Below are 144,179 nucleotides of genomic sequence, written 5' to 3'. Positions count from 1 at the left end.
TGAAATTTTTTTTCTTTGATCATGTGGCTCATCTGCATTTTTTTAAGTTTCTTGATCCATTCGCATTAGGTTGCTTTAGGTGATAGCCCCATTCATTGTTGTGGTAGGAGATTTGACGTCTGCCCTTGTTTGCAAACGAGTTTTTGACCTGAATGAGGCTTCCTGAATAAATAACGCTGACCTAAATATGAACCAGACTTGCAGAAGACTTGGCCGCCTGGTGGAAAATGCTTACTGCTTCAGGTGGCTGTGAAGGAATCACAGCAGCATTGCCGTTTTCACAATTAGGCCATGTCAGAGAATGAGGCGCACTCTGGCAAATGGATATCGCTCTATAATCCGCATAGAGGAAAATGGCGCAGGCTGGGTGTGTTAGAACGATGCATCTTGAATGACTGACAGCAGGACGGCACTGTAGCTGGTCTTTTCCTGCCCGCTGAGCAGCTAATGGTGCAGAGAGCATTTCCCACCGGGGGAGACAAACACCAAGGCCCTGCTATGATGCCAGATGTGCTGTCAGGTCTGTATTGTCAGCGACAACAAAGCACACACTGGGCTCAGTGCTTATAGTCTATTCGCATTCATGGTGAGATACCCGGCCATTTAGTCCTTCGCTGCTAGTGCCTGCCCGCCCACTCTGAATAATCCGAAACTGCTATTAGTCTGATGGTCATTATTTAAAGCTGACACTTTTGAAAAATGTGTTGGTTTTTATTTTTCAGTTTCTTCTTATTATACTCTATAGTTTAAAGGGATTTAGTGGGGTTTGACAGGTTATCCTGAAGAACTGGCCCAGAGCCTCATTTAAATGAGGCATTTTCACCCATTTGGACACCAGCAAAACAGGAAGCTTCTACAGATAACAAAAACACTGTACACTATGGTATGTATGTCAGGGTACTTCACTACACAGAGAGGCAAGTTAGAGATGCTGATCATTTTGCCCTCTCATCATTTTTTGCCTTTACAGTTTTGATCGTTTTTAGTTTTTTGTCCATTTGTACCATATGGTAGACTATAATTAATGACCCTCACTTAATGTTTTGGACTTATAAATGTTTACAGAAATGGCCTGGACATATTCAAAATCTGGAAAAAGAAGTTCTGGAGGAAAAAGACACAGTCTACATAGAGCCAGATAAATTCCCATCACTCCACTGATTTTCATAAAAAGGGAAGGCCAGGATGACAAAATCCCTTACTGATTTTAAATGGGTAACTTTTTCAGACCCTTGGTATACTTTTATGCCATTAACCAGTCTATCCCTTAATGACATTCAAACATGCAAACACACTAGCATACCCTCCCCCACCGGACTGCCATCTGTCACCAGCAACAGCAGCACAATGACCAGATCAGAAGAGAGCTCTAATGAGCAGGACTTTTCTCTTGTTAAAAATTCATTCTCTATGTCTTGCTGTCAAATGATCAACATACCCCTGACACCCCAAACACTTGAGCAACCGCATTGTAGTTGTGAGCAGGTTCATGTTAGGACTCTGGTTTGCTTGTCTCCAAGGCACTGACACATTCTGTGGTGGTAAATATGACTAACTTAACTGTTACCTAAAAAATATAAAGTAACACTTCACAAAGGTCAACTGTGAGCCAGCTAAAACATGAACGTGCATTAATGCAAAGGAATTTGTGACACAACACTTTGTAGCTGCGTCAACAAAACTGTGTTTTGACATGGTCTAACGCCAACGCGGCGGCCCGCTCAGACGAAAACAAGAACCTCTGCATTGCTTTATTAGCTCTTTTTTTCCACCCACTCTCACGCAATCGTGGAAAAGGGAAGGCGGGCGGGACTACTGCACAGCACCTGATGACCTGTGCCCGAATGGGAATGGGTTAGAGGAAGGTTATTGATCTGATCTCACAGTGGACATCTGTGGCATCTATCAGGGGTTGCTTGTCAGTCACGAGAGCAGGGAAGCAAACCACATGTTGGTTTGCATCTCTTCCCCTTATTCTGCCTGTGATGACGCAGGAAGGCAACCAGTGAAAGACAAATAGGTTCACTAAAAGTTCACTTTGTTTCACTATCCATTTGTCATAAGTAACTTGTCTTTGTTTTTTCTTTTTGCTCTGCCACATTTTGGTTTGCTTCTCCTCCACACATTCTGGAAAGTGAGAATGAAAGTATTTACTTGCTCACAAGGAGTTAAGATGTGCAAGAGTTGGGCAAGAAAAGGCAGCCCTAAAGAAGATAAGAGGCACATCGGCGGCTACATTATCATTTAATTATCAAAGCAGAGCAAAAATGTGCCTGCATGGGCCAGAAATAAGAAATGATGCCAAAAAATGGAGCACAGGGCTGATAATTCACATATTTTGAAGGTGGACCAAACCCACAGGGTACATGTGTTTGAAAAAAAAATGCTGTCTATACTTCTATACGTTTATTTTATTATATGATAAGTAGAAAGTTAAAAGAGCTGTGAGTTTTTCTACAAATCAGTTCTCCGTGGCTCAAATGCTGATAGGTTAGAGCCGTGTGAACAAACATTTTGACAACGCCATACAAAGGAATCTTACCTGAAAAACATCACACAACCAAAGATAGACGAGCATTTCTAACAGTTATGCATCATACAAGTGAATACAAAATGGATGCTTTTAAAAACTTGATTTATGACATCTCAGCGCTTCAGCATTACAAAGCCGGTAAGCAATCATTATCTGTGAAGGAGGAATAGAAAAGCCCTGAAGATAGTTCAGAAATTTGACGATGGAAAGACACAATTTTGCTCAACATATTATTACAGCAGGCAGCCACCGGCATTCAAACACGTTAAATCTCATGAATCACGTTGGACGAGGAAAGGAGAACTGAAAAGAAAAGGTAGTTGCTCCATGATGTCGAAAAAAAAAAAAAAGTAAAATGTGATGCATGAGTCACAATTCCAAAAGTCATGTTGGTGATTGCAGGCAATGTTGGGTGAGGAAGACTGATAAAAAGTTTGAACAGCAGAGCTATGAAGCAGCTCATGTTAGAGGTGCAGGAGAAAGTTTATCTTGTGTTCACAGTAGTAAAGAACGCCACCAGAACTTGGAACTCTTAAGGCAGCTGTTCACAAAGTTATAATAATTTCTGACTTAATTCCTACCATGTTTTCCAAGTGCCACCCTCTTGATTTTTATAATGCATTGCATTTTTTCTGAAACTTTCCCCCCCAAAATTGCAAGGTCCATATAGGTCAGAATTAAAAGTATTAAAATAAGAGGTTTCATACTTCAACTGTAACATGGCTGACCTGCCATGAAGCATAAGTGTTATATTATCTCTGCAGAAGCACATGTAGATATTTAAAAAACTGCTGCTTTGTACACAATAGACTTTTGCAGATTCATTTACATGCTTCAGATGCTAATGTTTTCTTTTTAAAAATATTTCCTGAATTCACATGTCATGTTATTTAATAGAGAGGTGTATTAGACCCATGACTGTTTTCTATGTATTTGGCAATTTTAGGTCAGATTATACAATCATTCCCTTTCACTTCACTTGCGTAAATAGACTTGAGGGGGTAATAAACACAAAATTTCCAACCACTTATCTCAGCAGAAACAGATCAGGTGGTTTTTAGTTCACTAAAATCAAAACATCATCATAATTTCACTGACCTCATCGTCCACTGAGGCTGCTATGGAAATTAATCATTGTTGCATAATTAATCTGGGATAGAAGTCATTCCCTTATTCATGTTCCTACTTCAGAGGCAAATGCTGCTAGTTCCTGAAATTTTCTCTACTTTACTTCTGTTTTATTTGTTGTGCTTAACCAAATCATCTTTTCATGTGGATGTGGATCTATGTTACAGATAATTTGCAAGTAAATGCCTCTTTTTGACACCAATATTTCTCCAAAGTACTAACAAAGGAAGCTCTAAGCTGCAGAAGTTAAAATTTAAAATTTTTTAGTTGGAGTCTAAGTTTGGGGTTTTTCCAACTCTGACTTTGAAAACAAAATATGACATTTTGGCTAATAACTGCTTTAAAAAAAACAAAACTTTTTTGCGCCTGTGTATCTTATGACATTATTTCATATAAATATGGTACAAGCAATTAATGTTTGAAATTACATGGTGCTGGGAAATACTTTGAATTAAATTCAGTTTGTTTACGTAGAAGCAGTTCACAACACTTTTTCTCAGGCACTTTACAAAAAGATCTCAATGCAAACCAATAATTCAAAAGTTAAGTACCTAAAGAAGACACTGAGCGCAACTTCTATGGTGTTTCCTGGAGTGGTTCTTTTTTTTTTGCAGCTCCACCTGCAGGCGAGTGGTGCCAACAGACACTTCAATTAATTTGTATCGTTTAACACAGTACAGTTTGAAAGCAAACCGCACCAGCCGGAAATGTTACAGTTTCGTTTCCCTACTGAACCGAGTCAACCGGACTGTCAGGTGGAAAAACATCAGATAAACTCCGAGCTAATTTTCACATCTATAGGACGAAGGTGGCCACATCCAGTTACAGTAGTTCAGCCAGTAGATTGTTCTAGGAGACGGAAACACTTAAAGACATTACCAATCCAGATGTAGTTTCAATGAAGGGAGAAAAAAAACTGAATGAGAATATTTTCAACCAGTTCAACCAGAAACAACAGTTTGGGTTTGATGTCATTTCCAGATCCAAATTGTGTGGTTAAATGGGACTGGCATAATCCACTGTTCCTTGTTTATTGTTGTCCACTTCAGTTTATTCTGGGTAGTAATTACATTTCTGCTCTGTAGCTCAACATTACAGTTGATTAATTGGTTCTGCCAGAATCAAACTTTTTTCTGAGTAGCTCTAAAAGCAGGCAAGTACCACTAGTGACAATTGTAGCACACTTTGGGAACCCTGGTGTTAAGATCTTGTTAGTTACATAAATAAGTTTGATTGAATTCCCAAATGTGTTTAATCATAACATTACTGTCTTTTATTCCCAATTGACCCCGTTTTTGATAAGCACCAAATCACCCAGGACTGTATAAATGCCAAGGATTTACATTTTGGGAAAATTGCTCATTTGCTTTCCTGGGAAAAACAAAAGAGAGGATCAATACTCGCATCCTGTAAGCTCTGCAACTACTGAGCTGAAGCCAAAGGTCAATTAGCCAGGCTTAGTCTGAATACTGGGAGCAGTGGGAAAGCTTCAAGTGTGACTCTCTTTCCAAACATGTGAACTATTCACTAACAGCTCTAACACTGAGTAATTAACTTGTGCAACATTGTGGGAGAACACCTGAGTGCACAGTTGTGGTCCAGACTCGTTAGGGAGCAAGCCAAGAAAAGCCAAAGATTTAAGTAATTATACTCATTGGGTCAGATTTATATACTATAATATATACTTGCAATTAAATATATTTGTAAAGACTACATACAGTTTATAAATACAAATGCCAAATCCCTAATTTCTTATTGCTCCATCTGATATCTGTTCAAATCTGAAAATTATCAGAAGAAATGAAGAAAAGTTCTGGTCTTCTATAATTACTTGAGATTTTACTTTTTGAAATGTCATGCTCAGTTTTTTTTTTTATATGTACAACTCATTCTGGGTCACAACAACCTGACTACCTTATTGAGATTTTCTTATTGCGTTTCTTGCTTGTTTTGCCTTTTGCTTTCTAGACATTTCTGTCTGTTAATTTTGTGTGGCATGAATGAATCTGTTGTCAGAGTTCATTTTATTACAATTGCTGAGCACAACTTCTGTTTGACCTCAAATGTTGATGTCACTGTAAACTGTGACACTTTCCAGAGAGGTCATGACTCCGTAAGTAGGAACAAAAGTAGAAAAAGGAACGCAGTTCAGTTGTCTCAGAGTTGGATGGCAGACGTGCCATGTCTTCAGTTTCACCACCAAAATAAATCACAAATACAAAACAGAGAAAAACAAGGTTATTCTTTTCCATTTACCATCTGTAAACGTCTTGTTTGGTATTCGCAATGACCTTATTCACTTTTTTTTTAATCACATCTTGCATCTTGGGCAAATGTTAGCATGTTTTCTTTTCATAACCAAAATAAGAACATATTTTTTATAATCTACTTCAATTTTACATTCATAAATGAACTATTCTGTAGCTGTATACTTACTCTTCGCTTTAAAGTATTTATTTTTTTTTACTATATTTTATGGTTATATTACTGAATCCTATTTTGTTATTTAAAGACTTCTCTCTATAGTAGTCTTTTTCCATTAATCATAGTTTTAACCTGCATTCAGGAAAACAGATTTATAAAAAGTATAACCCCCAGTCACACCAAGATAACCATGAGTAACCTCTGGACTAATGAACTCTAGAATTAATAAATTGATTCTGAAAACAGGCATAAAATCTCTGCAACATGGATTCAAATTATCACAACTTTGTTAAGAAACATCTTGTGGCAGATGCCTCCTTTTCATACATGAAAAGGCAGGTGAGAAATATATAAAACTGCAAAAGTTAAATTTGGAAAAGGGGTAAAAAAGACACAAAAAACTACATTCACATAAAGGCCATCAACCTAATAAACCTTTGTCCAAGTCTACATTTTTATTCATAATTATAAATGCCAGATGATGTAAATTCTGCCAATCTACTGCTTTAAACGCAAGATAAACATTTAAAATGAGCGGCCCCGTATTCTTGTTGTGTGGGGGTGTGTATCGATTCACTACTGCTTTGGCACCTTTACATGTCAGATAACTAATCCTTTAGAGCTGCAGTTCTATGTTCTTGTAGTCCTTCACAATTGGTCTGTAACAAGGTGGAAGGCCAAAGAATGGTAATGGATTCAGATTCGCTTCATCAGGGGAAACTGGAACAGTTGTGAAGGACACTGAGGGACAGAGAAGAAAAAACACAAAGGAAGTTGAATTAAACACTAAGGAGTTACAAACCAAGAGAGAAATTACTTAACTAAATGAGTAAAATGTAGAGAGAACTGGACACAAGAGAATACTTTTCTAAAAAATAACAATCAGAGAAATTAGCTTAATACTCTAAGACAAAACGTAAATCAATAACAAAGAAATGGTCAGCACAGAAGATTATTTTGTGGTTATTTTGTTGACAGTTGCAGTTGTTTACTGTGATGGAAATTCAGGTGGCTAACAGTTCTGATAAATCCAGTTTTGCAAGACCATTTACTATTTTTATATGCTAAGAGAAACGCCTATCATGATCTTTAATATTTATATTTTCATTCTTTCATAACCGTCAACAAAATAACCACAAAATAAACCTAAACCATTTTATCATAATTAAATAATTGCTTACATGAACAGACACAAAATGCATCATTAAAAAATATATAAGTTTGTTGTTATTCTCTGTCTTTTGTGGGGGAAAAAAAGACATCTGCTAAGATGCAGTTAATTTGTGATTTGGTGATCCAAGTTTTGAGTGTCACAATATTGAATACATCCTCTAAAAGCATCCTGTCTGACATCTGCTAATATATATATAGGTCTATGTCACCTAATTATGACAGAAAACATATCAAACCAGATGGAAAGCTCCCAAGAGGAATGAGGGGAGCCCTTTTAAACTCCATTACCACGTGCACACTCTCTCCCTCTCACACACACGCATAATTACACAAACACACACATCAATCCAAGACATAAGCAGCTTGTAGATACCACAGAAACTAGTTCTTAGATTTCTAGAGGTGCCCCAGGGGCAGGAGGCCCATGATGGATCACACATTGATTTGATTTGAAGTGAATGTGAAAGCTGCTGTCGTTGCCCTCTGCCAGAGAGGTGAACCATGATTGAGCAATGACTGTCTGGAGGGTTCACTCAGGAAACTGTAAGTGGACAGGCTGGACCCGCTGCTAACAATCACCTTTTGTACAAATCGGCTGGAAATGAATTGTTGATTCACAGAGTGGAACAGAAAAAAGGGAATTCCTTCTGCCAGCTGTGTCGCCATCGCGACACTGTCTCCGACCTGCTGTTAAAATTTGTTTTTCCTGCAGTTTCCATGGCAGTAAATAAATAGAAACGATCTTAGAGTTGCTTCTTGGGCGATGGAGACCAACCTACCTGTGACTCTTCTGTTTACACAAGAAGAAATAATGTGTTATGTGTCGCCATTCATTTCCTTCTCATGTGAATGAATCACAGTTTCAGAGGAAGTTTCAAATGAAATTCCAAAACAACAGATAAAAGAAAAATACCGTCTATGCAGAAAGATCTCTATTTATCCAATGTTTATGCTGTCTATGACGGAGCGCCAGGCTGTTCTAGAGAAAAGAAAAAAATAACTGGCCACACAGGAGTAAATTTCTGCCAAAAACCTCAGGGATTTTTGACATTAATTTCACATACTCACAAGGAAAAACTTGGGAAAGTTTCATTGTCATAAATTTGCCAGAAAAATATACAATTACAAGAAAAAGATTACTGTTACATTGAAGCGGTAAAATTAAAATCATGCATTTAATCTTTTAGCTTGGATTGTTTTTCACACAAGTATATTATTTCTCAACATCAGAGAATATCCCAGTTTTTTCTTGTAAATATGTTAAATTAATCCAAAAACTTCTGGGGGGTTTGGCACAAATTTATACCCACATAGCCAATTCTGTTTTCTTTTGTCTGCAATACTCTGTCTTAGTTATCACACAAAATATTGAGGTCAAATAAATCACTGTTCCTATCCCTAATAACTTTCACTGAGGCATGGACTAGGCCACTGAAACATATTTCATTCTATTTTTACATTTGTTGCTGTTCCAAAGATTATTGTCCTTTTTCATGGCACAGTTTTCTGTGAGGTATCCAGTTAGAGAAGTTGCATCTGATGTGACTCTAGAATACTTTCTTATAAAAGGGGATTCTTCATTGACCTAGAACTGCGCAAACCCAAATAGGTTTTTTTTTTACCCAGACATTTCTATTTTAAGATTGAGTTGAGTTTCTAGTTTCTGACAAATCAAATGTAACAAAAATCTTTGACATTACAGTGTGAAATATTGCAAGAAAACCCCTGTGGTGCACAGGAAGCAATCTGATTGCACCTGCTATTTCTGTGAAATACAATGCAGAAAAGTCAAGAAGCCAAAAGGAAGAAAAAACAAAACAAGAATTAAGTTTCACTGATACCGTAACACAAAATCAACAATACCACTGCAGAACGGAAACATAAAAACAGAAACTTCAATAGAAAATGTGAGGTAGGGAGATTCCCAGGTAATTGTATGCAATAAACACTTCAAAACACACAAACCTGCCTGCAACTGGTTAAATGTGAGAAGCAGCAAAGCATGGAGTAAGAGCAGCACACACACTGCTCTCTTTGTCATCCAGATGTTATTGACGATAACCCAGGAGCTTTGTTGACACTCCTGATAATGACACTTTCTGCCACCTGCCTGGGGTCTGTCCTCTCTGGTCACTGCAGCTCAAAGCAAATCCGAGTGTCTCACTGCTCAACAGATAATAATCAGTCTAAACATTACAGGCTCACAGGAGCCTCTTCCCACCTGAGGCCTGAAAAACCTCTGTCTGTCCTGAGAGTGGTCACACTTTATCACTTCCTGCGTTGACCTAATGTTGTAACTCATGTTGACATTTCAACTTTTCCTACAAACAGACTTCTAAAGGTTGAGAAGATGCCTTGCAAAGCATTTATACCACTTAAACATTCCCCATTTGTTACATGACAATGTTTTATCAAAGTTTTATGTGACAGACCAACACAAATTATTGTGTAATTAAGAACAGAAAAGAATGGGATGGATGACTTTTAAAACATTAAAAAACAATACGTTTCTCTCTATCTCTTTTAGTCTTTGAGGGTGTGAAAGAATGTGGTTGAAATGTTTGTTACCTTGTGGGTGTGTCTTTTGTGGCAGCCATCTTGGAACCCTGCTAAAGAGGAAGCCTTCTTCTTCTTCTTCTTCTTCTTGTTTTTAATGGTGGTTGGCAAGCAACTTAATGGTGTGCATTACCGCCACCTACTGGTATGGAGTGTGGATCAGAACGCAACTTAAAAAAATAAAAAAATAAAAAACAAAAAAAAAACACTAAATCCTTAAGAGGAAGCCTGCCTCAAACCCAGCTCTTTTATAGAAAGTGCTGTGATAAGAGCTGGAATTTGATTGGTTGACGCTTAAAGTAATTAAAAGAATAAAATGATTTGCAAAATACACAAATGTTTGCCTGATATTGCATTACTGAAAAGTAATTGTTACTGTTTACATTGTGTATGTGAAAATTAACTTTGTTTTCCTTTTTGCCCACTCTGGAAGGCTGAGGTGATTGGCCGATGTAATTTGAAAAGGCGGGGTTTAAGCAGGATATAGGTGGATTGCTGAATGTAGCAGGAGGATTGAAGCTGCCATTTTTTAAATCTGCTGTTTTGCACCAGTCTTAATAAACCAACTTTGTTTACAGCCAAGGTAAACTGACTTCTCTTTCCACACCACACCTCTCAGCATTACACATATAAAAGTCCCTAAGTTGTGGAGAACATTTATGTGGAGCCCTCTTTTGCTCTGAATTAGATCAAGTGCAACCAACTGCCTTCAGAAGACCCTTAATAAGTAACTAGAGTCCATATGTGTAGGATTTAATCTCAGTGTAAATACAGCTGCATTGTTAGGGAACATTAGTAAACAATAAAATCAATATTCTAAGGGTGGAAAATCTCCATTTGTCCTCTGAAAATGTCATTAATTTGGCAAAACAAAAACCACTGCTGTCACCTGAACGAACAGGCTAGACAAGATGGGTATGATTGAAAGAAGCAGCTAAGACACACAAAGTCACTCTGGAGTCAAGTCAAGTCAAGTTTATTTGTATAGCACATTTCAGGGACAATGCAGGTCCAAGTGCTTTACATCAAGCAAACATCACAATCATCAATTATGAAGCAAGAGGAGCTGCAGAACTTCAGAGATCAGGTTATTAGTTGTGCTCTTTACAAATCGCCCCTTTGTAGAAACATTTCACGACTGTTGAATTGCTGACAGATAACCTAAAAGAAGACCTGTTTGAAGTTCCCTTCAAGTCAAGTAAGGAACAAATCACAACACATCACCCAAAACACACCATGTGTGGAGGACAGATGGTCAGAGATGATGGGAAGACAAAAGGAGCTAATTACAGGTCAGTTGTGAATGAAAACTTCTTGGAGGCTGCAAATCACTTGAGACTTTAAGGCTCAACTTCAGGCAAGACAGTGACGCTTAGATAAATAAGAAAGATAGATAAGAAGAAACTAAAAAGCTCCTGTACTTTTCTATTAGTTTTTTTCTTATATGAAACAAATAAGTTTGCATTTACACATTTAACAAACGTTATTTGTAAAGAGAAAAATGAATAATTGTTTCATTTCTTTGCACCTTCCAGTCATGCCTTATTTGCTATTCTCTCACATACAATCCCATTAAATACGTTTAAGTTTTTGTTAGGAGGTAAATATTTTGTGAATACTTTTGAAACAGAAGTAAAAATGGAAGCCGGTTGCATTGTTTCTGTCCTGATTGACTGGCCTTTCTGTGGGAATTAAGTGCTTTTGCTTTGCTAAAACACTGACCAGTGCCCAACGCGTATCCTGTCATAAACAACTCCAAGGTAAAACAATCAAAGCCAGAAGACTGGAGACTCTTCTGGGCACAGAAAATCCACACGTATTATTTTCTCCATGTCTTCGTTTACACAAAAACACAATAATCCTCACAGATTTAGAGCTGTCGGGGGAAGGGGGACGGGGGGCGGCGCGTTATATCAGCAGAGGGATCTACAATCTTTGCAACCTTTAGAGAAGTTAAGAATTCCAATTGTGCAGGAAAAATAAACCTGAAAGCTGCAGTACAAAAGGGAAGTTGCTCTCAAGTGAGCGCCTTTATGATGCAGTTGAAGAGTTGCTATCAGAGGACTGAGGGAGCCTTCCAGATGGGTTTGTTTTGTTGTACATGCTTGTGTTTTGTTTTGTTTTTAATCTGCAAAAGGTACTACCAGTTCAGCTCCATACAAGCATGAGTACGTAACTAAAACGTTTGACTACTGTCTAAGAGCTTCTTTTGTTTTCATCTGGAAAGCACAGAGGAGAAACCACTCAACAAAACAATGAGTGTACCTGTGCAAGCTCCAGGTAAAACAAAAAGTTGGCTCATAATCTCAAGTGTTTAACATTCACGAGAGGCTCCAGCCTGATCGGCAGACTATGACTAACCGTCTGACTCATAAACTGTGAGTGAAAGCAGAAAAACAAAATTTCATGTTGTACCACCAACTGCTACGTCCTAGAAACCACAGGAAGAAGAAAATAAAACAACTATTTGTTCTTGGTTTGGCTGCAGGCAGTCAGTGGAGACGGTGTCATCTTTCAGTCAGGGAGGCACAACAGAGGCGGCGGAGCATCCCTCTGGCTCCGGCTGATGCATGTTCCTCTGCCTGCGCTTTGTTCTGGTCCGGTGCCGGACACTCGCTCCAGACCAGAGCTTAATGTCACAACAAAAAGATGGTCACATGTGTGCGTCCAGCTTTCCATCATTGTGTTTAAATAATAAATGAAATGTGTCTTGCTGTGCTGAGTGGTGCGATCGTTCAGCAAACTGCCACAGGCTTTTATGCGCGCAGCCATTGAGGGGTTAATGCAGACTGTTTAAAAGAATCAATTGACACTTCTTTATTTATACCAAAATAATTATAAACAGTAAGTTTAAAAGAAACCAACTGCATTGACTTTTATCAATCCATTTACACCGTGAATACCAAATGCAGACCATTTGTGCAGCAGAAGCGCCTGTGAACACACGTTTATGACTCCTCAGGACGCAACCATCAAAGCTTGGGTTAGTCTGGAAAAGCGGAGATAATGAGCTTTTGTGCAGAACATCACAACCTACCCTCAAGCTTTTTTTCTTAAAGCATGTAACATTATTACATTATTATCTGCAAACTGCAACAATTTATGTAAACAGATCATGTTCCTTAACAATTACAGCTTGTATTTGCGAAGTAAATGTGGATGATTGGGTTGTACATATTTATTTTTATTACTTACCACTTATTTATGGGGGAGTCAAACCGAGTATCTCTTCAAAGGGTTCACTCCCTCCCCTGTTAAAAATCCAGGTTCTTTTGATCTTTTTTACTTATAATAAAGGCAAAAAAGATGCCAATCTTCTGATGGCATCCCACACCTTGACATGGTTGTATATCTTATTCATTACAGATGTTTTCCAAATCCAGTAGATTGTGAGATGCACTGCTCACTACACTTTTCAGGTGATCCCACATTTTGTCTGTGGAACTTCCCTTTAGTCATTATTTTTGTTTAATTTAGGATGCTCTCTTGGATTCACTGTAATGCAAAAAAAAAAAAAAACATCTTCAGCTTTCCAGCAGACACTTGGAGGTTTGACTGGCATTCAAAACGGTTCATAATTTATTCCATCTTGCCAAAATGCTTAATTCCATTTAGAGAAAAATTTGGTTTCATCCAACCGTAGCACATTCTTGTTGTTACAGGTAGAGCACATCGAGTTCTCAATATAAATTCCTGCAGCTCCTTCATTATTGTCAGGCCTCATGAAACTGTTCCATATTGAAGTCAATTACCAAAAAAAAATGCCAGATATTTTTCACGCGTCAAAAATTTTAGAAGTTTAATGAATTTTTAAAAGTTTAAAAAGTAAAGTATAACACAACCAAGACCAAAATAAACCTGGAAGGATGCTAAATAAATTTGCATGGATCCCAATTTATGGCAGGGAAAGCAGTTCTAAAAAAAAAAATAAAATCCTGTTTATGATTTTGAATTAATATTAGCTAACAGTAAAAACTGCAATCGCAGTGGTAGGTTTATGTCAAGAGAAAGTCCGGATGGCAGCAGATTGTTTCCCTCTTTTCTTTGGTCATTTGACTCTGGAAAGCCTATCTGCTCTCATCTGGCCTATTGTTCCCGTTATCTCAGATAATCGGGGCTGAGCTGTGCCCCTGTTCTGGTCCGAGTTCTTTGAACCATACACACAGGCCAGATGGTGGCCCTCCACCTGCAGAGCCTCTGAATGACACTCACTAAAATCTCCTGTCCCAACAGGTTTCTCTCCTAATTACAAAAATTCAATCAACAAGCTTTTACAAAAAATAATTTTAACTTTTTAATTTGCATGTTGATGCACTGAGGCAGTGGCAGTTAAATTTTATTTATTTTTTTAATGTAAAAGAGCAGGTTTATAAATTGACATCTGAACTGTCATGCAAATGAAGGCTTTCAAAGAGGCCAATTTGCATTGTTTTTGTGTAATTACTGTTCAGCTGCCACAAATGAACTCCCTGATCCACAGGAGGCCATTCGACCAGAGTTAAAATATTGTCGCAAGATAAAAACCAAAATGGAGACTTTAGTGAAAAGGAAAAGCAACCCTGATTGCATTTATCATGGGCTCATAGAAAACACCCTTCCTTTGTAACAACTGACTGCCTTTCTCAAGCAGCCTTGTGACTTGTCTTGGATTTATGCCACACGTGGGATCTATTTCTCCACTGACTGCTTGAGGGCATTGTCACCCTTTTCAGTTTTTTTTATAGGTTCATGCCCTTGTGTCTCAGTCTGCATGGAGTCCATGTCAGGACAAGCAGCGGAAGGATTCAGGTTAATCAGCGTGAAAAAGTTAAGGGTGGTAAAAAAAAAAAGCTGCCTCTCATTTGACCCCCACTGACGATGCCAGACCAACACTGTGCGTAAGCTTGTTAGTAGCAGGAATGATAAATCACCTCGAGCGTGACAGTTTTGTGAAATCAATATTTGAAACTGAATTAGATATTTGGGGTTTCATCAGTAAAATCCACTGACGAGGTTACTCCAAACTTTCACAGTTTTGTTCAGACGCTGGTGATCACAGCACTCTGTTAATGGCTAAGACCAGCTTATTGCAGCAGGGCAATATAAAATTTAATAAAAATAGAAAAAACAAGCCTTTAATTTAAGTGCTTTTATGCGGAGGAAATTATGATTTATTTTTAGCTCAAATGATTATTTTGCAAACTCACTGGTAGCATATCTATTTGCAGCTATAACAATTTCTTTAGAATAAAATGAACTGATATTAGGAACTTTTCATAATCAATCCTTAACTTTTTGTACATATTATGTACAGAAAGCTACATTCTATCAGCTATTCGTCAACATGAGAAAGACATGAGCACATGCCATTAAATTAAGCTTTACCTTCACACAGACTTTGACATAAACGTATTTCTTTTTTCATTAAACAATGTCATAAACAAGTCAGGCAAGAGTCATAAGACAATAAAAACAAATGAGTTTTAAAAAAAATATTAATCTTTTCTCATTAACATTTCATTAAAAAAAGTTATGCTGATGAACACAAACTCTTGGAGGTTGGAAACACCTCTTTGCCATCACCCTAATTTGGCAAAAACTTGTCCATATAGTAAGAGCAATAATTAAAAACTGTCAAACTGGAACTGTGACAAACAACCACTGATAGTAAAAGAAAAAAATCTCCAAAGCTCAATGTTAAGGAAGTGTGGTAAAGAGTGACATCTTGGGGGAGCACCAAGTCTCCATTACAACCATTAAAGGATGTTTACATGCCAATGGGTTGTTTGGGAGGGACATCAGGAAAAGGCCTATTCTGTCCCATCACAGACTTAAAAGAGTTGAGCTTTTAATGGAACTCTACTGGGACTTAAACTGGTGTTTTAGTCAGATGAGTTTAAGATTGTGCTGTTTAGTAAAAACATTCTGGGTGCAATTACTGTAAAGCAAAACACCTCATGGACACTGTTAAGTACAGAGGATCTGTGATGCTATGGGGTTTTTTCTCTTAAGAAATAGTGAGTTAGGAAAAGAATTTGGTCTGAACAACACAGAAATGCTTCACCAAAGGTAAAACAAACTTTCTTCCATGGCCGTGTCAGACAATAGATCTAAATCCTTTGGTAAACATTTAGGGTGAGGCAAGAGAAGACGGCATCGAGCTCACAGGATGATCTAAAAAGAAAAAATGCACAAACCTGCATTTTACACTCAATTCACCAAAGTACTCTGAACTTGACTGGAAGGGTCAAGAAACAAAGTGTTTAAATAGCCAATAACACAGAAAGTAGGAAGTTTAAATGGGTGAAGTCCAAAGATAAGAGGCTAGCTTTGTCCTTAAAAGTGGCTCCATTGTTCAAATCCAAACACTTTCTTTGAACACAAAAATAGATGACAGGCACTCCGGAAGCATTTACATTTTTCACATTTTTTTCTGCCTACTTTATAATAATCCATATCTCTTTTTTGCAAACCAAACCACATCCTTTGCAAGTAACAGCTCTTACAAGTCACTCAGAGGTAGAACAACCCTCTGCGTGAGTTTGTAGTCTCCTAAAAAGAAAATAAAAGTTGCGTCCTTTTTTTTTATCTAACTCACTGAGGCTTGATGTGTCGTGTCTTTGAACAAGACAAAACCCAAACAAAGGCGCCAAGCATGTGAAGGATGGTTCTCGTACTGGCCTTGAGCCACCAAACGTACACACAAGCACACCACAGCCAACCTTCTGCCTTGAAAGAACAACCATACAGACAGAAAAAACAACAGCAAGGCGGCAGAGCATTGTCTGATGAATAGATAAAGAAGACAAGCATTCCAATTGAATAATGAACAAAGTATGCATGAAGGTGCAGGGATGCATTCAGATAATTTAAAGTCATTGGGAAACAGCAGCGTTCACATATCAGCTCAGGAGGATTGTGGAGGCTACAACATATAAGTTATACCCAAAACAGATTCTGTACATGACTCAGACTGTGTGAATATTAACAGAATAATATGAGGTTAACCATACTGATAGAACAACAAACAGAGACGTTCCTGAGTACAAACATAAAAAAACCCGTCTCTTACTGTTTATGATGAATATGTAATTCTTCTTTGCGCGCACTGAGCCAAAATGCAAACATGCTTTTCAGAGTCCAGACATGAGATTAAAGGTTTTTGAGTCAAATCTTTTAGTGCTTTTGTGGCCAACGCCCAAAATCAGCCTGACTGACAAACCCTGGATGTTATTCCCTGTTTTCTGATTTTTAAAAACACCATAAAGTGATATTTGAGCCGAGCTATCATTATGAAAAATGATCCGGTGCAGACTTGCAGGGATGAGTTGGAACCAGAGAGGTGGCGTTGTTGGCTGAGCAGCTCTGCTCATTCTTCTCTTTATCTCACCGGCTTTCCGCTGCCTCGTTTCAATAGCCATTCTTCACTAGAGAGAACCCTTTGCGGTCATTCACACTTTTCCCGATCTGTATTCTAAGTAGCTCGCAGATCTTTTGTATTCCAGGCCGATCGCAATCTGACTTCTGATGCTGACGAGGGGGGCTGTAGGTATCCTCCTGGAGCCAAAATAAATGCCTTTTACATCTTGAAGCGTGAAATTTGTTGTAATGCAACCAAATGATGTGTGCATATCAAGCTAAGAGGTGATGAAAAAAAAATCGCAAAAGAAAAAAATAACATTTTTGGTCTTTAAGTGTTAAATTTCTTCACTTAGTTGTGAAGAAAAAAATGGAATATTAAAAATAACCTGATATGAGAAAAGAAACAAACATAAACATCTGTCACTAAGCCATTTTGAAATAAAGAAAATCAAGGCCCAGTCTTTTGGAGAGTTTTGACAGTTTACAAAATCTTCCAGGTTTTTTGGAGTTTCTCTAATTTCAAACAGCATCAGAAAATTAATCCTTCAGTAATGAAAGCAATTTGGACAATGTAAATAGTGAAATACTGCATGTATTTTTGATGAAATGCCAGTGTTCTGCTTGCAGTTAGATAATGTAACAACTGGCTGCCTCTGAATAGAGCTGATAAGAGCATCATACCCATACAGAGGGCTTTCTTTGACAGAGTTTCTTCTCCACAGGAGTGCAGCTGGAGGCAGATCTGAAGGATGACATGCTCAAGATTAATCCAGCTACTAAATTCATTCCTTTGTGTCTATATTATGTTATTATTATGTTATTATATATATGTCTAAATTGCTGCACATTCTTATATTCGAAAGTTATAATTGTTTACTTCCACTTCAAATACATACAGAGCTTCTCATTTTCTGTGATTTATGAATTGTAATTTTTTTTACAGCAATCAATTGGCTCTCAAACTGTCAACACAAGAACCACTGTTAGTATTTGGGGCGACTTTAGTAGTATTCAGGAAGTGTTGGCATCAATTTTTTGCAAGATTAAACTGAGCATATTAACTATCGTAGAGAAAATAAGCACTAACAACAGAGTTTCTGACTTCAAAACCTATATTTGGGAATGACATGAAGTACAACTTAAAAGTGTTTTGGAATACAAAGACTGAAAAACTACTGGCATTTGCTAATTAACGTGGCTGCTGACCAAGCTCTAAACTGAAGCATCTTATTTCTGAAATCAGTGGCCTCCAATGACCCAAAGTGATTTTTTTTTACTCCCCCAGACCTGTAGGTGGCGCTAAACGTTGGAGAGTGGAACATGTACAAAAAGGCTCCACTCAAAGTTAATGGTAAACACAACAGGAATGTTGTAATTCATCTCTGTTCTCTTTTCAGTCAAATAGCACAGAGTACACTACACATAACCATGACCTTTCTAGGTGTTGGTTGAAAAACTTCGGTATTTACCGAGGTGTGATTCAAACCCTGCAAACCACGTTTGAACAGAAAGTGAAAAACACATCTCTGAAGTTTTAGGGGATTTTAGACACAGCATCAGGGGAAACGGAAAGTGTTGAAACTTTCATCAGCCAAATGATTCCAAGTCATATGATGAAGAAATACGACATAAGTCATAGTGAACTGGAGTCTTTAATGTTTGAGGAAACATGTCAACACAGTCAGAAATGTCCAGCTCTTCTAAGGAAAACAAGTTCGAGTTTCATTTGATAGCCTGATTTTTTATTAATCAGCAATAATAACAACCTCTTCCCCCTGAAACTTCCCCATTTGTATCTGTGAATTTCACACTCAAAAACAGTAAAGAACCGCGGTGAATTTTTCAAGATCCACTGCACCTCTAATAGAGTCAGTTTTCACAGATAAACCTCCCACAAACCATTTATCTGTGACATATGTTTTCAGTGCTGCTCTGTCCGATATGAAAACAATCATGATCTTTCTCTTAAATCTAATCCCCTACCTAAAGCAGATGCGAGTTGATATTTGCAATCTCTCTTTGGGACAAGTGGGATGTATCAGAGGAATCAATGGTGCAGATCAAGTCGCTGGATCTGTCATTGCTCTCATATATCAAAGACTCAAGTAGGATATTCAGTTTCAAACAACCGTCAGCCCTTGTGTGTCAAAGAGAGGAGGGCGGGGAGTTTCGTGTGGCCTCGCCGTGCCACCACCACTCTAACAGAACCCCGTAGAGCATGAATGCTCAGCACACCGAGTCCCCAAAGCCGTTTTTGAAAGAAACTCACACGTCACTGGGTGTGTGGCACTTTTCACATCCACTGTGGACTCAGACATAACAGCAGTTGAGAAGTGACAGAATGTGGAATCCTCCTGTGATGAAAACTGTCATCAGACATGGCTATGAAGTGGCTTGTAGAGAGGGAATGTATATTTGGAAAGGACTCCAAAAATTGTAACATAAGCCTTCACTTCAGGCAGAGATAACGCATGCTTGAGCCTGCAGAGATGAGGCCTGAGAAGCATTTGTAATCTTTAAATTGCTGTGATTTGCATAAAACTTTCCAAAAAGGGGCTTTGTTGACAGGCTCCACCGTTTGTCTTCAGCTCTTTTTTTAAAAAATGACTGTAGGATTCTTTAAAAACTATGCAAACCTTTTACAAGGTTTGACTTGTAGTTGTGGTAAAGTGATCGCATGTCTGCTTTGTGCTTGACTGTATTAACAAAAATAAATAAAATGTTCTGAGCAGTTTGCTGTATCTGGTCAAATATCGGGCTAAAACATGAATATCTGTTTGATTCCCATAAAGTATACAGCTCTGGAAAAAATTAAGAGACTACTTAAATTTCTCTGATTTAAATTTTTATAGGTATATATGTCTGAGTAAAATGAACATTGTTCTTTTATTATATGAACTACTGACAACTTTTCTCTGAAATTCCAGGCAAAAATTTTGTATTTATTTGCAGAAAATGAGAAATGATCAAAATAACAAAAAAGATGCAATGCTTTCAGACCTCAAATAAAACAAGATTATATTCATTTAGAAACAACAATACTAATGTTTTAACTCAGGAAAAGTTCAGAAATCAATATTTGGTTTAATAATCAGGAGGTTTTTGTCAACCCCATAATTATTTTCCAGAGCTCTTTGTTCTGTACCTCAGTAAATTTACCAAATATTATTTCAACTGAAAGTTGCCCCCAATTTAGCCTATAAAGATAAAGGTAAAGATTTAAACAAACGTCAGCTTAAAACATAGAGGGATAAAGAAAGACTTACAGAATTATGCACAGTATGGTTAATAGCAAGTTACTCTCTTCATTCTTTATTCACTATAAAATTTCAAACTAATTAGAAATGCAACATGCTTATGTCCAAATTTGATTACTTAGCCAAAATATCAATTTTACCTTAAAATGGGAAATTGTTTTGCAAAAGATCACAGAACACTCTTAAGATAACTTTAGAGGAAATAATAAATTTGATATGCTTGTATCTTTATATGATGCCATCTAGTTTAGAGGATTCTGGTGACAAAGCCAGACTACTACGTATGTTTCAAATGTTTCCCAAGTGATTACATGATCTGCTAAGGTGTTAAACTTAAACATGTGGCTTTTAATTAATATGCAGTGTTGGGTTTATTGTCGGTGATCTTCCTATTTTCAATAGTCTGTATGTGGCTTAGGTGAGACACAGTAACATTGTGGGAAAAGGAGCAGGTATTGGTACTTTTGACAGTGTAGGCAGGTGCTAAGTTCTGTTGGAAAAATAAAATCTGCAATGATGCTGGTCAGCAGAGAGAAGCATAAAGTTTCCCAACATTTACTGACTTGGTTTTGACCTGGATTTGATTAAACACAGAGCACAAAAACAAAGGATGACACAGCTCCACAAGAAATCATCTACTCTGGAAACTTCACACAGGACCTCAAGCAACTTGGATTCTCAACCTCTTCACTCTTCCTTCAGACTTTCAAACGTTGAATTATAAAGAATACATTTACTGGACAACAGTGTGGTTTATTTTTCTCCTTAACCCAAGTAAAATGCTTTTATTGTTATCCCTTTCTAAAAAGTCACATAACAAAAGAAATGCAGTTGCATTAATTGTCCTGGATTCAGTGAAGCAGTGACTAAAGCTGCTAATGAAATCTTTCTAAGTTACCTCATGCACCTTTTTGTCCTACTTTTTCCTTCCAGTCAATTTCCAATATTCTTGACTACAACACTGTGAAGAGTTAGTCTCTTTAGTAATCATCCTTTCCAGCTATAGAATAGAATAAAATAGAATAAAACATAGTTGTGATAAATATGCAGTGAAAAACTTTGCAGGTATACACAAATAGTAAAAGAAAATCCTACATTTATATGCTCATGTAGAAATATGTTCTGTACAAAACTATGGAGATTTGTGCAAGGAACAGTGGGAATTCAAAGAAAATATCTGGTTTGTTGGGAGTCGTACTGGTCCCAACTGCTGGGAGGAAAGCTCTTTGATTTTGTGGCCTGTCCTCCATGTGGAGGGTGTAAGTTACTGTCTGCTGACAAATTTCTCCTCATCAGTCTCCCCCACAATTGCAAATAACATAAGAGCAAAAAAACATCAAATATAGGATAAGTTAACCTTCAAATATTAATAATTTAGTTTTCTTATTTTAATTAAATTTTTCATTTACTTCCTTTTTTTAATTTTAGATTTTGAACCCCTTCTGCTTTTTTTTTTTTTTTTTTTTTGGTCTAGCAACGCCCCTGTCTGGGGCCGTTATTTTAATGCTTTAACGTCTTTTTTCGCAGACAGAGAAGTCTCACATGTTCCGCCTTCACTACATGCGGAGTGTTTTCGGGTTTTATAGTGAAGCTGTTTTTGGAGACCCGGTGTGCAGCACAGCCCCGCCTCCCCATCCTCCTCCTCCCCGGGGAGGCGGAGTTGGGGGGCCGGCTGACTGTTCCTACTTAATGGGGTAGGTCCGCTTACAGAAAGCCACATCTAATCACCTCGCTAAACGCGCAAACACACGTTCCCTGTTGCCAAAACTTTTCTTGATCGACGAAAGCTAAACATGGACGAGGTGAGTCTTGTTGTTTTCCTTAACTGACGGAAAGGTTGTCTCCCTTTTTGCTGCAAAGTGATTCCTATATTAATTAGAGTTAATTCTAAACGTGATTTACAGCTTTTTAAAGTTTTATTTTTACTTCCTTTTATTCTTAAGAGCAGTTAAAGTTAAGACGGATGCTGTGGTTAGAAACCTAGTTTGTAAACAATTTTATTTTTTTAAAACTGAAAATTTTTATTTTCCTTTTAGGACGACTATACTGAGTATTCTGATAACAACACCTACAACATCTCCGAGGAGTTTGCAGAGTTTGAGCTAAACATCCCGGAGCCATGTGGTCAGTTACTCAGCAGCAAGTTCAACAAGATCTTCCTCCCAACGGTTTTTGGAATAATATTCATCCTCGGGATTGTCGGCAATGGACTGGTCATTGCCGTCATGGGCTACCAGAAGAAGGTCAAAACGATGACCGACAAGTACCGGGTCCACCTCTCTGTGGCTGACCTCCTGTTCGTCCTCACGCTGCCCTTCTGGGCCGTGGACGCAGCCAAGACGTGGTACTTTGGAGGCTTCCTCTGCGTTTCGGTGCACGTGATCTACACGCTGAACCTGTACAGCAGCGTCCTGATCCTGGCCTTCATCAGCTTGGACAGGTACTTGGCAATTGTCCATGCCACCAACAGCCAGGCCAAAAGGAAGCTGCTGGCCAACAGAGTGATCTATGTTGCAGTGTGGCTTCCGGCTGCCATCCTGACTGTGCCTGACCTGGTGTTTGCCCGAGTCCAGGATGTGAACTCCTCCAACTACTGGTTTGCGGAGGACAGCATGGAGAGTGCCGATTCCAGAACTATCTGTCAGCGCATCTACCCTAGGGAAAGCAGTCTGATTTGGACTGTGGTTTTTCGCTTCCAGCACATCCTGGTGGGCTTCGTCCTGCCCGGACTGGTCATCCTCATCTGCTACTGCATCATTATCTCCAAGCTCTCCAAAGGCGCCAGGGGCCAGGTGCTGAAGAGGAAAGCTCTGAAGACCACAGTGATCCTCATCATTTGCTTCTTTGGATGCTGGCTGCCCTACTGCACCGGCATCTTTTTGGACACGCTTATAATGCTGGACGTCGTGCGCACTTCTTGTGAGCTGCAGCAGGCGGTGGAGACGTGGATCTCCATCACCGAAGCATTGGCCTACTTCCACTGCTGCCTTAACCCCATCCTCTATGCCTTCCTGGGGGTGAAGTTCAACAACACCGCCAGGAGCACGCTCACAAGTAGCAGCAAATCAAGCCAGAAAGTGACTCTCATGGCCAAAAAGCGCGGGCAGATTTCTTCTGTGTCCACAGAATCCGAGTCTTCCAGCGTTTTATCGAGTTAACCGGCTATTATTGTTGGGAGTTCTTGACTTTACACTCTCAGGAGAGACTACAAAGAAAAAGCTTTATTTTAAAGAACTTACTACATTTTGTACACATGTAAAAAAACATTTGTTTCCCAATTGTTCATCTTCTGAAGTAGGATTGTGTTCTGGTCAGAACTTATTTCCCATTCAAGATCCATTATCTGTATTATCCCCACAGACTGTGATACTCCACTATGGATCTTATTGTTTTCCTCCACTGGTAGCTGCTTTTGCAAACCTTGTACATAGTTCTGTTTGTAGCATCATTTTTGTGTGTGTGCCGCACGTAAGTTAAATAAATGAAAGCTATAATTTATTGCTGTCGTTTACACTGGGCTTATGCTTGATTTAAGAATGTTGTTTTTGTACTTGTTTTTTACTGTAAAAAATAAAAGTGTCTTGTACTTTCCATGACTGTTGTGTGATGAGGGGGTTTTACCAACCCTCCCCTGTGGGGGGTTTGTGGGTGAGTAGTGGGGGGTAGAAAGTCTCCTAACAAATGTCACCACCTGAACTGGCCTGAAATGCAGAAGGACTGCACAGACAGACCCTGTAATTGCAGGAACATCTGTGCATTTTACATCTTAACCAGACAGTGACACAAAAGCAAAAGAAACCTCTTGGAATTAGCATCCATATGGCTCCTAAACAAAGCAATTAGCATGTTAAGTTTTCCTTCTGACTTATTTTCTTTCTTTTCCAATTTGCAAGATATACTGCCTTCTTTATGTTTGGCTTGTAAACAAGCAATATTCTCATTCAACTCATCGAAAGGGTCATCGGGTCAGCTTAACCATTAAATGGATCACAAAAACTGAAATAAATGTATTCAGTAGATGCAAATAGACAGGCATTGTCTCTCATGAGGGGTTTTGTGATATATCATTTGCATGAATTTGCTGCAACAAGATAATGGCAACATTTGACCTTAAAATGGCTTGTTTTTAGACATTTATCCACATTAATCTCTTTTAACTAAGATATATGTTATACATGTAATCAGCGCTGAACTAGTGACAAAGACTGATGTTCAAGTTGGGAGACCAAAGGAAGCGGACAACAATTGATGTCAAGGAGAATGAAGCCATCAAATGCCCTTTGTACAATACCACAGCCCTGCCATTCACTCTAAACTCCCATGGAGATACATTTCCATATCTTTACGTGGAGAGGACAAAAGTGTGAAGTGCTTCCATTAAGTCAAAGTGTTAATGCCTGTTTTGGTGCAGTGAACCAGTTTAAAACAAGAGGAGCTATTTAAAGTTGGGAATATAGCCAAATGAGCCTCATTTAGCATAAGACCTCATCCTGTGCTCTTCTCTTCAGTTGCATTTATGCTTAGATGAGAGAAAGTTTAACTCCCAGCCTGGAAAAAAAGCACAACTTTTACAGTTTAAATTAATACAGCAACTGCTGTGGGGGGAATAAATCTCACAAAAGTATTCATGTCCCTTAAATTATTTCATATTTTGTTCTGTTACGACAAACTTTAGTGTGTCTACAATTAAAAATCTGAAAAGTTTGGCATGTATTTTTATTCATCTCATCTTAGTCAACCATCTTCTGCTTTAAGCATTGCTGTAAGTTTTGCAGTGTGTCCTCAGCATGTGACCAGCACTTAGGACGTTCAAAGTACTACAGACCATAAAACAGAGTGGTGGTGGTGGTGGTAACAAACTGGGTTTATATTAACAAGAAAGAAGAGATAAGAGTTCTTTCCACAACTTGAAACAAACCATATAGTGGACCCAAAAAGAATACAAAAGAAGATTCTCTTTTCACATGAGACCAAAGTAGAACCTCATGCTGTAGAGGTGTTTGTCCTCAGCATGGAGAGGGAGTTGCAAGGGGTTAATAAGAAGACATAAGGATCTACAGATCAATCCTGAAGGAAAACTCGATATACGCTGCAAAAGACTTTAAACTGAGTCAGAGGTTCACTTTCTAACAGCAAAACAACCCCCCAAAATACATCCAGATTTATTATGAAATGGTGTAGATGAAAGGATGTTCATGTCTTAGAATGGCCCAGTCAAAGCATAAACCCTAAAGATCAATTGAGAGGATGTGCAAGACTTTGATACGGATATTCATGGATCCTCTCCCATCTAATCTGGCTGAGCTTGAGCTTTTCCAAAGAAGAGTGAATAAAAGTGAATGATTAACTCAAGAGAGCTGAATACAAATGCACACAACACATTTTTACTTTAATTTAACAGTCTTTCTGACACATTTTGCATTGTATTCAATTTAGAATCAGAATAAAAAGGACTTACTATGGACTCCTCGCTTTTAAACATTTGATTAATAAAAGCATTATCTATTTCCTGTTACTTCACAAATATGTCCAACCTAGTGTTGGTCTGTCACATAAAATCCAAATAAAACGCACTGAAGCTTGTCTTTAAAATTGTAATTGACTACAATGATTAAAGTAAGGAGATGAATGGGTTCTGCTTCTCTACAAACTGACTTTGGTCCCCAAAGCTTAAATTTTAGATAGGCAGTCTTGTTAGGAATTCACATCTTGGGTGCAAGAATGTTCCCTTCCATTCATTATTAAAGTTTTCATTCTCTCTGTGCAAAGACAAACTACAATATTCAACATCACACACCTCTAGCGCCTCCTTCACAGGAGCGGTTTAGGAAGTTTCTACCTTCTGTGATGTAAAAGTTTCAAGAGTAAATGGGGAAAACTGATGTTCAATTTGAATGTTTTAAACTTACATTTGATGAGTTAAAACACACTCATTCAAATATTTCCCTGCTGGAAGGTCAGTATCCTGGGTTAAAGGCTAAAGTTGTTGGAGAGAGCAGGAAATTGCTCCCACTGGTGATTCATTATCTCTACACCTCCACATCTCAAGCTTTAAACTTGGATTCCTTAAAATTATTCAGCCTTACTTAACTGTTAATGTTGGGCACTGTAAAAACAAAAAAGGTGTAGCTTAGCAGACACCGGCTTAAAAGAACAACTAATAGCCTGAGCTCCTTTTGTGCAGTGACACGCTTCGCAAAGGTTACACTGTTTTAGGGAGGAAAGTGAATGACAGGAAGCCTGTTTCCTGCATCAGGAGCTCCTGTGGCCAGCAGCCTGAGAAAAGCTTTGAAGACACCCCCGCTGAATTCAAACCACCGTCACTCGCTGTGCCAGTCCGCTCCTGCAAAGGTTACTGGATACCTGTGTGCACTTAGAGCACTCAAGCAAAGGTGTGAATGTGCAGTTGAATTTTACACTTGGTGTGAGAGTAAAGCAGCCCTCTCATGCTAATTACCTGCTGCTAGTTGTTTATATGACCTGTATTCCATGTGGACTAATTTATCAAGGTCATATAATTAAATGTAGTTAAAAAGTGTTTTACATGGTACTAAAACTCTTTCAAAATTATCACTGCTGCATGTGACATAAGTATGTTTTCTGAAGTCTCTGAAGTCAATAATTAACTGTGGCATCAGTGTAAAAGGTCAAAAACAATCTGCAAAGTCTAACCCCCAGCCCACAAAACAGAAGAAAAACGCCACGATAAGACCACCAGCCAACCACAAATGAAATGCTGCAGTTCCTCATGCCTCATATAGATTGGGCAAAGATTTATCACTAAGGTTCAGATGACAGCAGGTGTATTTTCTTTAGACATACCATGTTTTTAAATTGATTTTTCTTTAAAAAATACTACAAAGAAAAGGAGGCACTTTTCATAGTTGTTTATGTTCAAAAAAGTCATTTATGAGTTTTTGGATTGGAATGTATTTAGATGATTTGAAGTGGGCTGCGTTGCACTAGGCCAGTCACCTCCATTGAACTTTACATTTACATATTACAGCAGTACTTTATCTGGATTTTAGCAGATAGATTGAGACAAAGTAGCACATATGCCTGCCAAGGGAGTTATTTGCCTCATCATGAAGATGGAAGCTGCTGAAACCTACTTGGAAGCAAGATGGAGGTAAATACATGGCAATAAGAAATTAAAACTTGTTAGATACATTAAAAAAATAAAAACTGGGACAACGGTTCATCTTTTTGTAGGTCAAAATATATTCATGTTTAATACTAGGATGATCTAGGCCAGGGGTGGGCACTCCTGATTCTAGGCAAAGTCCAGAATTACATTACAACTGAGAATATGATGCAACACCTGATAATGGATGTTCATGGATGGTCTGCATCTAATCTGTTTGAGCCTGACTTATTCTACAAAAAATAATGACAAAATAACATTTTATATACAAAACAAAAACAACAACAAACAAACAAAAAGAATGCTTTATTTTCTTTATAGCGCAATAGTATTCACTAATTGTGTTGGTCCTTAATACAAATAGGTTTGTTGTAATATTGCTCCCACTCCTTGATAGGAGGAAATCCTATAAACTGGATGGCTTCATGCAATCAGCTAGACTTTCTTAGACAAATGCCTTTTTATTTTTTGGCCTATTACTACTTTATATTAAACTTAACCTAATTAAATTGTGTTGTATTTGGAACTGAATTTGACCTGATTCTTACAATGTATTAGAGTACCTTGGAATGAACTGGATTGATAGGAACTGAATTTAAATCAAAATAGGTTCCGCAAATCTGGGCATTAGATGATTTCATTTCTGTAATTTAGTTTGAATTATTTGTTGCTTTGAAGTTCTCTGCACAGCCTGAGGAAATTACTCCAGACGCATTTCCCTACAGATGTTTGATGTATTTTGTCTGCTCCGGACAAACACTAATAAGGCGGAACTACAGTCTGTGACTCGTTTCCAGCCGGAACTGTGCTCGGTCAAAACAGCTCCTTCCTTCCTGGTCCCGTCCATGCTGTGAACAGCTGATGCGGTTTTTCTTCCCCTAACAAGCAGTTGTAAAAAAATTAAAAAATTATCCCAACTTTCCAAGAATAAAACTGGAGATGACGAAAGAAGAAGCAAACGGGTAAGAGCGCTGTGAAAGTAGCGTTTGCTGTAGCACAGCTGTCAGAGCGGCGTTTTGATTTCATCAAGGTGCTAACACGGCTAGCAGCTAACTTGCAACAAATTGCATCAGCAATCAGTTTCATTTCAGTTTGACAAAGTTTAATTTAGCAACTTATTGAAATTAACGGAAGACCACAAACAACAAAGCACGGAAAACAGCAAGATAACTACATGCCACGGTTTAGATACGTAAGCAGGATATTTTCATGTCAGAAACTATTGAAAGTTGACATGACTTAGCTGGCTGTTTTCAACACAAAGTTCATAATTGTGCTAAAGCCTGATGGTTTTTAAAAAATTAAAAACAATATAAAGTATTCACAATTTGTGACAATCTTTGGTCATTCAACAGCAAAACTTACACTATTATTACGAGAAACGACTGTTGATTCTAATTTCCAATAAAACTTTTCTTAGCTTTAAACATTTAGAAAGGAATCTCGTAAAATTTGTTCATCATGTGCTTTTTAATTGTACCATATACAACACGCACTGTTATCTAAATATGGCAACAATAATGGTCATAGTTGCTCCCAATTTTCTCACTATGTACAGTATTGTTATTTTATTTTATTTTTTTACATAATCAACGTTTCCACCACCTTGCTTGAGGTTTATAATTGGGCATTTAGATTGACGTTAGAGGTGACATGAAGGATGCGTTACTGGTAATGAACGTTTTATGGCTTGTCACCAGAAGTTTGATAGATATTTCATCGAGGCAGGTTTTTTTTCTCGATTATATTTCTGGTGATTTGAGATTCAAGACTTTGGAGCTTTGTGAAAAAGCTGAAAAACTCAATTGAATTCAACTTAGTGTATCTAGGTTAAAAATCCCAAATACGTCATAATTTTGATATGATTGAATTGCTATTTATTTCTCAGGAATTTTAAAAGCATATATTACATTAGTGATTTTTTTTTATTTAAACTTGACCTTGCAGACCATTAGGGATTTAGAAAAAGCAAGCATGGACCAAATCTTTAAAATGTGATCTTTGCTGAACCTCTGGTGCTTGAGTGAAAACAGGCCTGATTAAAATTCTTTACACATTACTTTTTCCTGTTTAAGATAAACTGGTCTCCACTTCATACCTTGCACATGTACATAGCTAAGTAACTTTCATTTTACTGTCAGTCCTGCACTTTATATTTTATATTCATATTTTATACTGTATTTTATTCTGGAGTAACCTCATAACATTGGAACCTCAAAACATTGTCCTGAGCCGTATGCAACGAAATTTCGTTCTGTATACACCCTGTGCATGCAAAATGACAATAAAGTCAGTCTAAGTCATATAAACATGCAGCACTGCTTAGAAGACAGTGCTACATCCTCAGCTCCAATAATCAATAGGAGACTTTTTTTTTCTTGTTTATATATTAAAGAACTTGCGTATTGTAGAAGGTACTAAAGTATTTTTGATCAGTTATTGAGACAGTTCAATCTGAAATATAATTTAATTTTGTTTCATTAGATTATAAAAGTACAAAACAGTGAACTTCTATTGAGCAGCTCCTTTTGTGGTCACCCAAACATGTAAGATGCCGTTCAAACTCAACAGCAGTCACTCAGATGAAGACTCTAAAATTAAAATGTTTTACTCTAAAGCAGGGGTGTCCAAAGTCGGTCCTGGAGGGCCGGCAGCCTGCATGTTTTAGTTCTCTCCCTGGTTTAACGCACCTGCCTCAAATGATGGCTCGTTAGAAGACCTAAAGGTTGTTGGTACCACCAGGGAGAGAACTAAAACGTGCAGGATGCCGGCCCTCCAGGACCGACTTTGGACACCACTGCTCTAAAGTAAACTTTTAGATTGAACTTCATTTTATAGGAAATGGCTCTCATTCTGTTTGACTTTAGCTTTGTGAACTTTGCTCAAAAAAATGTCATTTTGTTTTCTATTTAATCACATAAAACACGTTTTATTGTTGTTTTATGTGGTTATCTTAGAAGTGTTTACTATTTTACAGCAGAAGAGGTATTTTGTTTGGGGACTGAAGCTGTTGGATCCTGGACATGTTTACATAATTATTTTTAATTTTGTTGAGCTTTCATTTGTTTAATAGTTGAGTCTTTCTGTAAGCACAATATGAATCTTCAGAATCAGATAATTTCTTCAGAATCAAAACAACAATAAAACAACATTTTAGATGGTTGCATACCACTACTGCTGTATCAGAACCATTACGTATCACAGATATCCATATAGTGAAGATTAGTTTCAGGTTTTATAGAGGGAGAACTTGGGCTGTTGGCTTTGCTTTAAAGCAGTGGTATCAATGGCACATTAGACAATAGAGGAAGTAGAACCGGGATTTGATTCGTCCCTTGGAAGTCATAATATGTTGCTGTTTTTGACTTTTGTTTGGGCTTTATTGCTATTCATAGCTATCCTCTGCTCCCTGTTATTTCCTGATCTCACAGGCTTCCTTCAGGTCGAGACTCCTGGTGTTTTGGGAAACCAAGCAGCTGCTGTTGATGCACCTGCAGATTTAGAAAATAATTATGAGTTAATAGATGAGTCCAAAGTTCAAACTGTATGAATTTTGTTCTTAAATCTAAAATACCAACTAGAAAGATTATTAGGCTATTATTCAGAAAAAAATCATTTACACACTTTTAAAAACTAAATAGAAAATTTAAAACTAGGAGACAGAGAGAAATTATTCCAAAGCATGATTATCCATAACCCCAGAATTGTATCATATTTTACAGCATATTTGATTAGGATTCTATGTCATTTTTTTTTTTTTGTGAGCTTTGAGTTGATTCTCCTCTTGAAGAAGTGCTGCTAGAATCTGGTGAAATGGATCTCCACCCACTGCATCAGCAGAATCCGTAGTTTAATTCAAACAGTGAGATGGGACCAAAACTGCATTAGTGTCTGATTGTTTCACAGTTGTTACAGTTTAAAAACCACTTACTGCCAGTCCAAACTGTGTGCAAACACATAAGAATATATTGTTTTGTTGTTTACTTTGGACAGTTTAAGTAAAAACTCTTAAGCTGACGTGGAACAAATGCAGCTTCTGTCATGATTGCTCTTTTAATTTGCCTTCTGCTGCGACACATCACCCAAATCAAGCCGAACTCTGGAGCACATCAGCAGACACCCTCTCTCGGTCTCTGCTGTTTATCCGACCAAAAGGAGCGGCGGCGTGTTGACGCGAAGAGACAAAAGGATCGTTTTATCGTAACCAAAGTGTGTTGGCCCCATCTCTATTTAATAATTTATGATGCTTTCATGGCCATTGGGCTCTGAAAATTGATTAAAATCAGTTTTATCTCTGAAGATAATCCAGAGAACTTTAATAAATAAAGCCTTTTGAGATGAGCGTTGAAACATCAGCTACAGCATGTTTGCTCCATTCGGGCAATCAACACAATCTAAATCAACAGTTCTGTGAAGTTGTGATAGCTTTAATTCATATGTCAGAACATAAACACTGCAATATTCAAATTTATTTCTACAGTAGTTTCTGGAAAAGGTTCCTGCCCTTGAAATGCACCTTCAAAATCTTCAAAGCACCTGAACAAAAACATCTCTACATGTGTTAAAAGGCAGATGCTCTGTGTTTGTGTACATTTGTGGTAATTTTGGCTACTCCTGTCACAAATGTCACAATTTGTTAGCCTGTTTATACTATAAAATGTAGGTACATTTCACATCCCTAAGAGCTCAAGTAAAGAGTTTTTAATCTGGTAAATAAAGACACCTTTATGTTATCATAATGGGATAATCTGTGTTCTCTACAAACAGTTACAGAGTTAGAGATTGTCGGTCTATCTCAGAGCTGGAATGTTTATCTACCTAATCTTACTTTCTGATATCTCAATCTTAACTGCTCTCCAAGCTCTCTCCGACCCATTCATCTCAACTCCAGCTGTTTTGTTTGGAAGAACAATAGGATTAAAGAGAGTTCAGACTTTAAAGCTGGAGGTAGTGATGGCTCAGAATTAATTTTCCCAGGCGCTCAACTACTTCCTCGTGGGATGCAGGAGAAATAGGAGGTGGAAGTTGACTTTCATGTTTATGTTGTGTCTTTCTTCCTGTTTCAGTGCAACGGAGGAGGAGCAGCAGGCTCAGTCAAAGAAAGCCCTAAAGAAACAGCAGAAGGAAGCAGAGAAAGCTGCTAAGAAGGCTGAGAAACAGGCCAAGCTGGTCAGTGTTGTTGTTGCATTTTTTTTCAGTTTTGATGTTTCACATCCGCCAAAAATCTTACAGCTGTGGAAGATGTGACGTGTTGTTCTGGTGGGCATTGTTGGCCCAGCAGGGTTGGTGAGCCAACAGGGTGTTGAACTCTATTGTTCAAGTATTCCTGTCATTTCGGTCATGTTTATGTCCATGCGTAGTGTTGTTTTCATATTGAATCATCCCCACATCCTACACAGTAATGCTCATATTTACTAAAGCACTTTTGCATTTATGACAGATGGGTTATGGAGATATTTTTGGATCATTTTAATCAGATAACTAACAATAAAAACAGTTTCTGCAAAGTACATAGTTTTTTTTTTACACATTTCTGTAACATGCTGAGGAACAATTTCTTTGCCAACTTAAAAAGCAAAGATGGACTAAATATTTATCAAACTTAAGGTTTAGATTGTATGAAATTAATTACACATCTCTGACGGTTGTATTTCGTATTATTCAAACTAAGGTCTATTTCCTGTAGGTAAAAATGAAGCAAAATAACATAACAACACCAACAGTTTAGGATCTACTCCTACAGCTAAGAGATGTTTTTATTAAATATAAATTCATGTTCAAAATATTATACAACTGATTAAAACTAACTTATCAACATTTTACTTGGTGGTTTCTCTGTAGTTTATAGAATTGATGAAATGTTTCAAATACATATTCACACATTTATCAGCTCAGAACCGCCTTAGTAAAACAAGCAGAGTTATCGTGGCCTAATTGTAGTCTGGATGTTGTTGTGCCATGTCTTTGTGAACAGGTCTGAGTCTCTTGACTTGTGAATCTCATTGTTTTGTTTCTCATCTCAGCTAACGGGGGTTTTCTGACAACCTGAAAGACATCATGCTTCTGGAGGTGCTGGCTTATCTGCCCTCTCTGGTCACTCCAAAACCGAATTAGATACAAAAGTTACTGTATTGTTGGAGATGCTTTGGAAAAACAAAGGATTTTTTTTCCAGGAACTCCATGCAGAAATAAGTCAAAAATAACAAACTGTGCAATGTAGCAAACATTTCTTTCAATTGAACTCTGATAAGGTTGTTGGGCTTCATCCAAACTTGATTGGTCTTCACCTTCACCTGCAGGTCAGGGAATAATACTGTCATCACAAAGGATTGTTTGGAGTGCAATTGTTCCTGGCTTATGTAGTCCAAGTGCTATGACCACACATTTTACGTGGAAGTGCCATTTTTAGCCAGTTGGACATCAGCAGAGGCCACATTAGGAAGTGTTGGAAGCAGGGATGAAAATGAGAGGAAAAAACAAAATTGGCATACATTACAACTGTTAATACTATTGCAATATTTATCAATATTATCGTCAATGCAATAGTTATTCTTTTAATATTGTACAGCCGTAGGCCTGAGCAACTTTTCAGAGGAAGATTTTAGGAGACGTGTGGCGTCATTTAAACTTCTGACGTTTTCAACACACGTCCATCTTATTGAATAATAAGATTTCAGGGTGAAACACATTAATCACTATTTAAATTGAAATAATTTAAAAAGCTTTATTACTAAAATTCTAAATGGAAAAAAAATCTTTCATAAAAAATACAGTTTTTCAAACTCTAGAAGAGTTTGTCTTGTAAACTGTCAGTTGACGGTTCAAACTCCTACTCTGTCTCAGTCATTGTGTCCTTCACTTTTATCAGTTTCTGTTGTTGCTACAGTGTAGCTTACCTCCATCAGCATGTGAATGGATAAAAGAATATCAGTAGTGTGATAGGCTTTGTAGTCCTCTGGACTAGATAAAATACTATACAAATACAGGTCATTTACTTAACATGTATTCACAAACATTCAGACAAACTAGTTTCATGGTCAGGAATCAGAATGATATCAGTGCAGAATAAGAAAGTGTCTGGCCAGCTGTAAGCGAATCATGAAAGGTACTGACAGAAAACTGTAAAATGTGTGTAAAAAGTCATGTAGGGCGTGCTGTGGTGGCGTAGTGGTTAGCGCAACCCATATTTGGAGGCCTTGAGTCCTCGACGCGGCCGTCGCGGGTTCGACTCCCGGACCCGACGATATTTGCCGCATGTCTTCTCCCCCTGTCCTTCCCCGTTTCCTGTCAGCCCACTGTCATATAAGGGACACTAGAGCCCACAAAAAGACCCCGTGGAGGGGTAAAAAAAAAGTCATATGTAAATGTTCGTGGTGATGTAAACAGACCTTATGTCCAGTCACTTATGAACTTGTCTACAGAATACAAATATCCTGGCTCCTTATCTGACGTTGACATGCATTTCCTTCTACCAAAGGCCTCTTATAACTTCATAAATTATAATACACACCTTTGGTGGCTTTTCTTTTTTATATACTTCTAAGCATCAAGATGGAGGATTTGTAAGATTTATCCTGTCCCCCTTTTGCCATACAGGAGATGGGATTTTTGCTGCTACTGAAGTTTCAACAAAGAGACTATAAACTTCACTTCTTTATATACACACCTTCTGCAGCCACACACTGCTGCATTCACTGATCAAAGCTTCCCTTTAAGTCCTTTTTCATTAGTTTTCTCAAAAGTTCTGTCGATTTTTTGACATCAAATTTGGTTTTCTTGACTACAAATGTGATTTTTACTTAAAGGTTGACTGCTTGATTAAGTTAAAAGGCAATGCTGTGCAATTTAGTTCATCAGCATTTTTAAGAAAACTCATTCATTTTCCATTTAATTATTCCTCATCTTTTTTTCTTTTGACTCCCTTCCTCCAAATATTTCAGAATTGTATGTGTGTTGCTTTGAATTATTGTCTTATATTAAAAGATAAAGGGAAACAAACATGAAAGGAGGAATATGCTGAAAAATGTAACTTTCTCTTTGACTGCCTCAAACACGCAGGCATGTTTCTTTCTTTTGGATCTCTGTGGGTTTGAAAATAACTCATTCAGTGAGGAGTTTATATTAGCTGAAGAAAAGCACTCTACTGCTCAGGTTCAATAAGACTTGGTCTTCTTTAAATTCTCCCAATATTTCACCTTTGAAATATTCTACTCTAGCAGTTTCTTGGTTGAATTTAGATTTTTTTTCCAGGTTGTTTTTCTGCTTTCTGTTCCTTTTCTGCTTTCACAAATGTCACCTGAAGTTACAAATAGATGCTGTACACTTAGTATGAACTGGATATATTTTTAAATAAATACAAAAGTAGACTGAGAACAGATTTTTGTTTCAGAAAATCTGGGATTGCAAACAGTTCAAGAGCCTTGTAAAATTAATTCAACAGATAAGTCATAGAGAAGTTACAACATTATGGTCCAAACGGTTTATAACCCGCCTGGCCGGCTGCTATCTTACTCCAGTGTTTGTATTTGATGAATGTTGTCTTAGTAACCTATTTTATTTTAACGTACAACTAGCAATGAGATAACACAAGAAAAATGAATCATTGCCAATTACCTCAGGGCAAACTGCAGACAGGAAAAATGTAAATATTTGAGAACACTTGAGGTCCTACAACCTGTTCCTTGATTGCTTTATTTGCTATGTGCTGTCGTGAAATGCCTGGTGGGTTATTTTATCATTCCTTCATAGTTATTTAGCTTAATTTACAGTCTGTCAATTCTTTGCATAGCAGAAGAAAAAAAAATATTAAAGTATCCAGTTATTATCCTTAAAATCAGACTGAAAGGCAGGCAATGACATAGAACCTAATTACTGTAATCCTACAGTTTGACCAAAGTATACTAAAGTGTATCTAAATTAGAGATGTAGTTTTGATACAGTGCAGCGTTGTCACAGCTGAGGTGCCTTTGAAAGGTGAAAGCAGTGAAGTGTCATCTTCTAGTTGAATTAAACCAGTCAGCATCATTTCATGGAGGCAGAGGCTGCTGTCACTGTTAGATCCACCAGCTGCTGCTCACATCACTGAAGCATAGTCGGCATCGCCTTGGGGAAGACCTGAAAGCTGAGTTGAATGTTTATTGCGTGAACATCGGTATGTTTTTTTTCTTCTTCTCTTTTTTTCTTTGCCCCTGCTAGCTCTACGCTCATTCTGCAAACACTTGTCACTTTTGTGGGGCTCGGCCGCTTTACGGCTAAAGCGGGTCTATATTCAGTTGATCATAAGCTGCAATATCATCCATCATGTGACTGAATTATTATATCAAGGGTGGGTGATTCCAATTCACTCCACTGCCAGCAGCCATTTCCGTGCCCCAATATCAATTTGCATAGAAAATGGAGCCACAGCATTGCCAGGGCTGGATCTCATCGCACTCTGGGAGTCATTTGCCTGGAAGTCCATGCAGAGATAAAGAATATCCGTCCACTTACACTGTTTCTATTACATAGCAATATCTCGTGCTGCCATTACTCATTGCCCGTGATGTTTCGAAGCAATGTGTGGAAGAGCTGTGAATTCCAGGGATCTGACGCTCGGCTCTGGGGTTGAACGATGAGTTATTAATTTTATTCAAATCCTCAACAGCAAAAGATGGAAACGCAATTTACATGACTGTTGTAGCAAAATGTTTCTCCATTTGAAGGCAAATGTTTTGGTGTTTTCTTTTCTTTTTTTGTTAATTTAACAGCTAGGAAATAATAAGATGACTATCTACCAGCAATGCCCCCTGACATTTCCTGTTGTTTTCCTTTTTCTTTCAGGCAGCTGAACAACAAAGTGCAGAGGAAGATGTAAGTATCCTCAAATGACCTCTGGCTTATTTTTTTAGGTAGTTTTTTGCTTTTCTGTCTTTTGGTATTCTGTTGCAACAACTGGTATGCAAATACCTGCACGCATGACTCTTGGATCCTGTTTTTTTGCTGCACAACTTCTCCTTAGGATCATGATAAGCCCTAGTATCTCTGTGTCTCTTATCGCAGATGTAGTAGACAGACAGACGTCATTACAACAAAGTGAAAAAACTGTCTCAACTGTGATAGCATTATGTACTAAAATGTGTTTTGTTGTCTTTTTAAAGGATTTTGCCAAGGACCGATATGGGGTGTCGGCTATGGTGCAATCGCAGCAAAAACTTGGTTGGTATCGGAGCTACCTCGACTCACCAGCACATCTAAACCCTCACAATGAATAAAAACACTGATAAATCATCAATTTAATAAGCTGATTGACAGAATCCAAAAATAAATAGTACTTTTATGCATATCTCTAAATACTGTGTTTCTCATCGTCATTCAAATCTGTATGTTATTTTGCTTTTTTAGTCTGATGTCTAACAGATGATTTCACAGTCTTTGGTAAGGTAGAAAAGGTCCACTTTTAATTTCAACAGAAATCCAATGTCTCTACAAAGTATGCATGTTCCTGTAACCTTTTCACATTCACCAGAAACTTCAATTTATTTAATTGGAATTTTATGTAATTGACAAACACGAAGTGCATGTTTGTGCAATGGAAGAGAAATATACAATGTCTTTAACATTTTATTGCAAATACAAATATGAACAGTTTGTCAACCTGAAATTGAAATACTTTTTTAACAAAGGAGAACTGTTCATCAGATCCCAATACACTGAGCCCTTCTCTGAACAATTCAAGAATCAGACGGTATTTGAACAAGTACCTGAAGACAATGTAGGGCTGGACGATATGGCTGGAAAATCCATCATGATACAGGCATTTCATAATAATTCTCAATTTTGATAATTATTGATTAGTTTTTTTGTTTATATATTTGAAATACTGTCAAACTGGTAGCATGACCTGTTCTGATTTATCCTCTGTTTTCACCCCAATTATGAGGCAAAGTGGCAGAACCTGAAACTGCTACTGCGCTAGTTACTCAACAGGTTGTTGCTAGGTAACCAAAGTTTGGGGCAACTTGAAACTACATGTTACCAAGCAGGTTGTTGCTAGGTAACCAAAGAGTGAGTTAGTTGATGCCACAAACCTTGCTTCCCTCGACATGAGAGGTTCAGAGGCTAAAACCTTTCTCCTCTGCCTAGATCCCCCAGATAGCTGTGCGGTTCTGGATCAAAGTTCACTGACTCTACATCTGCCCTACCTAAACTTAGTCTAGAACCGTCTCTGGTCCAACAAAAGAATAAATAAGTTGAAAACGATATAGTTTTTTTGCTTCTACTGTATAATAAACCCCTTTATTTTGGTTTATCACAAAATCTGGATAAAATACATTCAACAAAATGTGAAAATATTTAAGCGTATGTATGTATTTGCATTTAAAGGTTGTATGATTTATTTATTTAAAACGGGGACAATGTACAAGATGTATTAACCACAATAGGAGAGATGCACTGTACCACTTTAAATCTCTAAGTGCTAATTTCCATTGCTGTTTGTTACCAAGGTGACATTACAAAGTTTACACACTCATTACTAAGACATGAGGAAATTACCAGTTATTGTTCCACACGTTTCATCTACACTTGTTGAGAAATACAGGTTGTGCAGCTGTTTGTACATGCAGTAAGAGTGTTTCAACCTGTTTTTCTGCATGAACTCCTTCAGCATGGTAGTAGAGCTAGAAGTATTCCAGTCAAGCAAACTGATTAAACAGGCTTATGATAAACATCACAAAACAACACCTCTAGTAGCAATTTCATCGATACCAGAGATAATTCATCAAACTGCCTGTGTTTGAGAACTCCCTAGATGGGGAAAGCAGCAGACAGACCTGTTGCTGCCGTCCATCTGTCTGCATATTCTTTCAGCATCAGTGGCAACAGACAAAGTGAGGCCTCCCTCCCTCACCTGCATGCTAAGTTCAGCCATAGGGACGAAGCGGGAGGGGTTGGGGAGCGGGAGAGTTGACGGAAAGTTCTCAGCCAAAGGGGCAGCTCTTTCTTTAGTGTCTCTGCATGATTATCAGCAGTAAGCATGCCTTAGAGTGATACAAGTGAAACTAGACTCAATTTGTCATAAAGCCCAGGGAGAATAGCCAAATTTTAGACAGCTTTCAGCAGCTCTTCTACTGTGTCTTATTTATTAGGCATGCCTGTAATTTGAGCAGTTTTACTGCCTGTTTCACCACAAGCACACGCTTGCTTCTTCACATTTTGTTCTACCTTCGGGAGTATGAAGGATAGTCGAGGGAGATTATTATTTTTTTGCTCAAAAGTTGGGGAGTTCTTTGAACTAATGAAAAATTTGTATGTCTATTTGATCCAGACAGGGCATTGGTCCGAGTCGAAGACCTTACTCCACAGAAAGTTGACCAGCTGATCTGGTTGCGTGCCCGGGTCCACACCAGCCGAGCCAAAGGTGAGATCACTCCTTTGCCTCTGGGCACTTTGTTCACCTTTTATATCAGAGCATACAAAGAGCCAGGCTGAGATGCCCCCCCTGTGCTTATCCTTGGTGTCCTATACTCTGCAGACTAAATCATCTGCCCCTGAGCCATTTTCCTCCACAGCTCTCCTTTTAGTTCAACATCAAACAGCAGAGGCAGCCGACAGTGATGTGGACTTCTTGGATTTCTTATGACCTCAACAACTGACATCACTCCCCTTAGCTTTAATACTAACTTTTACCACCCACTGCTATCTACATAATGCAAAAAGTATTAAAACTGTTTGAACTTTTAATTGATGCATAAATGAAGAGAAAGAAATACAAGGTTGTGAAATACAGGAAAAATAAGTGTTTTGCAATTAAAAATCTAAAGTGTGTTTTTCTCTGGACTCAACATTTTGTAGAACCAGTTTGTGCTGAATTTACAGCTGCAAGTCCTCTTTGGGATATGTCTCTGACAGCTTCGCTCGTCCTTTTAATGGAAATATCTGCTAATTTTGGGCAAATTACCTCGACACTTGCCAGACTGAATGGAATGTATCTATGAACATCAGTTCTCAAATTTTGGACAATTTCAACATATGAATACAGTTTGATACAGTCTGGCTGTATTTTTAGTTTAGTGAGCCTCAACTCTTCTGCAGCCTACAATACATTTTTTAACATGTTTCCTCTAACAGAGCTTTTTTTGTCTCCACTGATGGTCATTTCAACACCAAAAAGTCTGATTTGACCCAAACACCTCCCACATGTTTGCTGTATTCACCTACATGAGTGGTGGCAACCTGAAAATGTTACTACCGGTACTTATTGCATTCCCAGAGTTTCCCCCCAGTTGTTGGGGCACCAAGGGGGTGCACAGTGTTTTGGTATTAAAAGAACAATATTCATAGTTAGTTTGTTTTGTTACCATAGCAACAATCTGATGCTATGAGTTTAATCTTTGAATTTGAGCTCTATTTGTTCACAAATACAAATTAGTAAACTGCAATTATAACTTATTGCTTTTTAGGATGGCCAATTAAACTACTCCTCCTCTCCCAGAATTCACTAAATTTAACACAGAAGCTGTTTTTAGCATCAAAAGGTGATCCTAAGTCAAATTCTGCTCAAGGCCTCATAAAGTCTTGGACCAAACCTGCATGATGACTTAAAAAAGCTGCACAATGGGAGATTTAATTCAATGCTGCTAATGGGGCTTTAGTAGCTCTTCCATTTCGTGTTGGTTGAGTTTTTAATAAGTGTCACAGAAACTGTTTTGGTTGCTCAAGTTTATGGGACGAGTTTCTCAGATATCCACGCAGTCATGCGTATTGACTCTGGCAGACTAAGTGGACAAAGCATTTGATACGGTTTGATGCATCATGTAACCGGAAAAATAATACTAAAAAAATTATATAATAATATAAAACCAGTGTAAACCATGGCGGGCTGCCAGGCTTATAATACACTGGGGGAAACCCTGCATTCCTTCAACAATGACTTTTGTGTGGGCAGAGGTCAAATTAAGGTGCAGTTCAAGAACAATAGTTTGACTGATTTTTCCCACCTGATCTCTGCATCTCTGCAGCTTCTCTATAGAGTTGGCATGAACCTTTTGGCTGCTTCTCTGATTAATGCTTTCCTTCCCTAAACTTGGTTAGGTGGACAGCCAAGTAGGTTTTCAGCTTTGCCTTGCCCTTTCCATTTTAGGATGATTAAATTACAGAAAGATGGACTGTTTACTAATAAGGTGACTTCTGAAGGCAATTCATTGTGCTTGATTATATTTACAGGTATCAGAATGAAGAGTCTTAATACAGAAGCACACCTAACTTTTGAAAATTGCGTTATTAAACGTCACTATTGGTGGATTAATATTATAATATGTAATGATTGAAGGGGTATGAATACTTTTTAAAAGAAACTGTTAAAAACAAGCAAAAACTTCTAAGATCTCAAACCAAACAGAATTTATGTTGAATTGGACTTGTCCCATTATTTGCCTACAATTTTCCCTTTTCCCACCCTCTCCTGGTCAAGCAGTTTGACAGTCTGAGGGTGTTTTCTAATAAAATTCTCAGACTGGCTTATCACTGCCAACAGGAAGATCAGATAACTCAGTTGCAGCAACTGACAGCCTTGGAGCTTTTGAGTTTGAATACAATGAACTGCCTAAGCTTGACTTTGTTACTCCTCGGCATTAAACACCCCACCTTTTTTCTGCTCGGCTAAACCTGTCATCACAAACAAACCTACTGACATCATAAACAAACCTATTATTGTATTTTTTGACTATTTCCTTTCAAGATAACTTCCAGGGTCAAGAGTTGCTTCCTATCCACTTGTGTTTTAATTCTCCGTGCTCGCTGTGGGATGTCCGTGTGAGCAGACCAACATCCTGATTCGGTGTGGGATGAGGTTTGTTTTTTGGTGGGACTTTGGCATCGGCGCTATCCCCACCACTCCCCTCTTTCTCTCACCCAGCAAACATCAAAGTATCTGGGTGGTCCTTCTATGTGCAGACCTGAGGTTTTGTGAGCTTGTTTGTTTACACTCTTCCAAGGTGTGTGTTTGACTTTAAGGTAGCTATCAGACTTTCTCCACAAAGTGCTGTTCAAACACAAGGCTTTGTTTGCAAATGTTTGACCCTCTGCAGCTGCAGGATCCAGTCTTCCTTTTTATTTCACTCAGCAAACCAACCCTGCTTCCAACTAAGTGTTTTTCTTTTTTGTGATAAGTCTGTTAGGCCTGCACCACCTATTGTTGTTGCTTTGCTTTTGCAGGGAAGCAATGCTTCTTGGTCCTGCGTCAGCAGCAGTTCAACGTGCAGGCGCTGGTCGCAGTGGGAGATCGTGCCAGCAAGCAGATGGTCAAGTTTGCCGCAAAGTGAGTACCGAGACTGTTTTTCCTGTCAGCCGGTGCAGACAATGGTGGGAAAATCCTGGGCTCTAATCGTTCGCTGGTCCATTTTCACACATTCTAAACCATGAGAGGAGGAGGGGGTTGGCAATCAGTCATTTTTCACATGACAGCTGAGGCTGGCTTTTAACAGGGTGGAATACGACGCAGTTTTTAATGGAGCACTTCCTGTTAAGATGGCAGATACAACGGTGTGGAAGCCACACTTAAGTGCAAAACATCATTAGTCATTTTAACAGCTAAATTGTAGCCCATTACTGCTAGTCTATGAATGAAAGCAATTTTCCGAGGACGGAGGAAGGGACACAATCGCGCTGACTGAGGCTCACATTAGAGGTTCACTTAAGAGCTTGATTATAGAATAACTCGTAATGGGAGCTTGAATTAGATAGAAAAATGCTCCATGATAAAAATCATGCACGTGCTGAAATATGCAGCACATTGATTTCAAAACAAGCATTTTTTCATGCCCTGTACTTAGTGAATTTCACGTGTGAGACCTTAATTATTATCTGCAACGTTAATGGCTTTTCTGTGGATGTTGCCAAATTAGTACAACGGTGACACCCACGGCTGTAATCGACCACATGAAAAAGGCAGTTGATGCTCAGCTTTGGCAATTCAGGTATTGCAATAACAAACACCGTTTAAGATGTGACCATAGCTCAGTTCAAAAGCACCTCCCTAGGTTTGTATGCTGTGCCATTCTTGCAGCCATTCAAATATTAGAAAGTAAATACTCTGAGTAAAGGCAGTTAGCCAGACAGTTCAGATAGAGCAGAGTCAAGCCTGCTTACAGAACATGTTGAGCTTTGTAACTGTTTCAGACAGTTGCCTCATAAGCTCTGCAGGTTCTGACATCTTCACTGTGATCTGAGCTGGCCTTCCTGGCCTCTTTTTCTCTCACTGGTTATTTTTAAAATAAGCAACGAAAGATCAAGAAATACCAAACATTTCAAAGAAACTTTAAGCATCTGTTTACAGGGGCCTTTCTTAAAATCAAGTAAAAGTCCTATAGATTTTTGGATGCATTACCTGCATAATCTTCACTTCCATTAATTTTCACCATTTGCTCAATGTATGCAATGATATTACTAGACTATTGCTCTATATAGTTTAGCAAAAGGAAATAAAGGCTTGGCTTAACGGTTGAGAAAATTAGCAAGAGTTATAACTTCAGTGGTATAAACAAGTAAGACTGCAACTAGCAATTATTTTAGTAATCTATTCTCAGCCGTCAGCATCTACAACAACTCTGAGGAAAATTATGAGCTGCATCAACATTTAATTTCCCCTTGGAAATTTTTTTTTTTTTTAATTTCTAACAAGCCCCACTGTTTTGTTGCTGAGCTTCAAAGACTGAACATCTTGTCATCCAACAAGTATTAGTTTGATGTTTGCTAAGTTATGCCAAAATAAAATTTTCTTTAACATTTTTTAAATTAATTTACATGTATGCCTGGACTCACTGTGATGCTAACACAAAAGTCTTCCAGCAGACATTTGATTTTATGTTTAGGATCTAAACCATTTTTTGAATAGTCTTTATTTTTATCTCCTTTTACAAGACATGTCATCCATAAAAAAAAGAAAGAAAAAAATCTACATGACACAAGGCTACCACAATCGAATATTGTGTTCCTTTGAATTTAGTAGTACAGATATATGGATTATATGTAAAACAAAACCAGTATTTGACAGACATTTGTTGTTAGGCAGGAACTCAAAAAGAAATAAGAAGATGTGTAATTTCAGCATTTTTAGTTAATAAATGACAATTTACTTGATTGATTTATTTTTTTAATTTAGCAGTCCTTCTACACATACTTTACATCCAAGATATGCTTACCACATCCATGTTTTATATGGATCCTCTACAGTTTGTTCTGCTATTTAGTGATTCACACTGTAATTATGATGGTGAACCTACTGATGCTCAGAGTGGAGTGTTGACGTCAGCTTGAGCATATGGCTCAAACTCCTGATGTTTGTTGCAGTTCCTCTTTAGATGACCTTTGGGCTGCACTTTGCCATCATGTGGGATTAGTGACTCTGCAAAATAACTGATGGTTCTCACGGCCATGAACTTAGTTTGCTCTTTGTTGTCGTGTTAAATCACAGAAACCCATCTCTGAAAACACTAGAGAGAAAAAAATGTCTTCAGACTCCTGAATAATTGTCTCTCTTCTGTCTGTAAAAGCATTTCATCTTCAATCATAAAATGATCTTCATGGGAAAGAGATCTTGGGCTTAGAAAACTTTGCCTAACATTTGCCCTCCTGTTCATTTTTTACTGGGAAAAAACCCCATCACCTGTGAGAAAAGATAAAGTAGATAGCAAACAGCATATTACTGTTCAGAAAGATCTTGATAGTAAGGGTTGATAACCAAAAGATATCCAAGATAAGTTAAATCTACTAGAGGTCAGTAGTATAAAGTTAAAATATTACTCTTCTTATCAAAGCTTATTGTACTGTATTTCCCCAAGCATTTATTTAGGTTTCGGGTGTATCTGCAACTCTTACGTATCACGGTTCCTCAATCTACTTCTGCAATGTTTGTGGCATGACGGTTTGTGTTGCAAAACTTGGCACCTAGCAACGGAGCAAGTGAAAGTGACGACACGGTTGTCAAAGCAACTTGTTTTTACTAAACTTTACTGCTTCTCAGAACACAACTGGTGGGTTTCTACCCTCCCCATCTAGTTTCACATGCTGTGGTTTGATGATTGACAAGCTGAGTGGGAACCCAGATTAAAAGGAAATCCTCTCATAATCATACCGAGGCCAAAGGTGGCATCATAGTGGGAAGTCGCCTTTCATTTATCCCATGTCCAGGACATCCTCTTCTCACACACAGTTTAATCAAGAGCTCCAGAAGCTCTGCAATCTCTACTCTACTGCCAGCGAAGCGGAGCTGAATGTGAATTTCCCAATTCAACCCATACTCTACTGTAGTTTAGTTTTCTTTCTATAGAATAGACCTCCTAATTCTTTATTAGAAGCAGGAGTCCTCTACAAATTACTGCTTGGAGATCGCTAATGCGTTCAACGCTAGAGACCTTTCCAAAAGCAGAAAGTAGACTACAGAGGAGGGCATTTGGGGTAAATGCAACCAAAACAATAACAAGACTCTAATGCTAGCAAGAGAAATGGGCCATGGTCTTTAAGCAAGGACAAAATATAAATTCTACAACCGCCAGTCCATTTTTGTTAACATTTTGTCACGAAAGAAGTTGCGTTCATGTCTTCTTCAGAGGTTTTCATGTTGTTTTCTTCAGTGATTCTTGGTACAGCGCCACCACAGGTGAGGGGGTGAAACAGATTTTTCAAAGGGTTTGGTTTGTTGGATACAGAACCACACCAGCCCAAAATATAGCAAATGTGATGGCTTTAGTCTTCAATCAATCACAGTGTACCAGACTATCCGGCGTGAAAACACCTCAGCTCTCAGGGTGAGCCCAGCCTCCCTACAGATGCATCACATTTGAACTGCCTTTATAAGTTATGTGGTTATTATAGTAGTACTCAGTATCTCATGACCACATGTAAAGGGTTTGTGAAGCCAACAGAGCGGGTAATCACGAGCTTCACTTTTAATCTTTTTTTAAAACCATGATATAAAAGATCATCGCTCACATTTCTGCAGACAAGCTCCAGTTAATCAGAACAAGACTCCAAGATAATTGATCTGTAGTCGAGGCCGGAGCGTGACCTTTGATTTTTCCCTCAGTTTTAAACCACGGCTTCAGACTTGGATTAGTCGAATCAAAAGTATTTTCCTCAAAATTCTTAAAGTGATTGGAGACGACCCACAAGTACTGAACCCGTGTCGTGGTCAGTTTTCGTCAGGTTGAAGAATCGCACCATCTTGGTTTTCCTTGGGTCATTTACTCAAGTTCATCTCTCTTCTCTTCCGTCTCATTTCCATGCGGTGATGTCAGTTACGTGTCGTGTATCCTCAGAGTCTTTGGGGGTGAGCTTAAGACGGTCATTAATGTAGGGGATTTATTTATTTTACTGATCTCCTCCTGGATGGGAAGGACTATGGCGGCAGCTGTCGTGGGGCTGAAGGGACAGCAGTGCCCCGGCGTTCAGTCCCTCATTACTGCTTTTTAATGAGGAGGAGTGACAGATTACAGCAGGTCTCCCATCTGGCCCGGCGCTGTTTGGCAAGCAGGGGGGTGTTTCGCTTTTCTAACACGGTACACTGAGTTTCCACCAGCTTGAATCTAGGGGCCAGGCGTTGGTTTTGAAACCAACAAAGATCAAGTAAAAATAAAAAATGGCCTTTCTCCATATTTACTTTAAATTTAATGTAGGACAGGAAAATGATCACAATGAGAACAAAACCCAGATGATTTTGTTGTATAGCTGTGTACTTCCTACATCCTGAAATATGATGCAGTTCCTCACCTTGATGCTTTTGTTTTATTCTATGCACACTTAAAACTATTAAACTCTGAATTTTGTTATTTGAAAATTAAAACTTTGAATTTTTAAACAATTAGTGGTTTAAGTTCAAAATTATTTGATTATCAGAAGGTTAAAGATGAATTTGATTAAGAAAAACAACATATAATCTTATCAGTGATGATCAGTTCTTTCTCAGGTAGTTGTTGGTGCAGGAAGTTAGATGACTTCTGCATGATTCTGAAGACTGAAAACATCCTCTTCCTTAGGTTAGGTGTTATAATTGAGTGACAGTCTCTTCTTTTCAGCTTCTGAGAATTTGACAAACTCCATACCTTTTGTTTGATTTCTACTTCTGCTTTTTAAATCTGTTCTTCAGTTGTTTGCATGATCTGCTGTTAATCTTACATAGAGTAGAGTTGTTATTTGGAGTTGATCAGTATTGAGTAGATGGAGGTGTTTGTCAATAAATTAGAATGTCATCATAAGGTTAATGTATTTCCATTATTCTATCTGGAAAGGTAACTTCTTATATTATAGGTTCATTAAACAGATGAATCACTGATAACATATTTCAAACATTTATTTTTGCTCTTTTTTTATTATGCTTCTCAGATAAACAAAATACAAAATGTATTTCTCATAAAATTATATTACCAAATACCAGTTAAACAAGATTATAATACCCTTACTTATAAGCATGTCCATATACTGTATAGTAGATGCACTGAATATTTCTTAGGACTCCTTTTGGATTGAATGCCGTAAAAGTACAGCAAAACGGAAAGCCCAAGTTGCTTCAAGCTTGACTGGAGTTTTGGTTCAGCTTTCTCTCACCTACCTGAGAGAAACCCGGTGAAGTTTAGGTCAGACTAGTTTAATGGCATCTCCATGTAACTAAAGTCTAAAGTGGACCAACACCAGCTGATCACAAGGCTCCCCAAATCTTCGCTGTCTGTAGAAACATCACACCGGATCTTAAGCAACTTAAAATCCTTGCCCGTCCTCTCTTCTTTTAGAGTTTGGGAGCTTGATTTTCAAATGCAACACAAAATTTCAGCCGTAATCCATTGCTTTCACTCCTTAGCCCAGGTAAGATGCTTAGATCAGATGTCACTAATTCAGGATTGACTTAACACAATGGTGTCTGCATCTAGTGATTCTTGAAGCACTCACTACTGCTGCAGTCTACACCTTGCAAATCTATCAAATGGACTTTGGTTTACAATAATCTCAAGACTGCAGTTTTCTCTGTTTGTGTATCTTTCTTTGCTACAGGCCTTCAGATTTTTCAGTAATTTTCTGTTCAAATACAGAAAATATTCTGTTAACGCGACCCCTGAAATTAACAGAAATGACCCAAAATATATTTTAACATTTTTTATTTATTATGATTAATTACAAATAGTCTAAATTTGAACAAATATTTTCCCTCAAACTACCTGAGCCATCTGTATTTTGTTCTAAATGAGCTTGTAGAGAAATTGTACATGTCATTGCAGCCTGCTGATTAAAGCAGCGGGAGGAATAGGGGAAGGTGGTTTTGATATGAAAGCCACAAGTGCACGTGGCATCTGAAATACCTCTTCACTTTTCTGCAAATGTCACTTCAACAGTTGTATTTCCAGCATGATTGAAAAAAAGAAGAAAAATGGCACAATCAAGTCAGAAATCACTCACCCATGTCCCACACGCTTGCTTTCCTTCATGTCTGCAGGTTGAGGTCAGAGTTTAACAGAGATGTGGGTTTGATGCAGGCGCAGAAGTTTGTTTTCTAAGTGCAGCTTGTTCCTTTCACTCTGCAGCATCACGAAGGAGAGCATCGTGGATGTGGAGGCCATGGTGAGGAAAGTGGAGCAGAAGATCGAGAGCTGTTCACAGCAGGACGTGGAGCTCCACATTGAGAGGGTTAGCTCACCTGCAAGGCCTTCTCATGCACCTTGTTCCCTTTCACATCCAAATAAACACACAAAGTTGTACATCTTTCCTGCCTGGCAGCATAAAAGCATCCAGACTTTTAGGCCTTTATAGTTCATTTTGTTCAGGCAGGTACACAGCTCCCCTCACAGGAAGCACACAGCTGCTCTTAGAGTAGGCAAAACAGTGCACCTAATGTTTACCTCTTTGTTAAAACTCATTGTTCAAGCAGATTGGGATCATTGACCAGGTAACCCTCGTGCTAGCAGATGTGGAGAAATAAAATTTCAAAGCTATGAGACAAGGTGTTCAGGCTCCACACTTGAAACAATAACCAAACCGATCACAATAAACGCGCACGTTTGTCAGCTGGAGTCAGTTTTTCACATAAACAGAGGGGGGTGTCACTTCTTATTCGGTTTCACTTTAACGTAGATGTCTGGAGGTCAGGTACTTTCCATTTTCTTAAGCCCTTATGTAAACATTGCAGCTTTGTTTTAGACATTTTATTGTGCTAAGCTTAGTTTTTTTTTACTTGTTTTTTTTTTTTTTTCCTCTCAGATTTTTGTCATCAGCCAGGCAGAGCCTCGTCTCCCCCTGCAGCTGGAGGACGCAGTCAGGCCGGATGGAGATGGGGAGGAGGTGAGGTGACTTGAGCCGTTTCTCAAACAAGAATGGTAAAAAAAAAACCTTAGACTGTAAGCTGATAGAGGTGTACGTCAAAAGAACTGCAATTGCTTCAAGAAGTGGTTTTATATAGGAGGGGTTGGAATACAAACCTTTCAGATTTTTATCTGAGAAAACTTTGAGGAATGATGTCATTCCATTGTGACAAATGTGGGGGAAAAATTCAAGTTGTGTTAAAAAGTTAGTTACATATTGCTATTGTGCAGAACTAAAGCACCAGTTTAACTCAATATTAGCTGTTCTGACATGATTTGTAAAAGCTGCTTCTTATCTCTAGTGATATGATTTCACATGGTTAAAGCATACAAGGATAGCCTATCTCTTATGGTCTCTGTTTTCAGCCCATCCCACAAGTTTTCCATAGGCTTTAATTCTGCTGATGGAGAAGGATGTTTATTGAATGCCTGTGAACTGTTTTGGTTTTGACTTGAAGTTTATGTCACCATGCACATCTCAGAATAATCCCATGTCCTTTGGAAGAGAAGCAGGCCCACGTCGTTGCATATATTCCACTGTATCCAACAGTGTATATTCTTTGTGTTACATCTAACCTACCTTGAGGGGGGTTTTTTTGGGCTACAAGCTCATTTAATTTTTAATTAAATGTTAATTTAATTAAAGTTAAATTATAGTGTTCAACCAGAACACTATATTCTACTTAAACTCTACTTAAAGTATACTAACTGGAGTTTCTGAAACTCCAGTTTTTATTTAGTTATTTGTTATTTTAGGACAGATGGTACATAGAAAGCATCTGATTGTCGTAGAAGCTTTGACAGCCGTTTTTGGTCCCTGTTGCAGTTGTTTTGAACTTTATTTGTTTCTCTGACTGTAGCTCTGTTTTGAGGACTAGGAAAGCAGCTGTTTTCTTGTAGCTGTTTCTAGACGTATTTAGACCAGCACATTTCAGAGGAAGTTGTATGACATTTTAAAGAAAAACGGGCGTCTGACACGGCATATTTCTACCCGAGGGTAACAGAAAAACATCACTTCATAATTGGAAGTTCCTTGTTTTTAAACTCTTGTCAACTTAAAAAAATAAAATAAGAAACAAGGGTGAAGTTATTTATTACGAAGGGATGGTTGCGGGAATCATAAATGCCATTTTTGATGTCTTTGGTGAAACCATTTACAGTATTTCGCAGCATGAAACTGAAGTGAAGGGTGAAATTTTTAAAGACTTTTTAGCACATTTCAAACAGGGGTGTCAACAAATTTGTCCTTGTATGTACACGGGTCGTGCCTTGTTGCAGTGAACACACCTGTTTGTATCCACCAGCTACATTTCACATCTGCAGCAGGATCTCAGGTGTTTTCTGTTGGGATTCAACATGTCAGTCACACACTTGTAGCAGCACCTGTCGTCCCCAGAGACGGAGGCCAGATCGGCTCTGACTGTCTGCCTAACGCTTTTCCCCCACTGTATGAGGCTGTCTGGGGCAGGATGTAGCAACATGGGCTGTTAACTCGCGCCCCAGAGGACATTCTGAGGAAGCACAACATGACCCTGGAAGCATTAGCCTGTGATGAAATGTTTACTTTTTTGTTTTTCTTTATATTTCGCCCTTTTCTGAATTGGTTCCCTATTGTCTTGAACAGCAGATGTCTTGTAGCAGCTGACCATTTTTGTTGTTGAATCTGCATCTGACCTTGTTTCCCATTTCCATTCCCATAGCGCTTGGTGCGGACATTCTTACAGTCGTGAAAATATTAAGACATGTCAGTGCTCAGTTTATTCAGAGTTGTTAGGGTTGATGTCACATTTTATTTATCTCAGGGAAAATAATTTATTTTCACATTAGTGCTTTCTTATTTAAACAGAAGATATTAAAAATCTGTTTTCTATCTAAGGGGAAAAAGTTGGTCACTCTATCGCCTAATAGCTAGTATTAGCACCTTTAGCTAAAATAACATAAGTGAGAAATTTGCTGCAATCCTTACTTTATATTCACATCTTTTTCATGGTTTTTGTACAATGCAAAGGATGATTTAAATCTTTTAGGCCTTATTAAATCCTTATGAGCCCTTGTTAGCTGCTGCAGTCTTATTTTTTTAAGTCCTCTGGCAGCTCTCAGTCTGACGTTTAAACGACCCAAATCATCTTTAGCATACCGAGTTGTCACCTCAGTGGGAAAATTAAAATGGCCAAAATTACACACTGCGACAATAAAGGAATATTTATTTTCTATTTTATATAGGAATACATTTTTGGATTGCCCTAACTAATTTCTCACTTGATTTTGAATTTCTTTTACTTAATTTTTAAAGAAACTTAAAAGAGGTATTTTCTTTTAATGGCTTTCTTGACATTTTTAATAGCGTTGAAATGGACAGAGAAATGTTTGCATGCAAATATATAAACAAAATTAGACAGATTTTCATTTACTTTTTTCCCTCGAATGTATTAATAGAAACTACTTAGCACATCTCTGTTGTTGCAGTTGCTAATTTATGTTTCTCGACAAATTAGAATATTATCAAAATTAAATTCTTCTTCTTTGGATGCTTATGGCATAAAGCTCATAAAAACCTGCTTCAATTTTTTTCTATCACACTTTTTCCTTCCACTAAACATTACTTTGATAAGCCGGCGACCAGCAAGCTTCTTTAGCAAACACTTCTGGCAACGTATCCTCCTTGTGGAGGATGTTATGACCGTCTTACTGCATAACTTTCAAGTTAAAAGTAGTTTCCAGTTTAGTGATAACATGAGATTTCTGTTTTACTTTTACTGCACAATATGTAATGTTTATGTTTTCAGAAAAAAAGTCAATTTTCAGCTTTATTAACTAAGCCATGATCATCAAAATTAACACAGATGAACATTTGAAACACATCATGCTCTGTATAATGAATGTTTGAGTTTAACTGAATTAGTAGAATGAAGTAACTTTTCTAATTTGCTGAGAATGTTCCTATATGTTTTACATCCTAACATATCCAGATATGCAACACTCCTTATGTTTTAACCCTTTGTGAGCTTTAAAAAGCCTGTAAAATATTTACACATCACTGAATACAAACACCCCTGTGTAAAGAACAGGAGCAGAGCAGATCAGCTCTTTTGAATATTTCATAAGTCGAATGTTTGGTTGTGATGTTACAATGTTTTTCCCCTCAGGAAGGAAGAGCCACTGTTAACCAGGATACCAGACTGGACAACAGGGTGATTGATCTCAGGGTAAGAGACAACAGAAAGGTGTCAAAACTATCAGTTGGTGGATCTTATCCTAAAAGTGACTCTCGGTGAAGGAAAGGAAAATCTCAGTTTACATTCCTAAAAGCATGCTTGATACTTACTGTCTTTTTCAGTAAAAAATTCAAGCAACGCCATTCAAAGCTTATCTTTTACATTCCGTCGTCTAAATTTAGAAACGTCTTCATTCAGACTTTACAGGTTAAGCTAAAACTGCCATAGCATTGAAGCACGGTACTTTAGATCAAACAGAACGCAAACTACCTAATAACTTCAAAATGACTGAGCAAACCGCTGCACCTTAGAAGAAAAAACGTTCGTCTGTGATTTAGCATGCTGCCGTGTTGTGTGGGAGATGTGCTAAATCTATATGAGCAGCAGAAGGCACACAGCCGCCGAGTCTCGCATTGTTTTGATATGTATGGATGATACGGCTGGCAGGAAGGCAGCAACACCACAGCACAGAGATACGGCGCTCTAAAGGCTCACAACAACACCTGTTTCTGTAACACTTGAAGCTCACAGACGAGGGTCTGTCATCACTTGTACACTTAAGGGCCCGGTGAAGCTATAAAGCGGTTCCCACTCTGCTAGATAAACACTTGATGAGGGACCAATAAAGCTCCTCTAAGAATAGTTGAGTTTCTATGAAACTTCTCTCATGTGATACTTTAACATCAGGTGCTTCGTACAATAAAAAGCAGAGAAAGTTCAGTTGTGTTAATTTAGTTTGTGCAATAAAGCTTGGACTTGCAATCTGTTCAGAGTTATTTGGTGTCAAATAGATACAGAAATTAAAAACATTTTTTTTGACTGAAATAGTGCATTACAAAACATTTTGAGTAATATATGTACGCTGATTGCTGTTTGACCGTTGCATCATAACTTTTTAGATGTGCCATTGTTAATTTTAAACAGCTTTGCAGATTTAACATTTTTAAAGTATATTTTTGTTTCTAGTTCCTTGCAAGGGTGTCAAACTCCAGTCCTCAATGGCCGGTGCCCTGCAACTTTTAGATGTGCCTCTGCTGCACCACACCTGAATATAATAATTAGGTCATTAGCAAAGCTCTGGAGAACTGATCTACACAAGGAGGAGGTAATTAAGCCATTTCATTCCAGTGTTTTGTACCTGTGGCACATCTAAAAACTGCAGGACAGCGGCCCTCGAGGACTGGAGTGCGACACCTGTGCTCTATTGGGTGACAAATAACAAGTTGGTTGAATTCATTTGATTTTATGCTTTAACTGCAACATATGGAGATAATTTAAACAGCTTCACATACAGGAACTCTGTTGAAAGAGAAGTGTATCAAACTGAAAAAATATAAGCAATTTAAAGTTCCAGAATGATTCTGTAAATGAAACTGAGTTGACCAGATGTTGTGCAAAATGTAAAATATACTTCTACTTATGAACTTATCAGAGCAAAACTGTCTCTCACCTCATGCAAGTTTTGAAAATAAACTATAATGGTAAATTTCTGCTTAAATATAATGGTTGCAAGGACATGGTAACTTTCAACAAGAGTCTTCAAGAAAACATACAATTTGTAATGTCATTGGTGAATGTGTTAATGGTACATTGCAAAAATTGACCCTCTATAGCAGGGGTGGGCACTCCTGGTCCTCGAGGGCCGGTGTCCTGCAACTCTTAGATGTCTCCCTGGTCCAACACACCTGAATCCAACAGCTGAATCTCCTCCTAAGTGCAGTCAAGTTCTCCAGAGTCCTGTTAATGACCTCATTATTTGACTCAGGTGTGTTGAAGTAGAGATGCATCTAAAAGTTGCAGGACACCGGCCCTCGAGGACCAGGAGTGCCCACCCCTGCTCTATAGTGAGCAATCTACCCAGAATGTTGGAAAAAATAAATATATCGTTTTTTCCCCAAATGCATGATTTAATTGAAAAGTTGAAACATCTCAGTGCCGTCTTAAAACATTTTTCTGCTGTTTTAAACAACAAGTGTTACCAAATGTCTCCCTGGCAAAGTGAGCATGAATGTGATAGTTGTGTAATTCACCAATAACTTTGCATTTCTTTAAGATATTGAGATTTTATCCAAAGAAAATAAACTTCCTATATATTTTGCAACACTACTTTTTATCTGTTAATATGTCACAATATAAAATGCAGAAGTTTAACTATGCAATGCAGGTCATTGCATAGTTAGGTGTTCTGCATTTCTCTGGAGCTGGTTTTATAATTTCTCTAAGGTATTTCACATTTGCCAAATACTTTGAAAGCACAACTAAGTTGTAGGATTAACTTTAGAAATTTTTATTACTATCAAATTTCAGTATTAACAGTATTTTAACCATTTTGGAGTTTGTTTGTCATCGTTTACTATAGTAAGGGCAAAAAAATTCCCACAGGATGAATTCTATGCTCGTCTTGCAACGTGGGCCTGAAACCGCACTTAACCATAAATTTAAATTTTGGACCTTGAAACCCGTCTGTGGTATCTCACCACCGCAGCTGGGTTTCTAAACCGTAGAGTTTGCCTCTTGAGTCGTAAGTGATAGTGATATTCAGGTGCTTCTTATAAGTTACCGCAGCATCAGAGGAGCTGCCAGTTTAGGGGACCAACTGCTACCTACATATCCCCCATCGCACCTTCTCGCTGCAGACTTGCTGTAAACAGGAAGCGCTTTCGAAGGTTTAAGCGTGGCCTCACTCAGACTGGCTTTTTGCTGATTTTTTTTCCCAGATTAAAAGAAAGGTTGGGCCAAAACGTATGACGCACAGCAAAAATGAGTCAGAGGCATTCTGCTTCGCAGCTTTGCAAAGGTGTTGATAAAAATTCTCAGGAAAGTTTTATATCTTTTTCACTTCTTCTTTTTACCAATTGTTCTCGCTGATGCTTCAGATTTCAGTCAGACATCCCTGAAGCGTCGTCTGTAGAGTTACAAGTTGGCCAGTACTCGCACGCTATCACTTTTCACTTTTTTGTCAAAAAGTAGTCATGATGTCTATTCAAATTTAGGCCGTCAGTACAGATGAGACTTGGTAGCAACAGTTTCTTTCCTTTTGATATGTAATAACTGTAGTTGTAGGCCAGTAAACTGTAGAGGTTTTGTGGTAATCTGAGATGAGTCAAAGGGTTTTAGGGAGTGTACTTTTATGTTTCTGTCTGCTTATTTTACTCAACTGTTACACATTTTGGTTTGGGGGTTAATTTTTAACAGTAATCTTCCCTACCTCGCTGTCAGCATTTACATTGATAATGATAGGTTTTGCATTCCCGGAGCTCCCACCGGGCTCTGATGCAGGTCTCGCCCTTGCCAGCAAATAAATGTTTCAACCTTCGTGCAGACGGGAGTTGCAAGATAAAAAAAAAAAACAACTAAAAAAAAACTGGCAATCTTGTTTTTGCACATCTGTTACGATTGGGTAATGAGTCCAATGAATCACTCCGTGTGTGGTAACGCTGCTCTGCTTGTGGTTCAATGTTTTATGCGTGTGTATGTATGTGTGTGTTTCCTCCCAAAGACGACCACCAGCCAGGCCATCTTCCGCCTGCAGTCAGGTGTCTGCCAGCTCTTCAGAGACACCCTCACCAAAAAGGGCTTTGTGGAGATCCAAACCCCCAAAATAATATCTGGTAAAACTGTTTTCTTATCTTCCCCCAGTTGGGGAAACTGATCTTTTTTTTTTTTTTAAACATATCTCAGTGGAGGCACCCTTTTTCCATCCCACCGCCCGCAGGTGCCCTGTGAGTCATGAAGTGACGGTTGTAAATCACACTTCCTCTACTAGTATGCATTTTAAAATCATAAACCAAACATTAAGTTCAGCTGAATCTCCCAGCTTTAGTCATAAAACCAAAACAGTCATGCAAACATGAAACAGTTTGGAACGTGAAAGAATTTTAGGCCACTCTGGATCTTAAAACATTAGCCTCTCTGCTTTGTTTTAAGTGAACACCAATTTATATTTGGAGAAGGGACGTTTTAGGGACGTACTAACCATCTTTGGTCCAGAACATAATAATTAAAAAAAAACAACATAATTCTTCTGTCAGTGATTCAGAGTTCAGAGGTATTTGAGCTTTTCCTTGAATTGTTACCCCTCCTACCAGCTTTTCCTATCATAGGGAACAAAAACAAACTTTAAAAAATAGTAGAAATGTTCAACTGCTTAAAGCAAACATTTTAAAACTGTAGCAAGAAAGTCTGTGAAAACCAAGGAAAACATAGCACAGTTCAGGGATCAAGTTGTAAGGAAGTTTAATCCACTGCACACTGTTCTATCCATCATCTGAAAATGGAAAGAGTTTTAGATACGCAGCCAAAGTGGCCCCTGGCAGCTCTGGAGGAGGAGAAGATGTTTGTTCATTCCACAAATCGGCCCTTTACTTTAGGGAGTCTACCCTTGTGTTTCAGTGTGCTCTTTCACTCAACTGTTACACAATTTTGTTTTGAGGGTTAATTTTTAACAATTCTCTGCCCTGCTTTGCTTTCAACTGTAGCAAGAGTTAAGCCACTTTGAAAAAAAAAAGCCAAAAGCATAAAAGAAACTGCAAACCAAACCAACCAATGCTTGTTATTCATTCACACTGCAGAAACACAAATTCTTAGTATTTTTGGTCTAGTTTCTTGTGCAAATATCTCATTACACTTGAAATAAAGTAAAACCAACTTAAAATGAGCTTTTCAGGATATAGGAACTTGATTTAAGTGAATCATTCCTTAATATTGATGAAAAATTACAAAAGTATAACTAAACAATCTGCCATTGGAACATGACAATTTCCCCAAGTTATAATTTACTTGCTTCACACATACCTGATTTCAATTGATGGCCGATTAACAGACTTTTATTGAACTGCAATTATCTGAGTCAGATGTGTTAAAGCAGGGAAACATCTGAACCCTGCAGGCCAGGATGCCTCGAGGACCAGGATTGGGAAACATGGCTCTTGTCAAAGTCTATTCAGAAGATTGTTTTTGTAGCATCAAACCTTCACCTCTCCACTTTCATATTTTTTCACACTCCAAGGTTTTAATTAGATGAAGAAGTTACTAGCTGGAGAGAATATAAAACAAGCAAAAGAAAAGATTCCTCACTCTGCATATCAGAGTTCAAATGTTTTTGAGCTCTTTGAATTGTTTTTCTTCTCCTGTTGGTATTTTTTAATCTATTCTAGTAGAAATATTCAACTTGAGCTAAAGCCTGAGACAGAGGCGGCAAAAGCAGGTTACGTAAAAAAACTCCAAAACATGTTACATAAAAGGGCAGTGTCTTTGTGCTATCCCTGGACTCCCACGTGATTCTCACATTTGAAATGAACAGCTTTGCTCTCGCTTCCTTTTTTACTGTGTGGGAGCCAATCGTTGCGTCTTCGCCACATTTTAAAACTGCCGCATTTTTTCGTTTTGGCGGCACCTGCCAAGCAACATGATGTGCTTTCTGCAAAACCACATCTTCCTGCCTGGCTACACCCATCACACACGCAGCGTACCGTTTGTGCTGTGTGAGAACCCCCCCTGCCCACACCCTATTATATATTTTCATTGTGGCACGAGAACATCAGATAGAGTCCTCCTTGATGACGTTTGTGTCGAACAGAAAGCTGCAGTGGTGTTTTGCATGGCTGGTTGTTATGTAATCCTCAAACTTGTTGTTTTTTAATAAAAACACACCGCACTCTTGGTGAAGGTTAAAAATAAGTTTGCACTGCAATGTGAAAACTTATATAAAGTAGTTGAATATTAGGTTCGGAGACTTTGCTGTTGCTCAAAGTGACCTTGAAGGGGACTTTGTTATGCTCTTTTTTTTAGCTGAGTTTTTTTTTATTTTTTATCTTTGCCTTACCAAAAATAATGCCTGTTAAGTACAAAGTCTTCATCTAACACGACTTTGGGAATCTCGTTATTTGAGCTGAAGTATTATGTGTTTTAGTAGCTAATGATCAATATTTCCGTCCAGTTATTTCTAACACTCAACCTTTCCAATATATCCATTCACATTCGATAGATTTGGCAGTGCAGATATTACACAGGCTGTGTGTTATACAAAGGATATTAAAAACTTTCTTTTTATTATTATAAGGCTTTGTTATTAGGAAAATCCCATTGAGATTAAAATCTCTTTTGCAAGAGAATCCTGGTCAAGACTGTCAGCAGCAGCTTCATTCCTACCAGAAAACAAACCATTTCAGTCAGAATCCAAACACTATTGTTGATTTTTATAAACCTCTGAGGTAAAAAATTAGCTGCATGTCTATTGGTGTTCAAAGTGTAATCAACGTAATCAATTTAACACTTTTTAATCTTTGAATCAGAGCACAGTTGAGTCTGAGCGCGATTAACCGCCATAACAGGTTTGTGGTTCACCTTCAAATCACAGCTGAAAATGACTCCACCCTCATTTGTCTTATGCCAGTTTCTATTTGAGCAAAGATCAAAGTGCTTAAAGAAATAATCTTTAATCTATCTTTTACTTTCAGAAAATCTTATTCAAAGTTAGTTCTAAGGTGAACTAAATGCAGTCCCACCAATGGTCCTTAGTTAAGTTATAGCTCAAATGTAGAAAATTACTTTAAATTGGCAAAATGGCTCTCCATGAAACATTAGGTATGACATGAGCAGATCTACAAAAGCATCATTTTGTGTTTGCTAGAATATTGTCTTGAAAATAATAGAAGGGTGACAGTTTTTCCAGAAACAAAAACAGGAAAGTGGTATGAAAATTTTAAGTCTCATTTTCCATGACCCATTTGTTGTTTATGAATTGGAGCAGCAGGTGGCCGATACTTCAGACTGATTATTCTTATTTTAAGTTGTTCATTTGTTCCCACCCCCAATCAGTTGGTTTTTGTTTTTCTCCTGAGATCAGTTTCTTGCTTATCAATCATCTGCGTTGTGGTGGACAGAAGCAAACTCTGTTAAGAATCATTTCCTGCAGAGCTGCTTGAAATGTTGGAAAGGGTCAGAAGTCAGTTTTTTAGGCTTATCAACCCCTTTGTCATGACAGTGAGATAAGATAATCTGAGACAGAAAACGACTTAAGCTTTTAGATGCATCCCAATACATATAAAATAATCTTTCAACTATTTTCTTGCTACTTTAAAACCATAAGTAATTAACAATCAGTAATAACTTTGAAGCTTTTTTTCTGAATGCAACCTTGTGTTTTCCCCTGCTAAATATAGTTCAGTGTGTGTCTGAGACCTTCAGTGTTAGGGTATGAAACCATCTGTAAAATGTAAACAAGGTTTCAACAAATTCTATATTATTTTTAGCCACCCACACACCCTCACACGCGCACACACTCACCTCCACATACCACAATGGGAGGTGTGGAGACAGCAGTCAGAACCAGTTGAATTTCACAATTCTGATCCATGTGGTTAAAATTTTTGTTTTAGTTTGCTGTATTTTTTTTCTCAAAGTTTCTGCAGGTGTCTTCATTCAACTACAGGTGAAGCAGAAGTTGGTTTATCTAAAAAGATTTCAGATTTGATAGTGAATTTACATTTCAGTTCAGAATCCCAAGTGAGGGAAACCATTGAGACTTTCTGAGGTCAGAGCCAGGAGAGAGGCCACAAGCCAACCTGAGTGTCGAGGTATTCCTCCGCTGACAGCCTTAGAAAGGTCGGAGGTCAAACCTGAGTTTGAGGTCCAAACTTGATTTCCAAAGGGAGGAGACACTGCAGTTGAAGGTGATCTGATCTGATCTGATCGACCAAAAGGGACATTCCTGGAGTTTTTCCCAAGTATTGCTGTTCTTCCAAACCTTCCTCGAGTCTGATATTGAGAATCTAAATTATGCACAAAAACCTTGAGTTCACCGTTCAGAGGCAGACATCGGTAGACAGCTGCATGAAGGTTATTCTCCTTCAGGTGGTTGAAGGGTAACACTTTATTTGACGGGTTGTCCAGTAGTAAACTCAAATCAACTCAAAGAAGATAGGTGTTTAATTTTTTTTTTGTACTTCTGAATTCCTGCCATGAGTAAGTAAAAGATTCTAATTTGTATTTCCACCCCAAAAGTGGATCCATTTTACTTTGTAATGTGACTCACTTCCTGTTGCACTCATCACTTTTCCATCAAATTGCTACGTACCTCCGAGTCTGTCTTCTTCAGACAGTTGGAGACACATTGACAGGGAATCACTAGACTCCATTGATTTTTAACATCTTCTAATTGCTGCTTACATCATCAGAGCCGCATTTCTGTTGGATCGGATGCTAAAACGGATCTGTTGTGTTTTGATAAGTTGGACAGGTGATACATTTCATAATATAATGAGACTAATATGATTTTCTTTATAATTAAACTTGAGACTTTATTAGTGTTCTGCACACTGGTGCTACTCTTCCATTATGTGCAGATAAAGTTCTCTACACTTCATGGATCTGGTTGTAGAGACATTTCAAGCAATCACCATTCATCATGTTTCCAGCTCTGATTTGGAAGAGCAGATATTTTCCAGTCCAGATTATAAAATATTAGTTAATTGCTTTGAGACCTTTCTAGTTGGAACTCATCACTCCCTAATTAGATTTTATTGAAGTCTTACAATTATTCCAGCAGCAAATAGGTAAATGGAAACTGTTGCCATGCTCACCGTGCTTTTGGGTTCTGCTGGAATCTCGGCTGATTTTGGGCTAATTTGTCAGTCTCAATTTTAATTTTTTAGATATTTTTTGGCACAACAGTGGTCCATCCCTTGAGTTTAGAACCTCTTTTATGCCTGGTTAATTTTTCAGTGAGAGTAAGAGGCTCAAAAAACACAAAAGGTCTGAAATTTGTCAGACAGGATAAAAAAAAAAGTCAAGGAACTTTGAATTGCCTTCAGACTACTTGAAAAATAGTTTCCACGGAAAACTTTAAAACACTACAGGAAAAACAAAACACTCTTTGCTCCTTTTAGGTAAAATATAAAGAAAACATTTTGTAGTTTTGTAGAGTGCCATGCCTCAGGTAAGATTGGGTAAAGTTTTGAAAAGCACTCTCAGCCTTTGCAGGTCACAGTAATCTTTTTTTGCAGGTTGAGCTGAAACCCCCCCCCCCCATCACTCCTGAAAATTGTCTTTGCCCTTTCCTAGCTGCCAGCGAAGGTGGAGCGAACGTCTTCACGGTGTCTTACTTCAAATCCAGCGCCTACCTGGCCCAGTCCCCTCAGCTCTACAAGCAGATGTGCATCTGTGCTGACTTTGACAAGGTCTTCTGCGTCGGCCCAGGTAAAAGGGATGCCTCTCGTCTGACACCTTATGAGCTGGCAAAGTCCTCACAGGCATAATAGGAAAATGAGCAGCAGGAGTGTAATGAAAACGGTAGACCCTATTAACTAGATGACACGTTTAAAATGGCTCCAAATGTGTTTAAGAATGCTAAAGTTTAACAGACATCCCACTGGTCCTGTTACTGTGGGCAGAGCTTGTAGCTGGTCCGTTAGTGACATAAAGGGACTAGTAAAATACTTTTTACACAGACTTGGGAGAGCCTCATGCTTTGTAACTGAGCAAATACTGCCACCATCTGATTAGGTGAGCAAACACTTAAATCGCTTCAATGAGTGCGTAGCTGGTTTTATACAAAGACGTTCTTATCTAAAACACTTTGTTTGATGTATATTTAGGAAGAGAACACCACTCGGTGGATTGTGTTTTTCCCAGTTCCTCTGTGGCTGCACCTGAGGAATCAAACGGCTCAAGATCGTTACTGCTTCTCAGGCATCATTGTGCTCGCTGCTGTTGCCGTAGTTACAGTCATGCAGGTTCAGTATAAAGAAGTGAGGTCAAATGTGCTCAAATATCTAAATGGTCAGAAGCTCAGCTTTAGCCCCTACATCTATGCTGCACTTTAGAAAAGAAGCAAGAGGAAAAAAGGTCCAACTACAGTATGTGGCTGGTTATTTGTTCAGGGGAGGAATTGAGCCTGTTGAAGATTTGTCTCCACTGTCACGATACAGTAGCTTGTAAAAGTCTTTATTCCCTTTAAACTTTTTCACTTTCAGTTATATAACTTCTAAGTTATTTGGGAACATTAGTGAACAAACAGCATCATAAGGACCAAGGAACACAGTCCTTCGGATAACTGATATCAAGTTGTAAAAAAGTTAAAGAAAAATAATATTTGCAAAATATTATGCAGACTATTAATCAGAGAAGAAGCAAGGAGGAACTTCAGAGGAGCTCAAGTTGATTTGAAAAACAGTCTCTCAACATAACAATTAACTGAGCTATCCACTATTCTGGCCTTCATGGAACAGTGGGGAAAAAACAGGACATTGTTGAAAGAAAGCCATAAAGGTTTTCCTTAAGCCATGCAGGGGACACATCAAACGTAAAATGATGCTCTGGTCAGATGAGACAACAGCTGGACGTTTTGGCCTACATGCTAAAAACTTTGTGTGACTGGAAACTATTACTGGAGATTACATTGAACACACCATCACCATAGTAAACCATAGCATTATACTTTGTGGATCCTTGGAATTGTGTGGTTTCTTTTTTTGAATAATCCAGAGGTGCTGTTTCTGATTTGTTAGTTTGAGCCGATTGGAAAGAATTTAAGTCTCTAAAGTCCAGTAGAGACTTGGCACACAAAACTCGGAGCTGTGTCTGTAGCAAGAGATGGTTTTGTAAATTATTTACTCAGGAACTGCATATCACACTTTTAAAATTTATATTTGAAAAAAAAAAAAAGAAAAATGTTTCTTTTGTTTCCTTTAATAGTTATCCAATAGTTTCAGTTCTACGTAAGCAAAGAAAAAATTAACATAACTCTTAATCCACATTTATTTTACCCTCTTCTTCCTTAAGATCCAGTCATGTTGCATGTTAGTTCTGTCATTTTTAACATATGATTTCTTAAAACTGTTTCTGCTTCTCTTTAACTTCTTTTGACCCTGATGTTAAATGTCCGACGTTCAGTTTTCAGGGCAGAGGACTCCAACACTCACCGTCACCTGACTGAGTTTGTGGGTCTGGATATTGAGATGGCCTTCAACTACCACTACCACGAAGTGATCGACTCCATCACTGACACCATGGTGCAGATATTCAAGGGCCTCAGAGACAAGTAAGAAGCCAGACAGGATATTTACCAAGTCACAGTTAGACGTACTTTAGAAGGTAATAAATGTGCTGAGAAGTGATGAAAACTTTGCTTATTCAAGCTGTAGATTGTGTCCAAAGATTACACATAATAATACTTTTTATTTACAATGTTTTTGTACGAGCATAAATATGCCAAGCTGGGTTGGATCCCAGAAACCTGAACACAACATAAAACTGGGTTAATAAATTTTACATTTGCTTAAATATTTCATTATTTGTTTTCACAAAGGGAGTATCGACTCTTTACTTTATTAATCAGAGTTAACTAAGAAAAATATTTTTTACACAATAAGAAAACATACAGATGAAAACGAACATTCAACTATACTGTATGAAAGTGTAAAAACACATTTTTCATCTCCATCTATATATTACATCAGGCTAAACATTTCTTGTTTTAGGTCAGTGAGGATTACCAAAATTATTCCTATTTACTAAATACCAGAAAAACAAGTTAGATTTTTTTTTCTTTGTTCAAATTCAAACGTTTATATACACTAAGGACTCTTTAAACAATTTGAAAAAAGGCCAAGACGATACTAAAGCTTTGTAAACTGAATAATTCAAGCATTTGGGTTAAATGAAGACGCACCTGCAGATTTATTCAACATTCTGCCATCTGTGACTTAATGGGAAATTAAAATCAACAATCCCAGATACCTGAAGGAACCACAATCATTAGTTACAACAATTATTTCCAGGTATAAAGACCATGAAAATGTCCAGCCATCATACCATTCTGGAAGGTTTTGGTTTGGTTTAACCGTCTTCTCAACTGTGAAGTACGACAGTGGCAACATCATGCTGTCTGGAGGTTTAGCTGCAGGAGGGACTGGTGCACTTTGCAAAATAAAAGGCATCATGACCGGGATCATATGTATCAGCATTTTTGAAGAACAATCCATGACTTGATGTTTCTTTGGATTATAATTATAAATAATAAATAAAACTCAGTTTCTCTTGGCCTCTTTTCAAAATGAGTTTTAATCATTTTTCATATATGTATGCAAATGATTGTTTCTATTTTTTGTGTTTTATTTGTTAAACTAAAACAAAAGTATGATTTGGAAGACAAACAGATCCAAAATAACATGTTAAGCCAGTTGCACCATATGATGTGGCTTTACTGCCTCCTAGTGGCAAAAATCAGTGCAGCAAGAAGCAGATGGCCAAATCGTAGAGTAAATATCTTACACATAAAGCCCTGCAGCGTTTCTGTCAGTTGGTGCGTTGCAGTAAAAGGAGAACACAATAAAAAATAAAGTCCCAGTTCATGAATTAGAGATTGAAGCATCTGTCCAGGGAAAGTCGGCTCCATCAGGGTTATATACTGACTAATGCAGTTCATGTTGCCTTTGTTGGTTTGTTTTACCTTATGACTGCTGTTCCTCTTTTCTTTCCTAAGTCCAGTTTGCTACTTCTGTTCTCATGACTTCCCAGACTGTTTCCTTTGACGTATGTGCTTATTTTGAGCTCTCGCTCCGACTCTAGAGCAACAGATGACTGTTGTTTTCTGGAAACATCAGTCATCACATGCTGTTTAGACATAATTTAAAAAAGAATATTTATTAGAAGATATAACAGTTAGCATCTGATTCATGTTTTCTGTGTCTGTGGAAATAGTGAGGGATTTTCATTTCTTTACAATCCCTTGTAAAAACTTCAAGAACCTTTGGAGTTTTTCACATGTTGTGACATTACAACCACAAACTTTAAGTGAAAAACTTATACAAACCAGGGCATAAAGGTGAATTAAAGGGGGGGAAAATATTTTCTTGTTGTTGTATACTTATTCATTTGTATTCAGCTCCTTTGAGCCAATACTTTGTTGAACTACTCATTGCTAAAGCTTTTTTGGCTATAAATCTAATATACAGCTCTGGAAAAAATTAAGAGCCCACTGCACTGAACCTCATTGAAAACTTCATGGTTAATCCACCAAATATTGATTTCCGAACTCTCCCTGAGTTAAAACATTAGTATTGTTGTTTCTAAATTAATATGAACTTGTTTTCTTTGCATTTTTTCTGCAACTTTTTCTTTATTTTGACCATTTCTCATTTTCTGCAAATAAATACAAAATTTTTGCTTGGACTTTTGGAGACATGTCAGTAGTTCATAGAATGAAAGAACAATGTTCATTTTACTCAAACATATACCTATAAAAAGTAAAATCAGAGAAACCAAACATTTTAAGTCGGCTCTTAATTTTTTCCAAGCCCTATTTGCCCATTTCAACAATGATATATCAATTCTTCTTTGCAATATACTTTGAATTTAACATTAGTAACACCGTCCCTACAGCATGATGCTACCAATACCACTTTAAACCATGGCGATAGTGTGTTCAGAGTGATGTGCAGTGTTTCAGTTTGATGATAAAGAAAAAGCATGAGGTGTGCTAAAACTGTAAAGTCTACTGAAAATGTTGTTTTCTTTTAATGTGATGAAAACAACCTAATTTATTCCTGCATTATATATGTCATGTTAAATCTTTGAAAATCAGTGAATAATGAAATTAAAAATGTTTGCTGGTTTTTCTGCATCAGCTTCCAGACTGAGATTCAGACAGTGAACAAGCAGTTCCCCAGCGAGCCGTTTAAATTCCTGGAGCCCACTCTGCGGCTTGAATACACGGAGGCCTTGGCCATGCTGCGCGACGCCGGAGTGGAGATGGGAGACGAAGATGACCTGAGGTCAGGTTACGTTACACACCCTCTGCACGGGATGCCATGTTTTGTCAGATGGCTTAATTTGAAAATACAGAAGTCAGGATAAGCTTTAAGGAACTCGATGTTTATGTAATTCTTGTGATAAGACCAGTTCTTCTGAACTTTTTCTTGTTGAGCAGGAAATGAAAGAATTTGAAGGCTGTGTGAAAGTTTTTGCTGATGGTAAATAACATGTTTAACGTTGATGTTTTTTGTTATTATGCAGCACTCCTAATGAGAAGCTGCTGGGTCGTCTTGTCAAGGAAAAGGTTTGTAGAGTTTAATCCAGTCCTCAAAGGTCATTGTGCTGCAACGTTTTTGGGTGCATCCCCGCTCCAACACACATGAATCAAATGGACAGTTAATGATGAGACATTTGCTAAACTTACTGACATGCCAAGGAGTTGATTAAGGCATTTAATTCTGGCTTGCTGGAGCAGGTAGGCATCCAAAAGTTACTGGAGCCGCTGGCCACTGCCATATTTAAATCCAAAAACAAAAATGCTTTATTCAAGATTTGGTTCCTTTTGCTTCACTTTTATGCAACTAGCTGTTGTTCATATCTATTGTTTTTATTTTTATTTTTTCACAGTATGATACTGACTTTTATGTGCTGGACAAGTACCCACTCTCTGTTAGACCTTTTTACACGATGCCGGATCCAAACAACCCTGTAAGTTTCTCATCTACACAAAACACTGAAACACTTATCATCTGAAAAGCAAAAATATGTAATAATAAATCGGCTTCCATACATTTTTAGAAGGAAGTTTTCTGGCAGACCTCTTCAGCTCCATAAATTAAAAAAAAGACGGATATTTTCTTACTTTTAGAAAGTTATTTTATTGAAATGTTTCTTGCAAACTTATTAATAACCCTTAAACCTTTCATATGTTGTTACTTTATAACCACTAACGTCTTTTCATGACCAACAAAATATCGAGAAATGGAAAGAAATTAAGGAATGTTATATTTTTTTTATATACAAAGAAAATTTGAGAAATTTGATATTCTGGACATCCATTACTCACACTTGGCACCAATCTGACCTTTTATACTGGAATGGTAAATGGATTGTAGTTGTTGAAAGAAACAGAGCAAAGGTGCTCTGGACATGTGGGATCAAAATTTAACTTTCATTTTCCTTTCATGCCAAATGCTGTATGTGGCAGAAAAAAGACAAATTTCCCTGGTCTCACCACTGGGATGCTTTTCTTCAGCAGGAATAAAGAAACTGATCAAAGTCGATGGAGATAAATACAGAGCAGACCTGGAAGAAAACCTTCCAAGGTCCAATAGTTTACAGCAGTCCTCAACGTACTGCCAAAACTGCATTAGAATGGTCTAGTCAAACTCCAGACCTACTTCTAGGTGAGAATCTGTGGAAAGAAGTGACAAAATGCTCCAACTATAGACAAAGGTTGTTTTACATGTTACTGACTTAGAGTGGATGAACTCAGAGAAATGTTCAGGGGGTTTTTAGTTGGGGAAAAAAAAGTCCGCTTTCATTTCACTTCACAATTATGTAATATGATGACTTGATGCATCATATAAAGTCTGTGAAACTGTGAAGCAGGTCGAGGTACGAAGAGTCATTTAACCCTAATTAATATTCAGAAAGTTGTTTACTTATCTGTATATAAAACCTTACATACTTAGTGTAAATTTTTGATGCTGACTTCTATTAGTTAACAGATAACATGATTCTTTTCTGTATTTTCTTCCAACCAGAAATACTCCAACTCTTATGACATGTTCATGAGAGGAGAGGAGATCCTCTCTGGGGCTCAGAGAGTCCACGACCCTCAGCTGCTGACCGAAAGGGCTCTGCATCACCAGATTGGTAAGAAGCGAGTTTAGACGTAAACGCATTCACAGAATGTTTTTGAAAGGATTTGTCTCCCTCTACAGACAAATGGCAGGTATTACAATAGCAGAACATGAAAAGGATGGTGATCATTTGTGGAGAAAAAAGCAAAATGTTTAATGTGCTACTTTGTAACAATTCTGGGTTTTTTCTGATTATTGTAGATCTGGAGAAGATAAAGTCATACATCGACTCATTCCGATATGGAGCTCCCCCACATGGTGGAGGAGGGATTGGTAAGAAGCTTTTTAAGCTTTTTTACTGGAAGCTGAATCTGAATCTGGTGAGTTACCAACCCATCCTCCCTCACAGGTCTGGAGAGAGTCTGCATGCTGTACCTGGGTCTCCACAACGTGCGTCAGACCTCCATGTTCCCCCGTGACCCCAAACGTCTCACACCCTGAGCGCAGCGCCTTGTGGAAGAATCCCATATCAACCGGACTCAAAGCTGTAGGTGACGGAGATTACAATTAATCCACAATCTAGAAAGGGGGCAATGAGTGGGATATAGCTCCACCCCCTGTTTCTAACAGGCTGAGAGAAGTTTATCACTAAGAAGAATGAAGCAGTTGTAATAGAAGGTACTTTATTGATTTGTGTGCATAGTTTTCAACAACTAAAAACAGACGCGTTGAAGAGGGAAGGAATTGGCCAGAACACTCGCAGAAGAGGCTGCACACGTATAATTAATCTTCTAATTAACAAGGGTTTTCTAAGGGTTAATTATGTGGATTAAACAACTGTAACACAAATCAGAGTCCTTTGTATTACCAGCACAAATATTAAGTATAATGATTGTGGTTTTCAACAGTTTGCCTGTAACTAAATGTGTTTTATAAGGAATTAATGAGAAATAAAAATGGCTAATAAATTTTTTTTTTGTTGTTTCTTGCTGGGAGCTGAAAGGACATAAATTACCAAAATAATAATTAGGTTTAAAGGATTAATAATTCAGATACATGTTTGCTTTATGTACTTAAATATTACGTCATAAATAAGTGTCTTTCTTCACTCATACTTGGCTAAGGCCTCCGATTTCCATTCCTGCTCCAAAGAGAGCATCAAAGTGCTTCAGTGTTACAAACATAAATAAAACTATAATAAAGTTTACATAATGGTGCATAAGTTTTACACAAAGTATTTTTTTGATTGGTGCACATGCATACATGTGACGTTGCTCCCCAAAATACTCTGTACATTCAGGATTTACTGATAAAATGTTGCTGGGTGATTGCTTTACTCGGTTGCCGCTCCGCTGACTTGCAGGATGAAGAGGAAGATTTGAACGATATCAATGTAGAGAGAGAGCGCTCCATAGATGTACTCCTCTGGGCTGATGGCCAGCTCCCGATTCCCGATGAGAAGCTGAGTGTTGTAGACTAAAAACTAAGAAAAGAGCAGAAAACCAGTTTCACATGAAGAATCTGAAATGTTTTAGTGTTAACACGTTTTTTCAGTCTCATGTTTTACGGAACCTTAATGAACAAGATCAAGAAACGGCAGGCAGATCAGACATTTAGTTGTGGAGAAATTTAAAGCAGGGTAAGCTTTGAATATTTCAGAGAACAAGCACTTAGGTAGACTGCAAAACTGGTTCACTCTAAGCACAATAACTTTGATTTTCTTCAGAAATGGACAGAGAATGGATGGTGCTAAATACAGGGAAATCCTAGAGAAAACCCTATTGGATGCTGCGAAATAGATGACGCATTGGCATGATGACGACCCTACACAGACAGAACTACAATGAAACAGTTTAGATATCCTGGTGTTAGAATGTCTCAGATAAAGTCCAGAGCAAAACTTAACAAAAAATTTCTGATGGAATGTAAAATTTACTCTTCACAGACACTGTCCATCCAGTCTCACTGAGTTTGAGGTATTTTACAAAGAATGGGCAAAACTGGAAGGGACATAACCTGAAAGATGTGTAACAGCAATTGACCTGACATCATCTGTCAATCAGTCCAGTGGGTTTGTCACAATTTGTCCCGAAGTAAACGCCTCTTAGCTGGAGGAACTAAACCTCCGACAAAGTGTCAGGGTTTATCATTAGGAATGTACTACGGTCATAGCGATTTGGTGAAAAGTAAAAGGAGAAAACAGTTAAACGTTGTCAGAGGGGAACATACACTTAAGATACACTTAAGATACACTTTGAACACCGTTTCCAATGACGTCTGGAAATGGCGGTTCTACAAAGTAAGAAAATTTTAAAACAAATTATCCCCTTCACTGACAATTTAGCTTTTGCTACTTTGTGCTGTTTTATTCCACAGAATCCCAGTATATTAAACTTTACACTTCACAAGTCAGAAATCCTTTTCAAGCACAGTTCTAAACACTGTTCACCAATTTCATCAATAAGCATTGATACTGTGAGAAATTCTGGTTATTTGGAAATGAAGCATTGCTTAAAAATAGAGTTGCACTGTGCTGCAATTCCTATAAAAACAACAAACATGCTATTTACCTCTTCTCAATATAGCTTGAAACCAATTTACCTTTTGTTACTGAACAATATAGAAACACAAAGCTGAAATGATTTGAAATTATGTCAGCGTTCACTCACCAGAGTGTAAACGATGGCTCCGATTGCAGCATAGAGCATATGCAGCCAGGGGACCTGTTGGGTGACATAAAAAAGGCTTCAAGTGAGAAAATTGGTCACACATGTACACCCCTTTTGAGCTGCTGCTGAAGCTCACACAGAAAAGCAAGAATATATTAAAGGACTTGACCAAAGAGTTCTCACATATTGGAAGGAGAGCACGATGGATGTAACAATCCCAATGATCATGAGCAAAACAGCAGCTATGCAGAGAAATCCCCCGCAGGAGGTGAAGTCCACCTATGATTAGAAACAAGTCATTAAAAGGATGAAAGGGAGCCAGAACTCGCTTCAAGCCACACATAAAGGAGCAGTGAAAATATATTTTTTCTTTTCTTTTTAGGTTTCTGAGTGAAGTTGCAATAAAAATTAAAAAAAAGTTGGCTGGATGTGCCATGTACTGGCCAAAACATGTAACTTACGTATCTGGAGTTGCATCAGATGGGATTCACATCAGTATCATAAATATTTAAAGGAGCTCAGTGCCCCATTGTAATGTGAGACAAAGGAGTTCTTTTACACTGACAACAAAGACATCCTCTGACAAGCCACAGGCTGCTGAGCTGCAGCAGAAAAACCATTTTCAGATACCTTCGTCTGGAAGCAGAAGACTGTCACGGCTATGCACACTACTCCTGTTATTCCCATGGCGATTATCACTGCTTTGGTTTCATAATAGCTGGAAAAACAAGAATATACAGATTTAAATAGAATAACATTTTGCCATGTTTCAACCACAAACTTCAGGGCATTTTATTTGGATTCTATGTGACAGAAAACGGAAGATTATTATTTGCTTTCCAATTTTATTACAAATAGAAATCTCCTTTGCTTTGAAACCTTCAGCTAAAATCCAGTGGAACCAATGAAACTGAAACTTTTCAACATACACGCAAAACACTGCATAACCCTGAACCAACATCACTGTGAAACATGAATGATGATGTGGGCATGCTTTTCAGACTGAAAAAGCTAATCACAGTTGATGGAGGGAGATAAATTCAAGACAATCCTGGAACAACCCCAGACGCGGTTGGGAGGATCCAACTGGACCAACAACAGAATAATTTAGATCAGCACATAAATCCATGTGTTAAAATGGGCTAAAGCAAAAGGGAATCATTGGGAACTGCTATTGACAGATGCTCTCCATTCAATCTGGCTGAGCTTGAGTAATTTTTAAAACTACATTTGGCAAACCTGGTGCGAAGCTGGCATAGCATACACCCAAAGAATGGTAAGTGCAACAAAAAAAAATAAAAAATAAGTGGTTCCTCCAAAGTGCTGATTGAGAAAAACTGAATGCACATGCATGGTGCAGCACACTTCCACGATTTTTACTTCTTCTACTTTGTGTTGATCTTTTTTGAATGAAACACATTGAAGTTTGTGTCTATAACCTGACAGAATGTAAAGAAAAGACTTGTGCAGTGAATTCAGGTGTTCAAAAACAAACCTTGAAACTGTTCCAGCCATATAAGACAGGGCAACAGTCTGCAAGATAAAACACGACAAGATGTTTTCTGTTAATTAAGAGCTTGTTTTATTCTTTCATCTTTATTTGCTGCCAGTCTTTGGCTCAAGCCCTAACTCCTCACCCAGGGTTTGGCTTCAGATTCAGAATAAATACTTACAAATATTCCCAGCAGAACCAGATTCAATGGAAAACGCCTCCTACACAGAAAATGAAGGAAAATAATGCGATGTCTTTAAAAACACATAATAATTTCTGATTATTTGGAAAAGATCCTTGCTTTACCTTGGCTCTTTGCAGCAGATGAGAATGCAATACACCAAAAAGAAAACAGCACTATGGAGAAATAAATCAGGAATGTGGTTCTGCTTGGCTGACAGTCAAATGTTATAAAAGTTTCTTTTTTTTTTTTTTTACAATAAAATTAGACATTTTTGTTAAAAGTGTAGTTACTGTTGATGGAAAGTAAACTCACAAAGAAGCCCAGTAGATTGCTGGGTATTGGGTGACAAACATCTTCACTGGGTCACTGTGAAACCACAGACAACAGGGTCACCAGAGAGCGCAGCAATGCTTTCTTTTATTCAGCCGCACTAAACAGATAGAAGTGGCATTCTATTGGACTGAACGGGGAGACTTACACAAATGTAAAGACACCAACGACTGCAAAGGTGAACGCAAGCTGCACAGTCAAAATCAAGTAAACCTGTCCACGGACATGGAGGTTAGATTAGCAGAGTGATTACTGGCACACTGAACAACAGAGGAACAGTTTGAGTCCCTGACTTTGGCGAAGAGAATAAAAGAAAGTCCTTACTTTTCTGATGAAGGCGTGTCGAATGGACGTGCTTTCCCACTGGGTGCTGAAAAAGTCATCCATTTCTCCTGGAGAATTGAGAATTGGAAAAAAAGGCAATTTAAGCTTCAGAAGTTAATCTGAATTCAACAGAAGTGAGTGATGAAAGTCTGTGTAAGCTCCTGGGAACCTGGGCTGGACGCAGACAGTCCTGCTGACAGAGTGGGGATGGGCATGGCAGCCGGAGGGAAGCCGGGGCCTGGACACATGCCGGGACTGGGGCTGTAGGGCGGCGGAGGGGGAAGAGGGGCGCCATGTTGTGTCTGGAAGGAGTAATTATTCAACTTAGGATCCTTCAGGGTGTCCTCATAGGATGGAGGAGAATCGGTTTTGGAAGACATTTCTCTGGACCACCTTAAAAAGAAAATTAACAGAATTATATGAGATGCATTTATGCACTAATGACTGTGACATGCTGAACAGAGAGTACTCTGAGTACTCAGGTAATGATTACTGTGTGCTTGTAATGTAGAGCAATTCTCATACAAATAAGTGGAGTAGAAACTGCATTGCACATATTAAAAAAGATAAGAAAAAAGTAAAAAATGTATACTTTAGTAAATTAATTATTTCTTATTATTGTTAGACAGTTCAAAACCATGGAAACGTAACTGTGATATGAAGAAATGACTCAAAAAATTACAGTTTGAAATTTGAAAATTAATTTTAGTGAAAATATTTGTGATAAAGCCAAAAATAACAGCAAGCCAAATAAAATTAAATAGATAAGAACATAAAACTTAATTAAACAAAAAATTAAGTACATTAATTAATATAACAAATATCACAGAGAAAAGTTTTTAGTTTGCTTTTAAAACATTAACACTAAGATGCCCTCAGATCTCCAGGAAGGCTGTAACCAAGATGAGGGCAATAATAAGATATTGATGAACTTTAGTTCTTATCGGCGCTATTAAGAAAACCTTCTTTCCAGATGACTTTAGGACATTGGGAGTAAAAAAAAAAAAACTAACAGAAAAACTTTAATGTTGATTCCAAAACACAAATGCTCACTTTCTGATTACCTTCACCATTTTCAGGATTCTTGCTGCTGAGTTTTAAAGTAACTCCAGCCAAGCTGTTTTAATTTTTAGGAGGACAGGATAGCATTATGTAGCCAGTAATATAACCACATTGTTTAAACTAAGGTTTACGTTGATGACTTAACTTTAAAAGTCTAGTAATCCAGTATTATTATCACAAAAAGAACAGGTAATCTGAGAACTTGGTTCTAATTAAACTCTTCAGCGTATCGTAGTTTAGTCTGAATATAACTGAATAAATGTGAAAAATAGAAACTTACCTTTTTTGGCCTGAGCCTGTGATGGGAGCAGAATGCCCCTCCGTCCTCTCTGCTTAATGACTGTCATCCTTGGAACATGTGAAACTGGATATACTCACTGAAACTCACACTGCTGTTTCAGAGAAAGCATGCCAACTGGTACACCTACTGGTACCAACACTGTTTACTTGATCAGAATGCAATGAAATGTAAAGACAAACATGAAAAAGGAACAAAATTTGAACCTCAAATTTAACTTTTTTCCTTGTTATTCTTTCCCCATAATTATAGTTCTGTTCTGGGCAAAAGTTTAAACATATTCACATAATGGGTGTGAATTTGTTTTGTTATTGTTATTTTTGTCATATTGACGTGTAACTTAATGTAGCAAAAGCAAAGAAAACCCTAGTTCTTATGTTTCTTCAAAAACAGAGGAAATACACAATTATTCTTAAATTGTAAATTTAAGTACAGTTTAATGTAAATGTACATGCATTTTTTTTCTTCATTATTTTAACTGTAAAAACAAGAATTATTGCTTCTAAGTATGAACAGTAGCATTTCTTGTTGTTTTATTTCCTCCGCCTTATTTTATTTTAGTCAAACAACCAAACTCCTAAATTCCGCAAAGGCACGCTCTCCCATCAACGTTGACGTCATCACGTTGAGTTCAACGCACAGCAGGCTATGGCGCTTCCTGACTGGACGGTAACATCGTTGGCCGCTGCATCCGTCTTCTGTTTCTTGTGTTTGTTTTATCGGTGCAGACGCAGCACCTTCAGGAAGCTACTGAACAGGATAATGGCTCGAACCGAGAAGCCGCTGTTCCGAATCGCGTCAGTACAACTTCAGTTATCGGTTTTCTGTCCGCGTAGCTTAGCGACATGTGTTGTTTTGATGGCTGTTGGTAGCAAGCCTACATTTTTCTTTTAGATTCGGGAAAATGTTGTTTACATGCTAATAAATCAACTGTTTGTTAAAGTTTAAAATAAAATAAAAAAACATACGGATATCTTGTTTATCTTTGAGCATGGTAACAATAAAAAAAATTTTTTAAAAAAGCTGGGGTTATTGTGTTTTTTTTCCAGGTATACACTCTACACAAGGACCAGGCTGGGTTATTTGTACTACAAGAGGCAAATGAGGAAAGCCAGGGAGAATTATCCTGCTGGCCATTCCACAACTCATCCTATGGAGCTCAACGGTACCGATGCACATTCAGGGATTATTCACATTTTCCTAGCAGTGCAACCACAACTGCAGCATGTTTTATTGGGATTTTATATGATAGACTGACATAAAATAAAAGGAATTATTTTCCTAGCATATATTTGAAAAGCCCTCCATCTATTTGTATTCTTTCCAGTAGTTTCTGGACCTTTCCTGAATGGCTAAAAATGGTAACCAGCAAGTGTTTTTATATGTAGATATAATAACAGTAGTATTTTCATAGACACTAAAAGTAACTTAATATTTTTAGATCTATTTTTCTTGCATTAGGTTGGAAACCATGTGCTTGTGGTTACATAATGTTCGATAAATATCAACATCTCCATAAAAGAAGAAGCATCCATTCTTTTGTGTTTGTCTGTGTTTAAGTTTAAATTAAATGTTGCTGTAACTCATTTAATTAAAGAATTATTGTGGGTAGTGATGGGTAGTGAATCTCCTGTAGCGGCCTGTATTACAACAAATTTGAAGAAGCCTCTGACTGAAGTCACTCTGTTTTTCTATGTCAGTCTCACGAATTGAATTTTCTAGTAGATATCAAATCATAATAAATTTTTTAAGGTTTTTCTAAAGGTTCTGAAAAAACTTTGCGGCTCTAATCAAATTTTGTTTAGCTTGACTGTGGGCTTAAATAGCCAAATTGTAAAGGTTCCAGAGATCCCTGTGCTAAACTGCTTTTTTTGCAGACACACACACACACACACATATATATATATATATATATATATATATATATATATATATATATATATATATATATATATATATGAGTGGCTGCAAAGTTATACATAACTGCACATAACCATGAACCTACATGATGGCAGCATCCTGCTGTGATGCTTTAAAAAAAAGGTTCACCTTCCATCAGAATAACAAACCCTGAGGAACAATGTAAAGGTGTAGAAAAAACAAAATGTTGTATTCTTCAGAATTATGTTGTAAATGTTTGTGTTTACAAGTTGTAAAAGGTTCAGCTGGTATACATTCTTCTGTAAACTTCAGCAGGGAAGTCATCTTATTTTCCATGGATTTATGGATTTTGTGTGTATTCTGATCTGTCTTCTTCTTGTTTGTCCACAGGTATAAAAATAATTCCCATCTCAGTTCTGTCTGACAACTACAGCTACCTTATTATTGACACAGCCTCCAGTGTTGCAGTTGCTGTAGACCCTGCAGACCCTCAAACAGTTCAGGTGAACATGTCAGCTGTCATTTCTTGTTAATACAGAAGCGTTTTGACACCTGAAGCTGTATTGTCGACAAATGTGGGAAGTATACTTTTTCAGGTTCCTGGTAAAATCTCCAGTGATGAAATGCTAAAGTAAAAGCATTTGTTGTTAGTTAGTTCTCCTAGCTTACATGTAAATGGCACACTTTGTTGATGTTGTTTCTTTATAACTTTTCAGACTGTGCTTGAAGAAGAGGGAGTAATGTTAGAAGCTATATTATGTACCCACAAGCACTGGTGAGTATCTGGTAATTTTGGAAAGCATACATTTAAGTATATATATACATTTAGCTTATTTTCAGCAACAAAATAAATCTAAATTAAATAACTTTTCAGATCTGTCAGTTCTGGCTGTTTTCCAAAAGTCTTTATCGTCTCTTGTGTTTTCAGGGACCACAGCGGGGGAAACAAAGGTCTGAAAAGGCTTCACAGCTCCTGTCATGTGTACGGAAGCGCAGCTGATAACATTCCTGGCCTCACACAGTAAGTACCAGCCTGCACGGGCAGCACACCAGACTTTCAAAGTTTGCCTTTTACTATAATGAGTCGTCTCTTTTTCCCTCCCTCAGCGCTCGCAGCAGCAGCTGACTTCACAGTAAATTATCACGCAGCGATAAACTGTTCTTGTTTGTCTTGCGGGGGTTTATTTTAAATCGTAGGTCGTGCCGAATGACTTCCTGTTTTCTTTTTCTAGCTTTTGCTTTTTTCTAATTGCGTTAATGGTAATCAGCGTTAGTTTTGTGGACATCAGTTTGATTTATGTTTGTTCTTTCCAGCCCACTCTCACACAGAGACACAGTAAATGTGGGTCGGTTGCACTTTAAGGCCCTGTTCACTCCTGGACACACCGTGGGCCACATGATCTACCTCCTGGATGGCCAAGCAGTCGGTTCTCCCTCCAGCCTCTTCTCTGGGGATCTGGTGTTCCTCTCAGGATGTGGTCAGTTACACATCTTTTTTGATAAATGCTTGTTAGTTTCTGTTAAAAGATGTTCAAATCCCCTTAACATTTTTTTTTAATCATCTTTTATGATCTTTTATTTCAGTGGCACATTGGCTTGAGTTCAAGTTCCTTTGCAGTTGTTCTGACAAACCTTTTGACCCTGAATAATTCCTTACAGCAGGGCTGTGATATAGTCTGAAAAGTAAAAAAAATATATTATTTTCTAGATCTGCTTAAGTAGTAAAAAAGATGAGTATAAAAAACATAGTTTTTCCAGACTTTATTTCCTATCCCATTGCATAAATGCTGTTTTCCTCCAATTCTTTCCTCACTCCCTTATGTTCTTCTTTCCTTTCCTTCTTTTCTTCCTTGTGGTCTTTTTTTTCCTTTTTTCTTAATTTACTTTTGTCCTTCCTCAGATCCTTTCTCAAGGCCTTCCTTCCTACCTTCTTCAAGTCCTTGGGTTCCTCAATCCTTTCTTCTCTACTTGTGTCCTCGCTTCTTTCTTGCTTTGTTTCATTTTTCTGTTTTTCTTCTCTTTGCGTAAATTAATGTAAAGTTTTGAGAAACTCTTGCAAGCCAATAATTCTTTTTAAATTTATACTTAAATTACATCAGAGTGTCTTGAAACTTTTAACTTGTAATCCATGGCATGCCATTCCACAGAGGTATAAATATGATGCGACACATTCCTGTTAGACACTTTCAGAAATGGAAAAGACATGTGTTAGTCTTTATAAGTCAGAAGCTGGCTACAAAAAGTAGCTGCTTGTCTAAACTTGTTTATATCTAGAGTCAGAGCAAAAAGTCAAAACTTTAAAACAACAAGTGGAACTGTGACAAACAAGGTTCCAGTTGTACCACATTTATCTTGCTCTCACACATTGTGAGCATGATGGTAATGGAGGTAAAGTAAACCTCTGACGCTCACTGCTGGAAAACTGCAACAAAGGGAGACTTCTTTGGATCTCCAAATCCATAAAACAACCGTTACATGCTTTCTACATACCCACCAGTTTTCTGTACAAATGTTAACGGCACTGAGACTTTAACTGGACCAAATGACACCAAGACAGATCTTTTCAGCATCAAACATTCCAGATTGTTAGTCAATGTTATATTTAGATGTAAAGTCTTCATTAGCATAAAGTCATAAGAAAACTTTTGAACTATCATTTATTTGGGGAAAAAGCAGTTTTTTTTCCACCTGCATACTCTTTTATTAGTTTTCTTTTTGCCTTTGGGTGATACTCATCATTATTTCCTCAGTGTGTATTGAACGAGTAAGGACATGGGTCAAAGGAAAGCAGGGAAGATTGTGCAATGCTGAAAAACATCAATTTCACAACAACTTAGGTCAACTGGAAACAGGCCAGCTGTTGAAATAAAAGTGAAAAAATGCAAATGGTAGGCTTTGATTTTATATTTCTTAATACTTTACAGTCATTTTTGAACAGTACCACTTGCTGTACCTATTAGGTTCAAATTTTTTATCTTTTTTTTTCAGATTGTCCTACTCATTTGCACATTTCTTTGAACTGTACTGTATTTTTTTTCTTATGGTGTTGAAAAAATTGTCTTTAGTGTCCATTTGCTTTGGTACATGTTAATTTTCCCTCTAAGGGACAATAAAGGACATTTCTGTTATTTTTTTGATAAATACTCTGTATGGATTTGCTGTAACATGATGATTTGAACTTAATATTTTCAGGGAGGATGTTCGAGGGCAGTGCCACAACAATGCTCTCCTCTCTGGACACAGTGGGTTCCTTAAGTGATGATACTTTACTGTGGCCAGGTATGTAAACTGCTTCAACTGTCAGACAGCAAAGCTTTTTTTTCAAACTTCAGGTTGTAAACTATAGAAACAAGAGTTCTTACAAAGTCATAAACTGTTTGGAAATGTGCTGAACTTGGTTTCAGCTTTTCTCAGGTCTAGATAAATATTTAGAAATGTATTTGTTTCCATACTTTATTTCCTTTTATTGTCCTTTCTGTCCTTCTTTATGGCCTTCTTTCATTTCCTTCTTTTTTTGCCCTTCCTTGTGTCCTTTCTTTTTTTCCTTTTTTCCTCTCATGTTTTTTCTTACCTCTTGTGGCCTTCCATTCTTCCTTCCTCATGTCTTTCCTTCTTTTCTTATGTCCTTCCTCGTGTTCTTCCTACCTTCTTTTCTTGTCTTTGTTTTTTCTTTGTTTCCTTCTGTCCATCCTTAAAATTACATAAAGAATTGAGAAGTCTGGAAAAGTGTTGAATTCTTGGCCGAAAAACGATCAGATTAAAGTTACACTGTTTAGTTAATCCATTCATTTCCCTCATGTTGTCATTCAGAAGTGTTTGTGAAGCAAACTATAGACAGTTTGTCCTGTTTTTAACAGTAAACCATTTACAGTATGCTATGATTAAAGTACTTTCTTTCTTTTTAGTCGAGTCATGTTACGACAAACACTCGATAGCAGTTGCTGTTACCATGGGAACAGCCAGTTCTTAGGTTTAGGACTTTATCACATATTCCTTAATAATGATATTTGATAACCACATTTTAAATGAAACGTTGAACTGCGACAGTAAAAAAGTAAAACACAAGAAATCTAAAAGTTGGAAATAGTTCTTCACTGCTCTGTAAATGTCTGGTTCCTGATTGTTTACTTTACGTTTTCTCCTCTTACTGCCCAGCATCAATCCCCTGACGGCTAAAAGCTTTTAAGTCTCATGTACATTCAATTAATTTTTTTTTTCCGCGTGTCCTTTGACGACCCCGCAGGTCATGAGTATGCAGAGGACAACCTGCTGTTTGCTGCTGAGGTCGAGCCACACAACTCTGCCAGAGAAAACAAATGTCAGTGGGTGCTGCAGCAGCGAGGCCAGAAGCTTTGCTCGGTGAGAATGATATTTTGCCATTGTTATGCTCCTCAAGCCCGCCTTTCCAGAAAGGACTCGTGTTGTCCTGCACCCGGGAAACAAGGCTTATCGCTGCATACAGTTTACATGCTGTCAAAGCCTGGTCTGCACACTCCTGACACCCCTCCTCCCTAACCTTCCAGGCTTACTGTAGAGCTTCATCTGTGATGCACTCTGCAGCTGGGCAAAGGCTCTCAGTTCAGGTCTTACCTGGAATTTAGATTGCTTTTTACCTCTTATCAATACAACATGACTGCAGAGGCTGTTCCATTAGTTTTTACCTCCCGGAGTTTTGTCAACCTCCATTTCCAAAATACAGCATGTTGCAAAAGTGTTTATACCTCTTGAACTTTTGTGTATTTAATCACCTGCATCTCATATTGCTTCATTTTTCTTTAATGTGGGCAAGGTGGATGAAAACACCTCAACCAATCAGACGCAGATCAGGAAATTGACTCAAAAAGGAAACATCTGTATGGAGCGCTACCAGTAAAAATCCAATCAGCAGCTGAATTTTATTGTGGGAAAATCTGTTGTAAAATAATATTCTGTTATTTGAATACTCTATCGATTATTGTTACAAATAATCGAGTAATCAGAGAAAAAAAATCTCTCTCTCTCTCTTTCTTTTTTTCAAAGCTCTCTCTCTGTTTCTGTGAGGGGAAATGCTGCCGTACTCCAAGCATCGCACCAGTCGATTTAAGAATGCTTATTGGTCCCCAAAAAATCGCTAAAAACCTGGAAAATTTGACATTATGCGGTTAGCACTGAACACGACTCATAGACGGAAGTGAGAGCGCTGCCCAACACAAACAATGATTCGGCCGGAACGCGGTGTGCGACATAATTAAGCATAATTTAACCAAGCTTCAAGGCAGATAGATTTTCCTCGATGAATTTTAATAATCGAGGTAGTTGAATCATTCAAGGAATCGTTCCAGCCCTAAATCAGAGTAGAAGGAGGCTGAGGACAAATGCATGCCACAGTTTTCATGTTTTTATGTAGAAAAACCTGTTTAAAATAATCCTTTTTGTTGTGCACTACTTTGCGTTATAAAATAAGAGCTCAATAATTTTTTTTGTTTTTGGTTGGAATATTACAGAAATTTATTAAAAAATATATAAAAGCGTACTAATATTTTAAGAGGCAGCGCATAGATAGATTTTCTACATCACATTTTTTACACAGTGGACAGTTGTTATTGGAGAAAAGCATGAACACATTTAATTAGATGTGACATTGTGTGAAAGCTAATTGGCCCATTATTTTCCTGTTCATGAAATAAAATCCCTACTATTTTACAGCTGGTTCCTGGCATCAGAGGCCAGTGTTCACTCATTTCTAATCCCAAAACAGAGCAGCTTTATGGTAACGTATTCCGTTCCAGGTGTCATTGGCTTCTGATTCGGGAATTTCTTTTGGAAAAGAAAGTCGCATCTGACTTCAGACAGGCGTTTTGGCTTTTCATGGAAGGGAAAGGCCAGGTGTTACTAATAAGATTAGCATAGACTCCAGTGTATCCGTGTGTCCTCTAAGCCATGGCAGTGTGATGGTGAACCAGTGCGAACGACGCCAGGACTCTGACACTGAAGCAGCCTAATGAGATTCAGGCTCTGCTCATGTTTTCTGTTTGTGGCCGATTTTCATGAAGCTGCATGTCTGTTATGCAAAATGTATTCATAGCTTTTCTCACTTTAAAACTGCAAACTTAAATGTATTTTTGTGGAATCTTATGTGACAGACAAACACAAAGTTGAGCATAGATGGGCTATAACAGAAAAAATAAACATTTTATATTGGACAATCGTTTTTATTTTTGTGGGACTCTGTGTAATCGCTGCATGTCTTGGACTTTGTGGTTGATCTACAACATTTCCAGTTTTCTGAAACTTGTAAATAAGTTTTGCTACAGTGTTGTGTTTGATGCTCGTTTCAGGTTTTCTGTTAAAGTTTTGTGCAACCATGAGACTGCTTCCCGATCCAGCCAGCAGTATAATTTCAGTCCTTTGCTCTTTTGTCAAACGCATCTTCTTGGGAATCTGAAATATAAAAGAAATATACATTTTATATTCTCCTACTGTATGTATGTAAACTTATGGCCCACTATGTACACGTTTTTTAAAGATTTGCATTCTTCAGGTTCTCCAGCATCAAGTAATTTTGGAACACAATTTTCACTTCCATTGCATCAAATATTTTGATTTGTGTCTACCTCTTTTGCACATTTAGAGATCACCCATTACTAAGTTTTATTCATCTTAGCCTTTGAGCAGCTTCCTTGACATATTCCTCCACATATTTGCTGAATTGTATTGGATTTAATTAAGGAGTACCAAAGGATACTGACTACAGATGCACAAATTTTGGGGGGGAAAAAAATGGAAAACTATGTGTTGTTTTCCTCTCATTTTTATAATTATTTATGACTTTGCATTGGTTTTTCAAATGGAATCCTTTTAAAATATACTGAATGTTGTGGCTCTGCCTTTACAAAATCATTATGAATACTTTTGCCAGGAGGTACAGCAAAGCTGAATGAATTCTGGTAAGTAATGACTCTTCAGAATTATTTTTAATACCCTGGATACATATTATTCAGCTACATAAGTCACTTCGAGGTCCAAAGATTGCAGCTGCAAAAATGTATGAATACACAAAGCAGTATTCGAATTGGGTCAGACATCCACTAATGTAAATCTGAGCTGATTTTCAGCTGCAGAAATCCTTTGCTGCATACATTTCCTTTCTACCAAAAAGAGAACAAAGTGATTGGAGCTTTCTGAGACTGAATTGTTTTTGTCATGCACTTCATTGTCAGAGCCCCTCTACTATCGGGGAGGAGAAGCAGTACAACCCTTTCCTGCGCAGCCACTCTGCAGAGCTCCATCAGGCTCTGGGCATCCAGCAGTTCCTGGACGAGGACTGGACCCAGTTCAGGGCGCGGGTCTTAGAGGAGCTGCGAAAACGGAAAGACCTCTTCAACAGGAGGTAGTAAAGCAGAAGACTGCACTACATAACGGACAAACCAGTTCTTTGGTTGGAAAATTTATGAATGGGCATTAAGACATTTTGAGCTGAATCTGTGACCAATAGGAATAGAAGTCCATCCTTATTATTTAATAGTAACATAGTAGTCTTATTTTCTCTCTCCAGGATTTTAGTGTAATGATAAATTTGTTCCTGTTTAGAGAATTGCATGTTCATCTTATAGTATCATACACATAATAACACACGTAGTGTAGACCTTCAAGAATAATGTTTGGTCATTTTACAAATAGGTACAATCAGTTTTCTGTTATGGGTGATTTAAGTAGTTTAGCCTGCAAGGTTTTGAATTGTTAAATAGTTAGAACTCTTAGGACTTTTTGCTAATAATAATATGATACACAAGTTTCCGTACAGACCTTGTTTAACAGTCCAGCAGTATGTTTCTCTGACTGTTAAAATTTTGGGAATAAGTATGTAAACTTCAAAGGTGATGGTGAATTTAATTTAACAAATCCAATGATGGAGGTTTTTTGTTGGTATCTTTTCCTTTTCTAGCGATAGTCTGGATTTTTCTACAGTTTGATTTGAGCCAAATGGAAAACCACTATTCCCTTGCTAAAGGTTTTTTGTTGTGTGCTCATCAGTGAATATTTGCTTTTTGCTTTTCAGCTGTGTCCATGATGGAGGCTTGTTTGTTTTAGAAGGGGATGTGTGAAATATTTACAAGTTGTCAGTGTCTTATCTGCAATAGACGGGAATCAGAAATCTCCCAGTGTAGAGTAGCACAAAGAAACTGTGACAAATGGCGTAAACTGTAAGCTGGATGACGACACAAGAGGCGATGGGGTTAAAGAGCTGCAGTAATATAAGATGACTTTGACTCTAGGTTTTGTATATATTGGCAATAAGTGCGGAGCATGTGGTAGCATGTGCTCAGTTCTTCTGAAACTTTCTAGTGATTTCATTTTACCAGTTAAACGCTGGAGTCCTCATGCTGGATCTTGACTTGCATACTACACAAATTTTCCACCTTCATCGTCTGACCTCCCATTACTCTGATCGCTGTTAACTGCAGGTAAAACACTGAAATGCTTTTCTCACTTATAAGAAAACAGAAGTAATATTTTAGATCTTAAAATGCTTCACTTTATGAATGTGAACAAAAATATGTGAAGGTATTGTGATCTAACTTCTGTCCCCCTACTGAACTATTATTGAAGGGAACATTTCGTATGGCAGCATGTGGAACTGAGACTGCATTTAATGGTGTTAAAACAAACAGGATTTGCAGCTAAATGTTCCAAATGAGTTAAAAACAAAAACGTTATTGTGATCAGTGTTTCTCTCTGAAAGGTGAATCTTCACTGCATCGACTGAAGGAATGTTTGACCAGTTTAAAACTGTAGATACCAAACTTATTTATGTTTATAAATAAGGGTAAAATGGTAAATATGTTGGTACTGAACCATCGCGGTACGGATTTAATTTGTGGCTATATGAAGTCAGATAAAAAAAATATTTTGACCACTTATCCAGAAAAGGATGGATATAAGCTTTTATCGCTTTCGGGTTGATTAAGCTACGACCTAAAGCCCTCCACACCAAACCAATGCAGGGATGACTGATAGTAATGAGGCACAAGTTAAATATTAGGTTTCTTGATTTTAATGAACAGTTTACAGAATTAGTTTACAGTGATATAAATACAGTGGATAAGGAGTGATGCTGTAGGGAAAGAAATGTCCTGAGAGCAAGTTTATATGTATTTTATGTTGGTGTTTGGCTTCTTTTTCACTAAGTACACGGCTAGAAACCAGCTGACATAAACACCTCTGTTGATGGCTCTTGAACAGCGCCATCTACTGTAACACCACTTTAATAACTGTTGCCATTGAATTATTGAGTTATGCTGAACTTATGCATTAGACAATATTCAGTTCTGTACTGAATGTTAATTTGTATAATATTGAGGCCAAATAAGTCAAAACAAACATTTTCGAATGTGATTTTTATTTTATTTTTTATGTTAAAGTGACTTTGTTTGCTACTTTGGGGACCTATCACTGCTTGGGCTGATTTTATATTTCTGCATTTCTTTGTGAGGGTTATTTTATGTTTAAAGTGAATCAAAGCAAAACCACTGCATTTTCTTTAAAAAGAAATGTAACTGTTGTTCATTATCTGAACCAAACGCAACCAGAAACACAGTTATGTGCATATATTTGGCTTTCATGACCACTTCACCCTAAATATGAAATACCTTAGGGGATGAATTATGCTGTGACAAGAGCTGACATCCTCTGTTGAGGTTTACTTGGGAGCAAACTCCCTGTTAGCACAATAGTGATTTACCAGTGTGAAACTATCAGATCTGTGAGAAATGTTCAATAAATATTATTTTTATTGCTTCCTTCTGTTTGTCAGTGGGGTTTTTTTTTTATCTCTGTGAGTTTTTTGGTACTCCAATTAGATATGTTTGTCAATTATAAGATGTTTATTATGATTTATTGTTTTGAAAATAAATTAACTTTTGACATTTTATCCCTGATATACAATAAATGCTGAAATTAATACATCTGATTCTGTAGAAATAGCAGTGTATATATAAAAGTATCTCTTAACAGTTCTATATCAATAATTAATGAACAAAAATCAAATATAAACTTCTCTCAAAGTCATCATTTATGCTCAGAGAATTTAGTATTTTAAGCTGTGCATTGTTGTAGGCCCTGTAGTCATGGACCGCCTTAATACTCCACATAATATTTTTATGGTTCATAAACCAATAACAGTCTAAAAACTTATGAAAATTAAAAGGGCAATGCATCATCCTGTTCACTGAACAATAATCATCACATTTGAATTAAACAAAACACTAAAATAAATACTTCAGTTAAAGATTATGGCAGAACGAAGACATTTTTGTCTTGGTTAATGTCAAGTTGTCATAACAAAGACAATTTGAAAAATGTCAACTTTGTATTAAAAGTGTCATGATTTACCGAATGACACTTTATGACAATAGTCATAAATATTCATGAAAACTTACTCATGTTTATGACAGGTGTTATGACATGTTTATGACGATATCATGACAGTCTTATTCACAACCCGCCAAATAAAGTGTTACTGAAATTATAGAGGAACTGACGGTCAGAATTAATAGTAAATATTAACCTAATATATGCCATTCCTTTTTAATCAAAATGAAATTTAGATTATAAAGATGCAGAACTAGTTCTAGTCTATCACTACAGAATATTAAGATGTTCTTTAATGAGGGAATGAATATTGAAAATATTTGGGGGAGTTTATCAGACTCTCAGAATTAAAAGGAAATGGGTTTTATGGCTTCATTTTGACCCGAGTCCGTTCATTAATCTGACAGGTAAAAAGAAATATGATGGGAAAAGTTTAGACCCAACTTTGATCTGCCATCTTTCAGAACCAAAATGGGCGTGTCAGAACAGGCAGGCTAATAACTGGACCAGTTATTAGTCTGCCTGTTATTAGTCCTCAATAACAGGCAGAACCACTGGAACTGAATGTTAAGAATTTAGTATTTATTCACAGTTTGTATCTTCATTAGTTAAAAACCGTCCAAAACTGCAGCAACCTATAAAAAAACATTGTTTAGAAGCACTATAAAAGAAAACAATCTGTTTAGGCGGAGAAGTCGGCGAATAAAATAAATAAATCTTTGAACTTTAGATAGTTTGAAAGTGCTTCACATTCCTCTGCTTCTCCTCCAAAGGATGCCTACACCAGAGCCCCTTCACCCCTTGGTGACTGAAATGTTATTGCATTTTGTTTGATGAAAACTCACACCTTATTTGCATATGTTTGAGTTCTGAACACCAGAACTCAGGAGACTGTTTTACTTCAGGTTATGTTTTAATGAGGAGGAATGAAAGCAGACTCTTCCATTAGAGATGACTGCACACTATTTGCTGTCTTTATGAGTCTTTCAAACTGACAGCTGAGTTATTTTGCTTTCTGCAATAACTCTTAAATAACAACTTAACCTACTTTGTGTTGGTGCAAAAGATTCTCTGAGAAACAAGACAAGGAACTGAAGTTTCAGGTGACAGAGCGTTGTCAGGAAATATTAAGCCAAAATCTGGGATCATGTACTCATATTTTGTATCACTGCCAGGTTGTATTTCTCATTTATGGGAGTGTGGTTACACTGAACATAATTACATCACAACAACATAGCTTTTGTTTTGCTTTGTTTTTTTTCTATTAAGAGAACTTACAAAAGTGTGAATACCTTCAATTATTTTTGGCTTGAATTGATTTAAAAGCTTAGTTTTTAATGTAGTGGCTGATGTGCATATCTTAATGTTTTCTGCATTTTTGTGTTTCAACGTAATGGAAAAACAACAAGGCTGACCAACATGTTGGACTGTCAGAATCAGTATTACTTTGTTGTTGTCCCAGTAGGAAAATTTTTCCTGCACCCTCGTGAAGAACATAAACACAAATACAACCACTGTGTGTTATGCTGAATAATATGAGTTAAAACAACATTTAATTTCGCTTTGGGATTAATTATGTATTTACCAGTGAATTGAATTGAAATAAAATAAAATTCAGACAGAAATATCTACAGCGATCATGCTAAAATATAAAAGTCATCACACTCAGTCACATTTCAGATATTTAAATAATGGAATGATGAATTTGAGTTTGTCCATTTCTGACTATCTTTCCAGATGGTAAGGCATCAAATCCATCATTAAGGGGACTGGTAAATGTTGCCTTTTGTGTGACTCTTTAAAAACCTTTCCGTTAAATAAAGTAATTTAGCACCAATAATTTTGCGAAACACTTTTACTGTTTCCTTCATCCTTTATTTCTCTCTTACTAATAAGTTGCTCCACTGGTTATCCTTTGATGAGATCTAAAGGTGGTGGACTGGACTTTTTCTAAAATCTGAACTTTACTTTCTAAAATTGTTGGTTTTGGTGAAATTTAGTTTAGTAAGAATTGATGCACCACATAATATATAATTATAACTGTGTCCTCTGCAAACTTCAAAGTATGCATCCCTGTTCAAAGAAAAATGTTTTCAATTAGTTTAATAAATATAATAAAATTAAATTATAAAAGTAACTAAAACTATAAAACAGTGGAGCACAAAGAAGCTGTTTGGACTTAAATTGAAGTCAAACTAAACCCGAAGTGAAAAAGTGAGTTCCAAGTGGGATTTTAAAGAATGTATTGGTTCTGCAGAGTGAATGCTGAATGCCAAGAAACACACCAGATAGGTCAGGATTAAAAATGTGGGGACATTTTCAGCAAGTTTAGGTTGCAAAACAACATCCTAGCCTTAAAGCATTTCTCTGAGCATTTACTCTAGAAAAAGTATAACATTTTCCAACCTATGAAGACTTTGTTGTTCACCTAACCAACAGGAAAGAAGAGCATTAATAGAGAAATTGTTGGAGCTGCAGACATCCACAATTCAGATGAAAGAAGCTGTTAATAGGACACTGGGGCAAGCCACATATCTGGCCTTATTAAATCAGTGGCAACAAGAAAACCATTGTTTAAAGAAAGGCACAAAAGTTTCTACAGTCAAGGTTCATTAATATTTAGGCTGTATGTGCGGTTTTGTTGTGTAAAATAATATTACATGTTGAGTTTTGATGATTTGTATTCATTTCTGTATGTCTTGCAACAAAATACTAAGAAATAAATGATTCCATCTTTCTTTATCTTTGAGACTTACCAATGATCTGCGTTATAGACAAACATTTAAAGTAACAACCGTTCACATTCTGTTTTGTTTTACTAAATCTTAAGATATTTTTTTAAGATTTCTAGTTTAGAAACTGAACCACGCCTCTTAAATCCCGTTCTGCCACACACTCTGCTCCGGGTTTTCACGGTAATCTCGTGACGTCACAGGTAGTACGTGGATGCGGAAGTGAGCAGCCAGCTGTTACAGGTTGACATCAGGCAGGTGTTCTGGCACAATACAGCTCCTCGGTCAACATGCTGAAGGCGGTCATTTTAATCGGAGGTCCCCAGAAAGGTGAGAGTCCACCTGCATCCTGTCCTGTCTCCATAGTCGGTGGTTTTGGTATTATTGAAGGGAAGCTAAGCTGCTAATGCTAACAAACTGGCTGAGCTTGTTTATGTGACTGACGTGGCTTAACCCGAAGACACACAAATCAAGACATCTTCTAGTAATGTTTAATGTCCACACGTCTATGCTCTCAACCTATTTAAAGCCGAAGGAGAAACTCTTTTGCAGTTACACTTGTACAAGATTTATTTGGCCACTTTAATAGAATAAGTATATCCTATATTCTCCCACAATGGGGAAATTTCTGTGCAACAGCAGCAATATGACAGGCAATGCATGTAGATCCACTCAAAACCAGAAATGTATAAAAGCTGAATAAAGTATAAAAGGGCAACATTTCAGCATAAATGTTGTGTTTTTCTAAAAAGAAATGCTGCACGGCTGATGTGAACTTTCTAATCGTAGTGAGGAAGAGACACCTCGTTCTGGATCAGCTGCAGGTGTCCGATTGACATTTTAGGCAGACTGGTGAAAACACTATTGCAGTGATCAATGTGAATAAAGATAAACACATGGATGACCTTTTCAAAATCGTGTTGGGACATTAGTCCTTTAATCCTGGAGGTATTCTCCAGGTGATGGAAGGCCAACTTTGTAACTGTCTTTGTGTCTCTGAAGGTTCAGGTCTGACTTCATCAGTACAACCAGATTTCACACCTGATCACTCATTTCTAGATATAACAACCAAATCTGTGTACTCTCAGACTCTATATCTATATTTATGCTGACTGTTGTTGTTCCTCTTTAGGTCCAAAAGTAACAACTTCAGTTTCAACTGAAGACAGCTGTGGCACTTTCACTTTTTTACTTTTTCTTTTCTTTCAGTGCTTGTAAGGGTTCAAATGGTGACATTGTAAAGTAGAGCTGTGTGTCATCTGTGTATTTATGGTAGCTATTCTTATTACTTATTGTAATTTGAGAAAGTGGGAGCATGTAAATATTAAATAAGAGAGATGCCAAGATGGAACCCTGGTGTACCCCTGATGGGATTTATGTTAGCTCAGATGAAAAGTTACATGTTGTCACAAATAAGTCTCTGTTCTTTAGGTAAGACTCAAATCGGTCCAGTGTTGTTCCTGATAACAATATATTACAATGTGTTGCTAAAGGCAATCTGTTTATTTTTTCTTTGCTTTTTTTTTTTTTTTGCTTTTCAGGGACAAGATTCAGACCATTGTCTTTTGAAGTTCCCAAACCATTGTTTCCAGTGGCTGGTGTCCCCATGCTTCAGCACCACATTGAGGCGTGTGTCAAAGTGAGTGCCTCTCTCATCACTCCCAGGTTGTGTATAGATGTACAGTTGCATCTCAATAAACGAGAATTTGTGATTTCTCTCAATTTTGAGAGACTGATAAATTGCATTTATGCACACTGCAATGCAACATGAAATTATATATTTGTTGGCACTGACCAGTAGTACACTCACTACTAATAATAGTGAAATAATTATTTGTAAACATTGTAGATAATGATGATAGCTCAATGGTGCATTTATTCATCTGTTAAATTATCTTTGCATTTTTGCTCGCTGACTTTAAATAGTTTTAGTCATTTAATTATTTAGGTTTAAAATTGTTCTTCTGGGTCCGGTGTTCTGAGAAAGCATATTATTGGTTAAAGCTTGTACATTGTTACCTAACTTTACAAAGTGATGCAAAGACTGACTGCATGTTTCCTTTTCTGACCCAACTTCACTTTTTCAGTGAGGTTTTTTGAAACTTAAAATGATCCGTCATTTATTTTATATTAGAGTTATTTAAATCGAGCCACAAACAAATTATTATACCTTTGAATTTAAACCTTTCTTTACCAATTGATGAGCATGTTGCGTGTTAGGGAAACCAGCTTTATCCATAATTTTCATGATGTTTTTTTGACAGTCTTTGTTTCCTTTCAAATAAATGTTCTTGTTCTTTTTCTTTTTGTTTTGGTTTTTGTTTAGGTACCAAGCCTAAAGGAGATTTTGCTCATCGGCTTTTATCAGCCAAATGAAGAACTGAACCGATTCCTGTTTAATGCGCAGCAGGAGTTTAAAATGTCCATTAGGTGAACAAGAGAGCTTTTATTTTCATCATTAGAGAAATACATAAAAAAAAACAGTGGCAACATTTTTTTTTAAAACATACGTATCATCTTTTGTTATTTAAATCCATGGGAAAGGAGGAACTTTACAGCTCTAATGCACCAACATTGCTAAAAAATTACAGCTATCGCTTTGTTCTCCTCTCTGCACTGCAGGTATTTACAGGAGTTTGCAGCCCTGGGGACCGGAGGGGGCATTTATCACTTCAGAGATCAGATTCTCTCTGGCAGTCCAGAGGCTTTCTTTGTTCTGAATGCTGATGTTTGCTCAGCGTTTCCTCTCACAGAGATGCTCAACTTCCAGAAAGAGCACGGCGAGCCAAACAGTTTTGTTATTCTAGGGACAACGGTGAGATTTTACGATTAGTGGCCACTGTTGTTTTACTCACTGTTATTAAAACTTTTCTGTCAGACTCTTAATGTGAAAACTTCTCGACTCTCAGGCAAACAGGAAGCAGTCCATGAATTATGGTTGCATTGTGGAGAACGAGGAAACAAATGAGGTATTCACTGCCCCTTATCTGGTCCACCTAGCCATTCATCAGTGTAAAAACTTTGAAAGACATTGAAAATGAGACTTTAAAATTATTATTTTTTTTGTTCAGGTTCTGCATTATGTGGAAAAGCCCAGCACGTTTGTGAGCGATATTATCAACTGTGGTATATACCTGTTTAACCCAGAGATCTTCCAGCACATCGGCGCCGTCTTTCAGAAGAACCAGCAGGACATGTTTCTGTAAGTTGCAGCACTTTTCTCTTTCATGAGGGTCTGAGGCTGCATGTGGATACCATTTTCTCATTTCTTTGATCCTCTTCATTTGTTTACTTTTTTCCATTTCTTCCCTTCTATGCCATGTTTTCTGTTTCCTTATTCAATCATCAGCTATCCATACGATGGGTAAGTTGGTATGTTTAGGCTGTGTGGTGTGACGTTAGAACAACTAGAGTATGTGGCGAGTTTGAATGCACAAAAAGCTGAGATAACAATGGTTTTTGTGTGAATGCTTGCCTAAATCAGTTTTCTAAAGAATGCTTTGTGTTTGTTGTTGAGACTTTTGTTTATAAGGTGGCCCTTTATTTTTTTGAGTAATTTACTTCAAATTAGAGAAGTGGATATCTAATATATTTTTTGTTGAAAAGAATCTGTGAGTCAAATAGATTTTCTTCTAAATAACAAACTATCCTGGATTTGTCTGGATATTCTGTCTCCACCACCTGCTGGTATGTTTGTTTCTTCCTTCAAACGGTTGCCGTCACAACACTTTGATATATTCAGTTGGCTTTACTTGGTCAGAAAAATCCTGTAGTCTGTGATCCTTCAGCTGGCGCAGTTGTAAGGTGTGTGATCCCCCAACTGCCTTAGTGTGAACACCTATTTTTATCTAAACCTTTGGTAACTATGAAACTTGTGGAGCGTCTCCCTAACGTCCGAATCATTGACAGTACCTTGGAAAGGGACATTTTCCTTCCTGTTTAGGTATTTAGTCAAGAGGAATGACCAAAAATGTCACTGTGCAAAGCTGGTGGAGACTCAACTTCAAAGTGGGACAGATAATTTTAGTAATCTCTGTTCTATAAATTTTTCTAATGATTAATCTATTAATCAGATAAAAAGAATTTGGTAATTGTACAGATTTTTTATGTAACAACACCGTGTAAATATGCAAATAAATATTTCAGTTCCTTTTTTAAAATAAGAAAACAAAACATGTAGTGCTGAAAACTCAATAACATAGCATTCCTTAGTGAAACTGAACCAGGTGAAGATAAAGCTGTTCCACTTGAGGAGTTTTGGGTGAAACATACAAAGTTGTTTTTATCCTAAATGCAAAATGTAGATATAATTCATACAATTTTGGCTTAATTACTGCTCTGAATAAGCTGTTCGTCCAGCAAATGGCCTTTTTTGAGTCTGTATTCTCCTGTTTACAATCGAATACTAAATTAGTTGAAGATTAATCTGATTAATCGTTTCAGCCCTACTTCAAAGGCTTGAATGAGACAATATGATAAAGGTCAAAGGGTGTGAATACTTTTACATACATTCTAGACTTTAGTATTTTTAATCATTATTTATCTGTATGATTCATGTAAAATGCCTAACAACCAAGAGAGACAAACTTATGCCCAACGGTCTAACACATTTTACAAAATGGTTTAAAGGCATAAAATGGAAATAAACTGGCAAAGGGGCAAATTGACCTGGAGTGCATTTGTTTAGTCTAGAATAATATTTATAGTGTTGGAGTCAGAGCAGAGTAGGTGAAATTTTGTTGGGGATCCTCTATGCCTTTTTCTTTCGTTTGTTTTATTCTTAACTTTAGAACATTTTACCCTCCTTCATGTAATGCTTGCAGCTGCTTACACTTAAACACCACACTGCTCTCACAATGGAACACAAAGGACATTTAAGAAATCTGAGGAAAAGACAAGCCGCACCATGAATAATTCACCTGCTAACATCAATGGACCTTAACTGGAGCGGGTGCTGAATCAGCAAACGTTGGAGCACATCAGAGATTCTTGATAGAAATGAGAAGGACTTTACTGCAGTCTCTCAGGGATTGCTCTGCTTTTTCTCACATCCACTCTTCTCTTAGCAAGTCTTCGATTATGGGTTTGATCCCTTAAAATATTCTTTTTCATCAATATTTAAGACTCTCTTTGATCTTACAATGCACCAAGTCAGATACCCTGATTAATATGGAGAATGTAAACTCTTTTTTAAGATTTTTTTTGGGAGGGGTTACCACCAAGTAATTAGCTTTGGTTTCACCACTGAAGCCATCAAAGTCTACATGCCTTTTATGTGTCTCATCTGAAACTGCAGGCTAGATAATAGTTTAATCATAGCTGTGTTTTATTTGTTAAAGAAAAGCGTCTTTCGGAGGAATGTGGGTTACTGGGGACAGCATGTGACATACAGTAGATGTAGAGCGGGTGCTCCATGTACAGAGGCTAATAATAATATATAATAATAATAGGTTTGATTCCTAACCTTGAAACCTTTGCAGCATGATCCTTTTCTCTTATTGCCTGTTTAATTCTCGTCAATAAAAACTTTGCAGCAAACTCTTAAAATAATGGAAGAAAAACTAGATAGTTTTGTTACTGGATTGTGTTTTTGTTTACAAGTTATGTCTTAAAAGTGGATAAAATATGCTTTTTTGTTTTAAGCATTTGAATATAACAATATAATTGAGGTTCCTGTGCAACCTGCAGCTGGATTTGTTTATTTATTTGGATCTCCATTCACTATTGCCATGACAATGTGGGGTCCACATCATAAAAATAACATTTATAACACAATTTATACAACAATAGTTTCAATGCATATTGATTCATAAATGTGCAATTTTACCACTTTACATAATAAAATAATTAAACAGGAGTTTCATGTTTTCATTTATCTAAAAATGGCCGCCTTTTGTCCAGCAGTCCTTTTGCGTGGTGAAAGAGTAAAAACATTTTACAGCAGGCTGTGTATTAAAAATGTGGCTAAATAAAAGTTGATTAAAATCAATATTTCTTTAAAAGAAAGAAAAAGCATAACAGGGTAATTTCAACCTTAACCTTTGTGCATACTGATAATATTTATGTATATGGAACAGCTCAGTTGGACTAATTGTTTGGTTATTTTTTTCTGAATCGAGTTTAGAGTGACATCTTCTTCTTAAATTGATGCAAACACAATGGTTCTTGGGAACTGATGCCGCTGTAATGTGTTCCAGCCCACAACCCAAAGCTTTTCATTGCATGCTTCACGTCTCCTTTGCTTTTTAGTGATTGCTTTATATCACAACATACATGTTTGTCACAATTATTATCACAGTTTTAGGTCAATTCCTTTAATTTTTTAAGAAGACCTTTCATGACATACTGCCATGCTTTACAAGGTTTTTTAGAAAATTCAAATGCAATGATTGTTTTGGAAACATTCTATTTTTATGTGGACACGCCTTGAAAACTTTAGTTGCCGTTTACGTACCACCAATTTATTTTAAGTAGCTTATGGAGAAGAAATTAAAAAAACAACTCTTGAGTGGGAAGGACAAAAAAACTGCTGTTAGCCCAAATGCCCACTTTGTCCTAAAACTTCATATAGTTTTTATTAATTGTTGCCTAAACCTTTGAAGTTCTCAGCCTAAGTCTGACAATCTGTTTGGTGCAGAGAGGAGCCAACCAACGGCTGGCACAGAGCGGAAGCCATCAGGCTGGAGCAGGACATATTTACTGCCCTGGCTGGACAGGGCAAACTCTACGTCTACAAAACTCTCAGCTTCTGGAGCCAGATTAAATCTGCAGGGTGAGTGAAACATTTTTACCTGCCGCATCACAGACATCGTGATCTTTTATGTGGTCACGGCAGATCTGGTAACCCACTCAGTTGTGAGTCATTCAGACGAGAATCTGATTTGTTTCTGCTTTGGTTTGCTGTCAAACTATTTTTGTTCCTTTTCACAGGTCTGCAATTTATGCCAGTCGATTGTACCTCAATCAATATCACACAACTCACCCTGAAAGACTGGCTCCTAATAAAGAGGGAGGACCCAAAATAACTGGTACGACTTATAAACTTGCTGTGCATCCACCCCAAAAAATATTGACTGGTACACATCAACTCACACTGACTTTCCTTCTGCCCAGGTAATGTCTATATTCATCCTACAGCCAATATTGATCCCACTGCTGTGGTAAGAACTCTAAATAGAAACACAATATCTCTGTTTAAATACAGCAATGTAACAGTAGCCAAGAAGACATCACATACAGCAGAGGCAGACTTAGTCATACTGGGGCATGGGATCCCTCTACTTTATTATTGCATGCATTTCTAACACTTATTGGTATAAAACCTACTGGTAGGTGATTGTTGCTTATTGCTACAAGTCGGCTTCATCTGTTAAGTGGTGGTGCTCTCAAAATCTCACTTGTTAGCCTCTTGTTTTTGAAGCAATGCGATCGTGGTTCGTTTGATCGAGGTCAGAGGTGACCAGTTTGTTTTCCCAAAAAGTCACATGAGTAACTTTAATTGTTGCTGAGGGCTTCCTCATTGTCCTCTACTGGTAACAGTCAGTGCAACTAAGCATAAATAAACTCCAACGTGCCTCACTGACAACTGAAACTTTACATTATGTAACTGTAAACAATTGTCAACAAATGAAATATGTGCAAGTTCTTGTCTCTTTTTATATGTTTAGTCTAAAAACAGTAATAATGTTTATTCAAGAGGAAACCCCTAAAAATAGCAGTCTGTTATCAAAAACAGAACTACTTTACCTCTTGGTTGAAATATATTGGGAAATTTTAAAAATGACTGCTTCCAACATTTTAAACTTTAGCATATATTATTTATTTTAAAGGATTATTGATATTATATTATGTTAATATATATAAGATATATATTTTATTATATATAATACATGATATATTGTAGATATTGTTAGATATAATACAATCTAATATAATAAATATTACTATTTATTTATATATGAATAAATAATTTATTTATTTATTATCCTATATTATCTTGAGTAATGCTACTAGTATCTGTGGGGAGCATCTGCTGCTGTCCAACTAACTAAATATTACATTAGTATGTAAAATGCAAGTTCATCACACATGAAATATATTAGGCAACAGTTTTTGCCTAGAATTTGTTTGTGAGAATATCTATAAAAGTCTAGATTATTTTCCGTTTTGACTCCTCATGATTCAGTCTGCCTCTCAGATAATTAGTGAACTTTTTCCATAGTTGTGCAATGGACTAGTGAAATGTTACCCTGCCATGTATTTTGTTGTGATGAGTTTGGGTTCTTTTTTTTACTTTTTATTTGCTTTTGTATTTATTTTTGCAGTTGGGTCCCAACGTCTCCATTGGCACTGGTGTTACTATCGGTGCCGGGGTCAGAGTGCGAGAATCAATCATTCTTCATGGTGCAAACCTACAGGTAAGCCATTCTGTGCACTGAACTCTGAAGTGAAACGTTATTATAATGTTTTCTTTTAATTTAATATTTTCTTACTGAGTAAAAATGTTACATTTTGCTTAATATTAAGGTGACCTTAGAGCTAAAAATGAGACTGTCTTTATATTTTAGTGCCGGCATTATCTATCCTTCGCATCTGACATCCCTAAAGTACATCATCACCCTCATCTGTCTCCAAAAATATTGTTGCCACTGCCTGGCACAAAGATGTCATGGTTAACGATTTTCAGGCTGCTATAATTTAATCCCACGTCTCCTGTGAAGACCGGGGGACATTTAAACTGGATTTATTCCACTGGAGATTTATTGGCTTTCATTGCATAATGCATACAAGGCCAAATTCTTAGTTGATGTATTCCTCTAAATAAACGCTCCCTGCTGGATGTCTCAATATTATTTTACTGGATATCTGAAATCCATTGATGTTTTAGTCAAAGTACAATCAGCTGTTAATTAATTCTTGATTACAAATGATTGTTACCTTATTACGTCTTTTTTATTATTGCATTCTTTTTCAGGATCAGTGCTGTGTTTTGAACAGCATTGTGGGATGGGATAGTACCATAGGCAAGTGGGCAAGAGTAGAAGGAACTCCCAGTGACCCAAACCCAAATGATCCATTTGCAAAGATTGACAGCGAGACGCTCTTCAGAGATGGAAAACTCACACCTTCTATAACTATTCTTGGTAAGCCTCTCTGAATGTCTTTGTTTGTGACATTATGTGTATTACCCATGTCGGACACAAATGAAGTGGAGGGCTCTACTTCCTAACTAGGTAACCTCTAAAGGCTGGTTGCCTCGGATTTTATTTCAGTTCATCAGAGTAAATTGGGCTGTAGGCAAAACACTTTCACCAAATGTTTATTTTTGAAAACCGCACATCATTTACCTTCTCCTTCACAACTTTCTGCTAGTCTATAAGGCTGCGTTCACACTGGAGCTCGAAGTGACCCAATTCCGATTTTCCTTTTTTGTCAAGTCAGATTTTTTGCCGTGACCTTTCGCACTTCCAAATATATGCGACTAGTATGTGATCTCCAGTGTGAAATGCGAACAACCTGAAAGTGTCCCACATGCGCAGTAGAGGGCGCAATAACGTCAGCGTTCTCAGTGTTTTGCCAACTGCCATAAAAAGAAGAAATCCTCAGTGTTTGCGGAAGTACACATGGATGCTAACAGTGGAGCATAGCTTATGATCTTGAAATTGTTGTCCAACCAGAACCAGCACTTTAACAACTTAATCCTCATGCAGTCCGTCATGGTTGTTGTTTTTCTTCCCACTTGCGCATATGAGGACGCAGAATAGTGACGTTTGTCGAGTATTAATGACGTTCAGGTCGGATGAACGCGACCTGGACGTTGGGTCACATTTGAATCGGATACGTATCGGATAACCAAGTGGCCTGGGTTGCATTCGAAAAGAATCCGAAAGTCTTGAAAAGATCAGATGCAGGTCGCATTACGTAAAAAAATCGGAATTGGGTCACTTCAGGCTGCAGTGTGAACGCAACCTGAGTAAGTGAGTAAAACTTTGTTTTACAAAGCATTTTTCAAGATATAGATATTACAACATACTTCAATATAGGCACTAGGTAATAGTGCATAAAATCCCACAAGAATTAATAAAAAGCAGATTAAAAATATGTTTTTAACTGGCTTTTAGGAGTGATAGCCAGTCAAGTCCAGAGACACAAAATCAGAAAATCCCAATCAGTTAGATTGAATTTGTAGTCATGAAACAAGATGTGTACTGTACATTAATGGTGATTAATTTTTAATAGAGCAAAGGACACAACTTTTTGAGGCGCTGCATCCAATTTAAATTTCTCTTATCACACTAACTGTGTTTTGACTGAGGATTCATTTTTTGCTCTCATTATTGGTGTAATTTTTTTGTTTTCTGCACAGGATTTAAAGCTCTTTTCTTTCTCCTCAGGTTGCAACGTGACCATTCCTTCTGAGGTGATCATACTGAACTCGATTGTGCTTCCACACAAAGATCTGAACCGCGGCTTCAAAAACCAAATCATCCTTTAGTATCTGCTTCACTTCTGTTCCCGTCAACAATGAAGGCTGCTGCTGGCCAAGCCCTGGCTCTGATGGAGAGTTACTGTACATATGATGTTTAAGATGGATATGAAAAGCCTTCATTAAACTGTTTTTGAAAAATAGGTGTTTATATATTTGTTCTTAAGAATTTATGCAACACTGGGCAGCCACATGCATGTTGATTTACCTTGAGTCATGCCAGTCATCTCAATATATATTTTTTTAGGCTCGCTCTTTTCTCGGCAATTTTCACTTGTCAACCTAAATGTGAGGGGTAATTCTTTAAAATAATAAAACAAAACCTCTGGTAATTTAATGTGATCACTTTTTATCCAAAACATTGATCGAAAGCTTTTAGTGGCTTCCTTGTTAGACTCATGAAATTGACTACCATCAAAAAAATCAACAGGATTTAAGATTTGCGCTGCAATCAAGTAGCATTGCCTTTCTAAATGTGGATTTGCTCCACCTCTGTACCATGCATACTTAAACAGTGCCTTGGCAATCACTGGAGAAGCTGCTCCAAATTATTCCTTCAGCTTCTTTAACATTTACTTATTAAGCCCTTGAGCTCTCGTGATCACTTCAGCAGTTTTGTTCAAATTAGTGTAACAAGCGTCTCTATTAGAGATGAAAATTTTGGTGCTGGAGCAGCTGCGTAATGATTTAATCATGTCTGTTAATGTACAGTATTTTCCTGTGTTGATCTGAGGTTTGTTTTTATTAACTGTCCTAATGGAGATGGCTCTCTGTTGGCCTTTACTGCGGTTTGCAGGAATCTCATCAGCACAGATCAAACTTAAACGTTAGAGGCGATCCTAAAAATCATTACACTTTCCTCTCCTACAATTGTTGAATTCACACTTGAAGGTTGATGAAAATACAAATATAGAGCAATTATCTGTAATGGTAATGCTTGGAAATCCTAAATGTTGAGACACTTGGCAGTTTTTCTTTCTTGCAGAATAATGAAATTCTTAAAGTAAATTTTACAGCATTTCTTCGGTTGTTTTTGCAAACTTTCTCTTCAATCAGTAATTCATTATTAAAATTTTATTCACTTTTGAAATTGGCAAAAAGAAATACATTTTTATATATTTTGCGACTGATTGTTTTGCAATCTGCTTTTCTTATTCATGACACTGATGGAAACGTCTGCATCCAAACAAGAATAATGCAGGTGGATCTTGAAGTAGAAAATTATCAAAATGGGTGTTAATTTCTGTAATTTGTTTCAAATGTAAGTTACTAACTGTTACATGATAATTAAGGTCTTTACCTTGTAACCAGGTTGCTATGTATTGCAACTTTTTTGCTCAGGTCCCTCTTGAAAATGAGATCTAGATCTCAACGGGGTTTACCTGATTAAATAAAGGAATATGAAAGGTCAGAGGTCGGCAACTTGTGGCCATAAAGCTGCAAAAGGCTCTTTAAACCTTCGATAGTGGCTACTAATAACTTTGAACCCACAAATGTTTTAGAATTTGTTATAACTAATGCAGCTTTTAGTGATTTATTCATGATTTATATGGAATAATTACATCATTGAATTTTTAGTTGTGTTGTTTTTTTTTTTTACTATTTTTCGCAAATCTCAACATTACATAGAAGAAAATATGTATCCATACTCTTTGTAAAAGTTTTTTTTAAAATAAAAAATGATTAAATATGGTTCTTTAACTATTTTTCTTTGGTAGATACTTATTAAAAATTATACTGTGTTTTTAAAGTTAACATTCGCAGCTCTAAGCTAGTTTTATTTACCTAGAATGGAGGTAAAAATGGGTTTTTGGATTGTCGAGGTTAAAAACCCATGGTGTAGAAGACCATGGCCCCACATTTTTGTTTAAAATCTATTTAGTTTTGGTCTTATGTGATGTTGTCATTTTCTGATAAACTTTATTTCTGGTTTCTATTCGCTGTAATCAATACATCGTAATCATTGAAGCACTTGAAATGTGTCACTCTGTTTCATGACTTGTTGAATTAGTGAAGTAAATGTACTTTTCAAAGATCTTCTGATTTATTAAAATGGACACACTATGACCAACTTCAGTGCCATCATAACTTCATTTGTTATGTGATCAAAAGTAGTTCAAGACTCTTACCATAATGGCAGCCTGGCAAATGTCTGACTGGCCAAAATTAGACGATAAAAATATCTGTTCACTTTATTTTAACTATAATTTATTTGGATACTCAACCTCAAACATCTTGTCATATGTATTCCTTCATGTAGGTTGCTGCATATTCTTCAGATTTTGTCACTAAGTATAATTGAGTCTGTAATTCCTTTGATAAAAAATATATATTTTTGAGCTCCATCAGACATTATTATGTACGTATTTTGATGCTTTTTTTTCATCTAGAAGCTGAAAAAGTCACTGACAGAACAGAATGAATGAATTATAGGGAAAGACTAAGTTTATTTATGTGAACTGAATAACTTTTCACAGACTCTAATTTGAGCTTAATACATTTTGCACAGAATAATGAGCGAAAATCTACATAATTCTCAGTGTGCAAAACTGATAGAGACATAAACCCAGAAAACAATAAAAAATGTTGACTTAGTGAGTCTTAAATACAAATGCAAGACACACTTGTCAGAGTTCTGCTTATAATAAGTTTGCCAAAGATCATATATTGTAGACTATATCATGGTGTAGCTGTTGGTACTGTTGCCTTACACCAGTGGTTCCTAAAGATTTTCTGGGCCCCCCTATGGATTACAATAAAATCCCCCAAAAATTGAAAAAAAAGAATCAACTGGGCACACACATCGTTCAACCAGACATAAACCGTATTACTAGATACACATATTTTATTTTCAAACTCCACTGAAGTTTATTTCACACTTCAGGTAGCAACAAAACACAACAAACCATCTTTACAAACACTTTTGTGTAACAGTTTGTTTTTTTTTCATTCATTCATACCGCTTCCCGTGCCTCCCTGCAATGGCACTGTGCCGCCCCCAGGGGGCGCGCCCCACACTTTGGGAACCACTGCCTTACACCAAGCAGGTTCGAGGTTTAAATCCTGGTCTTTCTGTATTTTTGCTGGGATGTTTGTAATATCTTACCTCATGACGCCCCCAACCTCCCTGCCAGTGGCTGCTGCAGACAGAAACCCTTCTGCTTGTGACCCTGAATTCACTGAGTACAGATAACTGGCAGGTGTTTCCTTATCCTCTCGTTTCTCAATTATGCTCCGATTTATGTTAGTCTATTACATAAAAATCTCCCTAAAAATAAACTTTAGGTCGTATCATCTAAAACATGAAAATGGTGAACAGATATGCTTTCATGGCCTACTTTTAAAAAATCCCTAAACAAAAACTGAGATGTTTGTAAGTTCAGCAGACAGACATGTCTGCTTGGGATGATGGTGGAAAGATAAACTCAGCACCTCTTTTTATTTGCTTCCAGGCGCCGTGTGAGTGTGTGCTAGACTACAGCTCAGGAGGTGAACGTACAACTGGCTGCAGGCAAAGGTCCAGGGATGTTTCCACTCGAGAGGACTGGTGGAGAGTTCCTGTCTGGATACCAAACGGCTGATAAGGATGATGACTCACAAAAGCCTATAGGAGTGACAAATGAGCTGTCAAATAGAAGCCGACATTTCGCCTTCTCAGATTCATATGCTACAGAGAAATAACGCCGTACTGCCATGCATCACTGGTAAAAGCTAATCTTTTCTTAAACTGTCCTCTGAAATATCTGAACGTGCCAGTTCTTTCCAGAGGTGGAAAATAGACATTTGTTTCTACCCAGCAAGTGCAGAGGAAGGCAAAAAATGACTGTCTTTGATGAATGCAACTCACCTTCAAACTGAAAAGATATGATTTAAAAAAACTTCTGACCCATTGCGACTTAAACGAGCCTCCATGGATCAAACTTATTTATTCAGCATAAACCAGAAATACTGACTTTACTTCCTGGCTTTCGTCTCTTGATGCACCCCGGTGTCATGTTGTGTTCTCCATAGTGATGCACACAAACCAGATCCTCCATATTATCCCAAAACAAAACCAGATTGAGCTAACAGGGCCATCTTCCTCCATCGGTCTGTGGTCCAAGGCCGAAGCTTTTGTGTCCCGGAGAAAAAAAATTAAGAGACCACTTAAAATGATCAGGTTCTCTGATTTTACTTTCTATAGGTATATGTTTGAGTAAAATGAACATTGTTCTTTTACTCTATGAACTGCTGACAACATGTCTCTGAAATTCAGAGCAAAATGTTTTTTTATTTGAGAAATGGTCAAAATAACAAAATGGTTGGGGTGCTTTCCGACCTCAAATAATGCAAAGAAAACAACAATACTAACGTTTTAACTCAGAAAGAGTTCAGAAATCAATATCTGGTGGATTAACCATGAGGTTTTCAATGGGGTTCAGTGCAGTGGGCTCTTCATTTTCAAAGAGCTGTAGGCGCCTTCACTATCCATACAACGGCAATCAGAATAAGCATTACATTTTTGTCAGTTTTAGCTATAGAAGTTCAGCTGGATAAGAACATGGGCCAGCTTTTGATAAGCATGTTCATCAACAAACCTTGGTTATAAAATGGTAACGGTAATGATAATATAAAAGAAACTGGCCTCTGCAAACTCGAAATTCAAGAACACATCGGAAATGTGTTTCCTGGAACTCCAGTGAACAACAAAATGCTGAAAACATGAAATAATGGTGATTCTTATCAAGAGTGGCCAGCTTACTAGTATTACTTCAAGGGCACATTGGATATCAGAAAATGGCTCAGAAAGATGTCTAAAGCACTGCAGGCCTCTCTTGTCTCTGTTTAGCTCATTGTTAGTAAAGGGCAAAGGGAATCCATGGTAGGGTTTCAATGCTACAACTGGTGAAAAATAACACAGACTCATCTCAAAACATCTTGATACTCCCCCAAAATTTTGGAAAATATTGAGCCAAGAGCAGAAGGTTTGCCTCCTAGTGCGTCTGGCATAAAACTCACCGAACATTGATTTCCAAAGAAGAAAATCATCCCAACAGGGAAATAAGATGCTGGTAGTATGATAGCCTGGAGCTTCTTTACTTGTGCTGAATATCAAGTTCACCTCTGGATGGCTCAACAAAACCCAAAATTTAGGTTTTTGAGTGACCTAGTCAAAGTTTAGTCTCGCATCTGAGATTCTCAACCATGAGCTTAAGCAGTCCATTCATGCTCTAAACACAATTAAAACAATTCAGCAGAGCAAACATTTTGATACAAAGGAGTCATTCCCTGTTATCTCAAACGCCTGAAGGCAGCTGCTGCTGCTGAAGGTGGAAAATGAAAAGATTTGCTTTAACATGTTAAAATAAACTCTTTCTTCAGTCTGAGAGGTATAATAACTGAATCAAGATATTCCAACATAAGTTCAAATTTCTATCTATCAGTGTTTATGGTCTTCACAGCTTTAGATAGCAACAATATAACGTCTTCCTGAAGGTGAACTGATAAAACTGATTGTTTTTACTGGACTCTGGTATTAGTTACAGAAGAGAAAAAATGTATTTTAGCTCCACTGTCTGTTTTTCTCTCTGTGTACTTTGGCAACTGTAACATAAAGAACCAGAGCCGAGCCAGAATCTGTGCTCTGAACACATCTTAGTTCCACTTCTCAGCAGACTAAACCTGCATAAACTCCCCTGTTTTCTCCCTGGTCAAACAACTCTTTAGCAGAGGATTACACACCAAGTCTGAAATGAAAAACACAGTCAGAAAAATGCGTCCGCCGACAACTCCTCGAACAAAAATGTGGCTATTTTTATTTTTCCTGTTTACACAGAATGCTCTAATAAGCTTCTTAACAGATATGCTTATAATTTCTTTTATTGTAGAGTTAATATTAAAATTTTCTTCAGTTTTTACAAATGGAAAAGGATCGCAGCTCCATCCTGACGGATAATAACAAAATGGAGTTGAGATTTAAAGAAAAAGGAGGATATTTTTGACTAAAGCAAAAGAAAACAAGATTAATGCAATTAATAGCAGCAGAATTTTTTAAAAAAGGTGATTTTGACTGTGCATAAAAGAAGCAGGAAAGATTTTCACATGAACCCATTAAAAGCTTCACATTCATTTTGAACATCTAATTGCATCTGCTTAATAAATATGAAAAAACATGTTTCGTTTAATCTATTGTGGTTCAAATACAGAACAACACGCAGCCCCTGTACTTGCGGTCAATAGTCCTTCAGCAAGCTGCAGAGAAAACTTGCTTTTTGGAGCCGTTAACAAGTTCCTGACATAATTCTGTCCAGATCATTATCATCAGATTTCACGGCGCTTATCTGAATCAGCTGATTTCCTGACACAGAGTGACATTTAAGGCATAGGACAATCGTTTTCAATGTGGTTGATTCCTCTGGCATTCCAGAAACTTAATATTAACCTACCTTGACCATTCCAAAACGGGTTTTGATGATGGGATCATTGATTTGTTGGAAAACCTAATTGAATCCGTGATTCAACCAGTGACTTCTGCAGTCGTTTATTGTTACTGGAAAGTATCTGGACTGTGTCTGAACATCCACCAATTTCCTTTGATTTGATGGTGACCACTTGGGCAAAATTGTTTAAATTTGGGTCCAATGGGTTTTTTAAACAGAACAATGTTCTCAAACACACATCAATGCTGGCTATAGGATAAAAAAAGACTACCAGTGAGGTCTTTGCAACGAAACCAACCACTTTAACCAAACGCTTTCAAATTTGCAGATATGAGTCAATTGTCCAGCCAGAAGTTTGTTGCAACTAGAAGTTTGTTGATGGTCGCAACGAAATTCTACCCCAAACCTAGATTTTATAAAAGACAGTTTTAGATTCATGAAACCTCTATTTTATTCATGAAAAGGGAAAAAATAAATAAAAATATGGAGAATAGGTTCAATACTCACATATTACATATAGTTTCAATTATTGCTTCATAAGAACCTAAAATTTTGTGTCAAGTATTAAAATATAAGATCAATTAAAAGAGATATTTTAAGCAGAAATGTCATTATTTTAAAGGATGGTTCATTTGCACCCAGTACTTGATTAGACCTCCTTTTGCATAATTTACTGCACCGATGCGGTGTATCATGGAGTCCATCCATGTTGATTTGTCTTTTTGATCATCTGCATTGTAAGGTCTGGCGTCTCTCATTTTCCTCTCATATATTCTCTATGGGGTTCAAGTCAAGCCAGTTTGCTGGCCAATTAAACGCAGCAGCAACACAGTGATTGAACCAGCTCTTGGTACCTTTGTGAGTTTGGTCAGGTGCCTTCACCTCCTGGAAAATTAAATTAGCATCTACATAAAGGTTCTCATCAGAAGGAGGCTGGAAGTGCAGCGCTGCAGCCCCCTGGGGTTCTGCGCTGTGGCTAATGGGTGGGTCCCTGAGGCCATCTTCTGCTCCTCTCTGGGGAGCAACGAAGAGCAGAGCAGCACTATTGGACTTAAATATGCTCACACATCCATGTTTGGATTCAAGTGTTAAAAGACACACTTGATCTCTGCCTTTGGTTGGCAGTAAATTCATTTTACTGCCAACCATACAAGTTGGCAGTATTAATTAGTACCTTGTAATTTTCAGTGTTGTTGTTTATGCATTGTGTGTCACTGTGAGGTTTCTTTTCTCTCTTTCTGCAGGTGTAGAAACAGACTTCTAAAGTGTTTTTTTGTTTTCTCTTTTACTGTCTCTGTGTCCATTGAATTTGAAATAAACCCAAAGCAATTTCTAATACAGTTTTTATATCAAGTGGAGTATTATAGCGAAAGCTGTAATGCTCCTCTTGTAAAAGTAAATCTGTTGAACTTTCTGAGAGCTACACTGTTAGACAGGACACGTTTAAAGAAAAAGAAAGTTTGAAGTGCTCTAAAATTTCCTGGTAGATGGCTGAGTTGACTTTAGATTTTAGAAAACATCACTTGATGTGAAAACTTCCCAAAACTGTGTTTCTTCCAAAATATAAAACTTGATTTGATCAAACATCTCATACCTTTGTCAGTGTGGTTGAGTGTCCAACATATGTTGGGCTTCTCAAAGCACAGCTGCAGAATTTGAGGCATTTAAGACAAACATTTTACAAATTAAATAAAGGTTTCATTCTGATGTCATGGGGGATAAGCAGGTAAATGGAAGAAAAACCTTTTTTGAATCTGTAAATTTGATGCCATTTCTGTTTCCAATTGATTTAAAATACCACATTTGTATCTGATCACATAAGTGTATTGTCATTGCTATGATGTAACCCTCGTAGTGCATCTTTCTGTCGCTATGGCAACACATCAGACAGGGAATACAGTTAGGAAATATGTCGCTGATACAGAAGGGGAAAAGAAACAGGCTGACAGCCACCCACCATATCAACATGACTCTGTATGTGTAGTTTTAGGTTATAGAACATTTATGCACTGAATAGGATTGGAATGTAATGTAATTGGAAAAACAGACCAGAAAACAGATTTCAGCTGATAAGAAACCAACGGGGGACCAAAGCCACGAACAGCCTTGAGGTTGACAGAAAAGTTTTCCTCCTCAGCTACACAGAAGAAAACATGAAACAGAGACAAAAACAGAAGCGACAAATCAACAGAAACCAGCAAATAATAGCAACAGTGTCTTGCAAAAGTTTTCACTCCCCTTTCTGACTTTTTCACATTTTATTGGGATAGTTTGATCCTACAATGATGCATGGTTTTCAACATGACACAATCAGCCTGTAGTTTGTAGAACAATTTCCTTCAGTCAGGATGTTGGTTGGTGTAGTGCAGAGAGGCAGAGGCAGTAGCTGAGCTCAGTGATTTAATGAAAAAATTATGAAAATAAGACCAAAACAAATCCAGTCAGGGGAGACAGGGAGGACACAAGAAAGCACAAAAGACTGACGAGAGTAGATGTGAGGATCCGGCGAGTTGTGGGTGAGACTGAGGAGCTTAAATACTAGGGAGTTGTGAGTATGACAAAAGACCTGGGCTGATGAGTTAATTGATTACAGGTGTGAGTAGTTAGAGCAGGAGCCAGGCTGGGGAGGGAAAGAATAACTTTGACAAAAGAAACATGATAACCTGGAACAGAAAATAACAATAAAACTCGTAACTAGAATTACTAAGGAAAAACAAAGGTGGAAAACAGGGCAACTAAATAGAAAAAGAAAAATAAACATAAGGAACACCAAAAATGACAAAACTAACAAAAATCAACTACTCCTGGTCCAAACATCCTCTGCAATGACAACTGAAAACATTTTGAAGTTTCCTCTCCTCACTTTGTACAAATAGATGAAACCAGACTGGATGGAGAGCATCTCTGAATAGAAATATTCAAGTCTTGCCACAAAATTCCCAATTGGATTTTAGTCTAGACTTTGACTTGGGGATTCTAACACTTGAATATGTTTTAATAGAAACTGTTTCCCTGTAGTTCTGGCTGTAAGGGTTCTTGTCCTGGTGGAAGGTAAATCATCCAGCCAAAGTCCAAATACTGCACAGTCACCAACAGGTTTTCTTTTTTTTAGGTCCATCTACCTTCCCATCAACCTTGAACAGCTTCCCTGTTTGTACTGCAGAAAAGCATTCCTATTCCATGATTCTGGCACTTATGGTTCACCATGGGGATGGTTTATCTTCCAGCATTTTGGATCCAAATAATAAATACATTTGAATTGGGCCTCATCTGACCAGAGCACATTGTGACTTGATGCTTTTTGTTCACTCATGTTCTCTAATAAACCATCATAAAGCAGCTGCACAATGAAGATTTCATTTACTAATTATCTAAAAGCTATTATTTCATCGCATAAGAGTAAAGGATTCTGAATTTGTATAATAAAAATATACCATGAAACGTGCCATTTCCATCCATTTTATAAATTAGACACTTCTTTGAGTTGATCTAATATATGTTAGATCACATATATGTAATCTATTATTTGTGGAAGCAACAAAACCTGTAAATTTCACATACTGAAGAAAATCATTTACAATTTACCCTCCTTAAATTTCTCTTCATATTAGTTTTCTTTTTATAAATAATAATGTTGAGCTTCTTCTTTAAAAGCAAATAATTGCAAATTGAGGGTGGAAATTGCTTAAAGGGGTTATTGATTATTATAAAGAATTATCAATAACTCTCTATATCACGATCAAGCCATGGCATATTTACACTTACAGATAATCTTTGCTAGTGAAAAGGACAACGGTCAAAAGCCTCCATGCCGATAGGTTTGGCCTTGGTAACACTTGGGCTGGAAAGTGTCTTGATTTATGAGGTGAAGTAGATGGACCAAATGTATCCCCCTTGCAATATTTATCAGACATGCAAGCCATCACTCTGCTCTCTGAATGCAAAAGTGGTGGGTGGACAGAACACTATGCATAACATTGCATAATTCAAGGCCATGACACACTAATGGAGGATGGCAGCGTGATTATTTGCATCATTTCCATAAGATCGTAATTTTGCACACTCTGCGCCGCTAAGATTAAAGCATCCGAGAAACGCCCTGTCCTAGGGGGGTTTCTGGGGTATTTGCCTCTGCTGTGCTGTGCTGGCAGCAGCTGTCAGACAGCTCCTGCATTAAAATGGTCTTATGTATATTGATGTCTTGTCAGAAGATAGTTATGATCACTAACACATCCACATCGCTCTCCCTCGGAGTGAGCTGGGTGCTTAGAGTTTGAACGGATCACCCTGTGTGTTGACAGAGTATCTGCACTATGTGTGCGATTTTTAAGCAGGTTTATCACAATACAGCAGAAGTAAAAGGATTTATAATTACATATAGAAACGGAAGTTCCATTGTGATTGATGATTGATGAAAATGTCTACTTTAAAAGCTGGGACTCCTATTTAAGACGTCTCCTTTGTAAGTGCGTGTCTCTGTTTCCAGTAGAGGGCACTGTGGGTATTCACTGAGGCCTGTCACCTCCTGTGCGTCTGAGCCTGTGACCACCCCAGTGATTACAGTGTTTGAGCAAAGCCGTGCCATATTTGTTTGACTTTGTGGCACTCAGTAAATAGTCAGCAGGGGTGGCATTTGAGGCCATTTTGTTCTTCTAATGTCGCCTCTCTGTAAAACCAGGAAAGCATACACATGACTATTAAAATCACATTTTCCATCGATCTGTCAGCCTTTACAGAGGACGGAAAAACTCTCAATCCCCTTAAAACGCATGTAGATTTATGCATAAACATAACACGTGTGAAACCCTGACAAACAAAATACAAGTTTCTGGTTTGCAGCCCATTGCGATGCAAGAACAGACACTGGCGCTGATACAGTCCAATTGTGTGAAAATCAGTTTCTTCATAAGAATTTGAATGAATATCATAACTCCTCCAACTGTGATGCAAATGACAATTGATACATCAGAGGAAAAGAGTGATTTTGAATATTGTAGGTGAGTCTCCAATTTCCTCACGCAGTCTCTGTGATCTTTTGGAATGAGAAATGGGTTCAGTTTTATCAGCGAACCATGTGGATCCTCATTCTTGTGTAAAATGTAATATATCTTTCTTGTTGCACGACTCCTTTTCCTGCTGACCAATTCTTCCTCCACCCCTGTTACTGCTCAAACAAAATATGCAAACTCGTTGGTTTTTATTACTGGTGCCTGTCCACACCAGGGACCAGCTGTGATTGTAGAAATAAAAGTTTACTTTCTATGAAAATCTCTTGCTGAGCCTCACTGATTAAAAATACAGTCAAGTGCCATGTTGATGGGTACAGCCCTTCTGTCATCCTCTCAGCTTTATAAAACATTATTTAGAAAACACTCAACGTTATCAGCAGTCAGTTATAAAACAATGAGTTTACTCAGCATATTTATTTTAATGAAAACAAGTCTATTTATGAAAAATTTTGTTAATTGTCCTCGTTAACTGTAATTACAGTTTTGAGAGAGGAAATATTTGCTTTCACAAGTTGGATTACTTTGGCTGCTGTAAGAGAAAGACCATCAACCAGATGTCAGATAACTGGGAAAATGTTTACTCTGTTATTTTCCACTATCTTACCCAGAAAAATGTTAAATAATTTTTTCACAGCCCTATTTTAAGCCTTACATAGATATAGCAAAACATTTAGTTGGTGCATACGGGGGAATTATGTATTTACTGGTTTCAAAACATCTCATTAAGTTGTCTAATTTTCTCTCTAATTTACAATCTGGAATGTGTGCTTGTCTCATTATGAAGGGTGGAAAAAATCACTAAGCAACATTCAGAAAACTTCCAACTCTGTTTGGAGGCAGAATGCATTTATTTACCTCAAAGAAAGTAAAACCATGGCTCACAGCTACTCATGGCTACTAAAGATTCCTGAGATTAGATAGTAGTTTTGCGCAGTAATCTTGTCTACCTGCAGAGGCATGACGTATGGAAACTCTTGCAAGGCATTATAAAGCTTCATAATAGTATTGCACCTCTTTTGTCACAAACACAATCTTCAATGTATTTTTTTGTGATTTATTTGATATGCCAACACAAAGTAGCACATATGTGTGAAGTGGGAAGAAAAGGGCACACATTTTTCAACTTTAATTCCAAATGAAAATCTGTAAAATCTGTTGTTCTTTTGTATCGTACCCTCTTGAGTCAATCCTTTAAACAACAAACTTTTGTTGACATTGCAGCTGCATGTTTCTGTGGAATATTTTTCTTTGCAAAATAGTTTGAGATCAGTCAGAGTAGATATAGAGCGAGTAGATGTGTGATGGAGCGAGTTGAAAGGCAGATCAAATCACCGGAATGATTAGAAGTTTTGTTTTAATATTAACCCAATACTTATGATTAAAAATTCATCTGAGCTCATAAAAGAGATCAGAGAAACAAAAGGAGGGGAAAAAACATTAACTTCAAAATCAAACATAACTGTCCTAACAAACAAAGGACACACATGGATATAAATAATGGCAGGTCAGATCATTTCAACCCAGAAGGGATAACTAACCAGCATATCACCACTAGCTACAAGAGAAACAACAACGTACTGTTATGTCTGCAAGTAACCTAATAAAGGTAAAAGTATACCTTTATAAACAAAAATACTAACCATCCATTCCCCCTCTCTAGCAGGACTCAATGGTACAGTCCAATTAGCATTCATGTATTTAACTCCTCTGAGCCCTGGGAACAGTCTTTTGTCTGACCAAACTCCCAGAGTAAAGAGGTAAGAAACCAAACAGAACCTTTGCAGAACTTCACAGAATCTTTGCAAAGGAATTGTTGCTTGTTTTTGTTTTTTACCAAATGTTTTTTACTCTTGAATAGTTTCTTGGAGGACTATTTTTTTTACTTTTATTTCAGTGGAAAATGTTGCAGTAGTACTTAAATTTTTGGGAGTGTGTAATTGCGAGGTTGTCAAACAAATGCTACATAGTGGATTTCTCAAATAAAGTAGTTTTGCTTCACGTTTTATTATTTTCTCAGTGATTGACTGATATTCCTTTATTTTTTTGTATTAAAACCGATAATTTCTTCTGTAACCTGTGGATTTCTGCATAGTTTAATACTTAGTCTATTGCTGTTTTCATATATTCCTCGCTTGGAATATGTTAGTTAGTATTTTGCTTTTTAATAAGGAACAACATTTAGTTAAATGTCTCTTCAGGACCACCTTGATTGACTGCCTGACTTTAAAGGGCTGTTGTAAGGAGTTGCTTATTGAACCACTTTGTCCTGTTTTGGTGTTTGTGAGGACCTAAATGCAAACATGAGGATGAGATGAGCATAACGGGGAAAAAGGAGTTTAATAACAAAAATCAGGAGACAGGAACCGACTGGCTGCAGCAGGGTGAGGACAAGACAGGATCTGACAATGGAGTAACTGAACCCAGGAGTATTTATACTGGGGAGCTTGATTTAATGATACATACTTAGGTAGATGAAGGCACAAGTAACAAGTGATTCCAGTAAAGAACTGAAACATAAGAGGCAGCAAACAAATCAAAAAGATTGAGATTTTGTAAGTGAATTTAATAGGACATTCTAATGCACACATATAATTCCTATTTTGTATTCATTACCCTCCTTTTGGGTTTAGAATTAATTTTAGAGTATTAGTGCTTACTTGTAAGGCAATAAATGATCAGGCACCAGAATATCTGTCTAATCTTCTGACTTAACAGTTTCTCACCCTCAACGTTCTCAATCAAATCTAAATTTGTTAGATATTCCCCAAACAGGATTGGAAAATAAAGGAGATCAGTGTGCCTCCAGGGTTGCCTCAAGCTGAATTATTTTATAATAAGTTAAACACTCTTTTAGGTAGTCAGGGATTTGCTAAGGGTTTTTGCTGGGATGGGGATTTAAATTTATCGCTTTATGCATGGTTTAATGTTTTTGTTTCCTAGGCTTAATTAGGTATCATATTTCTGTGTTTTGTGATCTGAGGAAGAAACCACTTTATAAATAAATCATTCATTAAGATTTTTTTTAATTTTTTGCAAGATAATGTCTTACTGCTGTCTGTATTATCCTGTTTTGTGAATGGCATTTAACCACTTTTCCAAGTTAAATAAGATTCTCTAAACTGGGAGCCTCAAGAGCGTTTCCTACAGCTGGAAAGGCAAATGACTGCAGAAATACTTCACACGACCCAATTTTAATAATAATAATAATAATAATAAAAGAACAGTCTCTCTTTCAGAGTTTTCCAATGATATTGACAAGCCTTTATTATCTCAGTTGTTGACAGCAGCGTTGCTCTGGTAATAGTCATACCGACAGTGGTCTCGTGTTACTATAAATGCAGATGCCAATAAATACCCATTGGAGCCATTTAAGCTGGACAGCAATGACAATTGTACCTTTTCCCCGCCGAGCACAAAAGCCGGATAGTGGGTGTTTGTGGGTTTTTTGTCCAGTGTGACAAGGCCTTTAGTGGCCGTGAAGAACAGATTACAGCCACAGCATAGTAGATTGTGATAAAATGCTTTTCATCACCGCAAGCCCATCAGCCGTTGGGGTGACTCATTCCTTTATCTGAAAACATTTCCAATAAATTCCCTTCCAACACATTGCTGCAGGTGACAGCCTACACTTGTGTTTGACATAATTCAGTTGGAAATAGTGTGACTATTTTAGAATATTTATTTTCTTTCTCCTTGACTGTAAATTGCAGCTGCTTGTTTTGTGCTGAATTGTCTGTTAATAATTAATCTGATTTAGAGTGAACGTTTGATTTCAAGGTATTTATAATGAATGAATTTAGCACAACTGAAAGCAACATTTTCACATTGATCAGATGATGGTGAATAAATCAATAGAAAGCATTCCTGCTCTTGCATTTGATATAGACTCTAATGAAATAAAGTTTCACAGAGAAAAATTGATTTTGGAGAAATTAGGGGTTAGTTTCTCAGCTTGCTATTTTTTTTTTTTGGCTGTACAAAGAGCAACGCTTGTCTAATTTATATTTAAAGGTGAAACTGTTAATTAACGGAATGCACTTCAAAATGGCAGCTGCAATTAGTGTCTCCATCAGAGCAGCTTTGCCAAATCAATTCCACCAGCAAGCAGACAGGTAAAGCTGTTTTGGTCCCAATAACAATTAACTCTGAGATTTGACATTGAATCTTGTTCATTGAGAAACGTCACAAAACAGGGAGAGACAATTTAAGAAGCTTATGAAAGAAAAGAGCAGCTACAACAAGGATGACGCTCATAGCAGAGCGGTTGAAATTATCACTTTGACTAAATGGATGAATAATTTATTTCACACAAATAACACATACGGAGGGATTATTCATTTGTAAACAAATAATCAAGATGCGCGCGCAACCTGACTGGCAGCGAGCGTTTAACGGAGCGGCCGTTAAACGCTCGCTGGTTGCCATGGTTACCGGTATTAAACTTGCTGTTTAAACATTAGCTAGCATGTTTTCAGCGTACCACAAGTATTTATCAGAGCGTGATCAAATAAGTTATGCTACTACATTGACATTAGTGAATGAGATGCATTTTTCTGCTGTGTTTCTTACAATTTAAGCCTGTCTCCCGTTGAATGAGTGCTTGAGTCAGGATGTAGATTCTTTGCCTCCACTTTATTTTGGTGACCCAAGTACACACGTGTAACATGGAGTAAAAAACGCTGATGTCGTTGGCACAGACGAAAAACTGACTACAACAGATGCGCCTCTTCACGTGTGGCTGAGGGAAAAACTAACAGAAGTGGCTGATTTCCTGTCCCATGCCCGACATGACCTTCAAAATAAAAGACTCAATGCACTGTCACAAAATTAACACTAAAAACCTACTTTACAACAAATTCAAGGGCAGAACATGCGTCTTAATTACCGATAAGCATCAAATGCAGAGGAGGTGATAAATGACGAGAGAAAATGGCCCAAAAGTCAGACGTTACTAACATTAAAGCAATTTGTTCATGGAAAGATTACCACCTCTCAATAAAATATGTCAAGTCCCCTAAGACAAATAATATGGTGAACAATAAGGGCACTGGAATAGGGTTTTCCTAAAATGCATGCTTTTATTTAATGAATTTAGTGTGCAAATGACAAATAAAATCATTCCTTCCTACTTTGGTCACAACTAGAGGGAAAATTAAGATGTTGCTGCATCAAGGTAGGTGGTAAACTAAACCTTTAGAAATTAAAAATGCAGCGGGTAGAATGAGAGGCAGTGTGAAGTACACAGAGGTTTTATCTAAAAAAAATAAAACCTCTGATAGCTGCAGATGCCACATGAGTCTCGCCGGTCAGCGAGAGGTGATTTGCGCTGATGGGGAGTTGTAAATTATTTTATTAGCCTAATGGTAAGTAGCTTAAATAGTTAGAATAATGCATTCTTGCCCGACATGCGCAGTAGAGTGGCTGCTGATGCAACGTGACATCGACATATAGTCCCTGTATACATGCTACAAGAATTACACATAAGTATGTAATTATGTGATTATGTTTGGAAAGGGCTATGAAGAAGTGAAACTTATTTAGTCATATTTCTTCTTCCTATCAGCTTTAATGTACCTCTCACTTTTAAAATGTCTGGAGTGTTTCTTTTGTTTGATTAAAAAAGACAAGTCAGATCATTGCTTTCTTAAATTCCTAGTTTAAATGATTAAACGGGAACTTCTCAATGTTATCACTTGTCTCTACTGTCTTTCACAATCTTTAACAATCCTCTTCAAACTCTGTGGGAAAAGAGCCAGATGCTGAATTTTGTGGTTCTTCCTCTTTCCTGTCGTTTAAGTTGTCCAACCAACCACTCAAAGTCAGTCTTCTCTGACCTCAGAGGAAATCTAAGTCAGACTTTCATGCTTGATTTGTGACCCAACAACTTATGTAATCAGTTAACGGATATCATGCTTGTACACGCGCTAATCTAATTTATAGTGATCCTGATCCTACCATTTCTGTTGTCCCTTTGGCTGCATCTTTATTAAGACACTCGGTGTTATTGACAAAAGAGGAAGAAAAGAAAAAAGCTGTTTGATGCAGTTTAACTGAGCTCTGTTTTTTTGTTTAGCACCAACAAATGTCATGTCACAGAGCTTTACAGGAGAAAGATATAATTTGTATTTGATTGCGAAAAAGTTCTTTATTTTTTGAGACCCATTTCAGAAAGTGACACATGTAGATTCACACTAAAACATTTCACGCCTTTAAATATTTTTGATGATTATAGTATATGCACCTAATAAAAGTCCAATGTGTTAATTCAGTTATATAAAACTGTCTGTACTGCATTTTTGAAGACACATTAACACTTCCCAGCAAATTATTATGCTTGTGTTATAATACCAACACAAAGCATCACGTAGCTGTGAACGGAAGTTGCACAAATTTCAGCCTTTTTTTACAAATAAAATAATGGAAAGTGTCACACTCTGTTATCACTTTCACTGTAGTTACATTGCTCCACCAGCGTTGAACATCTGGAGATCCTTTTCAAATTTCTCTTTTCATGTTTCATCACGATTCTCAATTAGATTTAGGACTTAGTACTTAACATGAATGGAGATGAACTAAGACACAAAAGAATCTGCAAAACCAAAAAGACATACCCTGAAGCTAAAATAAGAAAATAAACTAAAATGCATAAAAGAAAGCGCAAGAAGTAAGAAACTAAACCAACAACAATAATTAGCAAAACAGTGAAATAAACTATAATAAGAAACACAATTATGGTTATTATATTGGTCTCTTTCCAGTGAAATAGAATTTGCTTCTTTAATGTGACAAATAAGAGAAAATTAATTTCTGTGAAAACTTTTCTCTACTCCAAATACAACATAAACAAAGTATATTTAACTTACAGGTTCATTACTATATTTAATGAACCAAACATTTCCTAACTTAAACAATTAAAGTCCTTGAAATATCAGTTTAAGTGTGTTTATGCGTGCTTGTGTGTTTTGAATTTCTTTGCCAACGTTGCTATGAAGGCACTCTCTTCTTAGCAGGGAAGGTGAACGTGTGGCACTTGAGAGTCCTCTGGGAGCCATTACTGGCACCGCTGATGCAGGAAATGGATTCAGTGTGGAAAATAATACCCTTGAATAATTAATTAGATGTGTTTTAAATCAACAGCAAACACACTGACTGCATAAACGGGAGCAGGTCGAATTTCAAGAATGGTGTTAAACGCATGTGAATCTAAAAGATAATCAATACACTAAGGGTATGTACACTGTAAAAAAAGTCAGTAAATTTACGGTACAAAACTGTAAAAAACCAACAGTTTTTGACCGTCGTATCCAAAAACATTGCATTACCGTAGAAATTACATGGAACTACCGTAAGTCGAAACTGCAAAGAAAGGCAGTAAATTTATGGTAAGAAATTGTAAAATGCCAGCAGTTACTGACCAGAATATTCACAGCATTATACTGCCGTAGAAAATACATGGCATTATCATAACTGAATAAACATATATCCTAAATAATTGTGACAGTCACGAATGTAGAAAATACAGAAATATAGTGTAAAAATATAAGTAATTGTAAAGTTCTTAAAAAATTGTAATATTGCCAGCAGTTAATTACCCTAAACTTAACAGTAGCAATCAGCCAAAATTACAAATTTTGCTGATGTTTAGATCTACAATGTAAAAGCGTAAACAAGACTGCAAAATAATTTTTTACAAAGAACAGAATGCTGGTGTGATATTTTGGTTTCTTTTTTAATAATGCCTTTAATACACCAAACTGAAATCTCAGCAGTAGACCAGGCATCGATCTGGCGATCCACCGATTGCAAAGCAAACTCCTACAGCCAACGCCACCATCATTTATGAGAGCATTTGATCATTAACATTAAGAGAACTGTATGTTAGCCCCTCTTGCTTGAATGAAGCTGAAGTTGGTTTCCAATTGCTGCTTCCAATTTGGGAAATGGCTAAAGGGCAATTCCACCTAATTTTTCACTGCAATCAGCATCTTTAATTTACTCTAGCTAAAAAACTACAACACCTAGACTCTTCAAATCTGGACTAGATTATTCTCAACTCATATCAGAATATTTAAAACCAAGTGTGGGATTTGTAAAACCTTTATCTGATTTGTGAAACTTCAATAAAGAACAATTCTAGTGTTATCCAAAATCATACAAGTTGTAAAGTCACCCATCATTGAAGTTTCACAAATCCCACACTTGGTTTTGAATATTGTGCTATTAGTAGAGAATAGTCTAGAGCAGGGGTCCCCAAACTTTTTCCTGCGAGGGCCACATAGCTGTTCCTTTCTCTGCTCGGGGGCCGGTCTTAGTTTTTGGAGAAAGATACCTTAGAAACTTATTGTCGGCGGGGGGGGGGGGGGGGGCTGTTCTGTCTTTGAAACTGTCGACGGGGGGGGGGTTGCTGACTACGACACATTCGCGGTCGCTTTTAGATAGATTTTTACCCAGAATGGAAATGGAAAAAACCGTGAGTGAAACGGTGACTGGGACTGACTAGTATATATTTGAGGGAAAGTTAGTTTAACATCTGCTCAAGAGCCCCCTGGTGGTTGAAGAGAAATCCACAAACCAGAAAATACAATATATGAAAAAATACACTGAATGCTCTCTGGTATGAGGAGGCGGGCCAGATCCGGCATTGCCAGACCAAATGACGCAGGCCGTAGTTTGGGGACCCCTGGTCTAGAGAGTTTTTCATTTTGTAATTGTGATAAATAGTAGGGTTTACAGTAAATGGAGACTGTTATTTGTCATGTAAACAAATAATTATCTAGTTTGCATTGCTGCTTGATCCTTCAGCATCAGCAGCAAGATTCTTTTAACTCTGTTCCTGTAGTGGTGTCCTGAACTCAACACAGTAAAGTCACTGTGCTAACTAAGGTTGCTAACTAGGGTGCTGAGAGCCCAGTAGGCCTGGTCCTTGTCAAGATGCTGCTACTGTCTTTGAAATCAAATTTCTGCTATTTTTGCACGTTCAGGAGGAGAAGGGCAACACATCACAGGTGAGTCCCTTTCACGGTTTCAACTGAAGTTAGCTAACTTTAACCAACTGACAAAGAAATGTGTAGTTTCTGAGCCATGCTGTTTATGTACATGCACTGCAGCTAGATATTTTTACTATATGGAACATTTAATCTTCACAGATGCAACACTTCCATTAATGTTTCTGTAGGAACGGCTGCATAGATTATATTTCTGGTCTACTTCAGACTACATGTGCTTAAAGTTATTGTTAATGGCAGAAGCAACTTTTTCCAAGTTTGGTTCAATAATTAATTTGAATTACTTTGAGTGTGAAATGTTCATGCATGCAAGTTAAATCTCTGAAGAACATGTTAGCTTTTGTTTCAATACTTTGGTAATACTTAGAAGTATAAAGCTTGGCATCAGAGATATTATTTAATATTTTCCTTTGACCTCTTGACTCTCACACCCAAAATACTTGCACTAAAGTCACTGGGTCCATGACAGTTGAAGGATTTGAAGATAAGAGAATTTAAATATTAATATTTTACAGCTTTTCTCAGTTTGGGTGCATCTCTCAGAACAGAATTGAAATTCTTAAAACTACCTGTTCAATCTTCAAATTACTGTGTCACTTCTGCACATCAACAAATTTGTTTTGCAAGTTTTGCTTTTGTACATCATGTAGCTGGTTATGTACACTTCTATGCTTTTATAATTGTAATTTGCTTTTATCGTCTTGATCAAAATATGTTAACCCTCCTGTTGTCCTCGGGTCAAAATGACCCGCCACTGTGTTAAACCCCCCCCCCCCCAAACAATCCCCTAAATGTAATTTTTTTAACTTGAGATTTTAAGACTTTTCCTAGATTGGCCCAGACAATAGAAAAAGTTCAGTGTTGCTTTTATTCTCATTTCCATGTAAGCTGTACAAAAAAAGGTACAAAGATGGTCTTCAGGTCAAAATGACCCGTGAGGCAAATGGAGTTGAAATCAAGGTCACAGAGTTATTTACAAACCATAAAATGTTACAAAGTTTTAGTTGTGTCTCAGATCAATCAGTAGCAGAAGTGAGCAGAGAGTGGAAGGCCAATTTTCCGAGCCACAATGCCAGTCAAACTCTTTCACACCTACTCAAGACTGATGCGATTTGATGACCGTGAATCAAGACCAGCAAGACGTATGACAGACAAACTTGCAGCCATAAGAGAGGTATGGGACAAGTGGGTGGAGCGGTTGCCCTACCTCTACAATCCAGAGCCTGATGTAACAGTGGATGAGCAACTGGTTCCATTTAGAGGTAATCTGTTTTCATATTTGTAATAAAAGTGATTTTCACTATTGATTTCTTTGACTGTTTTCTGTGACACTGATACTAATCACTGATGCTAATGTCTTTTGTCCAAAGGTTGTTGTCCTTTCCGGCAGTATATGCCCAGCAAGCCAGCAAAATATGGGATCAAGTCATGGGTGGCTTCTGAATCAAGCTATGCTTGGAAAATGCAAGTCTATACTGGGAGGTCAACCAGTGGATGCCCAGAGAAGAACCAGGGGTTGCGAGTTGTGCTTGATGTGACAGAGGGACTGAGGGGTCACAATGTGACATGTGACAATTTCTTCAACTCTTATGAACTCGGACAGCAGCTCCTGAAGAGGAAGATCACCATGGTTGGTACAGTTCAAAAGAACAAGCCTGAGCTCCCACCTGCACTGCTTGGGTCAAAGGAGAGAGAGGTCTTCTCCTCAAAGTTTGCCTTCACACCCACCACCACTCTAGTTTCCTACCTCCCAAAGAAAAACAAGAATGTAGTTCTTCTGAGCACACTGCACAAAGACGGCGACATTAGTGACCGTGAGGACAGGAAGCCAATCATCATCCTGGAATAAAACCGAAACAAAGGAGGTGTGGACAACCTAGATAAGGTGATTGGAGCATATAGCTGCAGAAGAATGACTGCCCGCTGGCCCCTGGTCATCTTCCACAACATCATTGATGTGTCCTCCTACAATGCCTTTGTGATTTGGATAGAGATCAACCCAACCTGGATGTCTCATAAGCACAACAAGAAGAGGGTGTTCCTGGAGCAGCTAGGAAAGGCACTTGTAACTCCACTCATTGAAAGAAGGAAGCATGTCCCCCACACAGAAGCCTCAGCAGCGGTTGTGAAAGCTATTCAGAGTGCAGCAGCTCCTGATCAACCTGAGGATCCATCTACCACAGCCACTTCCTCAGCTAAGCCAAGTAAGAGGAAGAGATGTCAGTTCTGCCCTCAGACTGTAAAACACATACTGTGTGCTGCAGGTGTAAGAAATATATCTGCAAAGGCTGTGCACTTGCATACTGCCCTACATGTGCCAATTAGTTGAATGGGTTATGTTATTTTTCATATTTTTGTATTGTACATCCTCTTGTTCACTGGAGAAAAGTAAAAGAAAATTAGTCACTGTGATGAATAAAAATGCATTCGAAACTCATTTTGCACATTTTTTTTCTTAAGCTATAGAAATTCAAGTGGAGAGGGAAAAGTCAAGTATTCACACATTTTGTGGTGAGTGACAATATACAAGATAGAATTTGGTGTTTAAAATTCAATTAAGCTGCTTATATTGGGGGTTTATTGAAGACGGGTCATTTTGACCCGGAGGATAAAGGGTGTATACAGAAAATGAGGACAACAGGACAACAACGTGTCTGTGTTGAATTCTCAACTTCCAAAATAGCATCAGTTCATTGTGTAAGTCTTAACATGCATAAGTCTTAAAGTTGTCATAATGTGAATCATATATTAATTAATTTATATTCTATTATTTTCTAAATCTGTCCTGAATTGGTAAATTGCTCCCAAGTGAGTCCTGAGTTTCTCTAACAGGTCAGTGTATGAACCATTAGCTCAACCAACGATCAACCAGTTTTCTGAAACAGATTGGAGGTGCATCTTGTGAACCATCAGTTGGCAACATTATGCTCTATATAGTCAGAACACAACACAATGTTACATGTCTGAGAACTGATGAACAAGTATCTGGGCAGAGTGAACAGCCAGAGAGAAGAAGAGGAGTGAGGCTGAGGAGGAAATAGTTGGGAGGAAAGCAGAAGAAGAGTCAGAAGAGGCTGAGGACATCTGCCAGTTTCCATCAGTCCAACATCAGGACATGGCTGAGACCCACAACATGATGCTGATGGAGGTCCTCCCACCCTACTGTTCATTCCTTAACCCCACTGAGGAAAAAAGATTCCTCAGTGGAGTTAAGGAACAAAGTGACTATGGAAATTAAAATGTAATGTAATTTCTACAGCACTGTACAGTTTTCCTTGAGGAGATTGTCCTGTGGCTCCTTTTCTACTTTTTTTGTTCTCTGCATTTCTGTCTTTTTCTTTCTGAATCACCATGGCATGGTCCATGAATAAATTATAGCAAAAGCATAAATCAGTGTTTCTCAATCCTGGTCTTCAGCGTCACCCTGTCCTGCAGGTTTAGGTATTTCCCTTCTGCCACACACCTGAATTGTATCTCTGGATGATTAACAAGCTTCTGCAGTACTTGATTGTCATCCAATCATTTGAATCAGCTGTTCTGGAGTAGAGGCACATCTAAAACATGCAGAGCAGGGGGGCGTTGAGGACCAGGGTTGAGAAACACTGGCGTAAATGATCCTTTTGTAGTCTCTTCTCATGACTAATCGATTTGACTGTCTTATCTGTACATAGAGAGACTATAACTTATTATTTTGAGTCACTGATATGTTAACAGACAGGATTTTAAGAGCTGAACTAAGGATTTTGAAAGCAAACAAATGCTATTTTTCCTGTTTCTACAAATTGTTTTGAGAAATGCGCTTACTGTTTTGTAAATGCCAACAATGACTCGAGAAATGCACCAAAAGTGACTGAGAAAAACTAACCTAGCATAAATTGTCTCAGCTGTATCAATTTGTTTGCCTGTATGAAAAGTGTTCACATTTACAGCTTTGTTTCTGCTAGCTTGCAGGAAATGTAACTTACATAAATGGTTGAAGACAACCTATTGGCCTTCATGAGACTCAGATAAATGGTGAGTATCTATTTCATAAATTGCCTAAAACAGTTATATTTGTTTTTATTTGTTTTTTGTTTGTGTATTTTGTCTGGTTGCAGACCAGAGGATCACACCTGTTGACAACAAACAAAGGTTTAACTACTGAATTTTCAGTCAGAAATGATCACACCACCTGGTTGAAGTACCTGTGTCCATATGCAAGTCAACAAAGGTGAAACAAACATTTAAGCGAATAAGATGTTCATGTAGTGCATCTTTCTAACTTTTTCTTTTTGTTTTCCAGCAGAGAGGAAACACCCGATTGACAACATGCGAGTCTCAATTTCAACCTGTGACTGGGAAGACTACAACCATCCTGAGCAACGTCTGATCTCAGCGACTTGTGACTCTCAACCCAGAACAAGAATCCTTTTATCACCATTTTGTCTTCTACAATATGTTATCTCTTATGTGGACACATACTGTTTGTTTTGTTTTTGTTTTCCAGATCTCAGTAATACCGTGAGGAAACTGGACATAAAATAGAATCAGTTCTTTTTTTAACTTGACTTTTTAAATAGAAATTGTTTCTTTAAGTGGATTACTCGTAATCTGTATTTTTGTTTAATTAGAAATTATTTTCTTTATAACTTTCTGTATAGAAATGCTTGACAAGTTACACTTCCTTGGTTGTTGTACTATAATTTGTATGGTAAAATTCTGGTAGGAACAGAGACCAGTAATTTACCATAAGTTTTTTTTGGGGGGGAGGGTTTACAATAAAATGTCAATATATCATACAGTCTGGATGTGTTTTTCACTCATGTAGATATTATGCCTCAGTCAGCATGACCGTATTTACTACGGCAAAACCACATTTTATTTTTTTTAAAATATTTTAGGAAGTACGGTATTTTACCGTATATTAAAAATACGGTAAAATCCTGCATTTACAAAATACGGTGACAAACTGGCAGCTGTGGTTGCCAGAATTTTACCGTATTTTAAAAATACGGTAAAATCCTGCATTTAGCAAATACGGTAAAAAACTGGCAGCTGTGGTTGCCAGAATTTTACCGTATTTCAAAAATACGGTAAACTCCTGCATTTAGCAAATACGGTAAAAAACTGGCAGCTGTGGTTGCCAGAATTTTACCGTATTTTAGAAATACGGTAAAAAACTGGCAGCTTTGGTTGCCAGAATTTTACCGTATTTTAGAAATACGGTAAAAAACTGGCAGTTTTGGTTGCCAGACTTTTACCGTATAAAGACGGTAAACTTCTGGCAACTCAGCTGCCAGTTTTTTACCGTAAAATGAGGCCGTTTTTTTTTACAGTGTAGTTAAATTTAATTATATAGCTTTTAAAGTCTGTAATTGAAGTTTCACAGAGAGGCCCAGAGTCTTTTAACACAATAAAGATTCGGTAAATCTATTTAGATGTCGGCTGCATGGAATGGTTGTAATGTAATGGAATTGCCAGTGTAGAAATACAAAAAAAGTAGGAAATGATGTGGAAATATGTTGTCTGGTTTTTAGCTGCCTTTGTTATTGCTTTTACAGTTTCTAAATTGTTTTTCCATTTTCCATTACGATGTGTTACTTTATAGTAGATAAATTGTTACGGTGCTTTTCTGTTCTCTGTGCTTTTTTGCCCCTCAACCTTAAAAATGGTCATGTACATTTCTATTCCGTTATTTAGCTGGGAACCCCTGAATAAAAGTCCAGTTATTTTGTGTGGCAAAATACTTATGTTCTTGTCCAGACTTTTGATTTTAATTGGTTAAGTAATATTCGTTTTCTTAGAAATATGTGGTCTATCACATAAAATCTCATATGAATTTTGTGGTTGTATTTTGATGAAGTGTAAAAGTATCTAACGTGAAAATGCTATACCAGTCCAACTTGGATGTTGTAGAAGCTGCATGAATGACATGAATAAATACATTTTTTTCATTTCACATCAACAATTTTCCTCTATTTCTTTCCAGATCCTCATCATTTTTCATGTTCTACTCACACAAGACCTTCTGTCTATTCCGCTTGACCTTTCTGCTTCTCCAAACCATTTTGTTTTATTTTTTTATCTAAAGAAAATTGCTTCATTACCTGCACGCTACCTGCCTGTTAGTTCGCCAGTTATCTCTAAATCCTTCAGCACCAGTCTGCAAGAAAATTATGTGGAAATAAATGAACTAACATTCAGTGGGCCTCAGCTTTAAGAAAAAAAATATTTCTTTGATAAACTATATGTGGCATGTTGAATATTCCAATACATAACCTACTTTTATTGCTGGCTGAGTCCAAAAACTTTAGTCATTTACATTATTTTAAGCAATCTTTAAAGCACAATCTGCCACTCTGCAGATTGTAGCAAAAGTATTTAATTACCCAGCTCACTTATTTAGCTTAAATTTTGCAGTTTCTTCTAAAATAAGCCTCTTATTTGTAGCAATTTAAGATTAGTTTGGCAGGGGAGAAGTGCAATTAATCTAATCCATCATTCTATAACTGTACCCAGACTTAAAAATATTAATTAGCGGGGTTGTGAAACAATATAAATGTATTTACAGTTAGCAGAACACTGCTGAGGGTGATAACTGCTGAAACCCTGAGCGATGAAGCTGCTAATTCAGGGTAATTTTGACTTGACTCAAATCAAGAAAGATAGATAAAGAAACAAGACATTTTAATTAAAATTTAGGTGTTATAGATTTAATATTTATTTTAAAAAAGCTTTCTGTTTTCCCCTATCTTTCTGTTATTTTCTTGCCCAACAGTACAGCTTGACAGTACACTCATTGTAAACTTGGTCATTAACAAGTTTTATATCTGAATGGAACAAATTAAACTCCATTATATTTTTGCAAAGATAAACTGAAGATGTAGCTGATAAATTAGTTGATACAAATAACAACTAATTGATGCCGAAGGCAGCTTATTGCAACCTTTAAATATAAAATCTTAGTGATTTGCTCGTACAAAACGCGGCTAAATGCCATCAGATGGTGGTAAGGTCTTGAAGGATCTGGCCAGAAACTTTAATCCCTAAACACTGATGACTCTGAAAGATAGCCTTACAGATTATCAGAACTGCAGAATCGTTTTAAACTCAGTGTTTTCTTTCTTTTTCTTTTTTTTTTCCTTTTGAATGAACATCTAGTTTGGTAAAAAAAAAAAAAAAAAACGAAAACAATCCTGAAGAGACAAAAACAAAAATGAGACAAAACTAATGCCAGGTTCAGTATGATTATGACCCTAGCATTGTTCTTTTCACTTCTAACTAAATATTAGAATTTTTGTTTCTAATTTATTGATAATTTAGTTTTGTCAAACCATTTAATTTCCATTATTTAACCAGGTAAAACCCTGTTGAGATCTCATTTGTTGCTTAATATAGCAGTCATTTGTGTCAACCTTTTATGAAAACATGAAAATTAGTGAATTGACCGCAGCTATAAAGTGATTATGTGATCTTGACTCTTCCCTCGGTGTATTTCTGTGCAGTGGATGGTTATGTTCTTGGTTTTCTGTGATTTCTGGGCTCTGAAAAGCCAATCTCCTGTTCCAAAGGGCTTGACTTTCCTCTCAAGCCTTAGCTCTGCTGATCAACTGTGCTCAACTCAGATATACAGTTTTCTCTACATCTTCTTAGGGACGAAAAAAGTCTGGTTTAAGCACCGTCTACTCGAAAGTGAAGCCCTTAAGTTGCCTAAAAGAATTTTCACACGAGTCTTGCTATCATGTAGTTTTTCTTCTGCTGTGTAGGGAATAAAATATGATTCAAATATATACATTTTTAGGGTGACCATACAATTTGAATAATTTGTATTATTTGAGCATCTGCAGTCAAAACGTACCAAAAGAAATGCAGTTCATCTTGCACAGGACAGCGGCCTATGACCAAATTCTCATAAATTAAGGTCCTTTTAGAGCCAACATGTTTTGGTTCATGGGAGGGAGCAAAGATTTGCAAACATGTAAATTTGCCAAGCTGAACACATTTTTTACTGGACAGAGACGAGGGACGGAGGAGATTGATTGACAGCCAATCGGGATGCAGAGCACAATGCAAAAAAAGCTTAAAAAACTGCACTAAAACAATCAGCCAAACAGTGAGGCCAAGAAAGGTGAGGGGTCTTGTAGAGAGGGTTCACTGTACAGTAAACAAATACTCAGCCATTTAGTTTTTATTAATTTAAATAAAAAATAATCACAAACATGTCGCCACGTTGTTTATACTCCAATGCATCCTGGGTAAATGTCCTATGTTTATAGTTTTGAGTCCAATATAATCTACCTTCGTCGTCAGCCGAGCATGCATCGTGCAGGTGAAAAAAATGGCGACCTCTATATCAGAAAATTATAATAGATATACAATTTTTAAACTAATTATGAGTTTCTACATATTACAAACATTAACAATGACTTCTCAGGACTCACTTTGTCATGGACAGGATTCTAGCTGGACTTTTTGTTTCAGTAAATTTTGTTTCCATTTTATCCCATTTTTGGCTGATTTGACCTATTTTGCAATTTAATTATAATAAAATAACATCATGTACAAAATGTTATTTCTCATATTAGTCTTCTAAATTCCTTTTTTTATTCCCGCTCACGTTTTTGGGTGTTGTCGGTGATTGTCTATGCTTCGATTATGTTTTCTAATTCTTTTTGTTATTTTTTTCTGGGATCTTTCAGCAGCAGTTTACTCCATATGGATCATATTTTGACACTGGGAAGAGATTACACTGCTTTAACTGTGTGCAGATTTTTATCCTGAAATTTGGGACAACATAACCTACCAGTGTGTAGACAGAGCAGACCTGAGCTACTGCCTTTTCAGACTCTGAGCTTTTGAGCTACAGCTATTCTGCCATTGTTAAAGAAAAAACAATTACAAAACAAATTTGTTTTGCATCAGTGCTTTCAAGAACATGCATTTTGAATCCTTTCAAATTTATTGACGCTGTGGCGGAGAGATCAAATTTAATTGTCAATCATGTGAACTCCCATCTCGCCTCTTCATCAGCACCAGCAAGTGAGAGCTGCATTAGTAAGTGCTCACTCTCACTCAAACAAAACAAGAGCTTTTAATGTGAGCTTACATTAACTTCCATTTTGCATGAACTTTACTTTTATTTGCTTCATAATGGGCCACACAGGCTTGAACTTGACTTTTTGTTTTTGTAAGTTGAATAGCTCGGAAAAAAAGGGTTTTGTCATGGATATATGTAACGTATTTCAAAGGAAATTAGTTTTTTTAAATTATTATTGAGCATAGTATTTCTTGTAAAAACACCATGCTCTATTTTATTCATGCTAGATAATGAAGAGGGACAAAACAACACATTTATCATTTTTGGGCCCTGGGTGAAACTGATCCAGTGTCAACCTCCTGCAATGATCGTTTTAGTCAAGAAGAAAGCAGAATACATCGGTTTGTCAGTTCTTACTCCGTGAGGAATCATCTGAAGTCCAGTATCGCTTCTGGATGTTTGCTTTATCTACCACCAGCGTTAGAAGGACTGTGTACTATTTTCAGCTCCATCACATCACCAAGCTTGGGGAAAAAAAATTTATTCGAGAAATCTTCCCTGCTATTAGTTTCTGTAGCAAATCCACTTAGAAAGTCTGCGCTCACTTCCTGTCTGAATGTCTGAAGGTGATGTGGCTCGCACCTGTAGAGCGTGCAGAGAAAATCACAAGTCTGATGTTTGAGACCAATACAGAAGGTTTCATAAACCTGAATGGCGTCGAGTCTCTGGATTTGGCCAGTTAAAGTGCAAGGAGCTGTACGAGTGTTCAGCTCTTCGCCTGTGGGACTTGGTGAAGACTTGTCGCTTTCAGAGGGCCAGCCGCAAAGCTGAAGACTTTCAGTCTGTGAGAAATTTTCTAGCTTTCCTTTGAACTTAATCCTTTCAGCAGAGGTTTTGGCCTTTAGGCTGTCACAGTTGTTCGGGAGATATGAATAAACCAAGAAATATGAATACAATTCCTAGTGTATTGCAGAATCAAAGAGTTTTTGAATTTATATATAATATATTTTACCTGGTTTGAGAGTGTGGTTGGTTTAATAGTGGGACAATTATACGGCATTTAAGTTTAACATAATAATAGTGTAGATCTTGTTCATCCCTCTTTGGACAGTAAGTAAAACATTTTTCCTATTTGGTACCCATGCATTAATATGAGCATGGATTACAGTTTTAATTTATAATGGTGCGTTCACACCAGACGCGTTACGTGGGCCAAAAATGGGTCTGACGCTTCAAGTTCAACGTGTGTGAACTTTTGGTGCTTTTACACCAAACGCGTTTAGAACATCAGGCGCACCTGGTTGACATTCAAAGTCTTATGTGAAATGTTGGGAATGTCTTTCAAACGCTCAAAACGCTCCAAATGGTTCACAACGCACCGCACCAGGCGCTTGAAAAGCGCCCTCGACGCGCCTCCACATAGACCTGGAATGTAAACCAGATGCGCCTGACGCTCAAAACGCGTTTGGTGTGAACGCACCATTACATATATTTAAATTCTTACTTGAGTAGTTACCCTACAACTTTAATACTGCTGCATTCAATAAATGTTCAAGTCTAATGCTAATTCTTGGAACAGAAAGCTTTATATTAGTTTGTATGTTGGTTTTGGTCATTGTTAGCAGTTAGTTGGTAGTTTGAGTATTTGGACTCTATATATTAAACTTTTTTTGACACCAAAACAAATCCTTAAGACGTTTTCTAGTAAATGTTTGACAGCCTTTCTGTTCTCTTCCCTAACAGCACAATAAAACTTTTTATATTTATTTTTAAATTCTGAACAATGACCTTGACAGAGGCAGGTGCAGCCTGCAGCGCTTCAGATGTTGACCTGGCCTCCAATGTGACGTCCTGGATGACATGTTTATGTGTCCTTGGAGCAATTTTGATTGGTCAGACTCCTGGGAAGGTTTAGCAGTTTTCAGTGATTTCTCCATTTTTCAAACATGACTCTCAGTGGTTCCCTGGAGTCTCAAAGCCCTACAAAGTGTTTTGTAACCATCATTGACATCAGTGTCTTTGTTTCTCATCTGTTCTCTTATTCCTTTATGTTTGGGGAATGATAGGTTTCTATTTGAGATCTTTTTGCCTTCTTCATGCTGTCAGAAAGGTCCAGGTGTGTCAGTAATCAGGTCTGAATTTGGTAAAACTGAACTCAGCTTTCCAAAATCTGTTAATTACAATTAATTCAAGCGGGACATAAACCTTTAGGTTTTGATTGTGAATGGAATTGTCAGTTGAAAGCTTATTTCGGTGGTTCCTCAGCTTATCTTGGTCTTATATGGACATTTGTTTGATGAAATTAAACATTTAAGTCTAACAAAGAAATCATTCAGGATAAGTGTGCCAATGTTTTTCTCAAAGCGCAATTGTTATGCAAAATATGTGAACTATCTGAGAGAAATATTCATACAAAATAAATCAAAGTAAAAAGAATAGAACAAAATAGAAAAATTTACCTTCTTGGGGAAATTCAGGTTTACAGGCAGGAAATTGAGAGGTAAATGAAAGCATGTGTCATGCTCTGTGTTTTTCTGTGTATTTATTTTGAGTTTCTGAGTCTCTTCGTTGTCCTGTCTACCCTCGATTACTCCCAGGTGTGTCTCATTCCCTGATTATCTCCTGTGTATTTAGTATCACCTGTGTGTCTGTGTCGTTGTCGGGTCCTCGTCTCATTTTGGCTTCTGTTCTGCCGTGTGTCCGGTTAGTCCATTCGTGCTCTCTGTTGCTACCTGTGTTGAGCCTCAGCTTCTGCTCAGCAGTGCTGCCAGGGATTTGGACTGTTTTTGTAGCATTATTCATCATTAGATCTTCATTTCTCATTTATACCTGGGTCTACCATGTCTGCCTCACCACCTCACATCGCACCTTATGACAGCATGCAGATTCACACAAAGATAAAAATATGAAAACAGCATCGGGGTTGTGACTCCAGTGCAGTTTATTCTCAATATCTCAACATTTTCATTCACAATAAATGTGCAAATAGTCTTTCTTGGTGTAAACTGGAAATTTTTTCCCTCCTCACCACAAAAGCTGGGTGGATTATTCTGTGGTATTTACAATCTCTGTATATTTGATTAGAGATCTACAAGCATCAAGGTAGATTAACTCTGCCCCCAAGATGTAAATAACCCCCACAAATCTCTCCACATTCACGGCAGCCACTCACAGGGCATTAAGTTGTGAAAACTTTATCGATAGCTCCGCTGCTGTTTGGAGGTTTAATTAAAACCCAACTCACTCAGAAGGCAATGTCACTCCACCAGGATATCCTCCAGAATGTTTTATCGTTTGTCCCAACCTTGTATAAATGTCCGTGTGACTGACAATGACAGGGATGGCAAATCATATTTGATAACAGCCATATTTTGAAGATATGGTGCCAGGAAAAAAAGACATCCAATATTCTGCCAGTGAGAGAAGCCAAGCTGTGAATGTCTTTAATTGTCTGCCTAACTGCTCAGAAATAATGATGTGGGAATTAGATGCCTCAGAAAAGTTGCCAAAACACATAAGCAGAAATCAGAATGGTTTACTTTTACATGAAGCAAAGTATAATAGATACAGGAACAGAAGTAAAATGAAAACACATGTCTGCAGTAGGACTCTGTCTGGATAAAAGTAGATGATGTGAACTGCTGGGAAAATCCCATGTACTTAACATTTTTTGGGTATGTTAAGTACCCTTTGTGATGTCCCGACATACCCAAATTAACTGCACAACAAATAAAACCTTACTATAATATGAATCATTAAGTTTGATATACTGTGCATTTGGAAAGTGGTTAACTTGTTCCACATTTTATTCCCTATTCTGAATTGCATTAAATTAATCTCTTTCCTCAAAATTATACACAAATTCCCAGTTAAGAAAATGTGAAAATGTTTGTGATTTTTGGATATTTATTAACAAAAACGAGAAATCACATTTATGTAAATATCTACAAACTAAAAATTTAGCTTTTTTTGCTGGTCATCCTTGAGGTGTTTCTTCATCTTAAATGGACTCTGAGGTAAATTAATTTGACTGGATTTGATTAGCAAAGTCTCACATCTGTCTATATAAGGACCCACAATTGACAGTGCAGGTCAGAGGTCAAATGCCAGGCATAAAATAAAAGGATTTGCTGTATTATAAACTGTCAGCATAACAAAGTCTAAAGCAAAGGCTGTGAATATAATGTGGAAAAAGTGAAGCACTGTGAATACTTTCTGCTTGCACTGTACCAGCTAACACAAACAAAAATGTCATAAATGTTTTCATTTGTCATGTAAGTTACCAATTGCTTTCCCTGCATTAGATGCAAAAGACAATGCACAAATATTAAAATTATTTTTATGACTTACATCTAAAAGGAATGACTTTGTGGGCCTGAATACAAATGCACTCAGAGTTTTGCCTAGTATGTTCTTTGCATTCATAGTTTAGTAAAAATGTCTCCTGCTCAATCACATAAAATCTCAAAATATCATTCAAGGTTGTGCACACCTTTGGAAGTTGTTGTGTTTTTTCTTTTCATGGGCTCTGATACTGTAAGTTTGTAAAGTATTTTTGGCAAAACCTTGGCTTCCTATCCACCCACTTTCAGTTTATTTCAGCTTCTTTGCATAAAGTTTTTATCTTTACATTTAACTTTGCTTTCCCCTGTTTCTGCTCTCATAACTCCGCCTGGATAATTGCTCCCATCCCTGCTTGTACCATGTGTCTCTTGGCTTCCTACTTCAAACCCAGCCCACCCAGTTCCTCCTCACCAGCTCCCTCAGTGTCCAGTCTTCTCTGCCAGCATCCGTCTCCGTTCCATCTTCCGCTCAGTCTCAGGCTCTAATCCATTAAATCAGTCTACAGTTTGTAAAGAACCATGTTTAATTTGTATTTCTCCATATTCCTCACGTGTAGCAATAGTTAATTCTGCCATGGGTCAAATGTGACACTAGAAAGTTTAGTACACAAACATGGAGGATATGCCTTGAAAGTATAACCAGCTGCATATTTATTGAAGCAGAAGCAAATATTAACATTAAGCAAACATTAATTAATCTTACTAATTAAATCAGTCTAAAGTCTCCAGTGGCCTGACCACTGTAATGTGGCAGGTAGCTGTTGTACTCGTTACAGATACCTGTCCAAAATGTGGTCATAATTTAAGTTTGTCAGCTACTCAAGAAATGTTTTCCTTCAGGAAGCCTCCATGTGCTTGAATATTTTAAAGATTAGAAGTTTAAATAACAGGTTTAAAGTCATAGCATATTCCAGAAGCTGCTTTATCCAAACCAAAACCTGCTTGACGTATGTTTTGGATCCTTGTCCTTATTTTAACCATCGAAACTATCACCCTCAGATGAAAGGAAATTGTTTATGCTGTTCAAATCTGGGACCACAAAGGCTTAGGGCTACCATGAAACTGCTTAAAAAATAAAAACACTAGTGTCACTATAGCAAATCAACTTTTACATTGATATGTACCAAGAGAGTGCCAACAATAAAATAACAATTTTCCATAACCGGCACCTTTAATCTTGACTGACATTTTCAGCTGCCAACATGCATAAATCAAACACTTCCTAGAGATTATTTTGAACAAAACAACATATCCATAGTGACAAGACGAAAGTGAGATGTACAAACATAACATTAAACCAAGAGTCATGAATGAAGGTGACAGCATCATGTCGTGGCTCTGTTTTAATGCCAGTGGCACTCACACATTTCACAAAGATCCAGATTCTCACATTTTATCTAAAATCAACAATTAGATGATGGAAACATGGAAAAATCCCAAACACATTAAATTTATTCAAACCAGTTTGTTCCAGGTTAAACCGTCCATTTCTCTGCCAAAAGCAGTTGAATATCGAGACAGGACTACAAAAAGCTTTAGGGTTCTGTATATTTCTACTAAGGAACATATATTTCTACTAAGGAACATTTGGCTATACTCTAGACTGAGTAAGTAAATATTTAAACCAGTAAAGTTGCTTGTCGGTTCATCCCAGTCTGGTAGAAGTGGTGTTTAAAGGCATATTTAAAAGGCTCTCTCTGACCGGAACTTTCCCTTAATCCTGAATGTTTTGGCATTTTTCTAACAGCTTCTTCAATTGCCGGAGAGAAGACGAAAAACTTCCATCTTAAGATAAAATGTTGAATGCATGGGAAGTAGACCCTGGAGTCATTTGAATAATTTCTGCTGCCATCCTACTCACCGCCTGATAAGGAACCGGATGTATCTGAAGATTCACAACGAGTCCTCTGTACATGGAGTCATGGGAATTACAACATAAAACCAGATTCAGTTTATTCCACATCAGTACAGTCCAGTTCAATTATAATCAAGTTCAAGTCGCCACAATTAGATTCAAAAAATCCAAAAGCAATTCTGAAAGAAAAGTTTATTCTTTTTAGATAAAAGCTTGAGCAAGTTTCCTCTCCCAAGGTTGGACTGAGTGAAGCCTGTCAGGAGAACAAATTTTTCTGGAAGATAAATTGTCCCAGAATTTATTGTGATAAACGATAATATTATTTTTAGACCATTTTCAAGTAACATAATGGTAATAATTCCATAATAATACAAGAACACATTTTCAAGGATAAATAAACTTTAAATTTTAATGGAAGCGGAAGACATTTTGAAAATACAAAATAAACAAAACAACAAAAATGACAAATTATGAAGTCGTTTAAACTAAATTATCTTTCAAATAAAGGGGGCTAGTTGAGACCAAAGCACCAGACTGAAGACTTTTATCATTCAGTTTTTGGTAAAAAGAGAAAAACAATAAATCAAGCAACTTAAAATTGAGTTTCTTTTAATTCATCATGCGATTAATTGATTTATTGTTTATTGTGACAGGCCCGGTGACAGAACAGATCTCCATCCAAACAAGACTCACATGAACAGGAACCCTTTTTTTTCTATAACCTTGGTCTCTCAAACTGAAGCTTGAGTGCACTTACAAAACCTTCCCTCAATATTTTCTCCCCAAAAGATTTTAATTGTTGCGCTCAAAAGTGTAGCTTTTATGGATGTCATGACCGTCAGGATTTCATCAAAGTGCACTAAAGAGAAAGTGGTTGTTTGAGAATAAGAAGAATATGCCAGTCTTTAACATTGGGACAATTTATTGCCTTTGTCTGCATTTGAAAGAAAATAAATGAAAGGAAAGGACAGAATTAGATTATGAATTATCAATGAATGAAAGACGGTTTCATTGAAAAACCTTAATGCCTTTACAACATCCTGGAAAAACATTTTTGTGTGCTTTGAGTGAGGTTACTTTAGTTTTAGTTGTATAATCACAACTTCAGGCTTTGACACTATTGTGAAACACTGTTGTACCAAAATGTTACTGTAATTAAGTATTTATACACGGGGGACGGTGCTAACACAGGCAGAAGACAACTGAAACAAAAGAGATTAACTTAAAAAAAAGATCTTATGGTATTAAAACACCAAACAATTTCTCATTAATGTCAAGACAAACTTGCAGAGCAGTTGTGCTTGGTGCAGAAATTATATCTAACAAACTGTCAGAAATGGAAATAGTTTGGGAGCTTAACATGTTCATCTTCATTAATTTCAGAAAAAAAAAGCATTAAAACATGTTTAATGTTAATACAAAATGCCAGAGGGCAGCACAGTTTAGTGGCACTTTTATGTAAAGAAGTTCTGATTAGTTGGAGAAGTCACACACTGAAACCTGCATTTGGTATTAAACTTCACAAATGATTGTTGCAACAGTTGAAATCTAAAATGATATATATTGTGGCATCCTGAGCAGAAAAAAACCCGGCAGAATATGTCAGTGTTGCTATGCCAACATGCTTTCAATCCAGGAAGTTGCAGCTGGGCTCGAATCCTTTTCTGCATGGAGTTTGTATGTTCCCTGTGCGAATATCTCTAATTGGTTTCTGTAAATTGCCCTTAGGTTTTAATGTGAGTGTGTAACGTCTTTCCTTTGTGTGTTTCTCTTACCCCACCTCTTGCCAAATGATTGCTGGAGATAGGTCACAGCCCCTCTGTGACCCTGCAAGGGTAAGCTGCTGCAGACAATGGATGGATGGATGGTTAATTATGCAGCACTAAGAACGGAGGGTGAGGTATTCACAACACTGCATTTTATGAAGAGGATTAAAAAGATTTCTCTGAAATGCACCGTTTGTAAAACAGAATGAGGTTGAACACTTCTGAACAGAACTGTATGACAAACTCTGTCACATTTTTCCATGATAGTTGGTTATTAAGAAGAATATAAAGTGTAAAACTCCTGGTTAAAATGACATTTTGAATTTAATTTCATCTGCATAAATGAATGAAAGCCACAACATTCTAGTTTCTGGTAAATTAAGGTAGAAATTGCTGTACTTTATAATACACATTCTGTGTGTCTATTTATTCAGTCACTAACCAAAATTGAGAGAAATATGAATAATTAGGATAAATTAAATAGAAAGTTTATTTAATATCATCCTCCCACTAATTGTAAGTCTTCAGTGTCTTCAGTACATTATATATGTGTGCAGCCATGTTGGATTTTAAACTGAGTTAGTTTAACTTGTGAAAACAACGCAGACAATCAAAGAATAAATTCATCCAAAGCAGGAAGGAAGAATCGTGACAGACAGAGATGAAACTATTTAAAATGTTGCCATGTAGGATGAGCGTCACCGTTTCCTGCTCTCCAAGTATCCATGACAACTACAATTTTTCAGGTGGGGCAAGATCACTGGTGGTAATTGTTTCAAACTGATGCATATTTTTACCAAACTGACCTTTTACAAAAACCTTAAGGCATATTAATCACTTGTTTTGTTCCACTAAGGCTTTGGTCTGCCTTTGTGGTTCACATTGATTTATAAACCAGAGTTCAAGGAGACGCAGGAGAAAAATGTTGGACAATTAGGTGGCGCTATGCCTTGCATTTCAACTGAATTAATTGATCATATAAATCCTCATGTACAACCCTTGGTGTTTCACTTTAAATCTAAAGTGAACCTTTTGTAACCCAAGTTTGGTATAAGCATTCATTTAGCTCATTGGTTCCTGTAAATGTCACCTAAATCAGATTCATGTTATTATTTTGTAAAAATGTGTGTACTGTCTTAACATTTTAACATGAACCACATAAAAGATGCACCGACACACTATCAGCACTTTAGATTTTTACCCCTCAGCACACAGAGACTTTTTCCGGTTGTACGTCCGTCTGTGTTTCCACATTGATGTTTGTTGCCCTTCACTGCCCAGGTGGAAAAAACTCTGCTCTTTTTTTCCCCCATAGAAGCTAAGACAATATTGCTAATATTGCTTTGTTGAGCCTGGGCCTAATAATGAGAAGAAATAAATATTACAGAAAGAAACTTCCACAGCAATAATCTTATCAAAATATAAAATATATCACTTCTCTATGGAGCTTTTACTTTGTGTCTATTGTTTTAAGTTCACATTAACACCAGGAAGGTTAAGTTTAGTAAAAGAGGCTCCATGATACTTTGAAAAATGGCGCGTGTGGATACGATTCAGAACTGACTTTGTTCTTTGTAGTTTCTGTACAATAAAACAATTGATCTGTAGATCAATGTTCAGATTAAAGACAAGACATTAAAAGAAATAATGGCACTTATTTTTTTCCATTTAAAGAAATGGACACATCCAGCAGGAACATTGCAGGTCCCTGTTTAGTTCATCTGATTCAGTGTAACACGTCTTTGTGTAATCTTATTTGTGCAAACATGTCCATGTGTTATATCACTATGATCATAATTAAAATCGGTCTGAACCAATACATAAAATTCTTGAGGTTTGGTATACAAGTAAGTTTGTGACATTGCAGTTTAAAATTCAGATATGAACTTAAATTAAAACACTTAAAATGAGTGGGAATATTTTTCCCACAGAAATCTAAAAGACTTGATTTGACCTTCATTTACAGGCTTGCACGAACAATTATGTTTAGGAGGTAATTACATTTTCATGTTGGTTTTGATAGCTGCGTTACTAAACAAAATCATTTTAAAACAGTCCTGGCACTTTATTCATATTATCTAATATAATAACTTGATGATCTTAAACATTTAAGGAGGCAAAAAAGCAAAAAAAGAGGATCCATCTCTAAGGAGCAAATTGTTTTGCATGGTATGACTACGCTCCGGGTCAAACACATATCTTCATTGTTGGAAAGTTGAATGTGAGGTGGCCTTTTCCACTCCTGGTTAAAATCAACATTGACATGTTTACTTGCAGTCGAGCTGAAACACACCGAGTCAGATGTCCAGGAGACAACACAGACAAGCTGAAAATATCCCATCTTTACTTTAAATTTGGCAGAAATCAATTGCAAGAATGAATGCAAACAAAGGTTGCTAACGCTTGCAAACAGCTGGGAAAGTTACAGGGAGACAATAAATGATATTTCTGTTCCATTTCTATTCTGTTCAGGCTGTTTAAGCAACATAAATCTCTCTAGATACTATATTTGAAAAATGTGAAAAATACAATTTAAATTATCTGGTGCACAGTTAGCTTCACAGTTTCTGTTCCAGATTTTCTTTGGAGGTTGCAGTGAATGCAAACTCATTCCCCTGATTGTGTTGCTTTGTAGCCTCAACTTTAATATATTTAATTGGGATTTTTAAAAGCATATTTAATTATACCTAAAAAGGAGCTTTGCATCTGTATTCAGTCCCCTTTACTTTGATACCAAATGAAGCCAGTATGTTCTAAGTGAGAAGCAAAATTAAAATCGAACTCTTACCATCCCTATGGTAAAAACACAGCATCCCACTGTGGAGATAATATTCTTCACCAAAGAAAAGGAATCTGGGCAGACATGATGGGAAAATGGATGCACCTAAATACTGCAAAAAATCTGACAGAAGTTGAAAGATACTAAAACAGAGGTTCAGCTTTCAGCAGGATACAGATACAGTCAGAGCCACTATGAAATGAAAGAAAGATCATATAGGAGAGCGGCCCTGTCAAAGTCCAAATGAGAACTTGTGACAACATTGAAAAGTGAGCTATGGTACTAAGATTGTGTAAACATATAGGTGTCAACAGTTGTAAAACTGGTAGAGATACAGTATATCCCCAAAAACTTACCGCAGAGAAAGAGAGCTCTGACAACAAACGCATGCTGCACTTTTCTGATTTTTATTTGCAAAAACTTTGAAAATTATGCATCATTTTTCTTCCACTTTACTGTTATGAGCTACTGTTGCATAAACACACATTGGAGTCGGTGGTTCTATCATGACATCATATGAAAAAGGTGATGCTGTAACTGGACTTGCTTGCCTTTAATCATTTTTACAACTATTACATTCATCAGACATAAACAAACATGACCTGTACTGGTGTGATTAAAGGACTTAAAAAACGTCTTCCATTTTTTATTATTTTTTGAGTTAAACAATATGATGAAAAGTGAAATATGCCTTGTCAGGGGCACGAACACACCACCAACATCCATTACATCCTTTTCCCTGTGTGTAATTAGATTGAAATCCTGCACTCTGATCGCTGACAACACATTATCCTCCAATGTCAGCTCCAGAAGCGCCAGTAGGGCAAGTCGCCCTGCTTCACGTGCTTGTCTTATTTTGCTCAGCCTTAGCTGTGACCCCAAAGCTGTTTGCAAAGCAGAGGAATAAAACAGGGATTCACTTAGATGAAATGACAGGCTAATAGCGCTTAATGAGCTGTTTTGGCTTGATGTTGTCCTCCTTAGCTTGTTTGCAAAGCAAAGCTATATGACACTGCCCATCTGCAACCTCCAACTGTGTGTTAGTGTAACTTTAATGTGCTTACATGGCCGTGTGTCTCTGTCTTTGTGTGTGAGAGTGGCTGTGATCAGGGGGACAGGCTGACACAGCTAATGGAGAGATGTACAGTTAGCAGAACTGGCAGCGCATGAGGGGCTTTCAGCTCCTTAGCCTTTATTCAGGAGCTCAGGAAGACTAATGGTCCAAGAAGACCTCAGCTATGCTAAAATCACGGGCCGAATATGAAAGCTTTAAATGTTTTCTCAAGAGAGAACACATGATTTAAGTGAGATCGTTATTAACCAAGATGAAAACAGACCTCCCACACAAATATCCAGCAACACCGTGGAGGTGGCTAAAGTAGGAGATGTGCATAAGTACATCAGCAAGATCCACTTTTCTGCTCATAGGGGCGGATCGGAAAGCATAACCACTGTGCAGTTAAATTTGCATTTTCAGTTTAGTTGATATTCAGAAGACAAATCACTGTCTTGATGGAAACTCGAAGCGTAAAAGAAAAGTTTCCGTTTACATAGAGAAGCGCTGAAATGACAATCCACTGATATCCACTGACAGGTTGGAAAAATCTAAAATCCTCTCTGGGATTCTGTCTTCTTCTCTCTTAACTTACATTTATTGGCATTTATTATTGCTCTCTGTCTTTTTTTCAATGTCTTGTTGTTTGAAGATCCAGAATTGCACCTACATTGATTAAACTTGCAACACAGAGCCCAGTAATTAAAGGCCCACTGCTCTTCCATCTGTTACGATGTGGGATGTGATAGACTAATTTAAATACCACACTTCAACAACTTGAGAAGAATAATTTGTCACTTTAAGTTGTGCTTGAAATGCCTTTGTGCCATCAGTGTGTCAATTTAAAGGCTTCATATGTAGCTCAACCTGACTGCTAAGTTTTTCTCTACAGTTTTTAAATCTTCCACAAAATTCATATATGAACCATATTAATCCCCCAAAAGCCCTGATATGCTAAGGTTGAAATATGTTAAAAAAATTTTATAAAGTAAATAAAATTATTATATCAACATTTATCAAGTACAGCAAGTGCAAAGATTTGTTTTTCTTTTGCTTTTCAAAATACGGCCACGTCTATATCTTAACAATAAGGTACTGAAGCATTCCTCAAAATTACAAAATAAACTTGTTACATAAAATATTAGTTAAGTTTGAAAAGATTTTCCTAAATCATTGATTGATGTGACTAGAAATCAGCCACAAATTAGAAACAAAAGCAGTATGAGTTTCCACTAAATCACTAAAAACAATTTGATGTAAAGCCTGCGGTAGGTAACTTTTACAAAGATGTATTTTTTTTTACATATTTTGTTAAAACCATTATTATGTCCACGTACTAAAATATAGTCTGTGAAAAATAATCCTACTCCCAGACGCAGAGATATGCCGCTCCTAGTCAGAAACAGCCAATCAGAGCCAGGAGGAACATCTTAGCAGTGTCAATCATGCTCGTGTACACGCCTTTTTCCACCTACCATCATTCAAGCTAAAGATTTCCGGTGTGTTGCAGCTATGCTAACAGTGTAGAATACCTAATGTTACCGGAAAAATAACAATTCATAAATTTTCACAACGAAGACAACTTATCAAGTTTACTAACTTCAAATGATTTGTATAATCTGAAACCATAAGAACCACATTTTACTCCATTTCATTTAATTTATTCCTAATTTATGTAAATGGTTTGTAACAATGTCAGAGACATTGAGTTAAAAGAGAATGAGTTACTTTTCTAAAACGTCTGCCCCCTTTGTCATCTACAGCTTTGTTCTGCTTTTTATTGCCTGCATCAAAGTCACCGCCATCTCTCAGCAGATACTAAATAGTCAGTTAATTGTTTGAACATTGTCTTTTGCCGTAGGTTTGAAATGTAAAATGATTTCAAGGAGTTCAAGGTGCTTCGCTTTGGATTCCTGACGTCTCAGTCGTTCTTGAGTATCTTGAGAAATGTGAACCAAGGGAGCTTCTAGAAGCTGAGTGTGATGAGCAAAGACAGCTGATCTATTTATCCTTATCGCAGGTGATGATAAAGGCAGCTGGGAAGAGGCAAAGAGGATCTGTCTAAGTTCTGTGACACACTGATGTATAATATCCTATTTTCAGCCAGGTAAAAAGAGTGGGAGTTTATGTCAAAGTCCTGCTTAAAACTCGGGTGTCTCTTTAAGCTCTGCTCCATTGCGCACAATCTGCTTATACTACTTCTGATTTTGACAAATGCTCCTTTCTGATTTCCATAGTTTATACTAAAGGAGATTTCTATCTTTAGTAGGTACTTAAATAAATATGTGCTGTTGAAATGCCCTTGTTTTATTTATTTTTTTAAATTACAGTTAAAAAATGATTAATGACATAACATAAATGGGTTACACTTTTTTTATCATTATTTTTTCTTGATAATTGTTTTCTGGGTTTTTTGTTCTTGTTCAACTGTTTGTTTTTTCCATTACGGCCTGAAGGGTATTTAATCTAGTTGTC

At 37.3% G+C, this 144,179-nt stretch overlaps 6 protein-coding genes and 1 long non-coding RNA gene across 7 annotated transcripts; 6 read left to right on the top strand and 1 right to left on the bottom strand.

Moving 5' to 3' along the window:
- Positions 1-22,103: 22,103 nt before the first annotated feature.
- On the top strand, positions 22,104-24,003 carry cxcr4 (C-X-C motif chemokine receptor 4). The gene is made up of 2 exons (XM_005807677.3): positions 22,104-22,214; positions 22,449-24,003. The coding sequence occupies exons 1-2, from the start codon at positions 22,206-22,208 to the stop codon at positions 23,568-23,570; spliced, it is 1,131 nt and encodes a 376-aa protein (XP_005807734.1). The 5' UTR covers positions 22,104-22,205; the 3' UTR covers positions 23,571-24,003.
- Positions 24,004-28,370: 4,367 nt separating this feature from the next.
- Positions 28,371-69,619, top strand: dars (aspartyl-tRNA synthetase). Its single transcript, XM_005807676.3, has 18 exons — positions 28,371-28,518; positions 32,623-32,725; positions 37,376-37,405; positions 37,693-37,750; positions 39,861-39,953; positions 42,749-42,851; positions 49,102-49,204; positions 49,775-49,855; positions 53,022-53,081; positions 56,590-56,701; positions 62,154-62,288; positions 63,984-64,131; positions 66,719-66,865; positions 67,107-67,149; positions 67,473-67,553; positions 68,612-68,723; positions 68,912-68,983; positions 69,060-69,619. Exons 1-18 carry the CDS (start codon positions 28,496-28,498, stop codon positions 69,149-69,151), a joined length of 1,596 nt encoding a protein of 531 aa, XP_005807733.1. The 5' UTR covers positions 28,371-28,495; the 3' UTR covers positions 69,152-69,619.
- A 106-nt stretch (positions 69,620-69,725) lies between these two features.
- LOC102216519 (protein lifeguard 3-like) lies at positions 69,726-75,112 on the bottom strand. Its single transcript, XM_023337416.1, has 12 exons — positions 74,992-75,112; positions 73,819-74,042; positions 73,650-73,717; positions 73,474-73,538; positions 73,308-73,361; positions 73,118-73,168; positions 72,993-73,032; positions 72,815-72,852; positions 71,950-72,037; positions 71,503-71,598; positions 71,320-71,373; positions 69,726-70,133 (listed from the first exon to the last, which is right to left on the bottom strand). Exons 2-12 carry the CDS (start codon positions 74,027-74,029, stop codon positions 69,984-69,986), a joined length of 915 nt encoding a protein of 304 aa, XP_023193184.1. The 5' UTR covers positions 74,030-74,042; positions 74,992-75,112; the 3' UTR covers positions 69,726-69,983.
- Positions 75,113-75,650: 538 nt separating this feature from the next.
- Positions 75,651-86,669, top strand: LOC102238329 (probable hydrolase PNKD). Its single transcript, XM_005807674.2, has 9 exons — positions 75,651-75,806; positions 76,059-76,174; positions 77,281-77,393; positions 77,607-77,665; positions 77,819-77,911; positions 78,205-78,368; positions 80,083-80,169; positions 81,134-81,249; positions 84,090-86,669. The coding sequence occupies exons 1-9, from the start codon at positions 75,658-75,660 to the stop codon at positions 84,261-84,263; spliced, it is 1,071 nt and encodes a 356-aa protein (XP_005807731.1). The 5' UTR covers positions 75,651-75,657; the 3' UTR covers positions 84,264-86,669.
- Positions 86,670-90,162: 3,493 nt separating this feature from the next.
- On the top strand, positions 90,163-100,599 carry gmppa (GDP-mannose pyrophosphorylase A). The gene is made up of 12 exons (XM_005807673.3): positions 90,163-90,302; positions 91,514-91,611; positions 92,299-92,402; positions 92,595-92,787; positions 92,882-92,941; positions 93,044-93,174; positions 96,610-96,744; positions 96,903-97,000; positions 97,086-97,132; positions 98,297-98,389; positions 98,947-99,115; positions 100,367-100,599. The coding sequence occupies exons 1-12, from the start codon at positions 90,263-90,265 to the stop codon at positions 100,465-100,467; spliced, it is 1,269 nt and encodes a 422-aa protein (XP_005807730.1). The 5' UTR covers positions 90,163-90,262; the 3' UTR covers positions 100,468-100,599.
- Positions 100,600-121,818: 21,219 nt separating this feature from the next.
- LOC111609387 (piggyBac transposable element-derived protein 3-like) lies at positions 121,819-123,302 on the top strand. The gene is made up of 2 exons (XM_023337647.1): positions 121,819-122,153; positions 122,262-123,302. The coding sequence occupies exons 1-2, from the start codon at positions 121,961-121,963 to the stop codon at positions 122,738-122,740; spliced, it is 672 nt and encodes a 223-aa protein (XP_023193415.1). The 5' UTR covers positions 121,819-121,960; the 3' UTR covers positions 122,741-123,302.
- A 1,455-nt stretch (positions 123,303-124,757) lies between these two features.
- LOC111609388 lies at positions 124,758-125,356 on the top strand. Its single transcript, XR_002753101.1, has 3 exons — positions 124,758-124,905; positions 124,989-125,101; positions 125,174-125,356. It is a non-coding gene; the product is annotated as an uncharacterized LOC111609388 (long non-coding RNA).
- The last annotated feature ends 18,823 nt before the right edge of the window (positions 125,357-144,179 follow it).

This window comes from Xiphophorus maculatus, chromosome 7 (assembly GCF_002775205.1).
Source record: "Xiphophorus maculatus strain JP 163 A chromosome 7, X_maculatus-5.0-male, whole genome shotgun sequence".
NCBI classification, from domain to species: Eukaryota; Metazoa; Chordata; class Actinopteri; order Cyprinodontiformes; family Poeciliidae; genus Xiphophorus; species Xiphophorus maculatus.
The sequence above is the reverse complement of the archived record's forward strand: the minus strand, read 5'-3'. Positions and strand labels throughout refer to the sequence as shown.

Excerpts from the sequence above, each read along its gene's own strand:
- LOC102238329 (XM_005807674.2), top strand. The coding sequence starts at position 75,658 with ATGGCGCTTCCTGACTGGACGGTAACATCGTTGGCCGCTGCATCCGTC. Across the intron at positions 77,394-77,606 it reads CAGACCCTCAAACAGTTCAG|ACTGTGCTTGAAGAAGAGGG; the intron begins GTGAACATGTCA and ends ATAACTTTTCAG. Across the intron at positions 77,666-77,818 it reads TTATGTACCCACAAGCACTG|GGACCACAGCGGGGGAAACA; the intron begins GTGAGTATCTGG and ends TTGTGTTTTCAG.
- dars (XM_005807676.3), top strand. The coding sequence starts at position 28,496 with ATGACGAAAGAAGAAGCAAACGG. Across the intron at positions 39,954-42,748 it reads CCACACCAGCCGAGCCAAAG|GGAAGCAATGCTTCTTGGTC; the intron begins GTGAGATCACTC and ends TTGCTTTTGCAG. Across the intron at positions 68,724-68,911 it reads GGCTCTGCATCACCAGATTG|ATCTGGAGAAGATAAAGTCA; the intron begins GTAAGAAGCGAG and ends TGATTATTGTAG.
- LOC102216519 (XM_023337416.1), bottom strand. The coding sequence starts at position 74,029 with ATGTCTTCCAAAACCGATTCTCCTCCATCCTATGAGGACACCCTGAAG. Across the intron at positions 73,033-73,117 it reads ATCTGCTGCAAAGAGCCAAG|GAGGCGTTTTCCATTGAATC; the intron begins GTAAAGCAAGGA and ends TTTTCTGTGTAG. Across the intron at positions 71,599-71,949 it reads TCTTCTGCTTCCAGACGAAG|GTGGACTTCACCTCCTGCGG; the intron begins GTATCTGAAAAT and ends TTCTAATCATAG.
- LOC111609387 (XM_023337647.1), top strand. The coding sequence starts at position 121,961 with ATGCCAGTCAAACTCTTTCACACCTACTCAAGACTGATGCGATTTGAT. Across the intron at positions 122,154-122,261 it reads GCAACTGGTTCCATTTAGAG|GTTGTTGTCCTTTCCGGCAG; the intron begins GTAATCTGTTTT and ends TTTTGTCCAAAG.
- gmppa (XM_005807673.3), top strand. The coding sequence starts at position 90,263 with ATGCTGAAGGCGGTCATTTTAATCGGAGGTCCCCAGAAAG. Across the intron at positions 97,133-98,296 it reads ATATTGATCCCACTGCTGTG|TTGGGTCCCAACGTCTCCAT; the intron begins GTAAGAACTCTA and ends TTATTTTTGCAG. Across the intron at positions 98,390-98,946 it reads TTCATGGTGCAAACCTACAG|GATCAGTGCTGTGTTTTGAA; the intron begins GTAAGCCATTCT and ends ATTCTTTTTCAG.